The 144,179-nt window shown below is 42.4% G+C and overlaps 4 protein-coding genes across 6 annotated transcripts in view; 1 reads left to right on the forward strand and 3 right to left on the reverse strand.

The window, feature by feature from the left end:
* Window positions 1–2,596: 2,596 nt before the first annotated feature.
* LOC146980359 (storkhead-box protein 2-like) lies at window positions 2,597–93,409 on the reverse strand. 3 transcript variants are annotated; one of them, XM_085788582.1, is made up of 4 exons: window positions 72,069–72,600; window positions 30,175–30,327; window positions 11,957–14,420; window positions 2,597–2,868 (listed from the first exon to the last, which is right to left on the reverse strand). In XM_085788582.1, exons 1-4 carry the CDS (start codon window positions 72,262–72,264, stop codon window positions 2,658–2,660), a joined length of 3,024 nt encoding a protein of 1,007 aa, XP_085644708.1. In that variant the 5' UTR covers window positions 72,265–72,600; the 3' UTR covers window positions 2,597–2,657. The 3 variants fall into 3 exon arrangements, with proteins under 3 accessions (XP_085644708.1, XP_085644707.1, XP_085644709.1); XM_085788581.1 differs by lacking the exon at window positions 72,069–72,600 and adding an exon at window positions 93,040–93,409 and having other exon boundaries at window positions 2,655–2,868; XM_085788583.1 differs by lacking the exon at window positions 72,069–72,600 and adding an exon at window positions 41,758–41,921 and having other exon boundaries at window positions 2,655–2,868.
* Window positions 93,410–102,609: 9,200 nt separating this feature from the next.
* On the reverse strand, window positions 102,610–105,514 carry LOC146980360 (uncharacterized). The gene has a single exon (XM_085788585.1). The coding sequence runs from the start codon at window positions 105,413–105,415 to the stop codon at window positions 103,640–103,642; it is 1,776 nt and encodes a 591-aa protein (XP_085644711.1). The 5' UTR covers window positions 105,416–105,514; the 3' UTR covers window positions 102,610–103,639.
* A 5,806-nt stretch (window positions 105,515–111,320) lies between these two features.
* Window positions 111,321–120,277, reverse strand: LOC146980361 (serine protease inhibitor Kazal-type 1-like). The gene is made up of 4 exons (XM_085788600.1): window positions 120,135–120,277; window positions 118,001–118,101; window positions 111,600–111,709; window positions 111,321–111,509 (listed from the first exon to the last, which is right to left on the reverse strand). Exons 1-4 carry the CDS (start codon window positions 120,181–120,183, stop codon window positions 111,464–111,466), a joined length of 306 nt encoding a protein of 101 aa, XP_085644726.1. The 5' UTR covers window positions 120,184–120,277; the 3' UTR covers window positions 111,321–111,463.
* A 10,513-nt stretch (window positions 120,278–130,790) lies between these two features.
* LOC146980362 (casein kinase I-like) overlaps window positions 130,791–144,179 on the forward strand; it is a 27,510-nt gene continuing 14,121 nt past the window's right edge. Inside the window, exons 1-4 of the mRNA XM_085788659.1 lie at window positions 130,791–131,596; window positions 131,898–132,004; window positions 139,613–139,739; window positions 140,569–140,667. Of these exons, the coding sequence (XP_085644785.1) occupies window positions 131,474–131,596; window positions 131,898–132,004; window positions 139,613–139,739; window positions 140,569–140,667 (456 nt within the window). The 5' untranslated portion in view covers window positions 130,791–131,473. The remainder of the gene's footprint in view (window positions 131,597–131,897; window positions 132,005–139,612; window positions 139,740–140,568; window positions 140,668–144,179) is intronic.

Below are 144,179 nucleotides of genomic sequence, written 5' to 3' on the forward strand. Positions count from 1 at the left end.
ACCGTTAGCTGTCCCTGTCAGCTGAGCCACTGATGCTTTCTAGACACCGTGATTCCCCCAAACTGAATAAATACAACACACAGCAACACAAAACACACACACAGAAATAGTAATGTTTCTTCAATCATTTCAGATTTGTCTAAACAGTGATAGGGCGTGAAAAATATGATATATAGCTAAACTCTCGTTCGTTACTATTGATCTCATTCAAATTACGTGCTGGTTTTCTACCCGGAAGTAGAATGTAAACAACAAGGCGATTCGGTCTATACGGACGTGGTCAGTCGACGGACCGTCCCACCGCCTCTTTTCTTTTCTTTTTGCATTTCCTGTCGCTGCTGCTGCTGCTGCACCTGGCAGGGTGTGTATGCCGGTGATAGATGTTGGAGGAGAGCTAACAGAGAGCTGCGTTGACCAGCGAGTGTGTGTCAGTGTGTGTGTGTGTGTAGTGTCAGTAGTAGCAGTAGCTGGCAGAGCTGCAGCGTCTCTTCAGTGTGCGATGCCAGGACACACCACTAGAGGGAGATGTACTGATCTGAAAGCAGCTGGAATGGGGGTGGAAATAACATGACCTGAGATTACAGATTATACAAACATAACCCACACACGCACACACACACACACACAAGCCCACACGCACACACACATGCACTCACGCACACACACACACACACACACACACACACAACTAGAACCCACATAAGTGAAACAACACGACAGCAGTGTGTGACATGTTCAAGAGTCTGCCCAGTGGCCTGGTGTGTATGTATGTGTATGTGTGTGTGTATTTATATATTTATATATATATGTGTGTGTGTGTGTGTGTGTGTGAGAGAGTAGTTTCCTGGTGTTCTAAATATGTTTGTGTCTGTCAGTGTGTGTGTGTGTGTGTGTGTGTGTGTGTGTGTTAACAGCTATAGTTCCACAGTGGGCCTGTCGCAGCTCCACTGGTTCAGTCAGTCTGTCAGTCTGAAGGTGTAACAGTCCTTAGGGGGCGGAGCTATTATTTTCTGCCCCTCCCTCCCCTCCCCTCCCTTCCCCTCCCTTAGAGCACTGGAAAAGAGAGTAAGGACACGACACCACCATTGACTCCCATGGTAAGGTTTTTGCGCCCCTAGTGGCAGGATATGGGTACTGCAAAAGCGCCCAGAAAACCCATTCACTCCAATGTATTGAATGTGTGTCGCCCACTTGCTTGTAAATTGATGAAAGGCCGTGTTTTTGTTTTTAGGTGTCTTGGTCGTATCAAATTATACTTATGATTTGTTTATTACAAAATGTAGATTGAAACATTAATGTAGACAACTGTTTTTTTTGTTTGTTTTTAACAGGAATCAAGGTGCTTTGACTGAAATGTTGTTGAGCAAACATTTCTTCCTCTCTTTCTATCTCTCTCTCATCCTCCTTTCACTTCATTTGTACAGAAAATAGATGGTGAAAGGTTTTAGTTGGATTTTCTAGATCAGTGGTTCTTAAACTTTTTCACATCAAGGACCCCTAAACTGACACAAATTAGACCACGGATCCCCCCCATTGGACAAAATTTTGAAGCAAACACCATTTGTTCCGAGACTGAATAAAGTTTTCTACATTCAAATTAGGGCCAATGGCGTGGATTTTTGGAAATATTATGGAGAAATTTCAGGAAAAAAGTGGTACAATTTCTCCAAAAACCTTCAAACATTTCCTAGGAAGAAGTGGTAAAATTCTCCAAAAAAACCCCAAACAAACAAAAAAAGTTTAAAATTTTCTAGAAAAGAGTGGTAAAATTTCAACAACAAAAAAATCGAAATCTAATATATATGTATTCTCAAAGAAAAAAAAGTTTAACAATTCTAGAAAAATTGTTTGTTTTTTTTACTCGCCTATGTGTTAATGTTTATCTGTAAAGGATCCTCAATGATGCTATTAACGTGGGTGATCTATAAATGTCCTTAAATTATTTAAAGGCCTCATGCTGTGCACTTTTCTCTGGGTTTATTTACCTGCTGATATCCCTAACAAAATGTATCATTGGTTTTGAGTATCTGTAATCTGCTTAATATCGTCTATATTGCCCCTTTCTGTTGCCTCTTTCTGGAGCTCTAGCAGGCACAGGTCATTTGGCCAATCAGAAGAGAGAATGAGAACCTCTCCTCTGATTGGCTCACTGTTTTTGAGTGGCATGTGGTCGGGCCAATCACAGGCAAGTAACTGAAACCTAAGCTTCATTCATAAAATTTGAAAAAAAATAAAAACTGGTCAGGGTGGGCGGAGTTACCTTGTGTGTGACATCACAGAAAGGAGGAAGTGCTATCTGCTCGTCTTAAAGAGACAGTTCCTACAAATGGGCGGTGTGTGTTTCTCCGTTTATGACCAGTTTGATGCATGGGGCAGTATATACATGGCCCAGAGACCTCCCCAAGCACCAAAAAATAACCACAATCAAATTTTTCATGCCATGGGGCCTTTAAAACACCGCACTTGCTCATTCACCAACAATGCAGAGATGTCAGTTCTTGGGCGCTTTTGCAAAACCCATATTCCTCCACCAGGAGGCGCTAACATTGGACCAATGCGTGTCGTTAGGTCGTTACTCTCTTCTCCAGCGCTCTACCGCTCCCTAAAGCCCATTGGCTGTCAGCATTCTTCTGTGTCCCGCCCCCCTCCCCCCCCCCTCAGACGCTGGTGATTGACGCAAGGCAGGCGCTGGGCTTCTGCAGCTTCTCTGGTTGGCCGCCGGCGGGTTCTGGGATAGTGCGGAAGGAGAAGGGGGGGGGGCCGCCGTTGCCGGTGGTGATGCCGAGGTGGCCGGGGCTCAGCGCCAGGTTCTGCCGACGGTTGCTCTCCACGATGGAAGAGGTGTTGGACGCCAGGCTCTCCCGCGTTCTGCAGGAGGAAGACACAGAAACACACAGTGAGACACACACACAGAGAGAGAGAGAGCAGGAAATGGACAATAGTCAGAGGGAGGATTACTCTTTAAAGGGAAAGTTCACCCAAAATTCAAATTTCACTCATTATCTACTCACCCTCATGTCGACGAAGAGCTGTGAGAATTGTCACAGTCCTCCGTTCCTTCTCTGGAAGGTCGTCTGTAATGTCCCTCTTGTATTGAAGCCCCGACATGAGAAATTGTTCCGCCGGTCAGGAAGAGCAGTGAACTGAGACACTGGGAGCTTCCGCTACAAACAAGCTTAAAATATAGACTTATTTAATTTTTTTCGGAACAATTTCTCATGTCGGGGCTTCAATACAAGAGGGACATTACAGACGAGCACTATGGAGGTATTTGGGTGTTTTTTGGTGTGTCTTTTTGGACGAAGAAAGTTGGTATCCATTCACAACCATTATATGGACAAACACTGCTGCACGGACCCCCCACCCCCCCCCCCCGTAACTCAGAGAAGGAACGGAGGACTCTGAAAATTCTCACAGCTCTTAGTCGACATGAGGGTGAGTAGATGAGTGAAATTTGAATTTTGGGTGAACTATTCCTTTAATGAGCAGCTGTGAAAACAGATTTGTGGAATTTGAAAGTTCAAAACTGTTGGACTCATTTGCTTCTCTGCTCTGTCCACGCTCTGCTCACACCGGTCACATTCTGAAGTGCATCTTTAGCAGCAAACCGTTTGTAGTTACAACATGTTGACCTGTGTTGTAGTGTTGTGACGTTGACGAACGAACCGATTCTATTGAACGGCTCGTTAACATGAACGATGGGAACCGAGTCACAGCTGGGAACCGTTCTTTTTTTTTTTTTAACATCTCTGTGTGTTCATAACAGTCAATTGAAGCTGCTCCATTGGCTACGTAAGTGGCGTGCAAACTCAGATATTAGTGGGATATCTAATTTTGTATTATTTTGTTCCAAATCTCACCCCATTATTTCCAAGATAAAATGAGTTACCACCAGGCTGGCTTCTTAAAACTTAATAAATATTTTAAAAAATCAGTCAAATGAGCCAGTTTTTTGAACGGAACAGCTCACCAAGATCCGGCTCCCCTCAAAGAGCCATAAATCCCATCTCTACTGTGTTGTAGTTAAAAACAGGGAGTCGCAGGTATTATTGGGCAAAGTCCTAATAACAAGAGAGCATGCAGCACTACAGCTGCTGCTGCTGCTGCTGCTGCTGCTGCTGCTGCTGCTGCTGCTGCAGGAAGGACATTCACTCCTGAGGGAGCTGCTAGTGGAGAGAAGGTCTAAACTCATCCATGGGTTTTCATCTATCAGAATTTAAAGGGACAGTCCGGCATAAGTTTAACCCATGGCCTAACACAGTGGTTCTCAACGTGGGGTCCGGGGACCCCCAGGGGGCCTTCAGAAGGTTCAAGGGGGTCCTCAACTTTTTCTCTTAATTTTGAAACTTTTTTCTAGAACTTTTAAACTTTTTTTTTTTACTACTTTTTTTTTCTTGACACTTTTAAACTTTTTTTTATTTTGAGAAATTGTATCACTTTTTTTAAAAAAATTTTTTTATTTTACCAGTTTTTTCTAGACTTTTAAAAACTTATTTTTGATAAATTTCACCATCTTTTTTTATTTAGATTTTTAAAACTTTTTTTAAAGAGAAATTTTACACATTTTTTTCTAGAATTTTTAAAACTTTTTTTGATAAATTTCACCAGCTTTTTATAATTTAGATATTTTAAAACTTTTTTAAAGATAAATTTTTTTTTTTAATATTTAATATTTCAAAAAAATAAACGCCAATGGCCCTAATTTGAACATACATTTACATTTTCTCAGAACAAATATTTGTGTTTTTGTGGTGTTCGTTTCAAAATTTCGTCCTATGGGGGTCCATGGTCTAATTTGTGTCAATTTAGGAGTCCTTGATGTGAAAAGGTTTGAGAACCACTGGTCTAATACACCGTGACACTAAGCAAGACCCCCCCCCCCCCCCCCCCCCCCTCCAGAGATCCAGTTTGCTGACCACTAGCTTCTCTAGTTGTAGCAACTTCAGTACACTGCTGTCTATTCCTCCACCAGCAAACCACCAGCAAAAAGACAGGGCTTCCCTACAACGAGCAAGCTGGAGGAGAGTGTGTGAGTTTTGTTTTCCTCTCTTTCAAATAGAAACTAGTCAAAGCCAGCAGGTGTTTGATGCCTCATATTATGGGCTGGGACACTATTTGTACTGTTGATGATGTTTGATGCTGTTCTGATTATTTTTTGTGTCTATAGCCCTATTAGCACGGGATTAGTTTTACCTGGGGACCTCTGGTAATTTGTAATAATTGTGGAGGACGTCTGTGATCTTAATCCCGTGTGAATGCACCATGTCAGTAATTTGTAAAGTAAAAATTTCCCCGCAAATGACCTGCTATATTTCACCAAAGACCGACGTCCTGTGGTAAAACTAGTCCTGTGTGAATCTGCATCTCAGTAATTGAGGGGCATTTTTTGTTCTTCCCCGGTTGAAACCATACTGTAGGCTACGGGTTGAAACATGGAGGCTGCGGTGGAAATTATGAGCAGCATTTTTGAAGCCGTTTCAGGTGCAAACACAGGCTCGTATCGGTGCTGGAGACCCATTTAAATAAACAGCTCAGATCCATAAAAAGAGCGAAATTTCGGAGGATATTGAGATGGATGACATGCGGCTTTCAACAGGTTTAATACAGATGCTGTGACGGCCCGTTATTATGACAACTGCACTGTTGCGAAGTCACGTTGCTGCTTTGACATTTTATTTACATTTGCTTCGCACATGGATGTGACAGCAGAGGATGTTACGACGTGCACAGCTTTGACGTCATATCGGAGCCTTAAAGGGATAGTAGCATTTTTTTAAAAGTGGGGTTGTATGATCTACAAATAGCCCCTAAGTACTTTAATTGCAGTAGAAGACTCTTTTTCCAGCCCTTCAAAGTGCAGGAAAAACACAGTTTTTATTTGGACCTAACCAACTGCTGATCGGCGGGCGCTAACCCTGGGCGGAGGGATACGTGAGTTAGGTCTAAATAAAAACTGTGTTTTTCCTGCACTTTGAAGGGCTGGAAAAAATTATATTATAGTGAACAATGGAACTGTGTATTTTTTTCAGGTAAAACCTCTTTTAGGCCACGAAAATAGGCCGTTTCTTTGGGTCTGTTCACAACACTGTATGTTGTAAATCTCTGGGCAGGGCTATTATGGGCTGGCGTTGCTAACGGGAGGAGTGCAGAGAGTCTTCTACTGCAATTAAAGTACTTAGGGGCTTTTTGGAGATCATACAACCCCACTTTAAAAAAAATGCTACTATCCCTTTCATGTCAGTAAATTCGAGTAAAATTACAGACTTCACTTATCCCGTGCGAATGCACTGCAAGAAACACAGACGTGGGGGGGTAATTTACAAATCACCAGAGGTCCCCAGGTAATACTAATCCTGTGCGAATAGGGCTTATGAGTGGCTTTTTGATGGAGGTTTGCTGGTGGAGGAATTGACAGCAGTGTAGTTATCGTGCGGTCTTTGCTGAAGTTACTACAACTAGAGAAGCTAGTGGTCGGCAAACTGGATCTAAACAGCATGTAAACTTAGGCCGGAATATCCCTTTAACACACCTGCTGATGGCTTGCTTTTCTTTAAGGTGGACTGAGCCTGGTTTTGTTAGATTAGAAAAGAAGAATGAACATTTCATTCTTGCATCACTCACTGCGACGTACTGAACCAACATCACCTGTATGTAACACCTAACTGATCAAGTCTGTAGACAGTTAATGATAACGATGTGACCGTGGGTGAAGATTCGTGGCATTTATCTTTAAACAGAAAACACAAACCCAATACAGAGTTCCTACACATTTGAAATTTAAAAATTCCAGACCCTAATTTCCAGACTTCTCGGTAAAAACATTCAAATAATTTGTGACATTTCAGAATTTAGGCTATATGTGTATCATGTAAATAAATTATGCAACTAATCGTTTGTTTTCATTATTCTGAATTTGCATGCCATTATGTCACCAAATTATTTCCAGGAGATTGTAGCTAATACAAAATAATTAACCCAAACAACTTCAGATAAGATCAATCCCAGATAAGTATTAAGATAAATATATTTCCATACAATAGTTTCCATTTTCCATACTTCTCCAGACCTGGAAATGTATAAAATCGAATTATACTTTTCCATACTTTCCATACTTGCGTAGGAACTCCTCGTTGTCCCTTTAAGTGTAACATTTTGAAAATGCATCAAAGACAAAGACACAAGCAAGTAAGCACCTTTCCTAATTCCCAACGGGAAAGTCAAAGAATGGATAAATAACTTACAGGCTATAGTCTGTAATGTAATAGATGAAAAAAAGTATTATTGCTTTTTCAAGACAAAAAATGCAGCACTTCAGGAACAGCTTTGAACTTTCAATCAAATGTCTGTCATTTGTGTTTAATTTGTTATGCAATGTGACATTAATCTAATTTACTGGCAGGTTCCCTTCATATTTCTATTTTTAGCCTCAAAGTTAGCCATACCTTAAAAAAGTCCTCACCTATTTTAAATGAGTAATGATTTGTGTAAAGCACTTTTGGTAAGGCGCTATATAAAACCAATCCATTATATTATTATTATTATTATTTACAGGTATTTATAATGATATTAAAGATAATTCATAAAGAAAGATATAGTAAGACATGTAAATGTTTTTTTTAAATCGCCCAAGTAAGAAAGTGTAAAGGTGACTTTTTTCTTTCCTAGTATTCCAGTAGATGTTGACAACTGTGACATTATAGATGCTTCCATTTCTACCTGTGCATCCATTTGAGCAGCTCCTGTACCTGTAGTTGTAGCTGTAGCTGTATTTACCTCTGAGCCCCTCATCATTAGATGACAAAGTGACCTGATCACACTGACGGTGATGTCCCAGCACAAACAGGAAGACAGATAAAACCTAAAAAGGTTTGCACTTGCACAATTCAGCCAGCGCATCAAAGAGGGTCACAGCTTTTGTTGCAGGTGATTGGTGTTTATTGAAAGACTGTAAATAGAATCCAAGGTTTAAAGTTAGTCAACGCCTTTTATTGTGGAGTCGAATCACATGACAGAGAATGTTGTATGTTTCATCCTGTTTGACCAATTTGCTCAAAGTGTTTACAGGTTATTGCAACTCCTAGTGCCCATGTGTGTATTGTGTAGTGTTTGCATTTTTCAGTCAAGTTGAAAAATTGATTGATAGATTAATTTTTCAATATGTGTGTGTATGTGCTGAACCTACACTGTGGGTCGTCATATAGTCACATCACTAGAAGTTTAGGTGTTTTATTGAGATACGATTGTTTGTGCAGTTTCATCAGAATAACTTTCTCACAAATGTCTTCAAGTGTCCAGGGTTAGTGACTGTCATCATGAAGGGGCCGTGCGTTTACCACTGGCCACATCTACACTCTGAATGCTCTGTTGAGACCTCATCACCTCCATCCTTGTCAGTCACTCATTTCAAGTCTTCAGTGATCACATCTTACGGCTGAAATACACTGGGAACGGTCGCGACGCAAAACGTACGTCCATTCAGTCAATGGAAGCTCCTCCACCGGCCATGTGAGCGACGCGCACTCCAGAGGCCGTCGCACGGCGTTTCTCTTCTTTTTCGCGCCGGGTCTATTTTATTTCCTCGTCGCGTGGCTACTCGGCCCTCCAACAGGTAGAAAACTACAGAGAACTGTGTATAAAACGAATAGATTACGTTTAAAAGTGATTAAAATAAATGTCTCATGTACCAGAGGCAAAGCCAGTAGCAGTGCAACATTATGGGGTTTGTTTTTTTTACATTGTGGATCCATGATCGTGTAGTTAAACAGTTAATTGATACCATTTAATATAGTCTGCACTTGCAAACCTACATAGTCAGCAAATTACCTGTGAAAAAGGTACTGTCAATCCATTTTAACAGGAAGGATGTAAAAATGTGTTGAGATTCATAAAGTGCACTCATTTACTGCAGCTTGACAAGGTGAAGCTGAAGCTGCAACAACAAACAGTGAAGCCGTGTCGCGTTGCGTCCGTGCCTGGTGTAGCAGGTAAAAAACTCGCCGTTCCCAGTGTATTCCTGGCCTTAGTTTCTGCTTTTTACACAAATAAACAGTGTGGTCGTTCAGAGCAAATCAATAGACAGGGCTGCTGCCAGTGTATTCATCTGTGTGTGTGAGAGAGAGCAGAGTGGTTGAGGGAATCATGGCACTGTCTACAGCTCTACAGTGAGTTCAGGTTTTATCCACCTGAAATAGTCCAATATTTGGCTTCATAATCAAGCTGTGTTGGGACACCTGAGACTGAGACAGAGTAGCTGGTCCTTCAGTGTGATCAGGACATATTAGTGATCCTGTCTCCAGTCCGTCCTGAATGTGTCTTTGGTGCTGAACTCAGAGGTCACAGAGGTCACTGAGGTTACACAGAAAGTTTCAAAACACTGTGAAAGGACAGTTACTGAGTTCATGGTAAAGCACAATACTGGCTGCACAATCCTGCTGGTTTTATTCATGATGTGGTGTTTTTGTTTTTTCAATACAATATGGTAGAAAAGGTGACATTTAAAAAAAAATACATCACAATAAACTATAACATCTATCCTTACCTGTAATTATAGTAAGCTAACTAAATTAAACATAACAAAAGTTTTTAGTGTCACCTCGAGTGAAACTTTAACTCTTGTATTCAGTCAATTTTCTTATTATCATCATTAATTGAAATTAAAAAAAAAAAAAAAAAATTAAAAAAAGGAAAAAGAAAATATATCAGTTAAGATCATGGAGTTTGCATGGAATCAGAAATTTAAAAAATTGAGAAAAACTGTCTGTAACAAATACAGACGTTCATTAAATTATGAATTACTTAATAATTCATTAGTAAAATGTACAGTAAAACCTGTAGATTTACTTTAGTAGTAAATTAACAGTAAATTAAATTTAAAGGGATATGCCAACATTTTTTTTCGTGTCTTGCCTCACTCCCGAGTCCATGACCAGCAGATAGACACCATCCTTTCGACTGTGCGTGCAGTAACCATGGAGAGCCGTATCACTCGTAATTAGCTTAGCTCAAACACTGGAAGTGTATGGGTAGTGTTAGCCTGCCTCCTACCCCAGCCGTAATCAGCAGTCAGAAGCTGATTTCATTTTAGCTCTAAACTCTGTAAATATATCACTTTATCCACATTTCAAACATGTTTAGGTGAGAAAGTAGCCGTTTAGATCAGCAGTGTGTCGTTAATTTGTCTAAATACCAGCTGTTTACAGTTTTGTTTGGACGAATTCGGCGCTACTCAAGCTAGCCGTTGTGACCAACGCACTTCCGGTTACTTTCACAAAATAAAACACCCGCTGCCCTTTACATACAGAAAACCATGACGATAGAATTTGTGCTTTTACTTTGAAATAGGAAGCTAACCTACCCTCGATGTAGCTAGCTTGAACCAAAATAAAGCGTCTTTGCTTGAACCCTCCGTTTTGACCGATCTCGTCCCGTTAGCGGCATTTGACCGCTCAAGATGCCTTACCGGAGAGTTTAGTCAGCTCTGAGACGAAGATCGGCCTGCCGGTTTCCGTTTAGAGTTGCTGAAGAGTTTCTCTGATGACTTTAGGTGGAGGCAGGCTAACACTACCTATACACTTCCAGTGTTTGAGCTAAGCTAATTACGGGCGATACGGCTCTATCTCCATGGTTACTGCACGCGCAGTCGAAAGGATGGTGTCTATCTGCTGGTCATGGACTCGGGAGTGAGGCAAGAAACAAAAAAAAAAATGTTGGCGTATCCCTTTAATAGAAAATACGAATTTCATCTGACTCAAAAAAATGAAGTTGCAACAAAGAAAAAAAACGAAGTTGAGTCATATGAGTAAATGTCAATGTAAATGTTTGTCTAAACTTAAGGAATTTTCTGAGTCATATCAAATCAAACTCTAAAGGTCTTTGCACACTGAGTCCGTTTTTTTCGCATGCGTTTTTCGTATCCGTCATCCGACAAAAAACGTTACGCACACTAGGCTCCTTGCACACTGAGTCCGTTGCGTTTTATTCGCATGCGTTTTTATTTTGTGTTCCAAATTTCGGAGAGGGAGACAAAAAACGTCACGCAGTGATGCACTTTGTGGTTCTCTCACTTGTTGAGAAATGAAAGAGAAAAATTTAAATATTGTGTCCATCCTGAGAGGAGCCAGTAGCGAGGGGATCTATCATGATCACTTCAACAGTTTATTTTAGGATGTCAGTGGTCCAGTTTGATAGATATTGATTATTAGCTCACACATTAAACAGAAGACGGACAATTTCCATGATCCTGAACAGCGGCTGGCGCACGCACACACACACACACAGACAGTCACAGACACACCCACTCAGCGGTGATCCCCCCCTTCTCTCTCCCTCTCCAGCCTCGAAACGCTGATGTGATTGGTTAAAAAGACTTTTCACGGATGTGAAAAACGCATTAAATCGAACCTGTTCCGAAAACTTTTATGACGGACGAAAGTTTGGGACTCGGTGTGTAAACATGATCGACACCATAGTGCGAATTACAGGGGGGTTTGGGGGGGTTTGACCCCCCTAATTACGACTGCGACCCCCCTAAAAGAGGTACAAATAACAAATAGGGGGGGTTGAAACATTTATCTGTCTTATTAGTAATCATAAATACTACAATATACAGTATTTCCATAGTCTTGCCAGGAAGATGCTTGTAGTAAAATGTCAGAACCCCCTAGTGGACTAAGCCATTTCATTGCCAGAATCTGCGCGTGTCACTGACTATGAACCCGAGATACCGGGACTGAGTCCAGGTGCGCTGTGTAAAATGTTGACCCCCCCAATTGTCATTGTATAATTCGCACTCTGATCGACACAACATGAGGTCGAAGTTATTTTTTGACGTGCGGCAATTTCGTACGTAAAAAAAACGGACCCGGTGTGCAAAGGCCTTAAATAATAAATGTGAAACTAATGAGAGTCACGTTTTGCAGTGGGTTGCCATGTGGTTCAGTGTATAATATGCTCTCACCGTGGTGAGTTGAATCCACTGTCAACAGTGACCGAGCTGGAGTCCATACTGTCCAGTCTGGCAGAGTGGGCCGACTGCTGGTTCTGACTGGACTCGGGGTGGTTCTCTTTAGCACCGGGGAAGGTCAGAGTTCTTTCAAACCTCCTCTGTAGGTCCCTCTCCTTCTCTCTCTCCAGCAGCCACTGCATGGTGCCCGCCCCGCCCCCTCCCATCCCGACCACGCCCCCTCCGGCCTTCTCGTTCTCCCCTCGACTCTTAGTGGTCCCCCCTTCCTCCAGCTCGTCGTCGTCCGAGACGTTGTAGTAGTCGAAGGAGGAGGCCTCCGCGGCGCTGCCGGCGGGCTCGGCCCCTCCCGGCGGCGGCGGTATGCACGGCGTGGCCACCAGAGGTTTGGGAGCGTCGAAGGCCTCCTGGGAATCGAGTGCATCGCAAGACGAGGACAGAGCGGAGGAGGTGAGGGCGGGGGGTTTCCTCAAGGAGCTGTAGCCGGGCAGCGGGAGGCTCGGAGGAGGTTTGAAGAGCGTGTCTTTACTAAAGATCTCCTTACGTTTCTCCTGCCCAGAGGAGGCACTGTGGGAAGAGCGTCCGTTAGGAAGGGCTGCGTCTGGGATAGAGAGAGGTATTGGAGGCAGGCTGCCACCCTTAGGCCCCACCTTTAAGTCCTCCTTAGTGTCTTGGGGGTGGGGTGCTTGCCTTTCTGTTTGTCTGTCAGTGTTGCTTACTTTTAATCCGTCATGGCTACTTTTACCCAGAGTTCCCAGCGGGTTGGCTGCGGAGAGAACGGCGTCGGAGGAGGAACCGGAGCACTGGAAGTAATCGTCGGGAGGTAAGGAGGCGGGCAGTGGTTTGGGGGAGTACGCGGGCAGGCTGTCCCTGCTCTTACTCTTCTCTAAGCTCCGGCCGCCGTCCATCCCCAAAGAATCTCCGGGCAGCTTCGCCATCGTGGGGGGCGTGGCTCGAGAGTAGTGAGAAGAGCTCTGATTGGCTCGCAGGGTGCCGTCGTCGGTGTAGTAGCGGCTCCGTTCGTCGTAGTAGTCGGGCGGTCCGATCAACCCGGCACCGAGAGGTCCTTTGGAGTTGTCCATGGACCGGGAGCGCTCCTTGGCTTTGTCGCTGCGTTCGTTCCGGGACTTCCTCTCCTGGGTGTGGGAGTGCGAGCGGTGGACTTTGGAGTGGTGGGCTGAGGGGCCATGGCTTGGCTCGGGGAAAGGCATTTCTGTGCGTCGCTTGGCGAGCTCTCCGGACACGTCCCACTCCGGCGTGACGGGCAGGTGGGAAGAGTCCAGGATGTTGGGGTTGCTGTGCGCCAGGTGCAGCCGGGCCCGCTGCCGCTCCATCGCCAGGGCGTGTTCCCTCGGCGACCGCGCCAGCGAGGACGAGTAGGCCCGGTAGTCCCTGTCGGCAAGCAGCTCCAGATGGGAGCCGTCGCCGGGCTCGCCACCGCCGCCGCGCGACGCCCTGGTCTTGCTGTGCGAGCGGCCGTGTTTGGTCTGGGATTGCTTCCTGTGTCTGCCGCCGCTCCGCCTGCTCCGGGAGCTCTGATTGGCCGAGGACGCTTTGCTCCTCTGGGCGCGCTCTTCCTCGAGACGCTTCATGACCGCCGTGTGCCTGGCGAGGTTCTCTACGGTGAGGTCGGGGTTGATCCGGCGGATGATCTCCATCTCCACGTGGCGCGGCAGCTGGCTGGGCGCCTCCTCGTCGCGCAGCGGCCACTCCTCCGGCGGGAACTGGGCCGAGAAGGTGGCCAGCTGCTTGGCCTTGTCCTTCTTGAAGCTCAGACGGAACAGCTTCAAACCAAATTTCCGACTTCCTGTGCCGCTTCCTCCGCTTGCTTGTTTCTCGTTCTCCGCCGTCCCTCCCCCGCTGACTCCCCCTCCCCCTCCTCCGCCACCGCCACCACCGCCTCCTCGGTGCTTGGTGAGCGTGTCCGTCTTGAAGGGAAACCCGAGGGTGCTGCGGCTCTTCTCTGCGTTGCCTCCCGTCGTTTGGGGAGGTGTTTGCGGGGAATGCGGGGATGAGTACGCCTCCCGGTGGTCTTTGGGGGATCGGCGCTGAAGCGTGGTGTGGTGACTCGGGGGGTCGTCTCCACGGTATGCGTTGTTGTAAAAAGAGTCCCCGCCTCCCCCGCTGTGGTTTTGGCTGGACTTGTGGTGCGTTCGGTCTCGTACGCCTCCAGAGGTGGACGGGGTGATGGTGCCGGAGAGAGGAGAAGTGCACTGCGTCTGCTGATGCTGCTGTTGGTTCTGATGCTGCTGCTGCTGCTGCTGCTGCTGCTGCTGGTGGCGCTCGATGGATCTCTCGTCTAAGTGGTACCACTTGGAGCTGGTTCGGATTAGGCTTGGAGTGATGAAGTAAGTCTGAGGGGTCACGATAAAATATCCGTCTGGTGTTGGGTAGATCTTCCGCTCACGGACCAGCATGCTTAGCGTGTGGTGCAGAACCTCCTCTGTTGGCGTGGGAACACCTGAGCAAAAGAAGAGATGAACAGAAGTTAGACATGGGACCTTTAACACAGATTCTAGCACAGGAGATTTAAATGATGAAGTTACCCCCATCAAGGGCCCCTGGAAAAAATGTATCCGTTTTTTTTTTAACACCTTTTATGGAACAAAACATCAACAACACAAACATCCAAAATGTGTCATAAACAGAGAAACACCCAACGCCTGATTTTTTTTTTATGTCGACAAAGAATCAGGAAATGGTTTCAAAATTAAACAGAAGACCTGAAACTTAAAGTAGAATTCCGGCCATTTTTGACCCCTAAATCGTTGTCCTGATGGTCACCCAGTGTTGGAGGAGCAAAAAACGCCACTAAAATTGATGCAGGCAAACCGGAGTTAGACCATGGCTAGATGGCGCTACACACCACTGAACTCATATAGTGTACAGTATAAACAGTGTAAACTTTGTGTTTTTGCATGTAGTCACTCACCTCAGATAGCCGAACTCTGAAACATCCTGGAAAGACATTACTGTCCCATCACAAAAATAAACGGTCAGAGATATTTTGGACATTACCACTGCACTGCTCCACCGTTTATTTTTGTAAAGAACAAGGAAAAAGTGTTTGTTTCTGTGGCGGGGAGAGCAGGCGCTCTGTGATGGGATAGTAATGTCTTTCCAGGATGTTTCAGAGTTCGGCTATCTGAGGTGAGTGACTACATGCAAAAACACAATACTGTCTATACTGTACACTATCTGAGTTCAGTGGTGTGTCATAAGGATTCCAGTCATGTGCCATAGATATTTGATTGTTTTCTGAGTGTTTGTTGTGGTTGAAAGAATTGCCCCCAAAGGTTAGCGTTGTGGCTATCCCTAGCACCGTCTAGCCATGGTGTAACTCCGGTTTGCCTGCATCAATTTTAGTCGTGTTTTTTGCTCCCCCCAACACTGGGTGACCATCAGGACAACGATTTAGGGGTCAAAAATGACCGAAATTCTCCTTTAAAGAACATGTTTCTTATCCATATACTACTTTCTAATATATTTGAATACACTGTACACTTCACAAAAACAAACACACATACTGAAAGGGCACTTTGCTATCTGAGAACAGGTCTGTACAGAGGCTGCATCCGTCCATAGTGATGATGTAAAAGCCTCTCTGACATCAGAGCTAGACACCAACAGCCCACGTGGTTGGTTCCTCACAACCATCTGCAAAGCCTTCATGGGAAATTGTTTAAATACAGGTCAAAATACTTGGCAGGTGATTGGATAAGCTACCTGTCATGTGACGTATAAAGGGGAGCGTTGGAGAGGAAAACACAACACAGCACCAAAGCAGCTGGTATCAAGCATGTGATTCTTGTTGCTCACTGTGAGGAAACCTAAGCTGCAGCTCCTCCCTCATATTCTGCAGCCATGTCTGCAACTTTCACAAACTAATAATCCAACCTTCATGCAGAGACTGTCAACTGCTGGATCGTTTTGAGAAAGAGTTCCCTAAAGGATGCACAGTACAAAATAACTAAAGGGTTGTTGTTGTTCATGTAAGAATCTTTTATATGCCATGCCAGCAATAGCAGGAAGTAGGGGTGGGTATTGAGAACCGGTACTAAATTGGTACTGTCTCCTGACTGGTCGGTACCGAATTATCAATAAGCTCCTGGGCGAAACTGTACTGCCACGTAACGTTAATTATTTCTAACAGAGCCGGCAGAGACTGATCAGGTTATGTTATTCCATAATCGTTATTATTAACGAGGGTGACCATATATGGTGCTTAGTGCTTATAGAGAGCCTAAGCGGAAGCAGGAAGTAACGGTCACCATGGGACCTCAACTCTGAAAAACTCGCCATGCAAGTGAACGGGACTGAAAGTTTTATTTCGTGATCCGATTGAATTGTGCCATGAGAAAAAAATATGACCTCTACCTGTTTAAAACATCACGTTTCATCCGGGAAAAAAAGCAGTTTAGCATAAAACGGCAACGGCAGAATGTATTTTGTGTGAAGACCGCTCTACGGACTACAGATCTGGTGTCCCACAAAAGATACGTCACCAACTGACACAGGAAAGGGCGCCATGTGGTGACGTCACCTACGCCACTTGTAGTCTTTCTGGTTACAGATTCTTCTGAATTTTATTCTACAATAGTTTTATGATAAACTGCTGATTTCTCTTCATGAAACGTGATGTTTTAAACAGGTAGAGGTCATATTTTTTTCTCATGGCACAATTCAATCGGATCACAAAATAAAACTTTCAGTCCCGTTCACTTGCATGGAGAGTTTTTCAGAGTTGAGGTCCCATGGCGACGTTACTTCCTGCTTCCGCTTCGGCTCTCTATATCCAGCCTGTCACTGTCAAAATTTACATCTATTCTGTTCTTACAAAATAAAGTTTGTGAAGTGAAGTGCTGACAGATGTGCAGCTGACAGTGACAGTTTCCTCATTGTTAAACCTGAGCCACCGTCCAGGCCAAAGTCTCTTGGACATATACAGTATATACTACATATGTAAGTCTATTCTCTTCTTTTCTAACTGGCTCCTTTCAGTTTTCGCTGGTAGGAAAACTTGAAATCGGATGTGCTAAAACTAGTGAGGGGAAAAAAACTGGAAAAAACACTGTAAGAATTCCTGTGACCATGACCAGACCACAGCTGACCACAGCCGTCTGTACCAGCTTGTGCCTCATCTATCAACACACACTTTGAGAATCACAGGTCTAAAGTGTGGGCTCACTTAACTAAATCAAATGAAAATGCAATGAGCAGCATCAATAAGAGTATCAATATCGGTATTAATAAGCAGCATTGGTATCGATAAAATCCAGACGATACCTAACTCTATGATCAGTATCAACTTGCTAATAAAAGCTGATTGACCCTCACGACCAGACCAGATTGTCTGTGTTCAGACCTCGTGCTCAGCTGCTAGGAGTGATGTCATCACATGCATCCACAGAGCTTCGAGTCACCGTGCAAAAAGGACATTGATGTGAACTGTACCCACTGTGTCTCTGTCAATGAAACCTTGGTTCATTTATTTTGGTCTGGCCCACACACCAGACAACTGTGGAGCAGACTGGCACGCTTTATCAGTGATCATATTCACCCCCAGTTTAATTTATGCTGGAAAAATGTTTTGTTTGGCTACACCGCATATGATAAAAAACTAAATTCTCAGTTTTATATGATTAATTTGTTAATTATTTTATCCAAATTTTATATACATACCGGTAAGTCTACATTTTCTGGTAAGAAGCCAAACTTCTTGGAACTGTCTGCATATGTTGGTCAATATATCTCCTCCCTCTGTGATTGTGAGAATAAAAAAGCTGTTAAAACTTATGATCTTTGTAAGCTTTACAAAATATTTATTTAAGTTTATGTTTTTTCTGTCTTGCTGCCATCCCCTGGCATATTTATGATGGTTTGGTTGTGTATTAATTAGGGCTGACCCGATTTTCATATTTTGATAATCGAAGCTTCGCGGACATAAAATCGATTTTAATCGAAGCTTCGGCGGCCGGCGGGGTGCGTGATCGTAACACCTCGTCCTGACATGCAGCGAGCAAGCGAAAGGGCAACGAAAACTTGCGCGAGGGTGTCCTGATATGCAGCGTGACGATTTTGTCGCGAGTATATTCTATTGGTTTAGAATCCAAACCAATCAAATTATCGACATGAATTATCTGAGCGAGCAGAAATAATGAAAGTAATGGCAAATAAACACTGCATATCTCCAAAATCAGGCAGGTTTCCAGGATGCCAAGTAGCCTACTCATTTTAATGTAACAACTGCCGATGAGAACCGGTGTCAAAAAGGGAAAAAGGAGGGGGAAAAAATTGATCACGGACTTTCCATGCTGATCGATTACCATGGCAACGAACGAAGCTTCGAGGCTTCGAATTTTTTGGGTCAGCCCTAGTGTTAATGTTGTATACACTTATTTAACTGTAACTAACTGTATTCAGTCCTGTGTATACTCTTGCTGTCAATAAAGTTGTTAAAAAAAAAAAAAAAGTCACTGTGCAAACCAGTACAACAGATGCCACGTGGCTCATCTGCTGGTTCAACTTCAACTTCAACTTCAACTGGTGATTCTGTATTTTTAAAACCTACTACAGGCCTGCAGCCCACTCATCTCTACCCAGCCCTAAAGCATCTCCCTCCCCCTCTCCCTCCCCCTCCCCCCTCCCCTCACTTCCTCTCTCCTTCCCTCCCTCTCTCTGCGCTGCATGCTGGGAGTGTGCTGATGGAGAGCATGGTGAGTGGCACCTAAGAGGCTGGGTCCTGTTTCTCAGCAGGGGGTGGTCTCCTCTGACAGGAGTCCAGAGTCCCTCCATTTATTTCTTAAAACAGAGCTGGAGCACTTAAAGGGATAGTTCACCCAAAATTCAAAAAGGCTGGGAGAAGTTTCAGAGTCCTCCGTGGCTTCTCTGAGTTACAGCGGGGCTCCGTGCAGCACTGAACTGTCCATATAACGGTTGCGAACGGACACCACTTTTCTTCGTCCAAAAAGACACACCAAAAAACATCCAAATACCTCCATGCTGCTCGTCTGTAATGTCCGTCTTGTATTGAAGCCCCAACATGAGAAATTGTTCCGAAAAAAATTTAATAAGTCTATATTTCAAGCTTGTTTGTAGCGTAAGCTCCTCTTCCTTGTCCGTCCAAATCGAAGAAAGAAGCACGGAGCCCCGCTGTAACTCAGAGAAGCCACGGAGGACTCTGAAACTTCTCACAGCCCTTAGTCCACATGAGGGGGAGTAGATAATGAGTGAAATTTGAATTTTGGGTGAACTATCCCTTTAAGGAGGTTTTGCGTGTGGATTCCAGATGGTGAATCTGGGCTGTATGGACGTCAAGCTGAAGCATGTTCAGTCAGTGAGTATACAGGTGCTCCGGGTCCATCAGGTGTTCAGTGTCTTGTCTTTACAGGCAGAACGCAGCGTCCACACCTGTACAGCTCACAGCAGCAGACCACTGGCTTTCTGGATGACACCTACCTGGTTAGAAGATTAATGTCTGAAATTAGTTCCCTGATGCTGGAAAATTAATTCACTTCACTACTGCTACTTCAGACAGCTGCTGGGTTAGATTTGTCATCATGGTCTGAAGGAATGTGACTGGTCTGTGGATGGATGGGTTTAAACGGATATTTCAACATTTTGGCAAATGCCTATCGCCATAATCCCTATAGTCATAGCAGTCGGTTCATTACCATTAAAGCAGAAGTAAGCGATCCGGTGGTTTTGGCTAACTTCCTGTCAGCAGATGGAGCTAGCAGTCCCCGCCCTCGTCCCTACGTCACCACATTCACGCGCATCCCTTGAAGTATACAAGAAGTTTTCTCCTCGGCTTACAGCAGAGCAGAGTGACTGACAGACCAAACACTCTATAGAAGTGATTGCTGTCAGAAGATATAACTATTTAAGACTTATATTAACACAAACATTCCGCTTACTTCTGCTTTAATTGTCGGTGCATGTTGTTTTGAAATCAGCGGGGCAGAGACGTGAGCTGCACAGCTAACGCAACGGAGGCTCGCGGTCAAATTTGGACGAACCGGGAAGAGGAGCTTCGAGAAGCTTCTGCTACAAAACAAGCTTGAAACATAGACTTATTTAATATTTTTCGGAACAATTTCGCATTTCGGGGCTTCAATACAAGACGGACATTACATACGAGCAGCATGGAGGTATCTGGATGTTTTTTGGTGTGTCTTTTTGTTACAAAGACAGTTGGTATCCATTTGCAACCGTTATATGGACATGCACTGCTACGCCGAGACCCCCTGTAACTCAGAGAAGCCACGGAGGACTCTGAAACTTCTCCCAGCCCTTATTAGTCCACATGAGGGGGAGGAGATAATGAGTGATAAATGAAATTTCAATTTTGGGTGAACTATTCCTTTAATGGAAATGGATTTTATTTATATCTGATGTAAAGAAAGCTTGTGTTAAGAATCAAAACTCTCCTCCAGAATCAGATCTCCCTCTCCTCTTCACAACATCTCTCTATCCTTTCTGTATCTCCTGCTCTTTCTCCCTCAAGTATCTCTCTCTCTTTCTCCCTCCCTCCCTCCCTCCCTCCCCCCCTCTCTCTGTCAGTCTGGAGGTATTACTGCCAGTTACATCATAGCAGCCTTTCAGCCCAGCCAGAATGATGCAACACTATGCAGACAGACAGACTACACACACACACACACACACACAGGGAGAGAGAGAGAGGGTTTGTCCATCCATCTTGTTGATAAGGCCAAGCAGAAGGAAAGACACACACACACACACACACACACACACACACACACACACACACACACACACCACCGTATAACACACATCCAAAATCTAAATGTCTGCGGGGAGGAAGGAGGTGTTGAGGTGATGTGGAGAGTCAGATGCTGGGTGGGCGGGGCTTCGACCTCAGGTTGAAAGGTGACGGCTGAGAGGAGCGAGCTGTGAAACTCTGTGGCTGTATTCGAAACCGCATACTATACTGCTAGTACGTACTGATTTGGCCAAAATGTAGTATGTAGTATGTAGTATGTAGTATGCGAACAAAAGCACAGGGATGCAAACGGGTCAGGACCAAAAAAGAGAGGAATTTCCCGGGGGGGAGGGGGGGCTCACCATTAACAAATAATTACATTACAATATCACGGAAAAGTCAATTTCCAGTAGTTCAACCCCAACCAAGTATTGGGTGCATATAGATGGACATAGTTTTCAGAAGGCCAACATTTCTATATTAAAAATGCTTTAAAAAAAAAAAAAAATCCTTTGCAATATTTCCATTTTGGAGATACTGATTTTTAGGTCTTCACTGAATGTTAGTCATAATTATTACTATTAAAATAAACTGAATAAATAAAGACATGGGATGTTTCATTCAGTGTGTAATGGACATACGTATATATAATGTGCTAGTTTCACTTTTTGAATTGAACACATTCTACATCGCGGAGGCGACGTTTCCACTCAGGGCTTCCTTCACCTCTGAAACGGGGCAGAGCTCCGTGGAAACACCTGCCTGACACAGCAACGTAGGGAACCGTGCATGTCCGCGGCGCACAGCTGCACGGACATACACGGGGGGAAAAACGCCGTCGCCGTCGCACCGACTGCACGTGGCTATGCACGGCTTTAATGAGCGCGCATGTTGCACGTCTACATTGGAGGTCGGCTGTTAGCGAGTTTCGCTTTTCGGCGCGCTGTTTGCATCCCTGAAAGCAAAATCTGCAGTATGCGAAAAGTTCCCGGATGTCGTACTGATTTGGAAAATATTTCCAGTATACATCTGACCAGTCTACATCGCGTACTGTATCCCACAATGCAATGCTCCCCTGACGTCTAACCGTAACCAAAGACGATAGTGTAGCCGTGTACCGTAACTATAGTTTAATAAAAATAAAACTTAATGCAGACTGATCGGTTCATTGTAAAATAATTATTTATTTTTTGTAAATGTGGTGGTTTGTGTCCGTAACGTGAGGCTCCAGAGCCCCGAGGCAGCGCTGCTTACACACAAGAAGCTTCACTTTACATTCAAACAAACTAATGCTACTGCCACAATTGTTAGATTTCATCAATGAGACCAACATTTATCTACTAAAAATAATTTAACCAGCCGGTGGTAAACCTCTAAAAACCTGCGGGTAAGTTAATTAGCGATCGTTTTCTCCCCCGGGATGATGACGGAGGTTGGCCGGCCGAGCAGCTCTCCAGAGCAGCTGCTGCCTCTGTGATGTTGCGGTCGTGTCCCGGTCGCTGCGGAGCTTCACTTCTCCAAAAAACATGGGAGCAAACTTTTAAACAGCCGTCATTTGGATAAACTGGCCGTATATTTGGAGTCTTAACAGTTACTTTCTCGCATGAAAAAATATTAAAACTTAAATAAAGTTACATAATTACAGCGTTAGAGCGAGAAATAAAACAGCTTTTAGCCTGTTTACAGCTACCGCTACCGGTTGCCGTGAAATGCATTCTGGGAAACTCGTATACTGCATACTGCGATGATAACGGTGTCGGTCTGCTCAAGTAGCAGACTGAATCCCACATTCAGTATGCAGTATACAGTACATACTAACGCAGTATGTAGTAGGCAGTACGGTAGTATGTGGTTTTTCTAAAACAGCCTGTGTGTCTGATGTGATGCCACCCGGCCGTCAGTGAGGCTGGTGTTGAATCTATTCACAAGCTCCTGATCTAATTTGACTCCAAATTCCATTTGAAGTCAAATTGATTCAAAGTTATTTCAGTAACAATATCAGATGTGTTTGGATGTGAAGGAGACTCTCAGAGAAGTAAATCTGGAGATCTTTCCTCCAGCCTCGTTCATTATCAAAAACATTATGATTAAAATATGAATGGACTCAAAGCTCTACATTAATGCACTTTATCAGGGATGCAAACGGGTCAGGACCAAAAAAGAGAGGAATTTCCCGGGGGGGGCTCACCATTAACAAATAAGTACATTGCAATATCACGGAAAAGTCAATTTCCAGTAGTTCAACCCCAACCAAGTATTGAGTGCATATAGATGGACATAGTTTTCAGAAGGCCAACATTTCTATATTAAAAATGCTTAAAAAAAAAAATTCCTTTGCAATATTTCCACTTTGGAGATACTGATTTTTAGGTCTTCACTGAATGTTAGTCATAATTATTAGCCTACTATTAAAATAAACTGAATAAATAAAGACATGGGATGTTTCATTCAGTGTGTAATGGACATATAGGCCTATATAATGTGTTAGTTTCACTTTAATTGAACACATTCTACATCGCGGAGGCGACGTCTTTCCACTCAGGGCTTCCTTCACCTCTGAAACGGGGCAGAGCTCCGTGGGAAACACCTGCAGCCTGACACAGCAACGTAGGGAACCGTGCATGTCCGCGGCCACAGCTCCACGGTGCACGGGGGGAAAAACGGCGTCGCCGTCGCACCGACTGCACGCGGATACGCGCTGCTTTAATGAGCGCGCATGTCGCGCGTCTACATCGGAGGTGAATAGGTAGGCTGTTATCAGTATAATCAGAGACAACCATGAATGAGTTCGCCTCAGTTTCACGTGATTGTCACTGTCAGCCTGTTAGAAAAACATTTTACTGACCCCAGCTGAGACGCTGAGACCCCCCCCCTCCCAAAAACAAAAACTCTTCGGATCTGAACGATTCACACAAGTCACCTAATTGGTCATGAAAAAAGCGAGTTTCGCTTTTCGGCGCGCTGTTTGCATCCATGTTTATATTAAAGGGATAGTTCACCCAAAATTCATGTCGACTAAGAGCTTTGAGAGTTTTCAGAGTCCTCCGTTCCTTCTCTGAGTTACGGGGGGGGGGGGGTCCGCACAGCAGTATTTGTCCATATAATGGTTGTCAATGGACTTATTTAATTTTTTTCGGAACAATTTCTCATGTCGGGGCTTCAATACAAGAGGGACATTACAGACGAGCAGCATGGAGGTATTTGGATGTTTTTGGGCATGTCTTTTTGGATGAAGAAAGTTGGTATCCATTGACAACCATTATATGGACAAATACTGCTGCGCGGACCCCCCCCCCCCGTAACTCAGAGAAGGAACGGAGGACTCTGAAAATTCTCACAGCTCTTAGTCGACATGAGGGCGAGTAGATAATGAGTGAAATTTGAATTTTGGGTGAACTATCCCTTTAACATTTTGGCAAATTCGCCTATCACCATAATAATTATTGGTGCATGTTGTTTTTAGATCAGCGGGGCAGAGACGTGAGCTGCTCAGTCAACACAATGCAGGTGAACGGTGACAGGTCCCCCGTCCCTCATCAAACTCATCAAATACACAATCTAATCCAACAACTCCACAACGCTCTGGTGGACAAGTTGTGTGTTGTTAGATAAATGACTTGTAACCTGTTACAAGGAGAGTGGAGGCTCCTTCACATCGCTGCTGGAAACCAAACCTGCGATCAGAGCCTCTAACCGGTGTCACAGCTCTCCTCTCGTCTCGGTGGCACCGTGACTCCGACACAAACGCACCCCGTGAACAGTAAAGTTAATCTCTTGTTTATGACAGATACGACTACACACAATACACACATCATAATAACACATGTATGGTAATCCATCGATCCACTGATTGATTATCAAAGGCTTCATAATGCACGACCGGGAGGAGGCTCGGCAAAACAGCGGCCGTGACCAGTCTTGCAGATTCGCTAAATGATGCAACCTATATCGATGAAAGTCGTATTTTTTTTTAAACACTTTATTTGTAATTTTCTGTTAACATATAGAACAATCATATTCTCTGTATTACAAATAACTATAACAAGCATTCCCGACAATAGACAGAGACATTTCAAACCCAAAATCAATGTGACAAACTAGTCATAGACAGTAGACAGGAAAAGACAAGAAGAAAAAAAAAGAGAAAGTCGTATTTTGATCAACATTATGTTTCAAATTAATTATTTCACTCGTAAATCGTGTAATAAACGGGATAATGTATACTGTAACTACACATTATCCCGCTTAGAACACGGCTCTCTTGAATACTCGATTCTGATTGGCCAATCACCAGTATTCTGCTGTGTTTATTTCTCGATAGACCACCGCTGAGCGGACCGTTGCTAGGGGACTCCATAGAAACGGCCGACTGGAGGAGCAATCACTCATCAATCCAAACATTACCAGCTGCATTGGAAGACTTTGATAATCAATCAGTAGATCGATGGATTACCATACACGTGTGTGAGATTATGGGTTACGGCATGCGGGGTGCGGAGAGGAGAGGAGAGCTGTGACACCGTGTCACAAATACAAATTATAGGCTATGGCCTCTCTTTTTTGTAGGGCACGGACACATTTTTCACGCTCGATCAAAGTGTGGACATGAGAGTAAATGTATGAAAAGTGGCTGTGGGTGTGGACAGAGAGGTCAGGGAGCAGGTAGTGATCAGCTGCTCCAGTGACCGTGGTGCAGCCGCTCCGCTGCGCTGACGGGTGGTCAGACGTTCAAAATGCACGACATTTCTGCTTATTGTGCGTATAACCTGTCAATTAAAAATCAACAAGTATCTGCAACGCTGCTGCATCTCATCCTTGTGTAGTCACGCCCACCACCTGACATGCAGCACATTCTGCTCAACACACCTGCCGTCACTCGACCAGAAGATATATGGACGTATTTTAAATAATCCAGCAGAAAAAAAACTGATTGCACCAGGCTACTGTTACCACTTTATCTGTGTGTAGGCTAATGCATAATCCTTAGACCATAAACCATTGGGTGGAAACATTATGTGTAAAACCATTCCTTCATTGAATTAATTTGATAAAAGACTTTTTCTTTTTTTTTTTACTAAAACTGACTAAAACTAGACGAAAACCTTGTTGAGTTTCGTCGACTAAAACTAGACTAAAACTATCACATATAGAAATGACTAAAATTGACTAAAACTAATAAGTATTTTCGTCAAAAAGACTAAGACTAAGACTAAATCTAAAATGCCTGCAAAAACAACACTGGTACATCACAGTACTGGTCAGAGCTCTGGACACTGCCCCAGTCAGCAGCAGCGTGTCCAGGCCTTCGTCTGCTACTCTACATCGACTCTGTTGACAGTGAGGGACGTCACTAAATGATCCTAATGTCAAGGTGTGTGTCCTCACTACTATAGAAAGGCCCACATGTGTGTGTGTTGCCTGTCATTACATCATACAAGTGCCGCTGCTTTGCTCACATGACGCAAGTTGTCTAAAGAGGGAACCCCAGAGCCGTCTGACACACACACACACACACACACAGGTTTTACTCATCCGTGGAGAACACCGTGTTCACCGTAGTGGACATGGGTGTTTTTTTGCCTTTTTAGTTAATAAAGACAAAACAACAGTGAACAGTAAGAATGATTAACTAGACGTTTGAGAAGATGAGAAGATGTCCCGTTGACCTTCTCAAGCTGCTAACCTTCAGCCAATAGCTAGAATATTGGATGCTTGATTTTCTATTTCACATGTCCTGAATGATGAAGATGTGTCCACTTGTTGGATTTGGACTGAACATCTCCGTCAGCTTCACATGAAGAGAATAAACTCCAGACAGAGAAGAAACACACTGCTCTGTCCTCCACTTCTCTATTCCATCTACACAGTCGCTCAGACCTCATGTTAACACTGTGTGTGTCTCAGGTGAGAAGACACTGAGCACTGAGCCCAGACCAGATTCAGTGACAGACTGATGTCCCCTGCTTTAGTCTGATTGGCAGTGTCAGAATGGGCTCTATGCACAGTAGCTCCACTACTTCCTGAATTTAAGGCAGCTCCTTTATTTCCTGTCTTACATTATTGGGCAAACTGATTAATCCAGGTGTGTCTGACCATTGTGACTCCTCAGACACACCTGGATTAATCAGTCAGTTCTTAATCACTCACACATACACACACACAGTTTCTCTCTCTCTCTCTCACACATGCACGCACACACACAAACACACACAGAGTCACACACACAACGATAATGCTCAATCAATAAAAACAAGAAAATAAAAGACGATCTGCTTCTAGCTCATATCGACGGCCTTTCTGTTGCTCCCAGTGAGTTTAGAAACTTTCGTTCATGTTAGCAAAGACAGTTTAGAGCAGTAAAGTATGCTAATGCTACCTGTGATGCTAGCGCCTAGCGCAGTAAAGTATGCTAATGCTACCTGTGATGCTAGCGCCTAGCATGGTAAAGTAGGCTAATGCTACCTGTGATGCTAGCGCCTAGCGCAGTAAAGTATGCTAATGCTACCTGTGATGCTAGCGCCTAGCGCAGTAAAGTATGCTAATGCTACCTGTGATGCTAGCGCCTAGCGCAGTAAAGTATGCTAATGCTACCTGTGATGCTAGCGCCTAGCGCAGTAAAGTATGCTAATGCTACCTGTGATGCTAGCGCCTAGCTCAGTAAAGTATGCTAATGCTACCTGTGATGCTAGCGCCTAGCGCCGCTGTTTTCTGTCTTCTCCCTCCCACAACAACACAACTTTTCCTCTTTTCCAACAGCGCTGTTGGGCTAAATTAAATTAGCCCCAATGACAAGTAAACCAAGGGGGCGGGACATGACGCCTGTCAATCATTGACCCTGTGTCAGCCCACTGCTGATTGGTCAGAACCGATCGGCCTGTGGGCTGAATGAAGTTAGCCCAAACAGTCGGTGAATGGCGAGGGCGTTGTCATGGCACCTGTCAATCATCCACAGTGGTAAAATGAATGAGAGCAGACTGGGTGAGCTTGGGCTGATTAAAATTAGCCCATTTAGAGATATCCTGTGTTTCTCTTGAAACTATTTGATACTGTTGCCACTTCGGATTTCACTAAGACTTCATAACAATCTTTTGTATATTAGTATTAGTATTAGTATTTTTCTCATCTTTTGTTGTGTAATGCAGGGAGGGCTGAGCCCCACTAGCCCATTGATACCAGCCGTCACTGCTCTTTACATTGTAGAGCTGTGATTCATTCACATGAATGTCAGCTGTGAACTGAGGTCTCCACGGTAACGCTATTGCCATGTCTGAACAGGGCCTCAGTGAACCACGCTGCAAGGAGCTGGTCTGATCATCAAGAGCAGTTAGAGACATTGTCCAAACCAGGGATGTCAAACATGCGGCCCGTGGGCCAAAACCGGCCCACCAGAGGGTCCAATCCGGCCCGCGGGATGAATTTGCCTTGTGTGAAAATTACATTTAAGACAGAAGAGGCATAATATTGTTGAAATTGCATGTGTTTTTTTTTAGACATCTTAATAATGTACTTCTTTGCACTAAAATAAAGAAAAACGTTAAGAGTTCTTGTTATTTATAGGTTATTTTGCTCTTATTTTACCGGTCTGGTCCACTTGAGATCAAATTGCAGTGAATGTGGCCCCCTGAACTAAAACAAGTTTAACACCCCTGGTCTAATCCCTCTCTTCCTAGTGTGTATCAGTTTAAACCATCAGCTACGTGCAGTTGAATAAATCCTCTAACCCTACATGGTGAAGAGAAAAGCGTCAGGAGCAACACAGATGACAGTATGTGAGCTGCACATGTCTGCACTTGTCAGAACTTTATCAGTGAAAATGCAGATATCATCTGATTATATGAGGTGGAACATTTTCCTCATGTTCACCTTGCACATGTACACACTTCACTACATATCCCCAAATATGGGATATATTATATATGGGAATATGGGAGGTGAAACGTCTTTCTAGACAAGTAACCAAGTCCAGTTGCTTTCGATTTAAATTTCTTTGGGGATAATGATGACCTGGACAAATGAGAATATTCACAGGCTTACACCACATCCATGGAGAAGATGAGTGTTGAGACAGGACCATCACAGCTCTAGGACCAGTATGTAACATTTTCACCTGCTCTGTTTACAACCACACTCTCCTTGCATTTCCACATCATTCATTAGCTGTGTAGCTTCCACCTGACCACTAACACTGAGTCTTATTAAAGCAGGTGTACAGAGAAGCCTTATGCCAACACTGCAGCTCCCACTACCAGTCCAACCTCCAGACCAGTCAGTCTTCACACCACTTCACTTTTTCACATTCATGCTAAAGTCTTTTAAATGTATTTTTTCTTTTTGCAAATGCAGTAAGAAGAAAAGTCAAGCCCAGGCTCCTCTGATCACCTGACTTCACCCCAACAGCACAACACAGGAGGCTTAGAGACTGTCCTGTCAGTGATCTGGAGGGGAGCAGCCAGAGGAACTGACTTGAACCCAACATCTAACAGACCTGAACGTGTCATATCAACCTCCCAACGTGACAGAATCTGCACAAAACCCTCACAGCCTGTTGTGTCAGGCCCAAGAAGAACGAGTGCTGTAATTGCTATGACCCAAGGTACGTGTCTGTATACTTATATGTGACATTTCAACTTTTCCTTATAATATATTTGAAAAACATCAAAAAAAAAAATCAGTTTTCACACTATTACGTATGAAGCTGTGATTTTAGTGTGAACTTACAACACAAAGTGAAGGAGTCTGAAGATTATTATGGAATAAACTGCAGGTCCTAAGCTTTAACTGAGCTCTTGTTTTGTTGTCTGACTTGATAGGATGTGATGTTAAATGCTCAGTTTTCCTGACTTAAAGGGATAGTAGCATTTTTTTTAAAGTGGGGTTGTATGATCTACAAATAGCCCCTAAGTACTTTAATTGCAGTAGAAGACTCTCTGCACTCCTCCCATTAGCAACGCCAGCCCATAATAGCCCTGCCCAGAGATTTACAACATACAGTGTTGTGAACAGACCCAAAGAAACGGCCTATTTTCGTGGACTAAAAGAGGTTTTACCTGAAAAAAAATGCACAGTTCCATTGTTCGCTATAATATAATTTTTTCCAGCCCTTCAAAGTGCATGTTGTAAATCTCTGGGCAGGGCTATTATGGGCTGGCGTTGCTAACGGGAGGAGTGCAGAGAGTCTTCTACTGCAATTAAAGTACTTAGGGGCTATTTGTAGATCATACAACCCCACTTTAAAAAAAAATGCTACTATCCCTTTAATGTGCAAATATACAACATCATCAACACACTGAGTGACACTGACATGGAGCATGAGGCACGGTGTGGCACAAAGCAGTCACACTATAGCAGCACCTGCAGCTTCACACGACCATGACTTCTCTTTGTCCTGTCGTTGTGGTTTCACTGAACTAAAACACAAAGTCAACACAACAGATACAATGACCGAGGGGGAAGTACAACTCAACAAAAGCTGCTGTGTGTGAGTGGTTGTTACCTGGAAAACATGTCTGCAGGTGTTCGGTCAGAGCCTCCTGAGTGACAGGCTTATGGGCCGAGTTCATAGCAGAGATAGCCAATAGCAATACCTCTCCCAAGGGGATGAACTGCGATTGGCTGATAGGGGACATACTGATGGGTGACACATCACCTGTGAAAAGACAAAAAAAAAGCAGAGTGAGGACATGGTGCGTTCACCTGTCAGACGCTGGAGATTCATTCACAAAACATTACACAAGTACACAAGAGACAAAAATAAGATGTAAACATGACTTTTCTGCCTGGTTCACACACTCACACATTCTCACACACACATTTTTATGTCGTTTTTCAGTTTGCTTTTTTATCTCTGTTTAGTTTTAGTCAGTTCAACAAGTGGTGAATCAGTTGTAGTTTTGTTTTTATTTTGAGAAATTGACAATCTTTTTTTTTTTTACTGGGACTTCAACTCAACTCAAACTCAAAAGTACTTTATTATTCCATTAGGAACTTCGTTACGGAAGGACATGAAAAGTGCAGGTGCAAAACAACGATCCACACATACATACCACAGCCATACCCAACACAATAATAATACACATTCCTACACCACACGTAAGTACAAGTACTCGCAGCAAAGGTTAAAAACAAAGGACACATACAAGGATAAAAATGAGTTAAAAACAGGTTCATTAAAAAGGAAAAAGTTCTGGTGGGAGTTAAGTGTTTAGAAGTCGGATTGAGGTGGGAATGAAACTGGATGATGAGTGTGTGTGTTGTGTCTGTGGCGATCTGTGTGCCTTTTTTCTTGACCTGAGTGTTGTAGATGTTGATGAGTGGCTCCTGTTCCTGACCGATGGTTTTATTGCTGAGTTTGACTGTTTTGTTCAGACTGTTTCGGTGGGAGATGCTGAGTGATTGAACCAAACCAGGCTGTGATGTTGAATGTGAGGATGGATTCGATTGGACATCGGTCAGAAACGCTGTCTGACAAGAGCAAAAAACATCACCAGAGACCCCACACACCCACACACCCACACACCCACACACCCACACCAGGAACTGTTGTCATTGCTGAACTGTGGGAGGAGCAGAACAACCAGCTTCTGCAACAGTTTCATCCCCCTGCAGGCCATAAGACTGCTGAACCTCCAAAACAGCTCAATTCTGGATTTTTGCACATGCCCTTTAACACTTTTAACATTTTAACTGTAATCTCTTAAATATAAAAATAGTTGTTGTTTTTTTACACACATGCACATGAGACACTTTCATATGCACACAGAGCACTTGATTTGACTGACCGACCTCACTTGTCTTGTTTTTAATTTATTTATTTCTATCTATAGGACTAATCTCCTTGTTGTTTACAACTACTTCCGGGTAGAAAACCAGCATTCGAACAATAGTGACGGACGAGAGTTTCGCTATATCAAATTTTTCATGTCACTATATCGCCGTTTAGACTAATCTGATGTTTGTAAAGTCTATAAAACCAATGATTGGACAAACATTACTATTTATGTGTGCACATTTTTGTAATTAGTCATGGTTATCATAGATTAGCCGGGCTAACGGTTAGCTACCTGTTTAACTTTATTAACTCAGTGACTCAATAAACGCTCCATTAAAAAATATTTTCTCCAGATATCTGAGTTCCAACATGACTGAGCTAACTGGAGTAGTTTCATGTCGTGTCCGACAACGGGAGGGTTTTAACAGCTGACGTCCTGCTGTTAGCTTAGCTACCGTTAGCTTAGCTACCGCCGTTAGCTTAGCTACCATTAGCTGTCCCTGTTAGCTGAGCCACTGATGCTTTCTAGACACCGTGTTCCCCCAAAACTGAATAAATACAACACATAGCAACACAAAACACACACACAGAAATAGTAATGTTTCTTCAATCATTTCAGATTTGTCTAAACGGTGATAGGGCGTGAAAAATATGATATATAGCTAAACTCTCGTTCGTTACTATTGATCTCATTCAAATTATGTGCTGGTTTTCTACCCGGAAGTAGAATGTAAACAACAAGGAGATTCGGTCTATATACTTTTTTTTTTTTTTGTGTCAAGAGTCAGTGAAACAAAATTTCGTTCTATGCACACTGTGTACTTGAATGACAATAAAGTACCTATTCTATTCTATCCCAGTTTTTATGTAGTTTTTCAGGTTTTAGGAGAAAGCCTCTGTCAGACCTTTTGAAGATGAACTTCCACATTTGTGGGATTTTTCCCTTTTAGTTGCATCCATCCCATAATGTTCCCATCAGTCCTCATCAGGTTCCATTCACTCTTATCTACCTGTGGGTCGTACTCCGAGTCGTCCCCGCTTTAGACATCTCTAAGAAAACTACAACTAAGCTGATGTTATCTGACTGAACTTAAGTTTTCGTTAGTTTTACATTGTTCATTTGAGTTTTTATTTAGTTTACTAAATTATTTTTTCCCTGCTAGTTTTAGTTGTAGTCTTAGTTGACTATAATAACTCTGGTTGAGTGTAAAGAAGCAGAGTCAGCACTAAACTAGTGCATGTCTCAGTAGCAGGACCTGCCCCTGAAGGACAAACCTCCAGGACCTTTTACCGCTCTCTGCTTTAGGGTAGGCCTAGTTGGTCCGAGCGTCCCGGAAAGACGTGAGGTTTACTCTGTACTGATTGGATACAGTCAGAGCGGGATGTGACGCCAAGAGAAAGCAGCAAAATAAGCAGTATTGTTAAAACACACACCACTACAAAAAAACAAAAACAAAAAAACAATGAAGTTTTGAAACTGTTGCACAATGATTCCATCGTCTGAAGACTCAGACACATTTCATCATTTATGATACTCATAATACTCAAAACTCATACTCTGATGTGCGTGTCCAGTGCATTTGCATGGTCCACTACTGGTTTGTGTTCAGACTGCAACTTGGTTCCTACTGAAGACACAAGTCTTTCATAACAAGTCATTGCAGTCTCACTGTCATGTCCTCAAACAGCTGATCACTGTCCTTTAAAAGAAAGTGGAGGAAATAGGGCATCTACTGGGGACTATTTTCAGTGGCGGATTAATCCACATTTGGTGCTGTAGTGGGTATTTGGGTCAGAGGAAGGTGTGTGTGAGTCGACAGAAACTATAGTGTGTGTGTGTGTGTGTGTGTGTGTGTGTGTGTGTGTGTGTGTGTGTGTGTGTGTGTGTGTGTGTGTGTGTGTGATGGAGGAACATGACCATAAACACAGTGTGAGTCACAGATGTGTTTCACTACTTGTTGGACAACAATGGAGCTGAGCAGCTCAGAGGGATGAGCTCCATCAGCTGGAGGTACACACACACACACACACACACACACACACACACACACACACACACACACACACACACACACACACACACACACACACACACACACACACACACACACACACACACACACACACACACACACACACACACACACACACGTACACACACACACACACGTACACACACACGTACACACACACACACACGTACACACACACACACACACACAGCTGTTGTTTCACAGCAGAGCGGTGATGATGCTAACGGCTAACTTTAGTGTTTTCTCAAACTTTCCAAGCTACAACCATGGATCTGTTATAATATCTGAATAGATCCATGGCTACAACCAATCAGGAGCGGTCATGGTGTGTGTCATCAGTAAGCACAGAGCTCCAGATGGTATCTGACTGAGCTGTTGCATCTAAACCTAAATTAACACAAGTTGGTTCTGGTTCTGTCTCAAAGGGGGCTAATGCTGACTCAGACAATTCCTGTTTAATAACCCTTTAAAGCCTACACAGACCCTAAAACGCCAGGAGATAGTTCTATATTTTTGCTAATTCTGCGCTTATTCTTCCAGGTAGTACTACCTATACATCATATGATTCAGAGAAACCTGCAGTTTTATCTGCAATCAGCAGCAACCGACACTTCATCATCACTACCAAAGGTCTCAGTTTCTGTCCGTTCAGACCTCAACTCCAGAGTTTCCACACCAGGCTGAATGTTTTGTCTAGACGGCAGAACAGTTTTAAAACTAAAACACAGTCTTGCGGACACGGCCTGATAATGATTCATTCCATCTGTAAACTAGGGACCCCGTTAAATGTTGAAAGAACAAGCACTGTGGAGTGTGACTGAACCAAAACACCAGTAGAGACGATAAACAAAATGGAAAAGCAGAGCAAACCAAAGCAACATGTAGTGTGTTAGTCAGGTGTTGTTCCACCAGGGTCCACAGCAGCTTCCGCTACAAAACAAGCTTGAAATATAGACTTATTTCATTTTTTTCGGAACAATTTCTCATTTCGGGGCTTCAATACAAGACGGACATTACATACGAGCAGCATGGAGGTATTTGGATGTTTCTTGGTGTGTCTTTTTGTTATGAAGACAGTTGGTATCCATTTGCAACCGTCATATGGACATGCACTGCTACGCCGAGACCCCCTGTAACTCAGAGAAGCCACGGAGGACTCTGAAACTTCTCCCAGCTCTTAGTCCACATGAGGGGGAGGAGATAATGAGTGAGATTTCAATTTTGGGTGACCACCAGGTGGAAACAGAACTTCCGTATGACCCGCCAGTCCGTTATGAAATTTCTTGCTCGACATTTTCCCATATTACACGGACATTTTCACTTGAGTGACAGCCAGGCAGGCACGGCTCGTACGGCACAAAGGAGATTCAGAAGGGGTTTGAGTCATCGCGGCGAAATGAAAATACCAGCGCACCTCGACACACTGGGGATCCATCACACCGCAAAACAATGCCGTGAAAAGTAAAAAAAAAAAAAAAAAAAACTCAAGCAGGATTACAATCAACCGCCATGCGCACAAACACACAAACTACCGCCTCAGCTCCTTCCATCCGTCTTCGTTGTTGTTATGATTTTTGTGCATGTGCTTGTGACCTGCCTGGGTGACGTCACGGTCGAAACTGTCGCACAGCGATTAAAGCAGAACTAATGCAAGTCGGCCGGAAATAGCCGAACTTCATCAGTACAACCATTTCATGTTTCCATGGTTTCCTCCGACTTTCCGAACTCAAACCAATCACGATTAAAGCAAGCATTAAAGTAAGCGATCCGGTCGTTTTGGCTAATGCTGCGTTCCAGGCAGGCTTTTGAAACCGTAAATTACAGCTTCAAGTCACAACTTACGACTTTGTAGCGTTCCAGGCAACCCACTCGTGTTTCTCCGACCTGTTTTACCGGTGAAAGTCACTATAACGGCCACTCGTAACTTCTGACCCGTGAACTCGTACCAGATCGAACTGGTACCACTTCACAGGTCGGAAAAACACAAGTTACGAGTTGCCCTGAACGCACCATAACTTCTTGTCAGCCGATGGAGTTAGCAGCCCCCGCCCTCGTCATGGATCTATTGGTCCTCGTCCCTACGTCACCACATTCAGGCGCATCCCTTGGCTGCACACACAGGGAGGACTGCCCCTTTATGCCGTTCTCTCTCCTCATTGGATAAAGGTTGTAGGATACAAGGAAAGTTTTCTCCTGGGCTCAGAGCAGAGCAGAGTGACTGACAGACCCGTGTTTCAGACCAAACACTCTATGTAAGTGATTGCTGTCGGAAGATATAACTATTTAAGACTTAGATTAACACAAAAATATCGCTTACTTCTGCTTTAAGTGACAGCGTAAGGCAGTTTCTCGCGATAGTTTTATCCATTGACGAGATTTGTGACACCGAGACGGACGACTGATCTTGCAAGTGCGGTTTTCAGCCAGTGGGGGGGGTGAGCGCATTGGCCTAGACCCCATTCACCTCATAACAGGTCACTCTACCATCACAGTGTCTCTGAGCCACAATAATTACAGCCCAAATCCTGCATAGTTCTGCTTTAAGTGGCGATCGAAACTTATGACGGTTCCTGTAGAAGTTCCTACCCCCTCCCTCTACCAGGAACTCCTGCAGTGGAAACACGGCTATACACACAAACACACACACACACACACACACACACACACACACACACACACACCACATAGTCTTCTGCAGCACATGAAGCTATAGGAGAGCAACCACCAAATGAAGACACCATGACAACCTGAACACACTTCTACCTACACACGGTCTGAACTTACCAACAACAGCTCAGAAACAAAACAAAAAGCTTCAGCGGCACAGAACTCCAACAGCCAGGACGGAGGACTGAGGTGAGGGGGACGGACAACAGCTGCAGACCACCACGCTGACCCCCCCACACTCTGACAGCTGCAGCACCAACCACAACCCTCCTCACTCTGCAGGGGAGGGGGGCTGAAAGCATGTGTGTCAGAAGGAACAGCTGAACCAGAGGCCACTCCTCCTCCGTCAGGACTCAGGACCAGGACCATCAGAGATCCTCACAGCTCACCAACACCTCACTTTCACAGCTTGTTGATAAATCTACTGGTCCAGTGTTCTTGTGTGTGGCTCCTCAGGCCTGGTACCTGCTGCCTTACCAAGGTTAAAGGGATAGTTCACCCAAAATTCATGTGGACTAAGGGCTGGGAGAAGTTTCAGAGTCCTCCGTGGCTTCTCTGAGTTACAGGGGGTCTCGGCGTAGCAGTTCATGTCCATATAACGGTTGCAAATGGATACCAACTGTCTTCGTAACAAGAAGAATTGTATTGAAGCCCCGAAATGCGAAATTATCTCGAAAAAAATTAAATAAGTCTATATTTCAAGCTTGTTTTGTAGCAGAAGCTTCTCAAAGCTCCTCTTCCCGGTTCGTCAAATTTGGACGAACTGGGAAGAGGAGCTTCCGTTAATTTTTTTCGGGACAATTTCGCATTTCGGGGCTTCAATACAAGACGGACATTACATACGAGCAGCATGGAGGTATTTGGATGTTTTTTGGTGTGTCTTTTTGTTACGAAGACAGTTGGTATCTATATATTTGCAACCGTTATATGGACATGCACTGCTACGCCGAGACCCCCTGTAACTCAGAGAAGCCACGGAGGACTCTGAAACTTCTCCCAGCCCTTAGTCCACATGAGGGGGAGTAGATAATGAGAAATTAGAAATTTCAACTATCCCTTTAAGACATTCTAACTGTTGATACCGGTTGTTCTGAAGCATGAGATTAGAAACAGTCTGTTTCCATCCACCACTGACACTGCTGCTTGGACACTTACTGATAGATTGATTGAAATCTTTATTGTCCCCAAGGGGAATTTGGTTTACAACAGCCGGTGTCATTATTAAACACACTGAATAAAACAGTGAATAAAGTAGTGAAATAAGTAAGGATACATAAAATACATAGCTGTCATTATGAATGTAACAGATTACAATCTCTACAGCTGATTTCAATATTTAACAGCTGATGGTCTAAAGATCTGAGGTCAACCTCCTTCCTGATGGCAACAGCCTCAACTCTGAGGCTCTGGACATGGACACACACCTGACCTGTTCTAGACCTGGCTGAGATCATTAAAGGGATAGTCCAACATTTTGGCAAATTGGCCCATTGCCAAAATCCCTATAGTCATAGCAGTAGGTTTGTTACCTTTAATTGTCGGTGCAAGCTGTTTTTAGAACGGCGGATCGGAGTGGCAAGCTGCTCAGAGCTACGCTATGAAGGTTCATGGGATTTCTTGGTTTCCCCTCATCAAACTCATCAAATACACAATCCAACAACTCCACAACGCTCTGGTGGACAAGTTGTGACCTGACCTGACCTATAAACGGGCATTTTTTTCACACTGACAGGCTCAGATAGTTACAATGAGTGTCCGACAACATATTAGAAAGGAGAAATGAACGTATTACGTCACAGCAGACCCTGTGGTCGGCACGGCGATGGCGCAGTGCATCCACAGGAGTGTTAGCATCCATTTGAAGCACAGCTAACTGTTAGCCCTAACTTGTGAGGCTCTGTGAAAGCGCCGGTCGTCTCTCTTCACCTCAGTAAGGTAACGGTTTTCCTCACCGGTGTTTTGCAGCGAGTTATCGTGAGATTTCAGAACGAGATTTCTAGCGTGGTGAGATTTGGACACAGATCACAGCAAACAGCGACCTCCAGCTAAAGGTAGAGACTATTACCTTCATTTCTCCTTTCTAGTATGTTGTCGGACACTCATTGTAACTATCTGAGCCTGTCAGTTTGAAAAAAAATGCAGATTTATATGGCGAACTTTGACGGGAGCCACTTGCCCTGTTGAAGAGCGTTAGCTGGGCTGCAGGCTGCCTGCCCGGCTCAATACTGGAGCAACCTCAATAAAAGTATTATCCATCACTCACATATACAGAAAAAACATATGAAAACAGGGCCCAGGTTGAAAAAAAACGAAGTTTCCCTTTAACCTGAACAGAAATGCTAAGCGCTCTACACCCAGGTAAAGTGTGTACGTCTTCTGAGCTGAACTTAAACGTCAGCAGCAGCTGACGGTGATTGTCTCTCCAACAGAGCATCAGCCATGGTTTTCTGTCTGAGCGTCGTCTTCAGGACAAACTGTGAGTCCCTGACAGGAAGTGGCAACATGGAACGGGGCTAATTAGCATGCTAACTTCACTAGAAACAAAAGACGTGATATAAACCACTAATAGGCTACACTGGTGTTAGTTCCCTCTTTGGAGACAGATGTTGCTCCGTGTGTTGACCTCGACCTTTCTCCTACACTCGTGAGTACCCAGCTGCTAATGCTAACGTTAGCGCTCAGCGGTAGGATGACTCTGGCTGGATTTTGCAGTTATTTAATTAATTCTGTAATTCTGTAATAAGGAGGAATTCACTACAACAGTCATAGAAGACTAATGCGACTATAACTGGACAACTGAGGGCATGTAAACGCGGTAGTCCAACTAATACCGGAGTTCTCTAACTCCGATTAAAACACCCAGATAATGTGATTGGAAATGGACTTTCTTCAGCGTGTATTGGCCTTTAGTCTGACTGAAACTGGACAACGTGTGCATGATGCTCCACAGCAGTAGAGACAGGAACCCAGCCAAGTACAGAAGGAAAAAACAGCATCAATGTCAATTCAGTGCATTTCACACCACCGAGAGGTTGTGTTTTATAAAAAAAAAGAAAAAGAAAGAAATAACGAAAGCCCGTGGACCGTTGTTGTGTATGTATTCTGTTCTCAGCCCGAACCCGGCCCAGACCAGTGCGTCTGATCGGAGACTGTAGTTGTGAACTTATTAAAGGGACAACGAGGAGTTTCTATTCAGTTATAAAAAAGTCTCACGTTAATGTGGATGAATCTACGTTACCACTTGTTAATGGGCCCATTTTCGATAAATATATCTTTCTGTCTCTATCATTATTTTTTTATTATTAGTGGTGGCGGAAATGCTGGTCGAGCCGACCAACGTTTCCTTTCGTGGCGAGTCATAAGAATAACGCAGCTGAATCTCCGTTTATGGGGGGAACTACGACGGTATGTGATCGTCTTCCAACCTCTGACTTTGATTATTGATGAATGAAAACATGAGTCTGTCTTGCGCCGGTCAAAGAATTTGACGGTGCGCGGAGGCTCATAAATGTAGTGTGAAAATGCTTCGCTTTTCTAAAACTCCTCGTTGTCCCTTTAAGCTTCAAGTATCCAGTTTCTATACTCGGGGACAGACAAGTCAACAGGACAAGGCTCCGTATTAACCCGCTGAAACGAAGCAGTTATTGGATTTTCTCTGTTGCATGTAAACTGGGACAAGGACAGAAGTCCAACGAGACGCTGAAATGGAGCTATGAGCAGAGATCTGTAGCCAAGTATAGATACTGATGCACAGTCAGGTCACATGGTCACCATTGGAATATTGCATTAACATCACATTTAGAGCACAGCATTGAATTCAATTATATTTTAGCACAGACTCAATTATGTCAAGTAGTGTGGTTGTACTGTCCTGGTGGACGGACTGACGCCATGTTGGCTTCATGATGAACTGTTGCTCTCCGTCCACAAAGGGACAACTGAACTTTACTGCTTCTCTGCTGTGGTTTTAGAAAACCAAGTTGTACAGGAAGTGAAGAACCAACACACAGTGGTGTTAAAGGACAATTCCGGTGCAAATTCAACTGGGGGCTGTATTTTCCTAACATTTTAGGTCTAAAAGAAGGAATCTGAAGATTTTCAGTTTGATTGCTCCTGTTTTGCGGTAGTTGTGTCTGTCCCCGCATCGCCACGGCAGCAATGAATGAGAGCGGATGCAAGTTCTGCTGTTTAGGCTGTTTACATCCCGTAGTTTTTTTTCCACAGACAGCGTCAGATGGAGACTCAAACATGCACCCAGAAGTTTATTTACTTGAAGCAAGTCAAGAGTTGATATTCCTGTGTTTATGACACAAACGGTAGCTTTTCCCACTGCACCTGAACACACCGAGCGTCAACTTGGGTCTCGCGAGACTCTGGGAGACTTTGAATTAGATCTAGTTTTACAAACATGTCGGCTTGTTGAAGTAAATAAACTTCTCGGTGCATGTTTGAGTCTCCATCTGACGCTGTCTGTGGCTTTGAGGGATGGAAACAGCCTAAACAGCGGAACTTCCATCCGCTCCCATTCATTCATTGCTACCGTGGCGATGCGGGGACAGACACAACTACCACAAAACAGGAGACATTAAACTGAAAATCTTCAGATTCCTTCTTTTGGACCTAAAATGTTAGGAAAATACAGCCCAGAATTGTCCTTTAATGCTGTTCTGACTGGTCCCAGGCCTGCTACTGCTGCTGATAACGTCACAGTTGTTAGCTGTAGTTTCACTTCACTGCTCGATTATAGTCCTGGTCACAGTTAGCTCTTCTCTCACGCTGTAGTAGCCTACGTCACAGCGAGTGGAAGCATCAACTGTCAGGGTCTGTATCAGGCTGGTGTGTGTGTGTGTGTGTGTGTGTGTGCGTGTGTGTGTGTGTGTGTGTGGGGGGGGGGGTCTGTTGGACCGGCAGTAAAATCAATGAGCTGGATGGAGGTAAAAGAGGAGACATTTTGTAGCAGCAGGCTACGCTAACGCTAGCTTCCAGATCTGCTCTGCTGTAACACCACACTGTCCAACACAGACAGACAGACAGACAGACAGACAGACAGGGACACATCTGTCTGTCTGTCTGTCTTCATATCAGAGACAAAGAGGAAGGAAGGAAGGAGAGAGCACGGCGGAGAGGAGAAGAAAAAAAAAAAGACAGAGGGTGATAGTGAAAGAATGGAGCATTGATCGTCCATGTCTCTCTCTTCTCTCTCTGCAGTGGTAGTAAACAATCGGCCAGCCTCCTTTGTCCACAGCTCTAAACCACACCCCCTCCTTTTGTCATGCTCTCCCTCCCTCTCTCCCTCCCTCCCTCCATTTCTGTCTCCCTCCATCCCTCTGTTTCTTTTGCTTTTTTTTCCTTCTTTTTTTTCTTTTACAAAACCTCCATCATCATCTCTGTGGTTGCTACAGCAGCTTAGCATCCATCCCTCTGTCATCCTCCTCTCTCCTCTCTCCTCCTCTCTCTCTATGTGGAGCTGTGCTGCTAATACGCTGCTAATGCTAACTAGCAGCTGCTGCTAACGGGGCGAGCTAACGGTAGTCAGACAGACAGAGAGAGAGACAGACAGACAGAGAGAGAGAGAGAGAGACAGACAGACAGACAGACAGACTCGTACCTTGGCTGATAGTGAACCACTCCTCCAGTAAAAAACACAATCCAGTTAAAGGCTGTTTGTAGTGTGTGTAGCTCCTGATGGCAGCGCTGCTCTCTCTCTCTCTCTCTCTCTCACACACACACACACACACACCCTAGCTCATCTTCTATCACACACACACACACATACTCTCTGCTCCTCCCCCCCCTCCCCTCTCTCTCTCTCTCTCTCTCTCTCACACACACACACACACACCCCCACTCTTTTTTTTTTTTTTTTTTTCCCCACTCACACACAAATGAGCATTCAGTCAAGGGCTACCTACCCACAATCCCCTGCGCCACACAAAGACAAGGGGGTGTGACCAATCACACACTGCCTCACTCTGCGCTGTGGCTTTTTTTTTTTTCTTTCCCTCCTCCTCCCCCTCTTCCTCCTCCTCCCCCTCCCCTCACTGTATAATGCCCACTGACATACAAGCTGGTGGGCGGGCTGCAGAGAGGGTTGCTATGACAACGCATCCCCAGTTGCTCTTTGTTGCTTTCACTCGCATATTCACAGACACACACACACACACATATAAACACGCATGCATGCATCCACACGCACACACACACACACACACACACACAGTCATCTACCTGTCTCTGCTCTGCTATACTGTGTGTGTGTGTGTGTGTGTGTGTGTGTGTGTGTGTGTGTGTGTGTGTGTGTGTGTGTGTGTGTGTGTGTGTCCGCACATGCTCTCTGAGCCGGTGTTGCAGTACTGCAGCTGGGTTCTGGTGTGACCCAGTTAGAACGAACACTAAGGCTGGATGTAGGACACACACACACACACACACACACACACACACACACACACACACACACACACACAGAGCTGACAGAACATTCCTGAACTATGAAAGGATTGCTTGTATAAATAGAACAGTGCAGTTAATCTATATTATCATGATGAGGAAGTAGTTGTACATGTTCTAATTATCACCACACTGCTCTGTGATGCTGCAGCTGCAGCCCTGATACTGATACTACTACTACTACTACTACAGGTGTACTGTACTGTACTGTAGTGTTACTAATGGCGCATTTCCACTAGCGCGCTTCGGCTCGGTACGGCTCGGCTCGGCGCGCTATTTGCGTGTTTCCACTAGCACGTAGTACCTGCAACCAGGTACTTTTGGTATCACCTCAGCCCTGGTTCCAAGCGAGCCGAAGCGTTACTAAAACGTGACGTCAGCCGACTGCCTTCCACTGATTGGCCGATGAGTGTCGTCACTGGAAGCGACGACCGACAACAGAAATGTTCCTGCTGAAGCCTGTTATTACCGGAGAATTTCTAATATTTAGACTGGCTCTGTTATTACGTGACTTTATTAAGTTTTAATATTTTTTCATGCGAGAAAGTAACTGTTTAGATCCCCATGTGCGGTTAGTTTATCCAAACGACGGCTGTTTAGAAGTTTGCCCCGATGTTTTTGGAGTGAAGCTCCAGGTCCGAGCAGCGACCGCGACATCACAGAGGCAGCAGCCCGGCTCCTGACGTGCTCCGCCGGCCAGCCTACCACCGTCACCCCGAGGAGAAAACCACCGCTAATTAACTTCCCCGATGGCTTTTTATTGGTTTACCACCGGCTGGTTAAACTCTTAAATGTTGGTCTCATTGATGAAATCTAACAATTGTGGCTGTAGCAGCAGTTTGTTTGTGGTTAGACAGAAGAGCAGCACTGCCTTGGGGTCTGTACGCACAGAAAACACCACATTTACATCAATAAATAAATGTTTTACAATGAACCAGGCCGATCTGAGAGCTGGCAAGACTCTCCGGTAAGGCATTGAACGGTTAAATGTCGTTAACGGGACGAGAGCGGTCAAAACGGCGGGTTAAAGCTAGCTACAGCGAGGGTAGGTTCACTTCCTGTTTACAAAGTAAAAGCACCAATTCTATCGTAATGGCTTTCCTTATGATAAAAGGCAACAGGTGTTTTATTTTGTGAAAATAACCGGAAGTGCGTTGCTCACTACGGCTAGCTTTAGTGACGCCGACTTCGTTGAAACAAAATTGTAAACAGCTGGTATTTAGTCAGATTTTCAACACGTTGGGGATCTAAACGACTACTTTCTCGCCTGAAAATGTTTCAAATGTTGCTAAAGTTATATATTTACAGAGTTTAGAGCGTTGCTCGGCGCCGTGTAAATGACGTCACGGCGGCACTAGTGATACTCAGTTGTAATGGAAACACAACCAAACCGAGCCGAGCCGTGCTAGTGGAAATGCGCCATAAGAGGACAGTAAAGCTAGTAGTACTTCTTTGAGGTCATCTCCTTTATGTTTCCCAGCAACACATTTAGTCTGGATTTCCTGTCATAGCCTGCAGCCTTTTTATCTATAGCTGAAGACTGAATACAGTTGATGCTGCTGATACAGAATATCAGAGTATTTATTTGTAACTCGGGGAAACCTTTTTATGTTTACGAAACTTAAAGGGACAACGAGGAGTTTCTCCATCGGCAGAACGAAAAATTCCACGACAATAAGAAAGTCTCACGTTAATGTGGATGAATCTACGTTACCACTTGTTAATGGTCCATTTTAGATAAATCTATGGTTTTGTCTCTATGGTTATTTTGTTATTATTAGTGGTGGTGGAAATGCTGGGCGAGCCGACCAGCGTTTCTTTACTTTCGGTTTCGTGGCGAGTCATGAGAATAACGCCGCAGAATCGCCCTTTATGGTGGGAACTACGACGGTATGTGATCGTCTTTGAACCTCTGACTTTAATTCTTGATGAATGAAAACATGAGTCTGTCTTGTGCCGGTCAAAGAATTTCACGGTGCGGAGGCTCATAAATGTAGTGTGGAAACACTTCGCTTTTCCAAAACTCCTCGTTGTCCCTTTAAAGCTACAGTGCGTAACTTCTACGTGTCTGTAAATCTCCGTTTGACCCAAGCCGCTACAAGAGGAGATGATACAACGCTGATGAAGCCGCTCGGCTCCTCTAACGCCTCGCTGTATTTTTCAGTATTTGTTCTTTTTGTATTTGGTGACGTTGACGACATTCCCGCGCTGGTGCACAGGAAGTAATGGTGCGTTCCAGGCAACCCCGTAACTCGTGTTTTTCCAACCTGTGAAGTCGTACCAGTTCCAACACGAGTTACGGGTTGCCTAGAACGCTACAAAGTCGTAAGTGGTGACTTGAAGCCGTAACTTATGGTGCAGACACACCAACTCCGGCGTCAACGGATCCCAACAAACAAACCGAACAAAGAAAAGATGGTTTTGGGTGGAGCTCCATTTTGGTGTGGACGTGGCTAATAGGGGTGTGCCAAAAAATCGATTCACATAAGAATCGCAATTTTCATTTAATACGATTCAGAATCGATGTAAAATGTTCCAAAATCGATTTTAAAAAATAAAAAAATGAAACAAATCTGCTGGCTGTCGGCCTCCATTTCCTTAGAATTTAAAAGGCTGCATGTTTAACTGCACTGTTTGTTTTTTTTTAATAAAGAGGCAACAGTTTCAACAATTAAGCTACATCTAAGCATGGATAAATGTTTAAAACTCAATAATGTGAAAAAGACACTTTAGTCATTCTGTCTTGCAAAGCAGACTGGAGTAGATCATGAGGATCCTTTGCACACCGACAGACTGAAGCAGAAATCGTTATGAATCAAATCGTTTTGAATTGAAAATCGATTTTGAATCGAATCGTAGCCCCAAAAATCAGAATTGAATCGAATCGTGAGATAGTAAAAGATTCCCACCCCTAGAGGGCTAAGATAACCACATCTGCAGAAGACACTTAGACTTTCATTGTGAAACATCTGCGGGCATATTACATGCAATAACAGCCAATGAGATTAGAAGATGACAAAGCAAAATAGCTCAGACAAGACCCATCAAGTACTTCACATGAGCAATTCAGAACACAGCATTATTGGGGATTAATGGTGTCGCTCTTATCTTATATTGTTGAATGTATCCTATCAAAGTGGGAGAGCTGTCTGTGTATCGGTGCACCAACATGTCTGTGCTAACGTGGCTGCAATTAGCATGTCAAAGAGAGCTGTGACTATCAGGTCAGGGCTTGTAGAGCTGGGCAGGACTGTGGGGGGTTAAACTGCTGACAAGAAAGAAAAAGAGGTAAAATGAGTGGAGGAGGGGACTCCTTCCTTTTTTTCTTAGGGGCCCCTGATTTGCACATCTCACAGCTCCTGTGTCATGCTCCAACAGGCAGCCAGCACACACACACACACACACACACACCAGTCAGCACTATCACTGCGTCGTTCACGTTGCCTCAAAGTGTTTCTAGGAAATGTCAGTGCTGCTGAACATTTAAATTGAGAGTTTATTTTGGTCTGAAGTTCAGGGTTTATACAGGAATCTTGAAGTTAATTTTAATACCTTTTTAAGACTTTTTCAAGACCTTCTCAATATTTTTTAACACCTCACCGCCACTTCAAGCTGTAACCATTTACATCAGTGACACTTTTAACGTAATAGTATTAGTTTGTGATAAAGACTATAGACCACTATGATACAACAGAATTCATAATAGGCTGGGAGAATAAATCAAAGGCAAAGTTTATCAGAAAAACAAAACAAAAACATTGTTCCACTCTCAAAACACAAAAACAACAATCACGACAGTCATGAGATGTGCCTCAACTCATTTGATTTAGTCTCCAGGAGGGTTGCAGCCGATATCCGAGTACTCGCTCGACTTGGTATCCGAGTACCATTTCACTACTCGGACACTTTATGTACCGGTTCATCTTTGTGTTTAATAAAACAAATAAATTCACACACTTTCACGATGTTTTTTAGGACTCAAACTCTTGGACAGCTAATTCAGAAAAAATACCTTCTTAATTTTCCCAAAATTGATTTATCACCTTTTAATACTTTTCAAGACTCCGCGGATACCCTGAAGTTAGAAATACACCATCTTCCATGAACACTTGAACATGAACTGGTGGATTTCAAAACTGCACAGCTTATGTTCAAAATGAACAACAACTTGCTGCCCGACTGTATTCAGAAAATGTTTAATCTAAGACAAAGCCATTACAATCTCAGAGGGGTATGTATGTATATTTAGAAAGTTAAAAACCAGAACCAACACCAAATTACAATGCACTACGGTAACAGCTGTTATGGAGAATGACTTAAAAACATGCAATACCATAATCTTATTTAAAAAAGTACTTAAAAACAGGATGATTAATTTATATAAGTTAGAGTAATGAGTGGTGACACGTGCTACGCTGCTGCTATTTTTGTTCTGTTTTCTGTATGTTTGATTGTCTTTTTCTTTTCCTCTTTTTTTTGAGGAGGAAGGAAGTAGGGGAGGAAGAAGGGAAAGGAGAGGAGGAGGGAAGGGAAAGGAAAGGAAGAAGAAAGGGAAATCAAATCAAGCAGCTTCTCTCTTTTCATTGTTTTGTGATTGCTTATTTCTTTTATTAATAAATAACAAATTGTACTTTTTTTTTTATGGACCCCCTCGAAAATGAGATGGCACATCTCAAGGGGCTATCCTGTAGAATAAAGTCACATAAAGTCACATTTTGAATTTTTTTTAAATGAACCAGAGTTGTAATAGGGTAGGCGTAATAAGCTGCTTCAGCCTTTTCGGTCCAAATTTTCTTTTTCTGTTTACTTATTGTTTATTCAGATTGATGTTATTTTTCTTTATTTACTTTTTTCTATCTGGTTTGTTACTTTTCTAAAAAAAAAAACAAAAACAAAACACCACATCTGGTTATTTCACTCTCAGAGGGACAGAGAAACTCTATCGTTTCCTTTCTATGTCCCATTGAAAACGACTGTTCACCAAAGCAGATGTTAGACCTGTTCCACTCTTGTTACTCTGGTAAATCCTGCCATGTCACTCTGCCTTCCTCTGTCTTTCACCTGACAAACAGGTTGAATTACAAAGGATTTTAAAACCCAAATTTCTTCAATGATTTAAAATTTAACCTTAAAGGGATGGTTCACCCAAAATTGAAATTTCACTCATTATCTACTCACCCTCATGTCGACTAAGGGCACCAAAAAACACAACATTGTTTGTACAAACAAGCTTGAAATGTAGACTTATTTAATTTTTTTCGGGACAATTTTGCATATCTCATTGGCGTATCGTTCTCATGGTAAAGTAAAGAACACTCTCCAAGATGTGGGCAACATGTTTCCTCATCAGCGATCAAGAGACGACTCGAGAAGCTCGTTAGATTCACAGCGAGGTGGTTAAACCCCAGAACCTGAAGCAGCAGAGAGAAACAACAGTCTACGGACGGATGAGAAAAGAATCAACCTCTGTCAAAATGATGGAGAGAGGACGGTGAGGAGAAAAGGGAATCTGCTCACGATCCAAAGCTTCCACCTGGTCTGTCATACACGCTGCAGGGCTGACGGAGGAGGAACAGGAGGAACACACATCTACTAGCTTTCACTTTTAAACTGGAGGAGAGAGTTTCTCAACTTAAGCTGTGTTTAGTTTATAAAATAAAAAACGACCTGGCACCAAAGTATTTAGTAAACTACTTCTCCAAAGTCAGTGACACACACAATTACTCCACCAGGGGGCGCTCTGCTCCACTGACTACAGGCTCTGTATGGGAAAGTTTTCTTTTCTTTACTCAGCAGCTGTCTTGTGGAATGGCCTTCCTCTAAACCTTAAAGCTGTTAGCTCCTCCTACTTTCTTTTTAAGTCCTCAATAAAAAAATGGTTAGCCAACCGATAAATTAAATCAAAAGAGCCGTGAAGCACTAGATTATTGTATTGTTTGTTTGTGTGTCTGTCTAATGTTTTGTTGTTTCTGTTTGGGACCTAATTCCCTTGTTTTATCTATTTCGTCTTGTTCTTTTTCTTCAATGTTGTAGTCTATGTGCCCTAGTGTCTTTCTCCCATGTTTTTAGTCCATGTGTTGTGTGTTTGTCTTCCTTGTTTTTAAATCCATGTTGTCTACCATCAAATAGGACCACAATGGAAATAAGCCTTTGGGCTTTATTGTGTTTTAATCCTTTTGAACACTTGTCTAATGTTGTTCAATAAAGTTTTCAATTCAATTCAATTCAATTCAACTCATCTCTTCAGCTGTGCTCACACAGGACCCCAGACACAGGGCCCTCCCCAAACTTTCCAAATGTTTCCCATTTGTTTCTTTCCCAAATGTTCGTAAACACGGCATCATTTCAAGAAATGTCAGCGTACACACAAATCTACTGAAAATGACTCTTTAAAGGAGACATGTTCTGCCCCTTTTCCACAAATTAAAATAGTTCCCAGGTGTCTTAAAGACATGTCTGTGACATGCTTCGGTCAAAATCCCCCAAGGATCAAACATCACAGCTCTTTTCATCCTCTCTAAACAGCCACAACGGCTGGTTTCAGTGCCTGTCCCTTTAAATGCAAATGAACCACTGCTAGCCCCGCCCCTTCTACTGCTACCAGGTTAGTTACATCATTGGAAGACAAGTTGGGGAACAGCTGGTAAAACCACATGGATTTTAACCTAGGGAGTCTGAACATTACAGATTTTTTTTGTCAATTCTCACATTTTAGGACCAGGAGGCAAAACAAACACCATGTTAAAGGTGTTCAGAAAAGAAGATTTAATTTGAGCCCACTCTGGGTCTTAACATTAGTGTAATCACTCATCTATCAGACGATGGAGCCCGAACTTTGTGCAAAATTCTATTTGAGTAAATCCGGGATGAAAATGTGTTTTTTTTCCCCCGCATTGGATAATGCAGGCGCACGGATTATACGTCACGTTGCTCACGATTCATCAGCCACTGATATTGGATCCGTCATTTATCAATCAAATGTCACACACACACACACACACACACACTGAGCTCGGTCTCGCCACAAACATTGAATATCCCGCCTGCAATCAAATTTGTTTTCCAACTCGTGGAAACTCGTAGAAGGAGGCGCGACCAACAGGACAAACAGGACAAACGTCCATTTCTGATGACCTTTAAAGAGCCTTCAAAAAGTGGTATTTCCTTAATGAGCTGTAGTTCATGTGCCAGGCCTGCATGTGGCACACTTGTGCCTTGTAAACAAACTCCAAACATTATAAGTCCTCTAAAGTACACTACACTACACTACATGCTGAGTGGGAGTGGTGTCAGTCCAAATGTGACGATATAATGGACACGTTTCAGGCGCAGTATCAAAGGGAGCAACAGAGAAGGATTTCCCACAGGTTAAAGGGATAGTAGCATTTTTTTTAAAGTGGGGTTGTATGATCTACAAATAGCCCCTAAGTACTTTAATTGCAGTAGAAGACTCTCTGCACTCCTCCCGTTAGCAACGCCAGCCCATAATAGCCCTGCCCAGAGATTTACAACATACAGTGTTGTGAACAGACCCAAAGAAACGGCCTATTTTCACGGCCTAAAAGAGGTTTTACCTGAAAAAAAATACACAGTTCCATTGTTCACTATAATATAATTTTTTCCAGCCCTTCAAAGTTCAGGAAAAACACAGTTTTTATTTGGACCTAACCAACTGCGGTGGGCGCTAACCCTGAGCGGAGGGATACGTGAGTTGGTTAGGTCCAAATAAAAACTGTGTTTTTCCTGCACTTTGAAGGGCTGGAAATTTTTTTAACAAGACAACAAGACTGAGTCTCCATCTAATCCACAGACAAGAGACTAATACTAATGCAACAGTGCTGGACATGGGCGTGGGTAGTACTGCAGCCGTCTATGTGTGTGTGTGTGTGTGTGTGTGTGTGTGTGTGTGTGTGTGTGAACAGAGCTTCGGGGACAGGCTGTCCAGCAGTAATCTGAAAATCTGAAGTTCAGGTCTCGACAGCACAGTGTGGACACGACCTCTGTCTCCATCATTCACAACCATTGACTACAACACTGGAGAGAAGAAGAGAAACGATGTGAGTTCACAGATCACATATCACAGTGTATCAATACGAGGGTGAAAAAGGCCCAATGTTTAGCGTAAACACATTTTGATAAGCATTAAATGTGGCGATTAAAGAGCTGTGACCTACATACAGAGCTGCTGCGTCTCAGCAACCAGCAGGTTCGCAGGGTTACTGACAACTGAGCAGAGGAGAAGTTAGTCCGGACAAGTCAATACATGGAATCAAAGGAGTTTGCATTTTGACATGTCAGTGTTAGTGGAAGGGATAGTTCACCCAAAATTGAAATTTCACTCATGCGAAATTGTCCTGAAAAAAATGAAATACCGTAGATGACCAAATAATCGCCCGCGTGCAAATACGCGCCTGTGCTCTAATAGCCGCCGGGGTCCGACCTCATTTGGCATAATAAACGCCGGTTCAATTAAACGCCCGGGCGATTAAGTGTTTACCATAGTCTTGCACAGAAAACAAAAGTTGTTTTTTTTAACAGCACCGGCTCTCACCTCTGTCAGTCAGCCCCTCCTCTCGCTCTCTCTCGCATGCAGGCGCACACACACACACAGACACACAAACACAGGCGCGCTAGACTGAGGGATATAGGGATATGGATAAATGCGCTAATGTACAGTGTTGAAATTACCGCGATCGACCCCCCCTTCCGTTAACGTTCATAACACTGCTCTGATCAGCTCCCTGTGTCGCGGTTACACAGACAAACTGTCTTTGTATTTATTGTCTGATGTCAATAAAGATGCGTCGGGGGAAAAAGTAGTTTTGTTCCAGTGGTGCTATGGTGACCTCTTCGTTCTTTGCATGATGGTCTGGTGCTGCTCATTGCAAAAATAAATTGTAGCCGGTTGCAAATACGCGCCTGGTTCTTATAAACGCCTGGGGTCCAAGTCGATTTAGCATATTAAACGCCCGGGCTACTAAATGGTCATCTACGGTAAGTCTATATTTCAAGCTTGTTTTGTAGCGGAAGCTTCTCAAAGCTCCTCTTCCCGGTTCGTCAAATTTGGACAAATTGGGAAGAGGAGCTCCCGCTACAAAACAAGCTTGAAATATATTTATATAATATAATATATTATATTAATTTTTCATTTTTGGGGGGACAATTTCGCATTTTGGGGCTTCAATACAAGACGGACATTACATACGAGCAGCATGGAGGTATTTGGATGTTTTTTGGTGTGTCTTTTTGTTACGAAGACAGTTGGTATCCATTTGCAACCGTTATATGGACACGCACTGCTACGCCGAGACCCCCTGTAACTCAGAGAAGCCACGGAGGACTCTGAAACTTCTCCCAGCCCTTTAGTCCACATGAGGGGGAGGAGATAATGAGTGAAATTTAAATTTCGGGTGAACTATCCCTTTAATGTTAGTAACTGCTCACTTCTTGTCAGCACTCGTGGTTATTTTTAATCCTAAATGAGCTGCTTATTGATCAGATTCCCTGATATTGACACTGTAGTTGATTTTGAACTGCCTCTAACACAAAGGGATAGTTCAACATTTTGGCAATTTTGCCTATTTGCCATAATCCCTATAGTTTTAGGAGTAGGTTTGTTACCTTTAACTGTCAGTGAAAACTGTTTTCAGATCAGCGGAGTAGAGACAAGTCATGAACAAGTTGTGACCTGCACATTCACTGCACTTTAAAATAATAACGGATCATTTTGTAACATTAGGACACATGAAGCAAATACTCTGAACTACTTGCGCTTTTGAAGTTACTCTGCCGGGCCGCCGTGTCTGGAATGTAGTTCCGGCTACGCATTTCCCTCTAAAACAACTCGTAACGTTGTGTTATTATCTCATAGCGTGGTGAATGTGCAGGTCACAACTTGTCCACCAGAGCGTTGTGGAGTTGTTGGATTGTGTATTTGATGAGTTTGATGAGGGAAACCAAGAAATCCCATGAGCCTCCGTAGCGTAGCTCTGAGCAGCTTGCGGCTCTGCTCCGCTGTTCTAAAAACAGCTTGCACCGACAAATGAAGATAACAAACCTACTGCTATGACTATAGGGATTATGTCTCATGACCTATTATTGATTAATTTTTTTTTTTCATTGAATGACTATTTGATTATTAAAAAATCATTGACCATCCCTAAAACATAAAATACTCTTAAAGGCTGAGGAGTTGTTGAGAAATAAATATTAAAAATTCAGAATTTTGACTATTTTTTATAGACAAAATAACTGTAATTACCACACATACGCACAAAAAGTACCAAAAACAGGTACCGTTGAGTACCGGCACCGATTCCCAGGTAGCGAGTATAGGTTCCTACCGTATCGATTCAAATGTGAAAGGTACCCATCCCTACCGGTAACTGTATAAACAACTTAATGATACTACGACGTATATCAACGTGATGATGACGTATGTGTCAGAGGCAACCGTGCTTGAGTACACTTGGGCGGGGGGCATTCGTGCACGGTACGAGACGACTGGCCCTAGTGTGAGTGCGTCCTAATTCGTGCATTAGAATAGTTAATAGACGGCACTGCTTAACATCGCTCTGTGAAATAACAACACTTGCGCTCTGGGTTTTGGTGCCACTTTAACCAACTGACCCAAGGAAAGAGCCCGAGCATTTATTTAGAATGAGTTTAAAGGGACAACGATGAGTTATATTAAGAGAGTAATATTTCAAGACCCAGAGAATATTTTGTATTATGACTCTGAAAACACCAAACAGCTCAAAGGAAAGAGGAGACTCTCTATTTAACTAGGGAAAAAAACATTTGTTTGTACCTTGTCTCATTCTTGATTTATCTTAAATTGAATAGAGCTTGGTCGCACCAAAAAGACCACTTTTTTTCTAGAAAGCTGAGAAAAATGCATTTTTGTGAAAGAGAGTCTCTCTGTGATTGTGACTGTGATTTATCCGTTTTAATTTTGGCTTCAAAAACATGTAAGACATCTGAAAATTTCATTTCACATGTTTTTTCATTGGATTTTGATTGGCACTCAATGAGTTCATGTGGATGAATCTACGTTACCACTTGTTAATGGTTCCATTTTCGATAAATATATCGTTTTGTCTCTATTGTTATTTTGTTATTATTAGTGGTGGTGGAAATGCTGGGCGAGCCGACCAGCGTTTCTTTACTTTCGGTTTTGTGGCGAGTCATGAGAATAATGCCGCCGAATCTCCGTTTATGGTGGGAACTACGACGGTATGTGATCGTCTTTGAACCTCTGACTTTAATTCTTGATGAATGAAAACATGAGTCTGGGCCGAAAAGAGATAAACATTTAGTAAATATTTTGCTGGTGGCCTGTAAAAAGAGTATTACCAGAAAATGGTTATCACCGGAGAGCCCAACCATAAATATATGGATGGATATCACAATGGACTAGGACTGTCAATGAATATTTGAAATTCGAATGTATATTCGAATTATAGTAATAAAAATGAAATTCGATTATTAAAATATGATATTCGAATATTAATAATTTATTTTTAAATTATCTTCACGCGCACAACCACAACAACAGCAACTACAACTTCCTCCTACAAATGCACGGTCGTCGGTGTGACGTGCAGAACGCAGCAGGACGCAGCAGGACGACTCCTCAGTCCATGAGTTTCATGTCTCAGACCGGATCATGTCAATCCAGCTGTAGAAATATCCTGGGGACGGGAGCGCCGCGGTAACCGTAGTAACTCACACACACCCAGACACACACCTGTCTGTGTGGTCACGTCTGGAGAGAAGCAGCTTCTCTGTTTTCATAAACTACCGAGTGACAGCTTTAATCGCGCATTAAAAAAATAGTGCCGTTCACTGAGAGCTGTGATGATCCTCTGCACTTCATCGCGACTGTACTTGATCCGCGTTATAAGGATCATTACTTGGATGTGGGAAGAAAACATGCTGGCTCTTATCCCGTTTCCAGAGCGAGCTGTTTGCTCGCGTCATCACAAAACTTGTTTGACATGAATTGATAAAGGCCGAGTAAAACGCGGTCTTTTTTCACGTATTAATATGCATATAATGTCGTTGCTGATTTGCATTGTGTAGCTGTTTGTTTTGTGTAATGTAAGCTGTTCAAAACGTGTTTGACATGCGCTGATAATAATAATAATAATAAGTCCATCTCTTTGTATTGATTTTTGGAGAAAATATGAAAAAATAGAAATTCGAATTTTATTCGAATATCTGTTTTTTTTAAGAGGCAATATTCGAACCTCATTTCTGCCATTCGTTGACAGCCCTACAATGGACATTTATAAAATGGAAAAGATAACAGCTTTTGTTAATCACAAACTGGAGAAATTTACATCATACTGGGAAAACTGGGTCAAATATGTCACGCCTCATAGGCCAGATTTTATTTTCACAAACCAGTAGCTATGATGTATGAGAAAGATCACTCCCTACCACTACACAGTTTTGTTTCAATTGTTGTTATGGTTGTAAGTTTTTCTTCTCATAACTTGGATATAAACTAAAAAAAAACATGAGTCTGTCTTGCGCCGGTCAAAGAATTTCACGGTGCGCGGAGGCTCATAAATGAAGTGTGAAAACGCTTCACTTTTCCAAAACTCCTCGTTGTCCCTTTAATTGGGGCCCATTAAACTTCAAAGTGAATGCGTGCTCTGGCTCTTTCCTTCTATTCTTATTCTTTTAAACAATGAATGTGATAGTATTTTCCCATCTTTGATGAGCAAAAGATTTGTGCGAAATGAATTAAAAGCCCGTCCCATATAGACAACAACTGCCTCTAATATAAAGCCGGTTCAGTTTGGCTGTTGTTGATAAAAGCCTGGGTTTCTATTGGAGAATTTACGGTTTAATAAACTACCTTTACCTGTCTGAACCAACCTGATAGCTGACCATCATCATCTGTAAACTGAACCATCGTTTCTGCAGCCCAGCCGCACTCACACTAACAACTCTATCCACCACTTTATTTTCCCATGATCCGTTGCGTCACACCACAACAGAAGTCGGTTTTAGTAGTATTTTAGCGAGCGGCTAACTGGTAGCGTTAGCCACCGGTGTAGGCACCAAATGTGGGGGCTCCGGGCTGCCAAAACCGTTTTGACTAAATCTGATGTTTGTTAAGTCTATAAAACAAATTATTGAACAAACATTACTATTTCTGTGTGCATGTTTTTGTAATTAGTCATGGTTGTCGTCAGTGGCGGCTGGTGGTCAAATTAGTTGGGTGGGCTAATAAATAAATTATACCCATTAAATGGTTAACACAGCTAAAAGTTAGGGTTATCCCATCTCACAAAAGTATAGCAACTAACTAGGCCTACACACTGCATTAAGTAGAAGGGTCTAGTCCAAAAAAAAAAAAAAAAAAACTTCACACAGTCTCTCTCTCTCTCACGCACGCACGCACGCACATACACACACACACACACACACACGTACGGACGCACGCACACACACACACACACACACGCACGCACGCACGCACACACACCCGACGATATTGCTCAATTAAAAAAAAAGAAGACGATATATGCAGCTCATATCAACGGCCTTTCTGGTCTGTTATCGCCATGTCATTAAGTCTGGTGCTCCAGGTGAGTTTAGAAACTAGATTCTCCACTTCGTTCATGTTAGCAAAGACAGTTTAGAGCAGTAAAGTATGCTGCCTGTGATGCTAGCGCCTAGCGCCGCTGTTTCTGTCTTCTCCCTCCCACAACAACACAACTTTTCCTCCGGTTCCTGTCATTGGTCTGAAAACAGCGGTGTTGGGCTAAATGAAATTAGCCCCAATGACAAGTGAATCAAGGGGGCGGGACATGACGCCTGTCAATCATTGACCCTGCGTCAGCCCGCTGCTGATTGGTCAGAACCGCTCGGCCTGTGGGCTGAATGAAATTAGCCCAAACAGTCGGTCAATGGCGAGGGCGGGACATGGCACCTGTCAATCATCCACAGTGGGAAAATGAATGAGAGCAGACTCGGTGAGCTGGGGCTGATTAAAATTAGCCCATTTAGAGATATCCGGTGTTTTTCTTGAAACTATTTAATATTGTTGCCAGTTCCGATTTTACTAAGACTTAGAACAATCTTTTGTATGTTATTTAGAGAATATAATATAGGCTATATATAATATTTTTTCCTCATCTTTTGTTGTATAATGCAGGGAGGGCTTAGCCCCACTAGCCCATTGATACCAGCCGTCACTGGTTGTCGTAGTTGTTAGCTTTGCTGCTGCTGACAGCTAAGCTAACAGCAGCAGCAAACTAACATCTGGACGTCAGCTGTTAAAACCCTCCCGTTGTGGGACACAACATGAAACTACTCCAGTTAGCTCAGTCATGTTGGAACTCAGATATCCGCTGGAGAAAATATGTTTTTCATGGGCCGTTTATTGAGTTATTGTTTATTGACACTGCTAACGGCTAACGGCTAACAGCTAACGGTTAGCCCAGCTAATCTAAAATGTTTGTTCAACAATTCGTTTTATAGACTTCATAAACATCAGAGTAGCTAGTCGCAACGGTGATATAGTGACGTGAAAATGCGACATAAAGCTAAAACCTCGTCCGTATTGTTCTCATTAAAATTACGTGATGATTATAAATAAAGTCGTCACGGCCGATGTCTATCAACCAGTCTGTGCTATCAACAATACAGTCACGGTGGAATGGAGCGTCATGGTGACACCCAGCGTCATTCTCCGGAAAGTGATGGATAACTGTAACTGTATGCATTTTGTGTGTGTGTGTGTGTGTGTGTGTGTGTGTGTGTGTGTGTGTGTGTGTGTGTGTGTGTGTGTGTGTGTGTGTGTGTGCGTGTGTGTGTGTGGACAGAAATAGCCCAGGACTGCAGGGAGGTGGCCCCTGTGAACCAGGCAATGACTCTGAACAATCTGATTGGTCAAAATGCTATGAAAGGAGGGAGAGAGAGAGGGAGGGTGTGCTGTTCTATCTTTGTGAGGACCACGTTGTGTAGATGTATGGAGTAAGGATTGTGTGTGTGTGTGTGTGTGTGTGTGTGTGTGTGTGTCTCTCTTTGAGGGACCAGACCTGGTTGGAGGTTCAGGTTAGACTCAGGTTCAGGGTGAATGTTGGAGTCAGTCATTTAGTTGTAGTGGTAGGGAATCTAGAGGTGGTGTTACATCAATGAGTATCCTCACAATAATAGAAGTACCAGTGTGTGTGTGTGTGTGTGTGTGTGTGTGTGTGTGTGTAGCCGCCCTGAGCATAACTCAGCAGACAGAGAGAGGGAGGAGCTACAATCACATTACAGGAGAGGAGCACCCATTACATCAGCCTCTCTGTGTGTGTGTGTGTGTGTGTGTGTGTGTGTGTGTGTGTGTGTGTGAGATGCGTCAGGCTGCCAGCGGCTGCAGCTCAGCGAGGGTTAATGAGTTCACAATCCCAGCATGCACAACTGCCTGCCGCTTCGCATGCTTACACACAGCAGTGGATGGAGTAGAAGTAGTAAAAGAGGAAACAGAAATGTCTTTCAAAGTAAAAGCTCACTGGGGGTCAACTGCAATATTTCCTGTTTCACTTTTAAAGGTACATTGTGTAGGAATTCCTCCCATCTAGCGTTGTGGTTGTAGATCACAAGCAACTCAGTCGTATTTTTCATGCTGCATTCACCTGAAATTGGGCAGACGGCAGACGGACAACAGCCGCTGCACGTAACGGCATAAACAAGCCTCTATGTAAACAGGGTTCCTACAGCTTAAGCCAAGTTAAATTTAAGACTTTTTAAGACTTTTTTAAAGCCACTTGAAATTAAATTTAAGACCGACTTCACAATAAACACAAATGCAGAAAAAAGAAAAAAAAAAAACACATCAATTACATAGGGTTAGGGACAATTTTACCCACTTTCCTATGTGATCCAAGGTAAAGTGACTGCTACATGAACATTGGATTGTGTCTCTTTCCAGCTGTCCTTTCTAAATAAATGCATAAAAAGTCCAGAAAAAAAAAAAAACACTGACTCGGGAGCTGGTGGCGGTGAGAAATTTCTCTATGTCAGAATGTTACCAATTATTTTGAGATTTGAGACTAATTACAACCATAAAATACCATTTACCAAGTGTTAACATTTTTAAGACTTTTGAAAAATTGATTTAAGACATTTTAATGCCAATTGAGGCCTTGTTTTTAGATTACTGAATTCAATGCCTTTTAAGACTTTTTAAGGATCCGTAAGAACCCTGGTAAACAAGTGGTCCGTCAGCACGAGTCAAAACAATACACGTGACAATATGTTGTCATGGCGATGTCGTATTGTTGACCTGACCCACGTTTTACCGGCTTTCTCTCGACTTCTGTGACTAAAATGATATCTGGTTTGTTAGTAGGGGTGGGCAAAAATATCGATATGGCAATATATAGCGATACTTTATATCGCGATACGATATCGATATTCAATATTTAAATATCGATAATTTTTTTCAAAATGTTTTTTCAAATAATAAATCATGTTTCAGACGTAAATCCAGTACGACTTCTGCACCTCTGCTCTGCGAGGTGTCACTGTACTGCTGCCTCAGACAGTGTGTTGTACATGCAAATATGTTGTTGTAACTTGCGCATGTATAAAATGGCATGGATAATTTGAATCACATTATTTTGACTCAGTTTGTCCCATAAATTATCACTATCATCTGATGTACATACAACTCGGATTTTAAGATGCATAATGCCTTTTACATTTTTCAGTGAACTAATTAGAATATCGTAGAATATCGCAATATATCGCAAAATTTGTATATCGCAATATCGTATCGTATCGTGACTCAAGTATCGTGATGCGTATCGTATCGTGAGGTCCTTGGCAATACCCACCCCCATTTTTTGTTAGCGACGGCCGTCTGCCCGACTGCAGGTGAATGCAGCATCGGTGTTAAGATTAAAGCAGAACTATGCAGGATTTGGGCTGTAATTATTGTGGCTCAGAGTCACTGTGATGGTTGAGTGACCTGTTATGAAGTGAATGGGGTCTAGGCCAATGCGCTCACCCCCCCCACTGGCTGAAAACCGCACTTGCAAGATCAGTCGTCCGTCTCGGTGTTACAAATCTCGTCAATGGATAGAAGTATCGCGAGAAACTGCCTTACGGCAGTACGAGATAAGAACGCATATGACGTCATGCATGTCACGAATCGTGATTGGTTTGAGTTCGGAAAGTCGGAGGAAACCATGGAAACATGAAATGTTTACTGATGAAGTTCAGCTTGTGGCTAACGGGGAGCTAATGCTAACACAGATACACACACCATGGGTCTTTTATAAGATAATGTAATACATCATGACACACACACACACACACCTTCGCGTTTTGGAACCTTTATTCCTGTCTGTGTATGTCTGTGTCTTTGTGCCTGTGTGTGGCTGTATTAGCGTTAGCTCCGTGTTAGCGTTAGCTCCGTGTTAGCATAGCGTTAGCTCGGTGTTAGCATAGCGTTAGCGTTAGCTCCGTCTTAGCGTTAGCTCCGTCTTAGCGTTAGCTCCGTGTTAGCGTTAGCTCGGTGTTAGCAGGGCTTAGTAAACAGCAGTAAACACAAGCACGTGTAGGGGGGGTGGAGGAGGTGGCGGCGGCGAGGTTTTACGACAGTGACATGTGCCTCCCAGAACTGTGGGGGAGCTCCGGAGAGGGAAAAAAAGAGAAACCAACGAAGGAGCGAGCTATTTCCGGCCGACTTGCAAAGTTCTGCTTTAAACAGCCAGCCAAACTCCTTATTCAAGAGCCAGGAAGTGAGCGGCTTGCTCCTTTAATATCTTTCTTACACATTAAGTCAGCATTTCTGACTGCACTGATTTCGGTGTAAAACTAGAAAAGAAAGATACAAAAAAGTGTCTTAATAAACAGTCATGTAAATATCAGTATCAGCGTGTTAACTGCTTCATATTAACTCAACAGGTGTTAGCACAGCAGGCTAGAAAACAGGGCAACTTAGCAGGTAAGTATACACGCTGCTGTCACACAAGCTACGACATTCCACTGTTGCTTTTATACACAAAATACCCATAAAAAGATATTAACACATCTTATCAAACCTGTAAACTATGTGTAACACTTACAACCATTGCTTTCTGAGAGATAACTGATGTACACACTCGTTTTTCCTCTCGTTTACGTTTTTTACTTCCTACATCCGGTTCGGGAGATTTTTAAAAATAAAAGCGCCGGAAATACATATAAATGTAGAAAACAGTAAATTAACATTTCAATGTCATTTTGAGTGTCTTTTAAACATATTAAACATATTCAGGGCAGAACAGCGACACCACATGGCAGCCAGCACCGAGCTTACCCGCTCCATGGAGATATGAATGATATGAACGGCTCATTCAGAGCTGAAAGGAACACTTCACTTTGTTGATGGGGGGGATTACTGAGGAATGAAAAACAGACTTTTGAACCAAATAATCGATTTTCCTGAATAGAGAACAGGAGAAGTTACACAATGTCCCTTTAAGTTGAGTGTTGACAGCCGCTGTCGTCAACAACCAGGGATTTCATGCTCTGATGCGGATGCTGGAACCCATACAAACTCTTGAAGCCAAAGTATTTTGCCAGGAAAGCAGTTCCCGAACCGTACAACAAGACCCAAACCAAAGAGCTGGAATCCCTGAAGAAAGCATGTAGGATCGCTCTGACATGTGATGAAACTACTGCGAGCTGGTGAGTTGTAATAGACCTGCTGGTACAGAAATCTGTGAAAACCACTGAGGATTTTCCAGTTTACAGCAGCATGTGGATGCCCAGAGTACACGCAGGTCATGTGATATGTGATTTCAGGGTCATTTCAGGTACGGAGATGGAACATCTAGACAGAGCCTGTTTTTATTTCAAATGAAATAAGAGTTTTGTAAGAAAATCAGAAGTCAAAATGAAAATGACCAGCCTCAGAGCTCCATGCAGGAGGATGATTTACTGTCTCAACTCACAGTCAGCTGCTTCAACATCATAAAAAACAACACCCAGTCCCTCCAGGAATTCGCGATGTTGCGATCGCAACAATTAGCTAACGTGTCCCCCGCAGCACTCACCGAGGGGGAATCCAGTACGCCACTGCAGGGCCGGAGCGGAGCAGCCGGCGGCCAGGTGCCCCTTCCCCCATCCTAAGGCCCTGGCCCTGGACTTGAGTAGCCACCCTCCCCTTTTTATTCAAAGACTGGACTGTTTTAATGGCATTTTAAAACAGTTCTTTTACGATGATTTTTAAACAGACATTTTAATTAAGTAAAACAACTTTCAACTCTATGTAGTTTTCCTGTGCCTTTCTCAACAAGTGGAAAATTGCTGGTATAACAGGAGCTCACATTATTTTGTGACATTTCAAAATCTTCAATTTCCCATTGATTTTTAATTAATTCAGAACAAAACTGCAACTTTTTTTTTTTCAACTTTCGCTGTCTCCCGCAATTTAATCGCAACAAAAGCGCTTAAAACATCGCAACATGCACCGCAATTTCTTAAATCAGGCATTTTAGGCCGCAACAATCACACAAAAAAAAGCCAGCAAAATCCTGGAGGGACTGAACACCGCCGTTCAACTCCTGCATGGAAATGCACAAGACTGAGCAGGATACTGAAGCGTCCCAGTCCAACTACCAGTTAGGATGAATGGGAGCCAGCAGCCCCCCTCCCCCCACCCTGCCCCTGCTGAGAGCCACTGCCTCTATTCAAAGCAGCTTTTCTGAGGTTACCATGAGACCGGAGGAAGCTCTGAGAGCATGCTGCTCATCCCAGCTCCATTTGTGAAAGCAATCTGACACAATAGAAATATCCCATTCACAAGGCTCCAGCATGTAGCCCACCACCGCTCCATCACTCAGCCCCCACCTCCCCCAACCCCCAACGTCTTTTCAGTCCCCTCAGACACAAGCAGCAACAGATCTGGGTTTGGAGTTGGAACAGTCACACTCAAAGACCCAGACCTTTCAGACCTTTCAGACCTGGTCCGAACACATGTCCTCTATTTAGAGCTCAGCTCCAAGACGCATTCAAGACCCATCAGAGATCCAATCACTCGGACCACATTCAGAGGTGGTCTGGGCCACATGGCAGCATCCCTTTAGCACTGTCAACACCATCTCATGTCAGATACATGGGTCTGACAACAGACTGTTTCATATACAAAAAGGAAGCTACAAAAAAGTATTAAAGGGATAGTAGCATTTTTTAAAGTGGGGTTGTATGATCTACAAATACCCCCTAAGTACTTTAATTGCAGTAGAAGACTCTCTGCACTCCTCCCGTTAGCAACGCCAGCCCATAATAGCCCTGCCCAGAGATTTACAACATACAGTGTTGTGAATGGACCCAAAGAAACGGCCTATTTTCACGGCCTAAAAGAGGTTTTACCTAAAAGAAAATACACAGTTCCATTGTTCGCTATAATATAATTTTTTCCAGCCCTTCAAAGTGCAGGAAAAACACAGTTTTTATTTGGACCTAACCAACTGCTGATCGGCGGGCGCTAACCCTGGGCGGAGGGATACGTGAGTTGGTTAGGTCCAAATAAAAACTGTGTTTTTCCTGCACTTTGAAGGGCTGGAAAAAATTATATTATAGCGAACAATGGAACTGTGTTTTTTTTTTTTTCAGGTAAAACCTCTTTTAGGCCGTGAAAATAGGCCGTTTCTTTGGGTCTGTTCACAACACTGTATGTTGTAAATCTCTGGGCAGGGCTATTATGGGCTGGCGTTGCTAACGGGAGGAGTGCAGAGAGTCTTCTACTGCAATTAAAGTACTTAGGGGCTATTTGGAGATCATACAACCCCACTTTAAAAAAAATGCTACTATTCCTTTAACCCACTGAAACGACGCATATCACCACCTGTTGAGGAGGCGAACATCGTCATTTATTCCATTTTCCCTGTGCAGGTAAACACAGATTCATTCACTTTTAGGCTGCGTTCACACACAAACTGGTGCCAAAATGATACATCGTTTCATTTTTCAGCTGGCACGGTCAGCGTTTACCATCTGTTACTGTCACCACAGACCATGAGTCCAAGCCTTAAAGGGATAAGCTCACCCAAAATTCAAATTGCACTCATTATCTCCTCCCCCTCATGTGGACTAAGGGCTGGGAGAAGTTTCAGAGTCCTCCGTGGCTTCTCTGAGTTACAGGGGGTCTCGGCGTAGCAGTGCATGTCCATATGACGGTTGCAAATGGATACCAACTGTCTTCGTAACAAAAAGACACACCAAAAAACATCCAAATACCTCCATGCTGCTCGTATGTAATGTCCGTCTTGTATTGAAGCCCCGAAATGCGAAATTGTTCCGAAAAAAATTAAATAAGTCTATATTTCAAGCTTGTTTGCAGCGAAAGCTCCTTTGGACGGACCAAGCACTGAGTCCAACCATCAGTTAATGGGAGGAGCGGCCATTTTGCCAAGGATAGGACATAGACCCAATCTGGCACTGTGATCTAGGACAGAACTGGTTTGGACAATCAGGACCAATCCAGGACGCACTGAGGAACAGGCCTGACTGAAAGTTATTGGAACACCAGCGTCACTGTCGACAATCAAGCCAGTTTTACAACTCCTTCAAGCTGGACGAACATTTGACAGATAGATGTGTCTTTGGAGAAATAAAGGTCAAGTATTCAAACTGAGAATCATTAAAACATCTGTTGAGCTTGGTGACGATAGCATCACGCTGCGGGGCCACAATTGCATAAATGAGATGGAATAATGGAGAAGGAGGATGGAGGACTACATCTGATTTCTTCATCATAAGCTCAGTCCATCAGCTGGGCGGTTGAAATAAAACACACCAAAGCTGCTTGTGGAGCAGACAAGACTGAGCCAGCACTGAGCTATTGAAAGGCTTGACCTCAACTCTATTGAAAATATGTGGAAAAGTCGGGTCCGGGCCAGGAAACCAACTCATTTAACTGAACCTGATCGACTCTGCCAAAAGCAGCGGTCCAGACGTTCATCCAGAATCCTTGTTGAAGAATCTGGTCGAGGGACTTTCATGTAAACATTATAGGTGTGTTTCAGAAAACCCCCAAAAGAAAAGACAAATGATTGTTTCTCTTTAAAATGAACATGTGCAGTATGTTGTACGCTAGGGGTGGTTATTTCCGATTCCGATTTCCTGATTATGGAGGTCTCCATTCAATTACCAACTGATTTTCAATTATTAACGATTATCAATTTGATTTTCCATTATTGCCGGTTATTGATTTTCCATTTAACAACATAAAAACCATTAAAAAAAACAGTCAGCAATTACTTAACCTCTCTTAGACCTCAAAGCACCTTCAATATTGTGTAGCGTAGTTGAAACTAAATTATTGATATTATTTTACTTTTGTTTTAGATGTAGTCTTTCACAGTCCAAAAAAAAGTCTCTACTTGCACAAATAAATGTCCATAGTTTTTTTCCTACAGAACAATGGACAAACTCCCGATTGTAAAATCATCATTTGTCAACATTAGCCACACGTCGTCTGTCCTAAAGCTAAAGGTAAGGCGAGGCAATTTTAGGAATTTAGTTTTAGTTTGTCTCAAAGGGCTTTACATGGCATCACAACAACATCCTCTGTCCTTAGACCCTCACATCCACTGAGGAGAAACTCCATAGAAAACCCTTTAACAGGGGAAAAAAATGTTAATAAATCATTAATGTTTTTGTTAAGGATGAACAATTTACAGATTTAGCTCTCTGAGAGTCTCCTTTACATCCAAGCACATTTGATATTGTTACTGAAATAACTTTTGAATCAATGTCAAATCAGAACCAGGAACTTTGTGACAGTGTCCAGTCCATATTAGCTGTTAGCAAAACATCAGCAACATGTGACACAACTAGAGTGTCCCACCATTGAAAAGGTAATGTGGATTTTTTTTTTTTTTTTTTTTTTCTCTGGGGCAGCACTTGCATTAGGACAAACACTGTATTAAAGGGATAGTTCACCCAAAATTCAAATTTCACTCATTATCTACTCGCCCTCATGTCAACTAAGAGCTGTGAGAATTTTCAGAGTCCTCCGTGCCTTCTGAGTTACGGGGGGGGGTCCGTGCAGCAGTATTTGTCCATATAATGGTTGTCAATGGATACCAACTTTCTTCGTCCAAAAAGACACACCAAAAAACATCCAAATACCTCCATAGTGCTCGTCTGTAATGTCCCTCTTGTATTGAAGCCCCGACATGAGAAATTGTTCCGAAAAAAATTAAATAAGTCTATATTTTAAGCTTGTTTGTAGCGAAAGCTCCCAGTGTCTCGGTTCGCTGCTCTGCCGGAACAATTTCTCATGTCGGGGCTTCAATACAAGAGGGACATTACAGACGAGCAGTATGGAGGTATTTGGATGTTTTTTGGTGTGTCTTTTTGGACGAAGAAAGTTGGTATCCATTCACAACCATTATATGGACAAATACTGCTGCGCGGACTCCCCCCCCCCCCCCCCCGTAACACAGAGAAGGAACGGAGTCGACATGAGGGTGAGTAGATAATGAGTGAAATTTGAATTTTGGGTGAACTATCCCTTTAAGTGTTGTCTATTCCTGTTAGTTACTTTTTAATGACTGAATGTCAAGTTGATATCAGCACTTCTCAAGATCAGATATTAGAGTCAGTATTAGGAGGGAAAGTAATAATATGACAAGTTCCATTCCTTCCTCACACATTTCAGAATGAAAACTTTTTATTTAAATGTGTTAGTTAAACATCAGAGTTGATCCTATCATGTGCTTGTTGCTGTGTTGACCTACTGAAACATTCATGTGGATTTTGCTCTAAACAGCTGATGCCTTCCTTCCTGACCTCAGAGCTCAACGCTGTTTAGCTATGTGGCTCGGCTAAAAACATGATGTTATTTACCGAGAGATTTACATTGTGACTTGCAGTAATGGAACTGTATTTAAAACCAGTTGCAGCTTGATTTGACTCTATTTAGTGCAAATAAAGTGTTTTTCAGAGATAAAGTCACTTGAGAAAAGGTTCTGCATTCATTAATATAGCAGTTTGGTACCAAATGTTCTTATTAAATATTTATGTACTGTAGCTGCTATACCGCTGCAGAAGCAAATATATAAAGACTTTAAGATAAATATATACAGTGGTATACTACATTGTTACCGTTCTGCTTTGAATGACATTGTGATAGAAATTTCAGACCGCCGCATCGTCAAGCTCCAACTGTAGGGTTGATGTGATATCTCTGATTGGCCGCTCAATGATGTTATCAATCATGTCATCGGCTGTGACTTTTACACAAACTAGGAGTTCATGTTGAATGCCCTGCATCTTTCTGTACAGACGACAACACACACCTCCAGCCAGACAAACATCTAATTGACCTATGGCTAAGCCCCGCCCCCTCCACTCACTCGGACAAACAGTCAACATCCGGTGACAGTTGCTATGGCAACAGCTGTCACAGTAGGAGACATTTCACAGGAGGCAACTGATGATTTTTGGAGACAGAAAGATTAAATATCATCTCGAAGTCACCAAAACTTCACTTAGCTTTACTGCTATGGCTGCCGATAGCGACGGGCTAATTTCTGTTAGCCTGTCTATGGAGTTTTACATTATACGTTAGCATTAAGCTAGCGGACTTTATGCTTAGTTGTGATGCTGGCTAACATCTAAACATCTCTGACAATATGTTGCCTCAAATAGGTTGTTGACTTAACTGAGAACAGATGTAGACATCCTTGTTAAGTAAATCCCCCCCGTGGCCTCTCGGGATACCTAGTGTCAGAGTTGCATGTACCCCATGAACACCGTTTGACCATTCTAAACTTCAAATGTCAAGAAAAAACATATAAAAACGGATGAAAACTGACTAACTGCAATGCATTTCAATGGACGTGGAAGCAGAGAATGTCCGAGTGTATGGGCTAGCTATGCGCACTGTGATTGGCTCATCGCGTTTGGGGGCGTGGCTTAGCCATAGGTCAATTGGGTCATCTAAGACCCTCTGCCTCCTCTCATTCATACCCTGTCTTACATCCTCTCTCATCTAAAACATCACCCCCTCCCTTACAAGCACCTACAGTACTCCCCTCACCTAGACACACCACCCTCCCTCACTATACACACAGTGCACCGATGTCGATATTTATATAAAAATATGTTTTTATGATAAAGAAATGTATTCCCGACATACTGAAAGTCACATGCATAATACAGTAAATGTTAGTAAATTAATGGATGAATGAATGAATGAATGAATGAATGAAACCAGCCTAAAGCTTTGTCAGCACTGGGAGTTATTGCAAAAGTGATCTTAACCCTTTGTTAAAAATTGTTTTTTATTCTTTTTGTCCCATTGAAATTTGTGATGGAACTTGATGGAGTTGGATGAATTACGGTTAAATGAATTTAGAGCTGATGGAATTTGATGTTTTTTTTTAGAGTGGTTCATAGTTTTTACAATGTTGATGTTACTGTTATGGCTTAAAAATAAAGATAATTCTGCCTTAATGTCTCTGTTTCAGTAGTATCAGTGTTTTGAATGTCACTTACGCCCTTAACAACAACCACAAAATCACAAAATAGTAGGAAATGTTGGTGCAATGTGCCATTTTGTATCGCCTGTTAGGCTTCTTTGCTGAAATTTAATAGTTAGCCAGAGTTTTTGTTTATTATCATTTAGAATATGGATTCCTCACAACTTTATCTCTTTAACAATATAGAATGCTTAAATATATGGCTCTCAATGAAATATTTACAATGAATGCAAAGTTTGTTTTTGCTCTCCTGTGAAATTTGGAAAATGTCACTTACGCCCCTTGTGCTCTAAGGCAGGGGTTTTCAAAGTGTGAGAGAGTGAGCCCCCCTTAATGAAAAATAAACAGCTGTGCGCCCCCCCCCCCCAAAAAAAGAGAGAAGAGAATTAAACATAGCCTATTTATTATCAGTTACTATGACCAAAACAATATTTGATTCATTAAACATGAATTGGTCTTCCCTGGCCTGTAGGATTTGTTTTAACAAGCTTTTTTTACAAGCTTGTTTCTCAGCATATATTAATTATCATGACAACATAAAGCACTGACGAATAAACCTAAACATTGATACAGAACTCTGTAACACACTCATCACACAAGCAGCTTCATGATCTCCCTGTGTGATCATCTGGGAAGCAGACAGTCTGAGGTTGAAGTTTATATCAATGCACAGGTGACACTGTGACAGGTCTCTGTACGTCTTGACCACATGTCAGCTGGTCAGCTGCTCAGCTCCGCCGCGACGTGCAGCTTTTTTTTTTCTTTTTTTTTAGGAGCGGTATATTGCGGCTTTATGCAGGAGGACACGCGGTGCTACAGCTGATCCAATGTATTTATCTGAGCTTGGTCACTGAGAGGCACCGGGTCGCTTTGAGCTGCGTTCATATGAAGTTATACCTGACGCTGTGCAGCACCTGACGCTCTTCTTTTTCTAACCAGAATAGTTCCACAGCCGACGTGGTGCTACATTCAGCCGAGGCCAGAAGTCTCTCTGATCACTTGCATTGGGACCTTGGGCATCAGTGCACAACGCGAAAGGGCCCTGACCAAGCGTCAGTTTATGACGCGTCGGGAGTGAGACTGTGTGTTGCTCCCTGACACATCAGTCGAGCATAATCGCAGTCTGTGTGTTACAAGATCGTGTTTTATCATATCGCAGTATAATAATATATAATATATATAATTGCAAACTATAGGCTACTGCAAAAACATAAAGACATAAAAACAAAATCATTTAGCCCTATGTGCAAGTGACATGTAACTCATCTTTTGTTTGAATGTTTTCAGTTTTTCTTTTTTTCTTTTTCTCATGTCGCGCCTCCCCTCAAACTCTCTGACGCCCCCCAAGGGAGGCGCGCCTCACACTTTGAAAACCCCTGCTCTAAGGGGTAAGTTCTTTTACGCCCCTTGTGCTCCAAACCCTCGTTATTATGTTATCAATCATGTCATCAGCTGTGACTTTTGCACAAACTAGGAGGGAGTTCATGTTGAATGGCCTGTATCTTTCTGTACAGACAACAACAACACACACCTCAGGTCTCCAGCTGCTCTGACAACAGCTCCCCCCTGTGGACAAGCTGCATCCTGGTGAGTGAGTGAGTGAAAGCCACCACCACTCCATCTAACAGGAGCAATGAGTTCACAATGTCCAGGAAAAACATCTGTGCTGCTCTGATTTAGACACTCGGAGTGACATCAGCCTGTTGCAGTAGTTGAAACTAGAACATCTGTTAAGCTGCTGTTGATGCTCACACACCCCGAACAGGAATCAGTCGCTGAATGGGGAAACACTTGACACAAATGTTGCTGATCTATCTATCGATCTAGCCATCCTATACTGCAGAAATACTGCAGATGGACCCTTTAATATGCTCCCAGTGCCAAGAATAATAACTTTAGTTCACCCAAAATTCAAATTTCACTCATTATCTACTCACCCTCATGTCGACTAAGAGCTGTGAGAATTTTCAGAGTCCTCCGTCCCTTCTCTGAGTTACGGGGGGGGGGGGTCCGTGCAGCAGTTTTTGTGTCCATATAATGGTTGTGAATGGATACCAACTTTCTTCGTCCAAAAAGACACACCAAAAAACATCCAAATACCTCCATACTGCTCGTCTGTAATGTCCCTCTTGTATTGAAGCCCCGAAATGAGAAATTGTTCCGAAAAAATTAAATAAGTCTATATTTTAAGCTTGTTTGTAGCGGAAGCTCCCAGTGTCTCAGTTCACTGCTCTTCCTGTGACCGGCGGAACAATTTCTCATTTCGGGGCTTCAATACAAGAGGGACATTACAGACGAGCAGCATGGAGGTATTTGGATGTTTTTTGGTGTGTCTTTTTGGACGAAGAAAGTTGGTATCCATTCACAACCATTATATGGACAAATACTGCTGCGCGGACCCCCCCCCCGTAACTCAGAGAAGGAACGGAGGACTCTGTAAATTCTCACAGCTCTTAGTCGACATGAGGGTGAGTAGATAATGAGTGAAATTTGAATTTTGGGTGAACTATCCCTTTAAGTAGGAGAGGCTCCACTAAGGGCAGGGTCTTGGGTCCAGGACCCGGACTAGACTCACACTCACACAGTTTCACCTCTGGAGTTGAGCTGATGCTCACCGTGCAGTGCATGATTCAAGGGCCTTTCTCAAGGGCAACTCGGTGGTACTAATGGACCCAGGTTTAAAGGAATAGTTCACCAAAAAATGAAATTCAGTCATTAGTGACATGCTGATGAATAGGCCTACTCCGGAGTAGTTTTTTATTCCTCGAAAGGATTTCTACAGCCTGAACAGTCCTGTATTGAATTTGCCTCGGGCACACTCTAACGCTCGCGCGATTCACGCGTGTATCGTCCCCGACACAAACCAGGCAAATTCAATACAGGACTGTTTAGGCTGTAAAAATGTCCTAAATGAGGTAGTTTCCAGTAAACTCTGGACTATCTCCCTTCAGGACACTTGGATTGCAGTGGACGAGCAGTGTGGAGGAATATTAAATGGTTTTTGTGTAGTTTTATGGGCGTTTTTGTGTCGGGCCCTATTGACTCTCATATAAAGTTTTGGTTGGACTACGAACCGGCCTCCCGGGTCTCCAGATGCACTTTGAGGAATAAAAAACTACTCTGCAGTATTCATCAGCATGAGGCTGAGTCACAAATTTTTTGATGAACTATTCCTTTAACCTGCTGGTCTTGGGGTTCAGATTGTCCTTTCAGACACACACACACAGACACGGACCCGCCTCACACACTGTGTTTGTGGAGAAGCTCTGGTGAGTCTGAGAGAATATGTCAGCAGCATCAACTCTGTGATGAAAACTAACAAATACACTTCTCAGTTGCATTATGGGACATGCAGTAATCTGAATCCTGCACAGTTTTGGACCATTCCTTTAAATCAGTGTCATCTCCAGCGCATTTAGCATTTAAACAAAAATAAACGAACATCTTCATGACACACACACTGCAAAAACTCAAATATCTTACCAAGAATATTTGTCTTATTTCTAGTCAAAACAAATCTCATTCTACTTAAAATAAGACTCATCACATAAAAAGTAGCTTCTTTTTAGACACTTTTAACTTCTTTCAAGCAGATTTTCACTTGAAATAAGTAGAAAAAATCTGATAGTGGAGCAAGTTTTTCTTCCTTATAACAAGCACAAAAAAATCTCTTTCACTGGCAGATTTTTCTACTTATTTCTAGTGAAAATTTGTTTGGAACAAGTGAAAATGATCTAAAAACAAGTTCATTTTTAGGTGATGAGTCGTATTTTAAGTGGAAAGAGATTAGTTTTGACTAGAAATGAGACATTTTGACAAGAAATAAGACAAATATTCTTGGAAAGATTTTGAGTTTTTGCAGTGCACATATCTAAATGTAAATTCATGTGTAAACTTGTGAAGGTAATATCCCCAGCAGCACATGGACAGCTTTAGTTTCTACTGTCAAACCGGTGTGTGTGTGTGTGTGTTGGTCCAGTACCTGGGTGTATGTAGACCGGCGGGCTCTGACACAGATACTGGGGAGGGTAGTGCGTCCTCTTGCTGTGTTTGTGGATCCTGTAGTCCTTCTCGCTGCGGGAGCGCTGGCTCCTGTGCAGCTCCGCCGCCGAGGCGGCCGGCGGCAGGTCCGAGCTGGGCCATGCCCGCCGCAGAGTGCTGCTGCTCGTCCTCTTCATCCTCACACACACACACGGACAGACAGACTCAATCCGTTCTACACGGCTCACGCAAAACGGGATTTCCACGAGCAAACTTGCGGGTGACGACGGGGCCCAGCGGCTCCCAGGTCCTCAGGTAAACTCCATCGTGGAACATCAGAGGTAAAAATCAGCTGAAGGAAATAAACAACCACCATGTTGTGAAATAGAGAATCTCAGTCCCAGATTGTCCAGACTCCCTCATGGTCATGGCACCGATGATCACATGACCAAATGTCCACCAAATGGTTCAGGAGAGCTCACGAAGCATGTGGTTATACCTCCAAACTCTGCACACGCTCCGCTCCTCTCCTCTCCTCTCCTCTCCTCTCCTCTCCTTCCTTATCGCAACAAATTCACCACAGAGCAAGTGCTCATCTGTCAGCTCACGCACACACACACACACACGCTCACACCCACCCACACACACACACACCAAACAAATGCTTAGCAGTGACAAGCCCGAGGTGCCTCCACCGCTCCAGCAGCTAGCCGTTAGCCTAGCCTGGTGTCAGACCGGACTGGTCGGAGCGTCGGTCGACGCGGGAGGGGATGAGGGGGGGACGGTCGGGGCCGGTGGACTCGGCCGATGGGGGTCGAAGTGAAAAGACGAGCCTGAATTCCTGTCAGGATAGACAAAAGCCTGCGCGGCAAAGGAAGCAAAGGAAGGGAGGGAAGAAAGAAAGAAAGGAGTGACTGAGGGGGAGCTGGTACAAAAGGAAGCAAGAGGAAAAGAGGCTGCTCAGCTCAGCTCAGCTCAGCCGAGGGAGGAGAGAATGACACAATCTCCATGGGAAAAGCAGATCCACTCCTCCCTTCTATACCTCCATCAATCCACGATCCAGGACTCGCTTCACACACACACACACACACCAGCTGTTAATCCTCTGGGAAAAAATAAAAAAATAAAGAAGTGTGTGTGTGCTGCTATGCTGCTATAGGCTGACGGGTGATGGAAGACGCGTAAAAAAAAAAAAGGGAAAATCCAGGGAAAAGCAGGATTGAGTCAGGAGAAAGGGTTAATCCAGCGCTGCCTCTGCCTCTCCTTTGTCTTCTGCTCCGTCGGCTCCCCTCTCTCTCTCTCTCTCTCTCTCTCTCTCTCTCTCTCTCTCCCTCTCTCCGCCTGCAGCTCGCTCCGTCTGCACTCGCTCCGTCGCTCAGCGTGTTGTTGTGGGAGAACAGGGAGGTGGAGGGGAGGGGAGAGGAGGGAGAGTCCACCGCTGCTCCCCTTCCCTAAAATCTGCTTTCCCCCCCCCCTGTTGCTGCTGGAGTCGAGCCGTATACTCACCCATTCACAAGAAAATACCGTGCTTGTGCGATGTCCATGTGTGTGTGTGTGTGTTTTTTAAATCTTGTTGGACAGAAGCCAAGTCCAAGAAGCAGCCAGCCAGCCAGCCAGCCAATCAGCACGGGGCACCGCTCAGGTTGACTCTTTAGTTAGCAGCAACACTGACCAAATGCTGCAACACACTTAGCAACCCGGGCAACAGCGATGTAGCCAACACCGTGCTGTATATATACTAAGCCTCCAGCTCCACATCGCTGACAACAAGCTGCCTTCTTTAGGAACGACCACGTCACTACACACAGCAACATGCAGCCAGCTCAGCTCACATCCACCTCTAATCACCCTCTTTATTATCAGTTCATCTGTTTCTGTTGACTGACAGGTGATGAAGAACAGTGGCGGATGCTACAGTCACAACAGAATACCAAACACAGACATGGGAATTCATTTTCTACCACTGTCTGTGATTAAAGGTAGATAGTTCACCCAAAATTGAATTATCATTATCTCCTCCCCCTCATGTGGACTAAGGGCTGGGAGAAGTTTCAGAGTCCTCCGTGGCTTCTCTGAGTTACAGGGGGTCTCGGCGTAGCAGTGCATGTCCATATAACGGTTGCAAATGGATACCAACTGTCTTCGTAACAAAAAGACACACCAAAAAACATCCAAATACCTCCATGCTGCTCGTATGTAATGTCCGTCTTGTATTGAAGTAGCCTCGTAAACCAGCCTCTCTAAGTGCATTTCATTTCATTCCGAGGGAGAGTCTGGCCTCATCCCCATTCTAAGCGTTTGGACTGAAACCCTCAGAAGGCCGAGCCAATCAGCGTCGCCCGCTGTGATTGACACAGCACGTTGGCCAATCAGGGACCGACTGGTGCAAAGCCCCGTCACTACACCAACTTGCTGATTGGCTGAATGGGGTTGTCTGTCAACGCTACTACCAAAGATATTAAACCGTCTTTGCTACTACTCCCGCCCAGCTCCCGCCCACCCCAAACGCTTAGAGGGGGGATGAGGCCAGACTCTCTGAGAAATGAAATGAAATGAAATGCATTTCGGCGAGAGGCTGGTTTACGAGGCTAGTATTGGAGCCCCGAAATGTGAAATTGTCCCGAAAAAAAAAATCTATATCATATTTGGACGAACCAGGGTCCGTCCTCTGCCCAGTTCGTCCAAATTTGAACCGGGAAGAGGAGCTTCGAGAAGCTTCCGCTACAAACAAGCTTGAAATTTATACTGCAAACCTTTGACAGCACCACTACTACTACTACTACTACTACTACTACTACTGCCAAACACTCCTCTCTTTCTGGGAGTACTGTTTCTCTGTCTCCAGTCCTGACTGTAGTGTATGGTGCTTGCATCAGTGCTTGGCGATGGTTTGACCACTGGAATCATAGTATACGTCGCATGGCGGCACGGTGGCACAGTGGTTAGCACTGTTGCCTCACAGCAAGAAGGTCCTGGGTTCGAATCCCCGTCCTTTCTGTGTGGAGTTTGCATGTTCTCCCCGTGTCTGCGTGGGTTTCCTCCGGGTGCTCCGGTTTCCCCCACCACTAAAAACATGCCAGCTAGCCTGATCCTCCTGTCAGTGCCCCTGACCAAAGGCACTGGCTCATAATCTGGAGTTGGTCCCCGGGCGCTGCACCGCGGCTGCCCACTGCTCCTCAGGGATGGGTTAAATGCAGAGAAAGAATTTCACTGTACTAGCTGTATATGTGACCAATAAAGTACCTTAAAAAATACAGTAGTGTCAGTGTTGAGGATGGTGTGGCTTTGGCCTTTTGCAATGCCTGTGCTTAGGGCTCACCACATGGCCACTCATTCTCCTTTCTAAGCAGTTCTGTGACTGGGATGGTTGAGAGACAGGCTGGGAAATTAAATAGACCAACCAACAACTGGCCAAATGCGGGTCAATCTGGGAAGTGGCGGGTGAATTCAATCAAACCACGCTGGAGGGTAGGGATCGACAGATGTTTTTTTCAGGGCAGATACCAATACCGATTATTAGTATGGTATTCAAGAAAATCGATATTTAGAACCGATATCATTTGCAGCAGGGCATGAAATTGGCACCCGCCAACAAGCCAAATGTGGGTAACTTTTGTGATTGGCGGGTGAAACTGTCAATCTACCTGCCACATTGGCGTGTAGCCAATAAGACCAATCAGGTAGCCTATGTGTACCTGCCTTTTTTATATACAACTTTGCCCTCGGCGGACCTAGTCGAATCCTCTCGGGACTGACGCGGACATTATACACGCGGTAAACCGGCTGCGGAATCGCTGCTAAGTGCCGCACCTCTGCCCCTCAGCTGTGTGTGTGTGTCTGTGTGTTCATCTCGCGCGCGCTGTTTAGATACTGACAAAAACGCACACACAAGCTGTTAAGTTGTCTCATCTGACAGCTGTCATTTGGGAGGTGAAGGCAGAGTTTTCCCTTAATTGTCCTGACGTTGATGGAATCACTACGAACTGTAGCTATGTTACGGTATGAGCAGCAGGGACGGTCAGGTTGAATACTGTAACTCAAAAAAATGTAAAATAAATTAAACTTTGGCAGTTCTGAAGGCAAAAGGGCTCCACTCTGGTGGTAACGAGTTGGTTCTAATAAAATTTTGGCAGTTGTATGTGGAGACTAGTCAAAAATGAGTCAGAAAACATTCATTCCCTTGGTAGAGAGACAAAGTTCACAGTTTGACTGTTACATTTGACAGGTGCTTGACTATTGTGTCATAAATTTGATAAATGAGTGCTTAGTGTGAAGAATCTTTATATGTGACCTGGTCCATCAAAATGAGTCACAGTGACCCCAAATTTCAAAGTTGAGATTTTGGTATCAATGGAAAGATTAGAAAACAAGCTTTAAAATGATACCCTAGTCAAAGTCATACATTTGATGGTTTACAAGATTGTTGTCACAGATGCACCGTTCAATGACCCTCGGAAAGCAGGGAATCTCACAATTCAGATGCTTTTTACAGCTCGTCTCTATCATAAACGGTTCAGAAGTTGTCATGTTTTGTTGACGTTTTGTAAAACATGTGCAAGCGTTGTGTCGATTGCTACGTTCGGTTTAGCATCGTTGCTACGCTCTGTTAGCGTCGATGCTACACTCTGTTAGCGTCGATGCTACTCGGTTTAGCATTTGTTTCTGTACCCGTCCGTACCAAGGGGGCAGTTGTCGGTCTGAGAAGTGAAGCTCACTTCCGCATTCAAAAAACTGCAATCCCCTCGGCTTCCTCTGGGGGCTGGTGTCAGAAAGCAGCATTCTCCATAGACCCCCATGTTAAAATCGCCGATTTTACATCCTCAATAAACATGTTAAAAGCCTGGTGTCAGAACATTTTTTTGTCTCAATCGATAGTTTCTACCCCCGCACACACTCTGAGGGGGGTGAATTTTTTTTTAACTCTACCGTTTTACTGTTATTAGGTTAAAACTCTGGCCAATCAGGGCGCGGAAACGTTGAGTGACAGGTCTGAGCAGCTCCGTGGACAGCTGCTTCAAGGCCAGTGGGCGGGTTCTCGGCCGGCCAATCCAACATGGCGCTGTTCAGGCCGCCATATTGGAGTCACAAAAACGACTCCCCAAAACCAATGGGGGACGTCACGGACGCTACGTCCATTCTTTTTACAGTCTATGGTCCGTACTCGTCATAGAGGCACCATTCAATGACCGTCGGAAAGCGGAGAATCCCGCGATTCAGATGCAGTTTACAGCTCGTCTCTATCAGGGACGGTTCAGGAGATATTTCATGTTTTGCACCGAAGCAACGCTCATTTTCAGAGGGTTTAAGTTGCAAGTCAACTTTAATCATCATTTACGTGCCTTTTCTCAATTATCTGGACTGTGAAACTTTGGGAGATGGTTTTTGAATGCCATTGCTTTGAAATTAGGGTTTTTTTTTTTGTTTTTTGTTTTTTTTCTATGGGTTTTCCACGTTACCAGCTGATTATCTAAAAATAGAACGTTGCGACATCCGACTCATTTTGATAGAACGGGTCACATATTTGTGATCCGGCTCTATATCCACATTGACTGTGAGTTGATCCTTAAGCCTCCAGGAACTCTAAATTAGCCCAATCAAAAACCTCAGTTCACCCCTACACTAAGCTTTGTGTAACTTTTTCTCACCTTCTCCTCTTTGTTCTTTGCTGTCCAAACTGTCCAAATGCTGCAACACACACAGTAACGGGAGCAACCTTAGCCAAGCTAAATTAACTTCTCTTTAAACACACAGAGCAACAGTTTCAGAATAGACACTCTTACATCACCCAGCGTGACAACACAGAGAGCTGAGCATCTCAGTCCACCCTACAACACACACACACGCACTCGCCAACACACAGCAGAAGCACATCCATCAACTCAGTACTGTGTTTGTTTCACTAAAAATGGTGCATCACGTTTGGTTTTGGCTCTGAGAGTGGAGATTCCTCCCAAACAAACAATCTTTGGCAGAGAATAGACATTGGCTGCACACAACACAACACAACACAACACAACACAACACAACACAACACAACACAACACAACAAACAGCAACAGCCAGGTTTAATGGGCTCTGGGTTCACGCCTCTGTGGAGGAGCAGGCTCTCCTCTGTCCCCTGATGCACCAGAGATTCATCAGAGAGCTCCTAACTCAGCCTAAACATTCCTAGCAAGGAATCTTAGCTTAAAGGATCATTTCCGTTTTTTACAACCTGGACCTTATTTCTAGCATAAAATACGATCATTTACTCACCCAGACAACTTTGGTGTCATTTGGAGTTGTTTTGACGAAATTAGCCCCAGTGGAGCGGCGCGTATCCGTATAATGCGAGAACACGGGGCAGCGCAATGCAGCCTCTAATAACACATTATCCACCTCAAAACTCGCCAATATTTAGTTAGGATACACTAGTGCTGTTCCCCTCTGAGTCCGGGGTTAGCTGTTATCAACATCCGGGGTCTGTAGGTTGACCTACTGACCTCTGACCTGGATGATGTCATCTCTGAGCGCCGCCCGGCTCATTCTGATAATAATCATTCTGCTTCGGCATTCGGGTCCATTTTTATCTCAACTAGCCGGAGCTTTAGTGAGTCCAGGTTGAGGAGAGGAAGCCTGTGGAAGCTGAACTTCATCCAGCTGCTCATTTTGTTCTGACAAGTCAGAAACACGCAGAAACGAACCATAGCATTAGTGGTAGCAAGTTAGCCGCGCCGCACCGCGGTCGGAGATGACATCATCCAGGTCAGAGGTCAGTAGGTCAACCTACAGACCCCGGATGTTGATAACAGCTAACCGACTCAGAGGGGAATAGCACTAGCCTATCAGAACTAAATATTGGTGAAATGAACGAGTTTCGCCGCAGATAATGCGTTATATAGAGGCTGCGCTTGCATGCCCCGTGTTCTCGCATTATACGGATATACGCGCCGCTCCACTGGGGCTAATTTCGTCAAAACGACTCCAAATGACACCAAAGTTATCTGGGTGAGTAAATGATCGTATTTTATGCTAGAAATAAGGTCCAGGTTGTAAAAAACTGAAATTATCCTTTAAAGGTACATTGTGTAGGAATTCCTCCCATCTAGCGGTGTGGTTGTATATCGCAGCAACTCAGTCGTATTTTTCATGCTGCATTCACGTGAAATTGGGCAGACGGCAGACGGACGACAGCCGCTGCACGTAACGGCATAAACAAGCCTCTATGTAAACAAGTGGTCCGTCAGCACGAGGCAAAACAATACACCTGACAATATGTTGTCATGGCGATGTCGTATTGTTTACCTGACTCACGTTTTACCGTCTTTCTCTGGACTTCTGTGACTAAAATGACATCTGGTTTGTTAGCGACGGCCGTCTGCCCGACTGCAGGTGAATGCAGCATCAGCATCATGCCACTGAACGTAAAAACATGGCGACACCACATGGCAGCAGCACCGAGCTTACCCGCTCCATGGAGATATGAATGATATGAACGGCTCATTCAGAGCTGAAAGGAACACCTCACTTTGTTGATGGGGGGGATTACTGGTTAATGAAAAACAGACTTTAGAAAGAAATAACCGATTTTCGTGAATAGAGAACAGGAGAAGTTACACAATGTCCCTTTAAGAGTGACTCAGGACGTATTTCAGAGCAACTCTGAGCAAGGAGGGGACAGAAACTTTTATCTTAGTGAGGAGGTGTGGTTCACCCTGTTGCCAGGGGTGACTCATTCTTTTTTTAAGCTCTGATTGGTTGTTGGAGGAGGGGAAAAATCACAAATGCACTCCACAGAATCACAGAACTTGGTTAGGCTATTAAGGCCTATTAAGACATGGTGTAAACGGGAATATTGACCTGAACCCGAATGTTGACTGCATGCAAATGTAGTCACTGTGTTTGCTCCGCTCTGTGCACTTGTTTTCAGTTTGTCTGCTGCATCATTGAAGAGGAGCTTGTAATTGAATTATTCAAATGACTTCAATGCCGATGGTCAGTTGCTGCTGAAATGAGCTGAACGAGTGCTCAGATTTACACTTAAATCCTCCAGCTGGGCATCTGAAGGAAGGGAAACACCGAAGCCTCAGGCCTGATTCTCCTTCAAACCACTGAATCATCCGGCATCATTAGGGGTGACTCTGCTGCCCTGCAGTCTCAAGTTCCAACTCTCCTCGGCTGCTGGACTTTGTGGAAGGACCAGCACAGTGTCACTGCACATCAAAGTCAGGGGAGCATTTAAAGAGGAACTATGCAGCATTTTTAGATTAACAATGCTACATTTTTACCTTAATTAACCAGCTTCAGAGTACTAGTGCTGGTTAAATAAATGACTTGTAACGTGTTCCAAAAATGTCTAAAATCAAATCTATTACCTTTGTTTTGTAGTTTTTTGGGGGGTTTTTTGCCTTTATTTGATAGCACAGTGAGATAGACAGGAAAGGGGGAGGCAGAGAGAGGGGGAATGACATGCAGGAAAGGTCTGCCCAACGCGGGATTCGAACCGGGGACGCCTGCGTTGAGGACTGTAGCCACTACATGGGGCGGCCGCCTTAACCAGGTGGTCAGGTTCCCCATGTTCCTCATTTGAACGCGTCTCATATTTCCCCAGTGAAGACATCACCTCCAATAAGGTTCTCACATTGCCAATAGGGATGTTTCCCTCCAGTGTGATGGCCCTTCTAGTCATGAGCTGAAGAAAGTGTGCTTCCCACAGACGGCCAGCGAGTGGCAGTAGAGCTGCTTGTTCAATGTGCCAGCAGCAGGACCCAGCTGACAGAATGAAACCAATGCAGATTTCAGAGAAACGTTCACTGGCACCGCAAAGTAGACACTGACTTAATAACATGCTCGTTAGGGCTCAAAGTAAAACTAAAGTAAGAGATCTCAGTACTACTGTTCAATGGTTTGCTATATAAACTATTTACAGTTTTTTTCAATTGCTAACAAGCAGTGGTCGAAACTGAAGTCACATGTTCAAAACTCTTAAAGGACAATTCCAGTCGAATTCAACTCGGGGCTGTATTTTCCTAACATTTAAAGTCTAAGAGAAAGAATCTGAAGATTTTCAGTTTAATGTCTCCTGTTTTGCGGTAGTTGTGTCTGTCCCCGCATCGCCACGGCAGCAATGAATGGGAGCGGATGTAAGTTCTGCTGTTTAGGCTGTTTACATCCCTCAAAGCCACAGACAGCGTCAGATGGAGACTCAAACATGCAGCCAGAAGTTTATTTACTTCAACAAGCCGACATGTTTGTAAAACTAGATCTAATTCAAAGTCTCCCAGAGTCTCGCGAGACCCAAGTTGCCGTGCGCGGTGTGTTCAGGTGCAGTGGGAAAAGCTACCGTTTGTGTCATAAACACAGGAATATCAACTCTTGACTTGCTTCAAGTAAAAAAAAACGTCTCAAAATGTAGACTTGAAGCAAGTAAAGAGTTGATATTCCTGTGTTTATGAGCACGGCAACTTGGGTCTCGCGCGAGACTTTGAATTAGATCTAGTTTTACAAACATGTCGACTTGCTTGAAGTAAATAAACTTCTGGCTGCATGTTTGAGTCTCCATCTGACGCTGTCTGTGGCTTTGAGGGATGGAAACAGCCTAAACAGCAGAACTTACATCCACTCCCATTCATTGCTGCCGTGGCGATGCGGGGACAGACACAACTACCGCAAAACAGGAGCAATTGAACTGAAAATCTTCAGATTCCTTCTTTTAGACCTAAAATGATAGGAAAATACAGCCCGAATTGAATTCGCCTGGAATTGTCCTTTAACACAGCCAGCATTTCCATCAGGCATCTCAGCTGAACAGTTCATCTCATCCTCAAAACGGTGCCTCACCAACAAAACACTTCATACACGTCTCAAAATAAGCTCATTCAACCACAACACGAGCACATAGTATCACTTTGGGAACAAACACTGTCACTCTTAGCACAGTGAACGACAAAACGCTAACAACATTTTTTCAAAATCAGTTAATCAGTTTTGTTATAAAATAAATACTGCAATATCTTTGCACTTTGAGTGTTCTAGATAATATATTGCAACAAGAATGAATCAGGAATGCAGCAATTTACGTCAAGAGAATGTATTTTCTCTGTTTTCCCCTTGCATAGGTACTAAGGGACCTTACAAAAAATAAAATGTTTACTGTAAACAGAAAAATGCAGAATCTCCAGAGGTAGAACACAAAACAGGGGAGATAATGTAAGTTCGTGCAACCTGTGTTTGGAGTTGCATAATATTTTTATTTATTTTATTCAATAAAATATTTTTGATTTGATGTTTCATATATTTCAATGTTCCTGCAACAGAAATGATGAATTATGATTTCTATTTATGATTTCTATTTATGATTTATAATGATTTCTATTGGCCTAATTGAGCAATGCATAATTCCACATACTTTTTACATCACTTTTGTTTTTCTCTCTCTCTTTTTCTAATTGTTTTGTTTTTCACATGACTGTAAACTGAATTTATGTTGAATGTTTATCTTTATAAATTTATGTTGAATGCTTATCTTAACAAATGTATGTCAAATGTTTATCTTGAATTTTCACAGAATATTGATTTTCTTTTTTAATTGTCTTATGTTGTTTTTTCATTCTGTAAATTAAATTTATGTTGAATGTTTGTCTTTTGGAGGACCACTTGACGAGCCCTTAGGGGTTTTTTGGGTTTCTCCGGCACATTTGCTTTATCTACTATATACTTGTATGTCTTTTGTTGTTGTCGTTCCACTTTTTAATATGCTGTTTTATACATCTTTTATGTGCTAAATAAAAAATACAAATACAAATACAAATAAACTATATAATGATAGTGTGAAAAGATACACTGACTTTAATCCAAAACAAATAACCAATAGGGTGACTCTCTAGCTCTAAACACACAAGCAGAATGAAACCATTAAAGGGATAGTTCAACATTTTGGCAAATTGGCCCATTGCCATAATCGCTATAATCATAACAGTAGGTTCGTTACCTTTATTTGTCGGTGTAAGCTGTTTTTAGAACGGAGGAGCGGAGCGGCGAGCTGCTCAGAGCTACGCTACGGAGGCTTAAGGAATTTCTTGGTTTCCCTCATCAAACTCATCAAATACACAATCCAACAACTCCAAAACGCTTTCGTGGACAAGTTGTGACCTGCACAACCACCACGCTACGAGATAATAATGGAACGTTACGAAACAGAGCCGTTTTCAAGGTAAATACAGGGTAAATAAAGAGTCTGCTTGCTGAAAAAGTGTCCCTGAACGCAACGCGCATCAGGGGTTTTGCATGAATTTCCCTCTAAAACAGCTCCGTCTCGTAACGTTCCATTATTATCTCATAGCGTGGTGATTGTGCAGCTCACAACTTGTCCACGACAGCCTTTTGGAGCTGTTGGGTTGTGTATTTGATGAGTTTGATGAGGAAAACCAAGAAATTCCTTTAGCCTCCGTAGCGTAGCTCTGAGCAGCTCGCCGCTCCGCTCCTCCGTTCTAAAAATAGCTTGCACCGACAATTAAAGGTAACGAACCTACTGCTATGACTATAGGGATTATGGCAATGGGCCAATTTGCCAAAATGTTGAACTATCCCTTTAAAGTTCATCAGTTGTCAGTTCCAGTGTGTGTGTGAGCTGCAGTACCGTCCTCTAGTGGACCGACTGGGTTACTGCATTACATCCAACAGGACTGGGCTGCTTTTACTGTGAAAAGCCTCAACAGGAAGTAGTAGTGCAGAGAGAGAGAAGAGACGTGTGGCTGCTGGCGCCGTGGTAACTCATGTCGGCACACGGCTCGCTCCGACTCTCACATGAAATTAATTTAAAGGACAAAAATGAAAGAGTCACACAAACAAAAGGCGAGAAAGAGAAAACTCCACACCTGAAGGCATGTGGATGAGTGTGTGTGTGTGTGTGTGTAATTTTCCTCCTGATGAAAGACTCAGCTTTTTCTGTTTGTACATGATCAGGTGTGTGTGTGTGTGTGTGTGTGTGTGTGTGTGTGTGTGTGTGTGTGTGTGTGCGTGTGTAAACCACACATTTGTTGTAACTTGAACCTCTGACTAAGTGTGCCTCTGAGCCAAACACATGATTAATCCTGCAGAGGAGCAGACAGCAGGACGGAGACAAGGAGAGAAAACCTCTACTTATTTATTTTTCATTTTGTATAATTCCTTTCCACCTCATTCAGACTGTTGTAATGTCCACGGACGGTGTGTATCTCATCACATCCATTCACTATTCACATGATGTTTTCATAGGTTCATATCCATCCTCTTCACACAAGTCACCAAACACATGATTTTAAGGGGTTTCATCATTTTAATGTAATTAAAATGTTAAATAAATGAGTAGGCTATAAAGTATTTAATTCATATATGTGACAAAATCAACTAAATTCAAGGGCCACGTTAAACATTTATTCGTGTATTTAAATAGATAAACAAATAAGTTATAGGCCTATATCACAAGGAACAGAGCGTGTGTGGAACAATGAGAAAAACCTGTGTAAAATTACAACATATTCTTCAGAACTTGTACTTTTAAAAACATTTTACACAGGTTTTTCTCATTGTTCCATGCTGCTTTTCAAATTCATTTAAGCAGGTAATATATTGAAATATGTTAAAAGTAACCACTGATCTAATCAATGCATTCTGTGCATCTTTCCCAGGAGGAGTTTGTCATTCTAAAACACATTTCAAGTATTTCTGTGAAGTACCATTTTCATTGTTTTTACGTCTAAATACGTGTCTATATACAGTATATTTATCCCTTTCACTGTTGCAGTACTACACCTTTTCATTGTTGTTTCCTGCATGTTTCCACTGGCCTTCCACTCCTTCACCAATATGTTCTTCAGAAAGATCTTAAGAAATGTCTTAAGAAGAAAATTAAGAAGTTCATAAGAAAGTTCTTAAGTGCAATTCCTCAATATTTTCTTAAGAACTGTCTTAAGAACAGTCATTTCTTACGAATTTCTTATTTTTCCTACTTAAGAAAATACGTCACTGCATTGCATTGCATGCACCATCAATCAATCAATCATTAGTCTAAACTTGTCTAAAATTTGTTGAAAAAGGTGATTTTTAGAGGTTTACCTATTCACCGTAGGGATTTTAAGACAGGTGAAGGTTGTCTTAAAGTTAAGAAAAAAGTAAAGAACAAATTTGAGAACTTTACCATTTGTTCTTAAGTTTTTTCTTAAGAAGAAACGTAAGAATAAAGTTGAGAAAATACTTAAGAACTTTTTTTAGAGAATATGACTTCTTTTTCTCTCTCTTTTTTCTTCTTAAGACAGAAGTTAAGAAAAAAATGACACTTAAGAAGATTTTTTTTCTTAAGAAGGTTTTGTGAATCTGGCCCCTGCCCCCCCCCCCCCCCCCCCCCGTAGCCTCCCTACAAACCCTGAGCACTGAGGCAGCTACAGCCACCAGCTCATCCAGGACCTGGTCCTCACAGGCCAGCGAGCAGCAACAGGCCAATCCCCACCCGGAACAGCTTGAGTCACGAGAAAATAATACCATCAACAACACTGACCCTGATAGAGTGGTTGGGGGCAACAGACTACAGTGTTTCCTCCAGGATTTTTTTTAAAAAAGGACATTACATACGAGCAGCATGGAGGTATTTGGATGTTTTTTGGTGTGTCTTTTTGTTACGAAGACAGTTGGTATCCATTTGCAACCGTTATATGGACATGCACTGCTACGCCGAGACCCCCTGTAACTCAGAGAAGCCACGGAGGACTCTGAAACTTCTCCCAGCCCCAGAAATTTCAATTTTGGGTGAACTATCCCTTTAACATTATCTGATCCCCCATTCTGAAAGACAAGCTCAAAGCTCAAAGCATGGAGCTGGATTCCTGCTTCACTTCCTGGACTGGGATGTGATAAGATGACCACAGCATCAAGCTGGGTGACTGGCAGGAACAGTGGTGAGAAGCACCAGGGCTCCACAGGCTTTAGAAGAGCTACAGGGATCTGACAATGGCCTTCACTGAATGGGGGTCATTCCTATGTTCCCACAGCCCTATGTTCCCTCAGCCCTATGTTCCCACATTTCTAACTTTTGTTGTCACTGAAAATTAGGCCCTATGTTCCCACAGCCCTTTGGTCCCACCATTGGTTGGGTTTAGGCAATGAAGAAAGGAGTTGGTTAAGTTTAGTAAAAAGACCCAGTAGAGGCTAGACAGGCCAGATAGATTAGAGTCCAGATACGTAGGTAGAGAGAGTCCAGTGGGAACATAGGGCTGAGGGAACATAGGGCTGAGGGAACATAGGGCTGTGGGAACATAGGCACGCTCCCGATGAATGGAGCAACAAGAACTGCCTCTGGACACCTCCAAGACCAAGGAGCTGGTCGTTGACTTTCAAAGATCTTGGCATTCAGCAAGTCCACATGTGATGGGTTGCTCCTCTAGCAGAAAGGATGAAGCTGGTTCTTTCTCTAAACGGTTACCAATAATGACAATATGAAAGAGGGATACGATCAATTTCATGTAGTTTTATTCAACCAGAAATACATATTATCCGATAAAATAGCCCCACTGTGAAAAACTAGTCCCACCTCTCCAGACGTTAGCTCCAAGTAGCTCTGCATCTGGTCTTTTCCTCTGTCACTGCTCAGTCCCCTCTACCGTTGTTAACCCTCTGGAGGTCAAAGTTCACCTTCAACATGTGAATACAACTACTTTAGTCCATTTTTTAACATCGTGCTACATCATGGATACATGACAACAACTTCCATTCATAGCAGTCATACGTGCCTGACGCGGAGTGATAGCCTACACTGTGATAAGGCTTTAGAATAGTAGCCGTGGTATTATGCTCATTATACCACGGCTAACAACCAATCAGATTGCCGGATTTCACCTTTCCGTTTTATAATGTCTATTATTTATTATGTGTCAGTGGTTTAAAGACCACACAAGTTGACAACTTCAAACTGGGAGCATGTAGTGTACATTGCATCAGTCTCGACACTCCATTCAGGATATGGAAGGGCAACATGGAAAGAGACATGGACGTCACCTAGTGCCCTGCTAGAGGGGTTGTCACATATCAACCATCATCAGAACTTTTTCCAATGAGCTGCTGAGGTGACAGGAACATCTCTGCAGCTTCTAGCTCTCATCATGCTTGGTAATCATGTTCTAACTTTACCCACAGGCCTCCTGTCCGTGTCGAGTGTGGTGCACACAACGGGCCTTTTGCCAGAACATTTTTCTGCTCCTCTGTGAGGCTTCTTAAGTATGAGTGTTGAAAGTCATCAAACTCTCTTCACTGTACAAACTTGTCCTCGCAGACTCACGAAAACCACCAACTCCTGAAAAGAGAGTCAACACCCCGTAAAACTGCCAGATGAAACTACCTGTCCCAATGTGTTTTTCATTTCAGGGAAAGTTTTATTCCAAGAGCACGTGATGGTTAAATGACTGGTTATGGGGAGAACGGAGGCTCTCCGCCTTCCCCCTAGCATCCCTTGGCCGAAAAAAACCACCATGCAAGATCAGCAGCAGCTCCAACCCGGTCCCAGATCTCGTCTCGCAGGAAACATGGACTGCTTTATGGCTATGACACAAACACACCCCATAATCTTTAGCGTTAGCGTTACTAGGCCTGTAACGATACACGTGTCGAAATCGAAACCGCGACACTCTAATGCCCTGTACACACTGTGCGATTTTGGCCGTCGCAGACGAAAGATGGCCGATCGTAGGAGAATTGTGGCGAAATCTTTGGTCGTAGCTCTAAATCGGCCGTCTTACGTCGCTCTGTGAGACAGGTTCTACGACAGCCGTTGTCAGCATCTTGCGACCAAAGACGACCTGCGATTAAATTCTGAAAACTGCTACGACCTACGTCTACTAATCAGCTGATGGACGTCTATCAGTGGCGCAGGTGACAGGGACGAGCACTGATTTTCGAGTAAATAGTCATTAAATTAAAAAACGAATAGTTTATCTTGTCATGACTGGAGAGGTATTCCTTCAAAGTGCAGGAAAAACACAGTTTTTATTTGGACCTAACCAACTCACGTATCCCTCCGCCCAGGGTTAGCGCCCGCCGATCAGCAGTTGGTTAGGTCCAAATAAAAACTGTGTTTTTCCTGCACTTTGAAGGGCTGGAAATAATTAAATTATAGCGAAACCTCTTTTAGGCCGTGAAAATAGGCCGTTTCTTTGGGTCTGTTCACAACACTGTATGTTGAAAATCTCTGGGCAGGGCTATTATGGGCTGGCGTTGCTAACGGGAGGAGTGCAGAGAGTCTTCTACTGCAATTAAAGTACTTAGGGGCTATTTGTAGATCATACAACCCCACTTTTAAAAAAAAAAAATGCTACTACCCCTTTAATATAGGACCAATTATTAATCCTTCAGAGGAAATGTTTGAAGTATTCAAATGTTTGATGTTTTTTTTCATCTTTATTTTTATTACAAATGAGGCACTAACATTTAAATTCCTACCAGTTCAGTTTTACATTATGTACATTGACATAAACATAATTTAACCCTGTTACCTTTACTCTGGGGTACAAAGCAAGGTGGTTATCCCGCAGGTGATGATTCATATTGTTCATAATGTCGCGTAAATTGCGGAACACAGAGAAATCCACTGATGACAGTGACGCTGGTTTATCAGGAGCAGAAACACAGCCTCGGCAGGCCGCGCATCTCATTATCTAAATCTAGAAGTGAGTGTGTGATATAGACGAAGTAAAGAAACATTTCATTTCTGGGACATTTCTATTCACTTGGGGGCAGTTCCAGGACGGTGGTGAAAAAAGTTAGTCCAGAGCTCTGAGTGGTCCAGCTCCAGTCTGTGTGTGTACATGCCTGTGGTGGTCGGAAGAATAAAACCTTTATTCATGGCACTCCTGCCTTTCTTCTATTTAATCAGAGCAGAAAACCCCTTCAAACACACACACACACACACACACAATCTGCAGGCTACAGTCATGTTCTACTATAGAGAGGACAGAAGTAGCTCTGTTATCAATACAACAGTTATATAAGCGTACAGTTGTCTACAGAGTCTTCTCCCTCGGACATACATCCTCAGCCTGGTGCTCACATCCAGCAGCAGACTCTCACCTCAGCTACCTGCTTCATTTTCATTCCAACAGGAATAAACCTGTCACTTCATGAGCATCACTGACAGAACAGACTGCTTTAAAATGTAGTAGTACTCGGGGTACAACGGTACAGGTAGCCCACGGTACCGTCCATACCTCGCTTTTTGGGCCACGGTTTCAGTTTGGTTTCGGTACGTGTTTTAATCCTTAAAGGTGTACAAAAAAGAAAAATGAATTTGATTCCACTCTGGGTCATATAATTGACCTCTGGCTAAGCCATGCCCCCAAACACGATGAGCCAATCACAGTGCGCATAGCTAGCCCATACACTCGGACATTCTCTGCTTCCACGTCCATTGAAATGCATTGCAGTTCGTCAGTTTTCATTCGTTTTTATATGTTTTTTCTTGACATTTTAAGTTTAAAATGGTCAAACAGTGTGCATGGGGTAGGCTACATGCAACTCCGACACTAGGTATCCTGAGGGGCCACAGGGTGTTTTTTATTTTTTTTACCTTTTCCTAAGCCACATCTCAACCAAGAGAAGTGTCTGCTCTGGATCAAGTTATGCGGTAGACCACAACACCAACTAAACGTGGATAAACTTAACAAGGATGTCTACATCTGTTCTAAGTTAAGTCAACAACGTATTTGAGGCAACATATTGTCAGAGATGTTTAGACGTTAGCCAGTATCACAACTAAGCATAAGTCCGCTAGCTTAATGCTAACGTATAATGCAAAACTCCATAGACAGGCTAACAGAAGTTAGGGCGGGCCAGTGATTTGTGTGGGCGGCTCTGGCCCGGCCCACTCCTGCCTACGCGCCTGGTCCACACACTGCCTGTCCACAGGCTCTTCATGCACATTGTTGACATTTTGTTTTTAGTGCGTTTTATCACCGCACTTCCTCCTTTTCTCTTCAGGCATGGTCAGCAGGATAGGTAGGCTACTTGTCAAACGGCGTGTAATAGCCATTGCTAAGCAACCGGACAGTGGCGTGAATGTTGAGCACGGCACTAAACAGCTGTTTTCTATTAGGGGTAAAAATTACCCCTTGGCGGTTCTAGGTATAAATGGTCTTTTTTTCTTTTATCCCACAGACTTCAAAATTCACTAGATGATTAATGAACCCATTTTAGGAAAAGTCATGAACTGAGAGAAGTGGAGGTTTTGTTTTAACAGAGTTACACATATTTAAAAACACCAGGGGGGTAAAAATGACCCCTTGGCGGTTCTAATCCCTGGTCTCTGTGTGTGAGGCTGAGGGTCCAGTCCCTGTGACACTGTGCCCAGCTCTGAGCAGCGTTGCAGGGGAAGGAAGTGGAGCTCCCAGGTCAGACCTGCATCCTGCTGCGAGGGTCAGTGGACCGGAGGAGAACACACCACACACACACCCCAGAGCTGCCTGTGATGCCACAGCACCGCAAAGCCACTAAACGAGCACTGTTAGTGAGGCTGGAAATGTCTCAACAACAGTTTTTATCAAACACACAGTGAAGAAAAGTTATTTACATGACTTGACTTTACATGGCCGGCTGTCAGAGTCTTATCAGATGTCTCGCTGTGTGTCATTCACCTGGACTTGATTCAACGTGCGAATGCGGTGGAGTTCTGAACGTGTGAACATGTGCAGGCAGAGAAGGTGCACCATCAGCAGCTAAAAACCAAATTCTCTGGTGTAAATTAGAGACTGTGGTGTATCCGCCCATCTCTGTGATTTTTACTGCAATTATAATTGACTTTTCCCCCCGGTGCAACTGCTTCTGAAAAATGAACAACGTGGCGCACTGGGATGTCTGATCAGATCTGATCAGAACAAGAGTCTGAATACAACAAAGAGATAAAACCCAGAGGTTACCATGGTGACGACCAGAGCTAGCCCAAGACGTTAGCCATCTAAGCAGCTGCTTGGGGCCTCATGACCACTGGGGGCCCCGAAGAGCAATCCACTTGTTTAAATCTGTAAAGATGAGGACGCTCTTTTTTCTTATTAATTTGATTTTACCGTTAGCTAAGTTTCATATTCACAAATGTAAATTCACAAACAAAAAGCCAAATTTCACTGTGTTTATAAAAGAAATGGAACAGTATATCTCAACAATTCCCCCTCACAGAACAAAAAAGCGATCAAAACTCCGAATGTATGCTGTACTTTTAAGGTATTTATGTAATCTGATACCTTACTCTCGCACCTTTTTATTTTATTACAATTTATTTACTTTTATTGCTACTAATATTATTATTTATTTTACTTTCTCTCTCTTTTTTTCCACCTCTCGTCTCTTTGTTAATGCTCTGTTCTCTCTCTGTGTTGTGTTGATGTTTACACCAGCAACAACGTATTGTATGGTATTTGCATTTGTATGTCCTGGTCACTTTCAATAAAGTTTTTTGAAATAAAAAAAAAAAACTTGTTTAAATCTAGGCTATAGGTCTAGTGCGCAACTTCTGTCGACCCCTATTGAAATCCTGCATAATTACAAAAACCCTGTACTTCAACTTGTTGTTGGACATTGCTGTTGCACTTTATCTAAAACCAGAAATAAAATAAAAAACAGATGACGCTTTTACAGCAAATGTATTAGCCTACCTTTTGGTTTATTTTGTTAGTTTTAGTAGTAGGCCCGGCCCACATGACATTCAGTATCCCACTTTGAATATTAAGTGTAAATCCACCCCAGGCTGCACTTTTAGCTGAATTTGGTTCCGTTTCAAATTTTTTTAAAAACATGCCTAAGGCTAAGATGGTGACTCATAATGACAGATTAGAAAAATAAAATAAGTTTGTAATAGGTGTGAAAATGATCGATAATCAGTATTATTGAGGTACAGGGACCACCCACTGCACACCGGACGAAGCCCCCTCACTGTCCAGTTTTAAAACTCCTCTAAAACCCCATTAATATTCCTTGGCTTTCAACCCAGCATGAGACTCTGATTTTGTTTTAGTGTTTTAATTGTTTTTACCATTGTTATTGTTTAATTGTTTTTATATTGTTTTTATGTTTTGTCTTATGTTCTATTTTTATTCATGTACAGCACTTTGATCCAGCTGTGGCTGTCTTTAAAGTGCTTTATAGGCTAAATAAAGTTGAGTTGAGTTATTGGCAGAGATGGACAGAGTTCTCGACCCCAGTACTTGAGTAAGAGTACAAATACTACTGGTCAAAATTTACTCCGTTACAAGTAAAAGTAGCTCAGTCGACATGTTACTCGAGTAAGAGTAAAAAAGTACTTGCTTTTAAAGGTACTTAAGTATCCAAAAGTACATACTTTTAAATTTACTTTAAGTAAAAGTAAGAGTAAGAGTAAATTTCTTATTTTTCACATCAGTGAATTACTATATTTTTATCTAAATGAATGTAAGGAGCTTTTAACTCTTGTTAGTGAGAATGAACTCTTTGAAAGCAGCTGCACTGATGTGCTGCTTTTAGGGGTTAGGGTTTCCTTCACAGACAAACACAGCTTGTGTCCAATAGGATTTTAAGGGCAGACCTGAAAGTAACGAGTACTTTTCAGCCCTCCTAGAAATTAACTCAAGTAAAAGTAAAAATATTTGTCTTGGAAATGTATTCAAGTAAGAGTAATAAGTACCAAAGAAATCTAACACTCAAGTAAAGTACAAATCCTCTGGATATGTACTTAAGTACAGTACTCAAGTAAATTTACTCCATTACTGTCCACCACTGCTTATTGGCAGTAATAGATGAGGGCCCCAAAATGAAATTGTGCTCAGGGCCCCATGGAGGCTTGTGCCGGCCCTGCAGGTGACAACAAAGATGATGATGATGATGATGAGCAGCATCATGGTCTGGTTCTTCACCTCATCAGTAAACACAGGCATGAGTCAGGCAGGTGAGTGGGCCTAGGGGGCTGAACAGAGGGGAGGTGTCGAGGTGTGGAGGTGTCGAGGCCTTACCCAGGTACTTGATGGTGAATCCCCGCGGCGGGTTGAGGGACCTGCGCATCCAGCCCTCCCTCAGCACCTCCAGGTGGTCCTCCTTCCCCTGGATCAGCAGCACATGCTCGTCTATCCAGCCCAGGAAGAAGGTCTCGGACACGGCCTCGGTAATCCGCTGGTTCCACACATGCTGCTGGCTGTTCTCCGCTTTGAAGTCGGCGAAAATCTCATAGCCGGTGTGATGCCTCGGCAGCTCGTCGCTCTCCGACACGCCGGTGCCGGTGCCGGTGCCGGCCGCCCCCAGCGCCTCTCCCGGTCCCGGTCCCGCCCCGCCCCTGGACAGCACTATGGCCAGGGAGTGGGGCGCTATCTGCAGGAAAGACTCCATTAAAGCTGCTGTCTGAGGGGAAGAAGCAGTGTTGTCATCGCCTCATTCAGCGGTGGTGTGCCGCTGCTGCTGCCGCTGCCGCAGCGCGGGGCTCGGCGGGAGTCACCCCGTCCATGGTAGCTGCTAGCTGCTAGCTGCTAGCAGGGTGTGTAGCCTAGCGACGGGTGTGTAGCCTAGCGACGGGGCTCCGCTCAGCTCCGCAGACTACCGCTGTGTTCCCATCAAGCTAGCCCGCTAGCGTCCGACCGACCCTCACATCAGACCCATGTCCTCCCGGTCCGCCCTCCCCTCCCCTCCCGGTCTCCCCTCCTCTCTGGACGGGGTCCGTGGCTCCGGTCCCGGTCCCGGTGTTTCCTGCAGACTCACCTGCAGCGCTGTCCGCCGCCGACCTGAGCTGACATTCGTGATTTTCGGGTGTAAAGCCCCGTGGTTAGGGTCGGTAGTCGGTGCCTTGGAGCAGCTAACACAGCTAGCCGAATGCTAACGTGTTAATGAATTCACCCAGGCAACAGATGCGGACAGCCCCCTCCCCTCCTCCTCTCCTCCTCCTCCTCCTCCTCCTTCTTCTCCTCCACCTGTATGTCTTCTGTCTTTCTCTCTCTGTCCGTCCTTCAGGGGTTTGTTACCGGGGGCGAGGTGTCTTGTGTTCAGCCGCCGGGGATGAGGGTGGTGTCTCGGGCCTGGCTGTAGCTCTGGTCCGGTGCAGGCAGCAGCAGCAGCGGGATGCAGCAGGACGCTTCTCTCATTCAGGTAACGTAACGTTACAGTGATGGCAGCAGCAGCAGCAGCAGCTCAGCAGCTCGGTGACGCTGAGGAGCTGCAGCTGCGTCAACACCACGCTGATGTGACGACACACGCTTCCGGAAAGACTATCAAAATAAAACTCACTGAGCGCGACGGCTGCAATGAGGCAGAACCAAATCAGAAAGACATGATATCACGAGTCACAATATATACAGCTCTGGAAAAAAATTAAGAGATCACTCCCAAAATGATCAATCAATAATCAACTACCGACAACATTTCTCCCAAAATTGAAAAAAAAAAATTGTCATTTAACTAGTCTAAATAACAAAAATATCGTCTTACTCAAAGTCTTTTCAGACCTTGAATAATAATAATAATGCAAATAAAACATGTTGATATTTATTCCTAAAGAACACAGCAAGAATATTTTAACTCAGGAAGAGTTTAAATCAGTTTTTGTGGGATAATGTCAATGTTTAATATTCTTGCTGTGTTCTTTAGGAATACATATGAACATGTTTTCTTTGCATTATTATTCAAGGTCTGAAAAGACTTGATATTTTTTTATTTAGACTAGTTTAGTCATTAGTCAAGCTCTAAATGACTATATATATATATATATATATATATATATATATATATATAGTAAAACCAGAGAAACTGATCATTTTGGGAGTGGTCTCTTTGGTTCTCTTTTTTTTATTTAGAGAAAATAATTATGATGACGAGCCAAAAGATGAAGTAGCCTATTTCCGTTCTTTTGAAGGTGGTGACAGGAGAGACATTCTAAGCAGGCACACACACATACACACACACACACACACAGAGAGAGCACTGGGTTTGGGGCTGTAGTGATCATGGAGGGGCACTACAGTCAACTAGATTAGCCAGACTTTCAGCAAAACAAAACAAAAAACACAAGCAGATGTTTGTCAATCATTTCAACATGAACACTGAGTTTTCATTAGACAGATGAAAGTACCTACTGTGTTTCTTCAGGTGCAGGGGTGGGTCTTCCATGGTGGCACAGGGGGGCACCCGCCCCCTTGCAATCTGATTGGCCACCCTGTGTACCCCCCAGACACTGCACACATTTGATTTTAAAACAGCTGCAGCTCATTTCACACACGCGAGAATGCGTAAAAAGTAAAAGAGTTTTTATTGAAAAGCAGCAGACTTTTTATTATTATTATTTCAAGTTGCCAGCACGCCGCGTTATTATGAAATGAGCCAGTCCAAGATGTGTTTTATGTTTGCAAATTATTGTATCTGAGAATAGGCCTTCAGTTTCTTTATGTTCTTTATGTATGATGTTTACTGTGAGAATATATTGTGTTTCTTATTCTGCTAAGACTTCTCATTTACAAGATAGAGCTGATTATTGACGGACTATAATTTTAATATTGACAAGTGGAAAATGGAAAGGTCATAGGCATCTTCTTTACAATGTGAAAGATTCAGATTCAGATTCAGACCAGGAAGAGGAGCTTCCGCTGCAAACATTCTTGAAATATAGACTTATTTAAAGCAGATATCAGTGGAATGTTTTTGTTAATATAAGTCCTAAATAGTCCTATTTTCCGTCAGCAATCACTTACATGAAGTATTTCAGCCTAAACACGAGTCTCTCCGTCACTCTGCTCTGCTGTAACCCGAGGAGAAAATTTTCCTTGTGGGATACAAGTGTTATCCAATGAGGGGAGAGAACGGCATGAAGGGCTGTGTGTGCAGCCAAGGGATGCGCGTGAATGTGGTGACGTAGCACGAGGACCAATTGATGCCTGACAAGGGCGGGGGCTGCTAACTCATGGTGCGTTCAAGGAAACTCGTACTTTGTGTTTTTCCTTCCTGTGAAGTCATACCAGTTCGATCTGGTACGAGTTCACGGGTCGGAAGTTACGAGTGGCCGTTACAGGGAACTTTCACAGACAACAGGACGGTAAAAACACGAGCTACGGGTTACCTGGAACGCTACCAAGTCGTAGTTGTGACTTGAAGCTGTAACTTACGGTTTCAAAAGCCTGCCTTGAACACAGCATTAGCCGAAACGGCCGTGCCGATGATATCTGCTTTAATTTTTTTCGGCTTCAATACAAGACGGACATTACATACGAGCAGCATGGAGGTATTTGGATATTTTTTGGTGTGTCTTTTTGTTACGAAGACAGTACATAATGAGTGCGATTTGAATTTTGGGTGAACTATTCCATTAAGGTAGAAATCATCTACTACAGTCTAAGCAGGCACAAGAAACACTTCCTGTATTGATTTTCAAAATAAATAGAGCACCAATCAAAGTCATTTCTTTCCTTTATAAATGACCTGTGACATCATACATAATACTTTTGACTGTTAATGAATTTACTGCACACAGTCTGCCACAGGTACGGTGCTGTTCTGGATGGCATAACACATATAGATGAAGGAGGCTTTGGTTTCTATGTTTACATTTACCAATTACATATAGAACATATGAAGAGTTCATTTGCAAAAGCAGATAACTCTGTTTTCAAAAAAATGTCAAAACAATTTTTAATTATTATTTACACCAGGTGATATCAGTCAAACCAAAGTTGAGTGGCTTTGACCAAGGAGATGAGACATAACAAAACAGATGTAGCTCAAAAAAAAAATAAAGCTTTATTGAAAACAACACTATGCAAAGAATAATTCAAAAGCATCATCTCATCTTTTTCAAAATGGCAATGTTTTTTTCTGCCCACTCCGTGTTTGGTCTAAAATCATTTTTGCAAGACAGAAAATATTTAGTGTCTGTCAGTAACAAAAAGCAAAGACAATGAGACAGAGACACCCAAGCATTCATTCTGAGGCCCACTAGCTACAGCCAGGGCCGTTGTCTAGGGGAGAAAGGTGATGATAACTCTAGGGGCCCAGCACCCAGTGGGGCCCATAAAAAACCCCAATAATTTAAAATAAGTAATTTCCGAGTTCGACGCCGTTCAATTTATTTTTTACTCTAACTCTGAGCTCGTTTTTTTCCGACTTTCGAGTTGTCTTGAACGCAGCATAATACTCATAGTAATGCTGCGTTAGCATCAAAACAAAGAAGGCTAAATAAAAAATGATAATACATACGTAGTCTAAGAAAGAAAAGTGGAAAAGTCAGCAGGTAGGGGCCCACTTTAGTATTCTTTAAGGGGGCCCAGAATTCCTAGCAACGGCCCTGGCTACAGCATCAAGTCTGCTGGGCCTGGGCGACATGTTTGACTCACTTCTGGATCTCAAACTTTCCCATGATGTCACTACTCAGATGTTTTTTTGGGGGAAAACAACAGTTTCACATCTACATCTGCAATTCATAAACTGCTCTGCACCGTCATGGACACCCCCCCCTCCACCACTGTGAGTCCCTACACTGCAAAAATTCAATATCTTACCAAGAATATTTGCCTTATTTCTAGTCAAAATGTCGTTTCTAGTCAAAATAAATCTCATTATACTTAAAATAAGACTCATCACATTTTAAAAGTAGCTTGTTTTCAGACACTTTTTACTTCTTTCAACCAAATGTTTCACTTTAAATAAGTAGAAAAATCTGACAGTGGATCAAGTTTTTCTTTCTTATTACAAGCACAAAAAACTTGCTTTCACTGGCAGATTTTTCTACTTATTTCAATTGAAAATTAGTTTGAAACAAGTGAAAACTGTCTAAAAACAAGTTAATTTTTAGGTGATGAGTCTTATTTTATATATTATAAGTGGAAAGAGATTAGTTTAGACTAAAATTGAGACATTTTGACAAGAAAGAAGACAAATATTCTTGGAAAGATTTTGAGTTTTTGCAGTGTAGTGTTTCCTTTTTCTTTTGTGTCCGTTGTCTCCCCCTGTCTGTCTTTTTCATCATGTCAGTGTGTTAGTTTGTGTGTGTGTACAAGAGCAGTACAAGAACCTGGCTCCTCACCACATTTCTGTCTCATCTGTTGTGGTAGTTTAGTTTGGCTCCTTTTTGACTTTAAATATTTCCCAGCGCTTTATTTCACTTCAAGTTGCTCACCCACGTCAGCTTTTTTTTTTTTTTTGCACATATAATACAGAGAATAGTCAAAGTTAAACCAAGTTGAAACCAAGCCTTATGAAAACCCCTATGTAAAAACAACAATGGTTGTCTTCAGAGTCAGGAAAAATGATACAGAAATTCATTTCATAAAAGAAATAGCAATTAATATACAAAAAGAAAAATAAAGATTAACAGATCCTGCAACTGCTACAAATCTTTTTTCAGTTGTTTTTAGTACATTCAGTCTCTCATATCAATGCTTGTAATGTTTCACAGCAATTCAGATGCTCAGTTGTAAAAACATTTGGATTCTTGACATAATTGTTTACAAAAAAAACTCAGACATGAAAAGCACAGTGATTGACAGAGTGGAAGCAGACTGAATGGATTCATTCTGTTTGAAGGTATATAACACATACAAATGAAGAAACATCAGAACTACTGGCCTTACTAACTATAGTCTAAAACAGCTGAGCTTGGTGTTTGATGTCAACACAGCTGAATGGAGACTTAAAGGGATAGTTCACCCAAAATTGAAATTTCATTCACTCATTCACTCATTATCTCCTCCCCCTCATGTGGACTAAGGGCTGGGAGAAGTTTCAGAGTCCTCCGTGGCTTCTCTGAGTTACAGGGGGTCTCGGCGTAGCAGTGCATGTCCATATAACGGTTGCAAATGGATACCAACTGTCTTCGTAACAAAAAGACACACCAAAAAACATCCAAATACCTCCATGCTGCTCGTATGTAATGTCCGTCTTGTATTGAAGCCCCGAAATGCGAAATTGTCCCGAAAAAAAATTAAATAAGTCTATATTTCAAGCTTGTTTGTAGTGGAAGCTTCGTCCAAATTTGACGAACCGGGAAGAGGAACTTCCGCTACAAAACAAGCTTGAAATATAGACTTATTTATTTTTTCGGGACAATTTCGCATTTCAGGGCTTCAATACAAGACGGACATTACATACGAGCAGCATGGAGGTATTTGGATGTTTTTTGGTGTGTCTTTTTGTTACGAAGACAGTTGGTATCCATTTGCAACCGTTATATGGACATGCACTGCTACGCCGAGACCCCCTGTAACTCAGAGAAGCCACGGAGGACTCTGAAACTTCTCCCAGCCCTTAGTCTATGGAGCTATCTCCCTGACATTAAAAGTTGGCATTGAAAACAGAATTTGGCATTGTAATAAAAGTTGTATTGACACTGAAACAAGTATTGACATTGAAAAATGTTGGAACACAGGCATAAAAAATACAATATTTTATTTGGATTTTTAAAAAATATTTTATCATGTGATTTTCAATGTCAGTCTTCAGATTTCTTCTTCATGTCCATCTTTTTCAGTGTGTTTTTTTACACTGCATTTCCCCCCCAGTCTCACTGGTTTTCAGTTTCAGTGTTCTTTTTTTCTGTTTCAATGTTCTTTTTTTCAAAGCCAAGTTACTGTCAGGGTTTTGTCGTGGAGGGGGGGGTCTGAGGGGAGGGGCTAGGGACGCATGGAGAAGAAATCTGAAGACTGACATTGAAAACTACATGATAATATATTTTTTTAAAAATCCAAATTAAATATTGTATTTTTTATGCCTGTGTTCTAACATTTTTCAATGCCGATACTTGTTTCAGTGTCAATACAACTTTTATTACAATGCCAAATTTTATTTTCAATGCCAACTTTTAATGTCAGGGAGATAGCTCCATATTAGTCCACATGAGGGTGAGTAGATAATGAGTGAAATTTCAATTTTGGGTGAACTATCCCTTTAAATCAAGGATACTATATTGCCAACCAGGGGTATGCGAGCCATTGCAGGGGTACATGGAAACATTTATTAATTTATTTCCAAGATGACAAGTAAATGTTTAAAGTGTATTCATAAGTCCATTACTAAAACGGTTTGTGTGCACCACAACCAGTTCTGTGAAGACACAGCAAACACTGAGAAATGCCCAAATGTCCAGTTGTACTGCTGCTCTGGACTCAGGGGAGCTAAACATTATATATCAATGTTATAAGAGTTTAATAGAACAAGGCAGGTTGATTATTATTTAAAATACAATACACTATAATGTGTCTTTGTACAAATTATAGTGAGAAATAAAATGATTTGTTGTATTATGTTTCATATGACCACTTTGGGAGAATCTGAGAAACTGAATTTCCTATAAATAAAGTATCTATCTATCTATCTATCTATCTATCTATCTATCTATCTATCTATCTATCTATCTATCTATCTATCTAGGCAAGGCAAGGCAAGGCATCTTTATTTATATAGCGCATTTCATACCAAGGCAACTCAATGTGCTTTACATAAAGACAAAACATTAAAAAAAGAAGCATAAGACAGAATAAAAACAAACAAAACACTAAAAACAGAGTTAAAAGCAAGAGCAAATAAAAGTAAAAGAAAAAAAAATAGATAAGTTTAAAGTTCTCAGCTATAAGCACATGAAAAGAGAAATGTTTTTAACCTGGATTTAAAAGTGCTCACAGTTGGGGCTGATCTCAGTTCTGCTGGTAGTTTGTTCCACTTGTGAGCAGCATAACAGCTAAATGCTGCTTCACCATGTCTGGTCTGAACTCTGAGCTCCACTATCTGACCTGAGTCAGTAGATCTCAGAGCTCGACTGGGTTTATACTCTAGTAACATGTCTTTCATGTATTCTGGACCTAAACCATTCAGTGATTTGTAAACCAGTAGCAGAACTTTAAAATCTATTCTGTAGCTGACTGGGAGCCAGTGTAAGGTCTTAAGAACCGGGGTGATGTGATCTGATCTCTTTGTTCTGGTTAAAACTCGAGCTGCAGCGTTCTGAATGAGCTGCAGCTGTTTGATACTTTTTTGGGGGAGACCAGTCAGAAGACCGTTACAGTAGTCAAGTCTACTGGAGATAAAAGCATGAATCAGCTTCTCCTGATCAGTTTGGGACATAAAACCCTTAATTCTGGATATGTTCTTCAGTTGATAAAAGGCTGATTTGGTAACTGATTTGATATGGCTGTTGAAGGTCAGATCTGAGTCTATCAGCACGCTGAGGTTTCGGACTTGGTCTTTAGTTTCTAAAGACAGTGACTCAAGGTGTTTACTGACAGCAACCCTCTTCTCTTTATTTCCAAAAACAATGACCTCAGTTTTTTCTTGATTTAACTGAAGGAAATTTTGGCTCATCCAATTTTTGACTTGCTCTAAACAGTGACATAATGACTCTATTGGACTGCAGTCATCTGGAGACAGTGCAAGATATATCTGTGTGTCATCTGCATAACTATGATAGTTGACATTAGAGTTCTGTAGAATTTGACCCAAAGGCAGCATATACATGTTAAACAGAAGGGGTCCAAGGACTGACCCCTGAGGAACTCCACATGTCATAGCCACTCGATCGGATTGATAACTACCAATGGTCACAAAATAACTCCGTTCCTCTAAGTAGGACCTGAACCATTTTAGGACTGTCCCGCTGAGTCCTGCCCAGGTTTCCAACCTGTCCAGCAGTATACTGTGATCCACAGTGTCAAACGCAGCACTGAGATCCAACATGACCAGAACTGACACCTTGCCTGAGTCAGTGTTCAACCTTATGTCATTTAACACTCTAATAAGAGCTGTTTCTGTACTGTGGTGAGGTCGGAAGCCTGATTGAAATTTGTCAAAGAGTCCACTGGAGTTTACGAAGTTGCTGAGTTGATTAAAAACCACTTTCTCAACGATCTTGGCTATAAAGGGAAGATTTGAGATGGGTCTGTAATTGGTTAAAATGGTAGTATCCAATGTTCTCTTTTTTAAGAGCGGCTTGATGGCAGCTACTTTCAGGGGTTTAGGAAACGTGCCTGATTGAAGTGAGCAATTTATTATTTGCTGCAGATCTGTTTGGACAGAGCTTATAATAGTTTTAAAAAAGTCAGATGGTATTGTGTCAAGACAACATGTCGATGTTTTAAGATGCTGAACTGTTTCTTCTAAGGTTTTTTGGTCAACTGTATTAAACTCTGACATTACAGTTGATTTATTCCTAGGTGATTTTAGGGATTGCATCATTGTATTATTTTGCTGATTTGTGTTGATATTTAGCCTTATGGATTTGATTTTTTCATTGAAGAAGTAAGCAAGTTCATTGCATTTTTCTGTGGAAAAGAGTTCTGAAACTATCTCTTTTGGGGGGGTTGTAAGCTTATTAACCATAGCAAACAGAGCACGAGTGTTGTTGATATTCTTATTAATCATTTCAGTAAAGTGTTGCTGTCTAGCCTTGAATAGCCCATGGTTAAAATTACAAAGACTTTGTTTGTAGAGGTCATGGTGGATTTGAAGTTTAGTTTTTCTCCATTTACGCTCAGCTTTCCTGCATTCTGTTTTCAGAGCCTTTACCATCAAAGTGTTCCTCCATGGTGTTCTCTGTCTGGCCAAGGTCATCTTAGTTTTAATAGGTGCAATGGTATCAATGACATTTGAGATTTTGCAGTTGAAATTATCCAGGAGTTCATCAACTGTCTCTGCACTCACAGTTGGTGACATGACTATAGCCTCCATAAACTTAACACTGGTATTCTCATTTATGAACCTTTTCCTAACAGATACAGAGGGTAACTGCATGTCCGGAGTTATCTGTAAGTCAAAGAACACACAGAAATGATCAGAAAGAGCCAAGTCCTTGATATCAACAGATGTAATGTCAACACCTCTACAGATAACCAGATCCAGAGTGTGGCCTCGGGTGTGTGTGGGCCCTTTCACATGTTGGGAGAGGCCAAAAGTGTCAAGAAGAGAGCATAGTTCTTTGGCATTTGTGTCCATGTTATTGTCTATGTGAATGTTAAAATCCCCTGTTATGATAAAAAAGTTGTAGTCAGTGCAGATAACTGACAGCAGTTCGGCAAACTCATCAAAGAATTTTCCTGGGTATCTTGGTGGTCTGTAAATAATTAGGAAGAGAACTTTTGGATCACCCTTTACTAAAAAACATAGATATTCAAAAGAGCTAAAATCACCAAATATAGTTTCCTTGCACTGAAATACAGATTTAAAAATGGCAGCAACTCCCCCGCCTTTCTTACCACTTCGACACTTATTCATAAAACTGAAATTTGTTGGTGCAGCCTCATTGAGAATGGTAGCACAGCTACATTCAGTCAGCCATGTTTCACTAAGAAGTAAGAAGTCTAGATTATAGGTCATAATGATGTCATTTACTAACAAGGATTTGTTGGCTAGTGATCTGATATTAAGTAGAGCTAACCTTGTGGAGATAACAGGAGACACTGGTGAGTTTCGAGGTTGACAAGCTATACTCACTAGATTGGTAGATTTAATTGAACCCTTTTTATTTCTCACCAGTTTGATCACTTTTCTGTTACCCGTCACCACAGGGATTGAGAAAGCTGCCTGAACTCCATAGGGCCCTGACTTTTCCTGGGAAAGAACATTCTTGATATCAGTATTGCAGCCTGGACCCGGCACATATCATTCAGATTCAATGATATGATGATTCAGAGGAAGTGGGGGGGCTCGGTGACTTTTGGTCGAGGGTTGTTTCTGACGTGGTGGAATGCGAGGGGGTGGACGATGTGGGGGGTTAATTGGGGAAAATATGAGACCCTGGCGTGGTGTTAGTTGGATTCCACTAGTGAGAAAGCTCTTCATCCTGTCAGGGAAATCCAGAAATGGGGAGTCAGGACTAGATGAAGAGAGTTGGGGGCTGGATGGGGTTCGGGGGGTTGAATGTTGGGAGTCTCCTGTTGGGGCCGGGGGAGACTCCCCCTTTGGGGCTTTTGGGGCTAAGGGAGACTCCTTGTGTTGTGTTGATGGGGCTGGTGGATGATCCACTTGTTGGGGTGCAGATGATGACGTTGTTGGGGCTGGTGGATGATCCACTTGTTGGGGTGAAGATGATGACGTTGTTGGGGCTGGTGGATGATCCACTTGTTGGGGTGCAGGTGATGACGTTGTTGGGGCTGGTGGATAATCCACTTGTTGGGGTGCAGATGATGACGTTGTTGGGGCTGGTGGATAATCCAGTTGCTGGGGTGCAGATGATGACGTTGCAGGTTCTTTCTGAGTCTGCTGTCCTCCGTTGTCAATCCTTATCTCAGCGCCCTCACCAGAGTGCCGTCTTATCTGCTGTTTTGGATTGTTTTGTCTCTTGTCCTTGACAGGGACTGCTGGTGCCTGACGCAAAAAGTAAAAGATGTTGGCACTTAGCAGCTGTACTCCTGACTTGTTAAGGCTAAATCCATCTGCCTTAAAGAGGTGCCTGTGTTCCCAAAAGATGTTGAAATTGTCAATAAAGTTCAGTGATTGAGCAGTACATGTAACTTTAAGCCATCTGTTCAGCATCATCAGCCTGCTGAATCTCTCATCTCCTCGCCGAACTGTTGGCAGAGGTCCACTGAAAAACACCTCAGTATTCAAACACTGAACTTTGTTTATCAGTTCCATGAAGTCTCGTTTTAATAGCTCTGATTGTTGCTTCACAACATCAAGGGCTCCTGTGTGTATGATGAGCGATTTCAATGTTGGATGCTCAGCAACAATCTTCAAGATCTTTTTTGAAACATCAGACACCATGTCATTGGGAAAACACAGTACCTTGGTGTTGTTCTTGCTGCAAAAGCGTTTTATGTCATACACAGCTCCGTCACCCACTATCAGAGTTTGAGGCCCAGTGGTTAGCTCTCTCTGTAGCCCTTTAGCATCAGATTTAGCCTCATACCTTTCTCTGGTCCTGGGAGATGAGCCTTCTTTTGGGGAGTCTGGGTCCTGTGAAAGTGGAGCATATCTGTTCTCAAGTAGAATCCCTGTGTCTTGGGGCAGTTTGCTCGTAGCCTTGGTCCGTGGTTGTTTTCTCCGTGGTTTTGGGGTTGAGGAGACAGTCCTGTGTGATGGCAGTGCAGGCCACTCGGTGTCGTAATCCATCTCCGAGTGCTGGGTTCTGCCTGATAATCGTCTTCCCATGTTTGAGGGAGGTATTTTGTGGTGCTTTGGCTTAGCACCAAGAGAGTTCCAGGGAGGACTGTTTGATTTACTCCCATTTACACCTGGCTCCGGCCGTGCCTTGGTTGTGCCCGTTAGCCTTGTGTTAGCCTGCTCCCTTTCACTGTTTTGGAATATCGGCAGAGTAGTATCATTTCCATATTGTCCATTTACCTCCACGTTCACTTCGAGCCGATGCATTTTTGTTTCCAGTACTGCTATCTTCTGGAGCAGTTTGTGGTAGTCCTCCGTGGAAAAAGGAGGCATCTTGCTGCTAATTAGCTTCTGTTAGCTGAGCTCCTCAATCCCGGTCACGACAGTGCCGGGTTGTGCTGCTGATAAGCCACACTCTCAGGGTAAAACAGTTTAAAAAACAGTCGTAGCCTCCAGTAACTATCAAAAATTAGGCTTCCAGTGATATGTAGGTATCCAGGAAAAAATACAAATAAATTTCAAAAGGAAAAGATTGCAATGGGAAAAAAAAGAGAGAGTGAAGCGGAGAGCAAAGGAGTGAAGCGTCTGCACTCAAGCAAAGCAGGAAGTAAGCTGTCTATCTATCTATCTATCTATCTATCTATCTATCTATCTATCTATCTATCTATCTATCTATCTATCTATCTATCTATCTATCTATCTATCTATCTATCTATCTATCTATCTATCTATCATCAACGTGTAGGCTATGAAGTGAAACGAGGGTCTAGTGTAGACTCACTTAGTAATGCAGTTGCTTCAGTATTTCAGAGTTTGTTCCCCTGGTGATGCTGATGTTACTTTGATTTGTGTGAGTGTTTGTGTCTCCATGGTGAACATTCCTACTCTAGGTAGGTAAAAAAAAAAAAAAAGAAATGTTTCCATGATCACTTAAGTCCAATTGTTTTATTAAAAAAAGGGGGATTTCCTGATTCAGACATATGAACATGTGAGGTAAAACCTACCACTGCAGCACCACAAGGGGGCGCTTCCTGTCCTACAACAAGAGCCTGCAGCTCCTGAGGGACCAGCTGAGGAACAGGACTGGGTGATGGCTGGGAGCAGGGCCGTTGTATAGGGGAGAAAGGTGATGATAACTCTAGGGGCCCAGCGCCCAGTGGGGCCCATAAAAAACCCCAGTAGTCTAATCTTTGTATGACTGATTTATTCTGCGTAAGACCCTGACTAATACTCATAGTACACTGTAAAAACTCAACATCTTTCCAAGAATATTTGTCTTATTTCTTGTCCAAATGTCTCATTTCTAGTCAAAACTAATCTCTTTCCACTTAAAATAAGACTCATTACCTAAAAATTAACTTGTTTTTAGATAATTTTCACTTAAATTCACAATAAATAGAAAAATCTGCCAGTGAAAGTAAGTTTTTTGTGCTTGTAATAAGAAAGAAAAACTTGCTCCACTATCAGATTTTTTCTACTTATTCCAAGTGAAAATCTGCTTGAAAGAAGTAAAAAGTGTCTAAAAACAAGCTACTTTTAATATGATGTGTCTTATTTTAAGTATAATGAGATTTGTTTTAACTAGAAATTACATTTCGAGTAGAAATAAGACAAATATTCTTGCTAAGATACTTGAGTTTTTGCAGTGTAATGCTGCATTAGCATCAAAACAAAGAAGGCTAAATAAAAAATGATAATACATACGTAGTCTAAGAAAAAAAAAGGAAAAGTTAGGGGGAGGGGCCCACTTTAGTATTCTTTAAGGGGGCCCAGAATTCCTAGCAACGGCCCTGGCTGGGAGGGCAACTCTTTTATTTCTTTATTTTATGAAACAGGTAAAGGTAAAGCTGCCTCACCACCCTTCATACTTTCACACATGGTGTGGTGTAACAGATGTGAAAGATTGGATGTCCCCAAGTTTAAATATAAAAAAACAAACAAGAAAAAACAGAGGTGCACATCCTTGGGCCAGGAAACCAGATGTGGAAAAACACGTATCCATTATTAGTGCAGCTTTGAGTTTTAAAGGCGCTGCAGTCATCACATAGGCCTGTGATTCCTCATGAGTGGGCAGCAGCAGCAGTTGGACACAGCTGTACAGGGACTTTCAGCATCACTGATGTGGTTATCAATCCATCTTAGAACTGAGTAAAATATTTGATTCATCTGCCAGAAAATAAGTCCCCAACATTTATTCAGTGTTCTGTATCATTTCCTTTACTTACAACATATTATATTTTACATTTTTTAATATATATATATTTAAAAATGTGTTGATGATTCGCTCGTCATTAATCTAGCATGGCCTTGTAGCAGCACAATTCTCTGATTGGTGCAGGACATCACTTTTTAAATATCGATGTGTCCAAAACTAAAGAGATGATTGTTGATTTTATGAAAAAGCCTACAGTTGTCTCCCCTGTCAGGCTGTTGGGTGTGCTCAGCATTAGGCTAGATACTTATCTTGGCACCATCCTTGATAATACAGTAAGCTGATGTTTGAACTCCAGGTGGATGCTGTTTGTAAGAAAGACCAGAGGCAGGAAAATCAGCTGGTATCAGTCTCCATTAAAAATAAGAGCAGGCTACATAATACAGTTAAGGTGTGTAGCAAGATTTCTGACTTAAAGGGATAGTTCACCCCAAATTCAAATTTCACTCATTATTCTACTCACCCTCATGTCGACTAAGAGCTGTGAGAATTTTCAGAGTCCTCCGTTCCTTCTCTGAGTTACGGGGGGGGGGTCCGTGCAGCAGTATTTGTCCATATAATGGTTGTGAATGGATACCAACTTTCTTCGTAACAAAAAGACACACCAAAAAACATCCAAATACCTCCATGCTGCTCGTCTGTAATGTCCCTCTTGTATTGAAGCCCCGACATGAAAAGTTGTTCTGCCGGTCAGTGTAAATCACACGAGATTTGCACCGACACAGGAAGAGCAGTGAACGAGACACTGGGAGCTTCCGCTACAAACAAGCTTAAAATATACTGTAGACTTATTTAATTTATTTCTGAACAATGGATTGTTGGTGGATGGGTGAGACACTGCTGCAGCTGTAAAACAAACTGATAATAAAGTTTTCCTTCACCTTGACCTTGAATTAAGGAGCAACATATAAACAATACAAAAGATGCATTGAAAGGAAATTAACATCTTAGCTTAAAAGAAAGAAACGTCTTTAAAGGGACAACGAGGAGTTTCTATTTGGTTATAAAAAAGTCTCACGTTAATGTGGATGAATCTACGCTACCCACACTTGTTAATGGGCCCATTTTCGGGTAGTAGTATGAGAACACTTTGCTTTCCAAAACTCCTCATTGTCCCTTTAACATGGAAATAATACATCAGCTAAAGGATTAAGATTGTTTGGACATATCAAAAGCAATTATACTGGTTTCTGATCATTTTACACTGGTTTATTGTCTTGGTTTTTTGCAGGAGTGTGTCTTTTACAAATGACTCTTTGTTTGATTTTGTATGGTTGTTCATATTTATGAGTTTATATGGTCTTGGTCCCACCTACAGTAAACAGTCTCTTTCAGCTGTCTCAGACAAGATGCATCCAACTCAAACAACGGTTGGGTTGGGTGGGTGACACGTGCTTCTGATGGAAAATACCTGAGAGAAAGGAAAGGCATGTCTGTAATGTAGAATGAAGACTGTATGAATGTAGACAAGCAACTAACCCTCAGCAGGAAGTCTTAGTCCAGTGGAAGAATTCAACACTTACAGGACGTTTACATTGGAAAATTTTGTGAAAAGTGAAACAAAAATAGAAAAATCTGTCACATGGGTCACTGATTATAACTAAGGTACCACTGGACTGGGATGTGAGTTAGCCATGTAAGAATGTAGCCCACAATTCACCTTGTCAAGCAAAGACAGCTGTGAGCTGGAGGCTTGGTGGATGCAATAACAGTTAGATGAAGAAAAAATACTATTACACTTTTAACGTGAACATATACCGAACCTGTGTGTTTATGTAGGGTGGAGTGAGTATAGTTGAGACATGTGTACAGTTGAAACACCCTTAATATCTTGCCCACACTGCAAGGCTGAGCCACTATTTTACTCAGCAAATGCATATTAGCATCCTCTTTGGTTGTGGGAAATTTGAAGAGTTTTAGCATCTCCAGTCCAAAGATATCAGCAAAAGTCTTTTTACTATAGGGTAAGAATTTCACTTTACCATGTCCCTTCCACAACGAACAGCTTATTATCCTTTTGTGACCATCAATCATAACTTAGGCTACATCATTGCAAACGTTATTTTGTGCCCTAAAAACTCACATATTTCATGCTATCCTAGCATATGAGGTCACTGCACAATCTAGAGAAATACACAAAGTGGTCAGCGAGGTAACACAATGTCTCAGCTGTACCCTGATAGAGTTCTATTACATCGAATCACTGTTAAGTTGTGCAGTGTAGGCTACGATAACATGTTAAAAGTCATAATAAGACTAAAAAAACAAAGAAAATGGAAAAAAAAACTAATATTTGTGATACCTGAACTAATATGACTGAATTAATATATACTATTAATATTATAATTTTATGTTATATAATAATATTTATATTAATAATACAATAATATTCCATTGTTTTTAATTTTGATGAAGAGGGATACATTTATATTGAAATATCTTGTCAAATTGTCATTTAAAAAAAAGTTTATTGCATTTACAATTAATGTTCAGTCATCATCAATGGGTTTCAATGGTGTCTCAACTGTACCATGGTACCGTCTCAACTGTACACGTATGGGGTATGGTTGAGACGGGACCATGGTAAAAATGCACCTCATGTTAATGACCTGATTAGTATACAAACAAATTAAACAGCATATGAAAAATCACTTATTTTCAGTGTATAGTTTTTTTTGCAATATCTATTCAAAAATGGAAAATCAAAAAGTGTCTCAAACGTACTCGGTCTACCCTATATAACTGATTCACTTTTAAGTGCTCCTCAGACATCCATTCGTATCATACAAGACATTCAAAGGTCTTTCACCCTCTATTGTCAGACTTTCCTCAATCAACACACTTTAAAGAGACAACGAGGAGTTACGGAAAGTGGAAGTGTTTTCACACTACATTTCCCATGAGCCTCGACGCACAGTGAAATCTTGGACTGGCGCAAGACGGACGAAAGCGAAAGCATTTGCCAAGAATGTTTTCATTAATCAAGAACGAAAGTCGGAGGTTCGAAGACGATCAGATACCGTCGTAGTTCCGACCATAAACGATGCCAACTACCAATCCAGCAGCGTCATTCCCATGACCCGCCGGGCAGCGTCCGGGAAACCAGGAACTGCTGGGCGGCTCGACTACTAAATAATAACATCAAAATAACTATAAAGACAAAACGATATATTTATCAAACATGGACCCATTAACAAGTGTTGGTAATGTAGATTCATCCACATTAATATGAGACTCTTTTATAACCAAAAGCAAACTCCTCGGGGTCTCTTTAAAGAGGAACTATGCAAGTCTGGTCTTTTGTCCACTGTGTTGCTAACCCTCCTACTGGTCATGTGCATTTGTTTACATTGAAGCCGGTGAGAAATCAATCAATAGAGTGATGGACAATGTGCCATATCATATACGATGTTACGACGTGTAGTTTAATCTATCATAAACAAGAGATTACCTCCCTGGAGCAAGTTACAAGTAATTGATTTAACCAGCACTAGGACTCTGAAGCTGTTTAATTAAGGTAAAAATGTAGCATGGTTAAGCTACAAATCCTGCATAGTTCCTCTTTAAAATACAGAGGACCATCACTATGTAACATTCTGCAACACCACAATCAACATCTACACTGTCATTGGTCAAAAAACAACTGAAATATCATTAGCAAAGTTTTGTAGCACATTGTAGTGTCTGTTCATCCTATCTTTTTTTATTTTGTATGTAAACTGCTATTTTGTTATGTAATGAATTTCTGTCTCTGTCTCTGAAGACGACAATTGGGGAGATATTTTCTTTAACTTTTACTATTCTCATTGCTTTTTATGTGCAAATAAAACAATCTTGAGTCTATTTTTATAATATCTGTACGTTACTTGAGTGTTTTGTAAACTTTCACTGTCGTACTCCCAAAAACACAAACTCTTACTTTACTTTTAGTTGCAGAATCTTCTTGAAAATATGATCATTGATCATTGATTTGATTGTATTTATCTTTTCTTTTGAGACACCAGACAGGAGACTTGGTGCTGTCAGAACCTTTATTGAGACAAGATACAGGAAATAGATATGATCTGCCAATAACATAGCCAGAAGTGAGTGCTGTGTATGTGTGTGTTTGTGTTGGTTCATGTGTGTGTGTGTGTGTGTGTGTGTGTCACATTGTCTGCAACAGTCAATTAACACTCCCCTTTGGATGCCACCTTCACATTCATCTTCTTTTCTCTGTAGAAACAAACAGTACATGTAATTGTAGATGTTGAGTTGTACTGTATGTGTAGTGTGCATATGTGGGTGTGAGTGTGTCGTACATACTTGTTATCAACACAGAGGGTACACTCGGTGCTGTAAGTCTTTCCATCGCTGCCACATACTGGATCATACTGCCTGGTGCAGGCTCCTGATTCATACTGCTCACAATCAGCCTAGACACAGACAAGTGGTCACATGGTTTAACACTGAGCAGTGAGAGCAGAGTCAACCAGTGGCGTGCACAGGGGGGGGGCAGGGGGGGCGGTCGCTCCCCCTCGTGGCCCAATTGTTGAAAAACGCGTGCTAAAGTGCCCCCTGGGAGCCAAAATGTGTGCTAAAGTGCCCTCTAGGAGCCAAAACACATGCTAAGTGTCCTCATGGGGGCCAAAACGTGCGTTAAAGTGCCCTCTTGGAAGCCAAAACACGTGCTAAAGTGCCCTCATGGGAGCCAAAATGTGTGCTAAAGTGCCCTCTAGGAGCCAAAACGTGTGCTAAAGTGGCCTCTAGGAGCCAAAACGTGTGCTAAAGTGAACTTCAAGGCAGCCAAAACGTGTGCTAAAGTGGCCTCTAGGAGCCAAAACACATGCTAAGTGCCCTCATGGGGGCCAAAATGTGTGCTAAAGTGCCCTCTAGGAGCCAAAACGTGTGCTAAAGTGCCCTCTAGGAGCCAAAACGGGTGCTAAAGTGCCCTCTAGGAGCCAAAACACGTGCTAAAGTGCCCTCATGGGAGCCAAAATGTGTGCTAAAGTGCCCTCTAGGAGCCAAAACGTGTGCTAAAGTGCCCTCTAGGAGCCAAAACGTGTGCTAAAGTGGCCTCTAGGAGCCAAAACGTGTGCTAAAGTGAACTTCAAGGCAGCCAAAACGTGTGCTAAAGTGCCCTCTAGGAGCCAAAACGTGTGCTAAAGTGTCCTCTAGGAGCCAAAACACGTGTTAAAACAGGCCAAATCAACGTTAAAAAAGACCAATTTTTTTCGCCCCCAACCTGTGGTCGCCGGCCAAACGCACCATGTCACTACAGTCTCACTCTTGTCATTTTCTGAAGCTTGGGAAGCCCTGAAAGTGCCCCCTATAGGAGCCAAAACATGTGGTAAAATGCCCTCTAGGAGCCAAAACGTGTGCCAAAGTGTCCTCTTGGGGGCCAAATCGATGTTAAAAAAGGCCAAATTTTTTAAATGCACCATGTCGCTACAGTCTCACTCTTGTCATTTTCTGAAACTTGGCAGCCCTGAAAATGCCCTCTAGGAGCCATATCTAGGAGCCAAAACATGTGCTAAAGTGCCCTCTTCAGTGGCGAGGACGCGCTATTATGTGCCCTTTTTTTTCCTTTTCGCCCCTGCCCTTCAAAAAGTCTGTGCACGCCACTGGAGTCAACACACACAGGAACTCGTCTCTGGAGTTGTGTCTTACTGTTGGATCAGTCTGACACTTTGTAATAAACTGGAACCTGAGTGTTAACACATAACAAGACAAACCTGCCACACATAAAAGAAAAACAGCTGATAGAATTAAAATTATTAAGATACGTCTACCAGGGCCTTAATTAAAGCAGAAGTAAGCGATCCGGTCGTTTTGGCTAACTTCCTGTCAGCGGATGGAGTTAGCAGTCCCTGCCCTCGTCCCGACCCTGTGTCACCACACACTGCAAAAATTCAAAATCTTACCAAGAATATTTGTCTTATTTCTAGTCAAAACAAATCTCATTATACTAAAAATAAGACTCATCATTTAAAAAGTAGCTTGTTTTTAGACGCTTTTTACTTCTTTCAAGCAGATTTTCACTTGAAATAAGTAGAAAAATCTGATAGTGGAGCAAGTTTTTCTTTCTTATTACAAGCACAAAAAACTTGCTTTCACTGGCAGATTTTTCTACTTATTTCAAGTGAAAATTAGTTTGAAACAAGTGAAATTATCTAAAAATAAGTACATTTTTAGGTGACGAATCTTATTTTAAGTGGAAAGAGATTAGTTTTGACTAGAAATGAGACATTTTGACAAGAAATAAGACAAATATTCTTGGAAAGATTTGGAGTTTTTGCAATGCATGCACGCGCATCGTCCTCAGTCTATGCAACTGTCCCCTTGGCTGCACACACAGAGAGGACTGCCCCTTTATGCCGTTCTCTCTCCTCATTGGATAAAGGTTGTAGGATACAAGGAAAGTTTTCTCCTCGACTCAGAGCAGAGCAGAGTGACTGACAGACCCGTGTTTCAGACCAAACACTCTATATAAGTGATTGCTGTCGGAAGATAGAACTATTTAAGACTTAGATTAACACAAACATTACTTCTGCTTTAATAAACACCTTCTAGACCAGTGATCGTCAACTGGAGCCCACTGAATCAAATAGAGAATATCTTGTGAGCCCACTAAAAGAAATAACTTCATCAGAAACTGGTTGTCATGAGGAGCTTGAGATTCCAAAACAGATTAGCAGAGAAGGCTGTGCCTGGTTCCTCTGATGAAGTTGATTATTTTCATTGTTTTGTCCATGACCTTGCGTGCCAAGCCAGTGATGACACCACACACACACAATTCAAGTCAAAAATATCTACAGTAGCTATATCACTCCTGGTGGCTGACTGTCAAAGGCTAAAAATACCGTAAAATATCAAAAACTAAATTACTAGGGCAAAATTTTAATTCAATTTCATTATATTTGAACCATCAAACCCCCAAGGTGTGTGTTGAGAAAAACTCTGGCCCTTCAACAAATAGACATCAAAATGAAACCTGTCAGCCAACATGACTGGAGACTGGAAAATGTTTTATCGTATTTTGTATCATGTATGACTTAACTTTTCTTTCCATTGATCACATAGGATAGGGTACACCTTTCTCAAATGTATTGCACTTGACCTGGTCTTTTTAGATGTGGAAACTGTATTTTCTATGTGTTGTCTACTGTCTATTTGTGTCATTCTATGTATCAGCCTTGTAGAGTAGTTTGTGGTCTGTTTTTTCTGTGTATTTTATATGTTGGGACCGCAGATGGAAACTAGCTGTGAGCTAAATCTGGTGCAACCATCTCTTCATTTTCTGCAAATGATTAATGTCATTGCACACTGTCCCTTAATAAACTAATAAACTAATAAACATAGGACCTATAGGACGAATCGCCTTGTTGTTTACAACTACTTCCGGGTAGAAAACCAGCATGAGAACAATAGTGACGGACGAGAGTTTCGCTATATATATATAATTTTTCATGTCACTATATCACCGTTTAGACTAATCTGATGTTTGTAAAGTTTATAAAACCAATGATTGGACAAACATTACTATTTACGTGTGCACATTTTTGTAATTAGTCATGGTTATCAGAGATTAGCCGGGCTAACGGTTAGCTACCTGTTTAACTTTATTAACTCAGTGAATCAATAAACGCTCCATGAAAAAATATTTTCTCCAGCAGATATCTGAGCTAACTGGAGTAGTTTAATGTTGTGTCCGAAAACGGGAGGGTTTTCCCTTACGAAAGAAAAATATGCAATATATAATATATTGTATAATATATGTATCATCAATATATTTTTCCATATATTTCAATATATAATATATTGGAAAATGTAATGCAAGAATAATATATTACAATATATTTCAAGTAATATATTGGTAAATATATTTTTCTTTCGTAAGGGTTAACAGCTGACATCCTGGTGTTAGCTTAGCTACCGTTAGCTGTCCCTGTCGCGATATTTTTTTTCCTACTGTGGCCGCGCCAAGACCCGCCTTACTCCACCTCTGATTGGCTGCCTCTGCAAGGCTAAGCCTATCCCTGCATCTTACCCTAACCTTAACCACTCCCTTCACACGCCTAAACCAACCGTCTTTGCCTAAACCTAACCGTCAGAGTCGAGGGCATCGTGATAAGCCAATCAGAGGCCTAGTAAGGCGGGTCTTTGCCTGGCCATAGCAGGAAAAAAAATTTTGCGTCCCTGTCAGCTGAGCCACTGATGCTTTCTAGCCACTGTGATTCCCCCAAACTGAATAAATACAACACATAGCAACACAAAACACACACACAGAAATAGTAATGTTTCTTCAATCATTTCAGATTTGTCTAAACGGTGATAGGGCGTGAAAAATATGATATATAGCTAAACTCTCGTTCGTTACTATTGATCTCATTCAAATTACGTGCTGGTTTTCTACCCGGAAGTAGAATGTAAACAACAAGGCGATTCGGTCTATTCTATTCTATTCTATTCTATTCTATTCAAAGGTATGACAGACCACAGTCATCCAACTAGAAGCATGTGACCCCATGGTACGATGCTGCGCCATGACCTCTCAGACTCAAGTCACAGTTGTATGTGCGATAGATCTGTAATATTAAGGCACTCCACAGAATATTAAACACATTTACCACCAACAAGAACTTGTTTTGGATGTTTGCTTTGAAATGTCACCAAGGCTCGACACCTGGCAGCGGAGCAGCTTTGCTCGGTTGGTTCACACCATTCTCTTCTTCCTCACTGTCACTGTCTTTGCCTTGAAACCGAGCCGTCTCTATTGTGCTGCTCCACATGTCGGCCTAAGAGTCAGCAGCACTGGCACACACACAACAGGCTGCCACACATACCTGCTTTACAAAGCATTGTTTCCCTCCTGCCATTACAACACCTCACCTTTTCAAATCAGCGCAGATTTAGAGACAAGTAGTCTTAGTTAGTTAGAAGTAGTTTTCCCTTCAAAGTGCAGGAAAAACACAGTTTTTATTTGGACCTAACCAACTCACGTATCCCTCCGCCCAGGGTTAGCGCCCGCTGATCAGCAGTTGGTTAGGTCCAAATAAAAACTGTGTTTTTCCTGCACTTTGAAGGGCTGGAAAAAATTATATTATAGCGAACAATGGAACTGTGTATTTTTTTTTCAGGTAAAATCTCTTCTAGGCCGTGAAAATAGGCCGTTTCTTTGGGTCTGTTCACAACACTGTATGTTGTAAATCTCTGGGCAGGGCTATTATGGGCTGGCGTTGCTAACGGGAGGAGTGCAGAGAGTCTTCTACTGCAATTAAAGTACTTAGGGGCTATTTGTAGATCATACAACCCCACTTTTAAAAAATGCTACTATCCCTTTAAACTGATGTGCACTTTAGGGCCTGGTGCAATACTATCTGGCACTTTAGATAAATGTTCATTTATGGCATCGTGCAATACAACCCAGAACTTAAGCACTACTGCACTTTAGCACTCGTCACTTTAACCCAGCACTTATGCACTTTATTACCCAAAACGAAACCCTTATACCTGTGGACTAAATGATGACTCTATGTGTCTCTCAATGTGTTTTTCATTGTTATTGTTGCCTTTTCTGTACTTGTTTTTTATTATGTGTAGCCTAATGTTGTATTGTTTTGAACTGTTTTTATGTTATTGGGACTACAGACGGAAACTGGCATCCTGTTATAATAATTACATGTTCTTATGTCCAATAATGCACATTGCATGTCCCATTCAAATGTATAAATATAGAGCTTAAACAAGAGTTTAAATTAGAAAAGTACCTATTGTGTGTAAACAGTTTAGACAGGCCATCTGCAATGTTAGAGTGAACAACACCAGAATACCAAAAGTCATTGGGAGGAATAAAGGCCGAGATAGAAGTCAGAGGTTTTGTAACATTTGTGACGATAACTGTCTTGGTGATGAGTTTCACATTTTATTTGAGTGCAAGAACACAAACAACATGTCGACTGAGCTACTTTTACTTGTAACGGAGTCAGTGGCGTGCACAGGGGGGGCGGTCTCTCCCCCTCGTGGCCCAATTGTTGAAAAACGCGTGCTAAAGTGCCCCCTGGGAGCCAAAATGCGCGTTAAAGTGCCCTCATGGGCGCCAAAACGTGTACTAAAGTGCCCTCTTGGGAGCCAAAACACGTGTTAAAACAGGCCAAATCGACGTTAAAAAAGACCAATTTTTTTTCACCGCCAACCTGTGGTCGCCGGCCAAACGCACCATGTCGCTACAGTCTCACTCTTGTCATTTTCTGAAACTTGGCAGCCCTGAAAGTGCCCTCTAGGAGCCACATCTGGGAGCCAAAACATGTGCTAAAGTGCCCTCTTCAGTGGCGAGGACGCGCTATTATGTGCCCTTTTTTTTCCTTTTCGCCCCTGCCCTTCAAAAAGTCTGTGCACGCCACTGAACGGAGTAAATTTTGACCAGTAGTATTTGTATTCTTACTCAAGTACTGGGGTCGTCGAGTACTCTGTCCATCTCTGAACACAAGTCTAATAAATAAATCTCCCAAAGTCTATTATGTTAGTCACCCATCTATGTGAAAATTCATTTTGTTACTACAGTCGGATGAAGCAAAAGTTTAGGTGCCTTTCTGGAGAGTTTCCTTCCTTTCTTTAAGTGATATTTTATTATAATGATTATTTATTTATCTTTTTTTTTTTCCTGTGTCTTTTTTCCTCCAATTGCCAGAGATGGAAAGCTCCATAAATGTCCTGTGGTCTCTCACCTCTCTGGGTTCAGGCCCGGCTTCTTTCTCTCCAGACAACAGCTGCTCCTCGCTGTCTGCTCCAGCCTCTGGAGCTGGAGTCTCATCCTCCTGGGACAAGACTACACACACACACACACACACACACACACATTGGATGTATTATATTTGTTAGGACACCCATTGACATATTGCACACCTAAACCTTAACTTGAGACACATCTGAGCCTTGTAAATATTTCTACACAACCCACACACACACAAACACATAATATCAGTTGTCACACACAGGGCCGTTGCTAGGAATTCTGGGCCCCCTTAAAGAATACTAAAGTGGGCCCCTCCCCCTAACTTTTCCTTTTTTTTTTCTTAGACTACGTATGTATTATCGTTTTTTATTTAGCCTTCTTTGTTTTGATGCTAATGCAGCATTACACTGCAAAAACTCAAGTATCTTAGCAAGAATATTTGTCTTATTTCTAGTCAAAATGTCATTTCTAGTCAAAACAAATCTCATTCTACTTAAAATAAGACACATCATATTAAAAGTAGCTTGGTTTTAGACTTTTTTTTTTACTTCTTTCAAGCAGATTTTCACTTGGAATAAGTAGAAAAAATCTGATAGTGGAGCAAGTTTTTCTTCCTTATTACAAGCACAAAAAACTTACTTTCACTGGCAGATTTTTCTATTTATTGTGAATTTAAGTGAAAATGATCTAAAAACAAGTTAATTTTTAGGTAATGAGTCTTATTTTAAGTGGAAAGAGATTAGTTTTGACTAGAAATGAGACATTTGGACAAGAAATAAGACAAATATTCTTGGAAAGATGTTGAGTTTTTACAGTGTACTATGAGTATTAGTCAGGGTCTTACGCAGAATAAATCAGTCATACAAAGATTAGACTACTGGGGTTTTTTATGGGCCCCACTGGGCGCTGGGCCCCTAGAGTTATCATCACCTTTCTCCCCTATACAACGGCCCTGCACACACCCCTCATAGAAAACCATTCCATTGTGTGAGACTGTTACCAGTTTTTTTTTTTTTTTCCCTCTCAAGTTCCTCTTTTTCTCCTGCTCTTTGTGTTGTGTTGCTGTTGTTGTTTTTGTGGTGAACAATGTTGAACCCGACACTTCCTGGTGAAGTAGCCTACAACATGTCTGCAAAGAAATAAATGGAGCTCTGATTCCAGCTGGTAGAACTGGACAAACCGCTGTGTGTGTGTGTGTGACCATGACTGACTGACGGCCTGTGTGTGTGTGTGTGTGTGTGTGTGTGTGTGTGTGTGTGTGTGTGTGTGTGTGTGTGTGTGTGTGTTATTATCAGAAACCCTGCTATCTGTGTGTGTGTGTGATTGGTAAATAAAGTCAGCTGTGTAAACCGGTCGAACCGTGAGAAGATGACGTCTGAGCCACAGCTGAGCTGACCCTTTACTTCCTTCATGTCTTTTAATAAACAATATACAACAGAAAGAGAAAACACAATGACACCAGCTTGATTTTTACATTTTAACTTTTATAGTTGTTTGTCATGTTGGAGTATAATAACGCTACACTGATAAAACATTACGGTCGGTTTGTCTCTTACTGAGTCCCAAAACAACCAAAACAAAGCAGCACAGGTGCACTGCAAAAACTCAACATCCTTCCAAGAATATTTGTCTCATTTCTAGTCAAAACCGTCCCTTTCCACTTAAAATAAGACTCATCACCTAAAAATTAACTTGTTTTTAGATCATTTTCACTTGTTTCAAACAAATTTTCACTTGAAATAAGTAGAAAAATCTGCCAGTGAAAGCAGGTTTTTTTTGTGCTTGTAATAAGGAAGAAAAACTTGCTCCACTATCAGATTTTTATACTTACTTCAAGGAAAAAATCTGCTTGAAAGAAGGAAAAAGTGTCTAAAAACAAGCTGCTTTTTAATGTGTTGAGTCTTATTTTAAGTAGAATGAGATTTGTTTTGACTAGAAATGGCATTTTGACTAAAAATAAGACAAATATTCTTGGTAAGATATTTGACTTTTTGCAGTGTGAGACTTTGACTTTTTTCCTTCTGGTCTTTAGCTCTGTCTTGTCTCGATGTGTGAAAAGAAAAGAAGACAGACTGGACGACTACAGTAGATTGTTGTGATCACTAGTGTGTAAACTTTGGACTCACCAGACACGGAGAGCAGCAGGACGGACAGCAGCAGCAGAGTTGACTTCATGGTTCCCAGTGTGTGGACAGGAACAGGTGTATGCTTCACACATCATGTTTTCCTTTTATGAACTTACCTGTCAAACTGGCTTTGGCCCGCCCCCCTGCCCTGCTCCTGATTGGCTCGTGCTCTTTCCCTCCAGCAGTTGGATTGGTCAGGATTAAGCAGGAAGAACGTTGAGCGGTGGTTATCATCATAGAGTAGAACTAGGACAGTGGTAATGATAAGAGAAAATGAGAATTATAAATGAACTATTAATGAGGCTTTGAGCAGGATCATGAGTCAGTCACCGATCCAGACTCTCAGGTCCAGAGGCAGAAAGACCTGAATCTGGCACAAGACCAGAGGAAGAGGGCAGCAGAGAGAGAGAGAGAGAGAGATATAACAACTTGCAACAGTCTAATGATGCCCAATCTTACCACACACACACACACACACACACACACACACACACACACACACACACACACACACACACACACACACACACACACACATATATTATTTATTTTTTGAGTTTCATGTCATTTAGTACAGTGGTTCTCAACTGGTGGGTCGGGACCCAAAAGTGGGTCGCGGACCCGTTCTGGATGGGTCGTGGACAGCTGGTCAAAAAAGTAAATAATATTTAATGCACATCTGATGTTGGACAGGTCTTTTATTTTGAAAAATAACTTATTTTGAAAGGCACATGAGACACGTGAACACATGCAGTTGTAATGCTCCTCCTCACTTTCTTATTATTTGCTCTGAATGCAAAGATATCAGTTTCTTATTAATGTGGCCTGAATGCAGTGAATCTTGTTTTGTTTTGTGGGTCTTTATTTTGTGCAATTTGATATTTATTCACTTTAGTGAACATGCTCTGAATGCAGAGATGCATTAGAAGTCAAATATATCATTTTGTTGGTCTCCATTTTGTGCAGTTTGATATTATTTTATTCACTTCCGTACATGCAGTTGTCATGGTAACTCCTCAGTTTCATTCACGTGTCCTGAAATGCACTTTGCTCAATAAAGAGCAAAATGAGTTTTTAAAGGCTTAAAAAAAAAAAATCTTGGTTTGAATTCTATAAGAGAGAGAGAGAACTTGATCAGCACACACGTGCATGCTCACATAAAGCTTTATGCTTTACATAAAGACAAAACATTAAAAAAAGAAGCATAAGACAGAATAAAAACAAACAAAACACTAAAAACAGAGTTAAAAGCAAGAGCAAATAAAAGTAAAATAAAAGAAAATAGATCAAGTTTAAAGTTCTTAAAAAGAGCTCAGCTATAAGCACATGAAAAGAGAAATGTTTTTAACCTGGATTTAAAAGTGCTGACAGTTGGGGCTGATTTCAGTTCTGCTGGTAGTTTGTTCCAGTTGTTGCAGCATAACAGCTAAATGCTGCTTCACCATGTCGGGTCTGAACTCTGAGCTCCACTGTCTGACCTGAGTCAGTAGATCTCAGAGCTCGACTGGGTTTATACTCTAGTAACATGTCTTTCATGTATTCTGGACCTAAACCATTTAGTGATTTGTAAACCAGGAGCAGAACTTTAAAGGTGTACAGAAAAGAAAATTGAATTTGAGCCCACTCTGGGTCATAAAATTAGTGTAATAACTCATCTATCAGACGATGGAGGCCAAACTTTGTGCAAAATTCTATTTTTGAGTAAATCCGGGATGAAAGTGTGTATTTTAGTGTAGTTTTTTTTTTTCGTATTGGATAATGCAGGCGCACGGATTATACGTCAGCCTGTACACGATTCATCAGCCACTGATATTGGATCCGTAATCCGTCATTCAAACGTCTGAGACACGCACACACACACGGAGCTCGGTCTCGCCCAAGGGGGCAGTTGTCGGTCTGAGAAGTGAAGCTCACTTCCGCGTTCAAAAAGCTGCAATCCCCTGGGCTGTCGCTGGGGGCTGGCTCCAGAAGGGAGCAACTCCAATTGAGCCCCATGTTAAAATAGCCGATTTTACAGCATAAAAAAACATATTTACAGCCTGGTACATTTTATTTTTTTGGTCTCAACCGATAGTTTCTACCCCCGCACACACTCTGAGGGGGGTGAATTTTTTTTAAACTCTACCGTTTTACTGTTATTAGGTTTAAAGTTCTGGCCAATTAGGGCGCAGAACCGTTGAGTGACAGGTCCGGAGACCGCTGCTTCGAGGCCAGTGGGCGGGCTCTCGGCCGGCTAACGGCCGCACCGCTCCAAATATGGCAAGTAGAATCCAACATGGCGCGGTTCAAACCCCCGTAGTAGCGGCACAAAACAGACTCCCCCAAACCAATGGGTGACGTCACGGGTGCTACGTCCATTCTTTTTACAGTCTATGGTCTCGCCCCAAACTTTGAATATCCCGCCCGCTCCATAACGACCAATCAAATTCATTTTCCTTACTCGGGTAAACTCGTGTTGCAGCTCGTGACAACTCGGCGCGACAAACGGGACAAACGGCCATTTCTGTACACCTTTAAAATCTATTCTGTAGCTGACTGGGAGCCAGTGTATTGTGTCATTGATTCCTATAATGCTTTGGCAACATCGTTCTTTTAACTGTCATGCCAATAGACCGAATCTCCTTGTTGTTTACATTCTGCTTCCGGGTAGAAAACCAGCACGTAATTTGAATGAGATCAATAGTAACGAACGAGAGTTTAGCTATATATCATATTTTTCACGCCCTATCACTGTTTAGACAAATCTGAAATGATTGAAGAAACATTACTATTTCTGTGTGTGTGTTTTGTGTTGCTATGTGTTGTATTTATTCAGTTTGGGGGAATCACGGTGTCTAGAAAGCATCAGTGGCTGCAGCTGACAGGGACAGCTAACGGTAGCTAAGCTAACGGCGGTAGCTAAGCTAACGGCAGCAGCTAAGCTAACGGTGGTAGCTAAGCTAACGGCGGTAGCTAAGCTAACAGCGGTAGCTAAGCTAACAGCAGGACGTCAGCTGTTAAAACCCTGTGGGACACGACATGAAACTACTCCAGTTAGCTCAGTCATGTTGGAACTCAGATATATATAGCGTTTATTGAGTCACTGAGTTATTAAAGTTAAACAGGTAGCTAACCGTTAGCCCGGCTAATCTATGATGACTAATTACAAAAATGTGCACACATAAATAGTAATGTTTGTCTAATCATTGGTTTTATAGACTTTACAAACATCAGATTAGTCTAAACGGCGATATAGTGACATGAAAAATTATATATAGCGAAACTCTCGTCCGTCACTATTGTTCTCATGCTGGTTTTCTACCCGGAAGTGGTTGTAAACAACAAGGAGATTCGTCCTATAAAGCAAATTTGAATTTGAATTTGAGAGAGAGAGAGAGAGTCATGAATGGGAATGCATCTTGGGAGTTCCCCAAGCCGTCTAGGTCTATAGCAGCAGAACTATGGGCTGGGCCAGGACTCACATGAGTCACCTCTATCAGCCTGGTCAGGTTTAAGCCTGAGAGGGCGTGTGCCTCAGTCCTGATCCCAGACTGGAGCGGGATACACAGCAAGACGAGGGTTTCCCATTCCTCTTAGAAACTCAAGGAGCCAGCAGTAGACCACGGTTTAGAGCAGTGGTTCCCAACCTGGGGGGCGCCAAAGATCCAGGGGGGGTCGCGAAGCCCTCTTGATTTTAAGGGGTTTCATAATTTTAATGTAATTAAAATGTTAAATAAATGAGTAGGCTAAGCATTTAATTCATATATGTGACAAAATCAACTAAATTCAAGGGCCACGGTAAACATTTATTTGTGTATTTAAATAGATAAACAAATAAATGATAGGCCTATATCAATAGATGATTGAATATCAACAGTTTTAACACATTAAATACATAATATACAGCAGGGCAATATCAGTCACAACAAATAGGCTACTGATAATAGTATTTTTGGTTACAGGAGCTAATGCATTTATAATTGATCAAAAAGTTAAGCTAGCAGCAAAAAAAGAATGAAACTGCTGATCTTCCTATAAAGTTATGCAGGGAATGTCATCATCTGTAGCGAGTATGAGCTGAGTGATTGAATTAATAAAAAAATATTTCACAAACACAATATTTCAGTTTAGCATTGGCTGATACATCAACTTGTTTAATCAAATATGCCTACTGGCTAGCATGCTACATTATGTTCAGCATGCTTCTTTACAAGTTACCAAAAGTTTTCAATGGTAAAAATATGGGGAAAAGGGTTGAGAACCACTGGTTTAAAGAGCAGAGTCTTCTGTTAGGATGATAAAGGAACTATGAGCTCTCAGAGAAACAATGGTGCCAGGCCATCAATGAAGGTAACACAGGAGAGTAGGGGTGGGAGAAAAAATTGTTTTTTTTTTGTTCAAAAATCGATTTGTGAAATTTGTGTGAAATTGTGATTTTTTAAAAATATTGTGCAATGTGCATTTGTTAGCCTTTTTTACATACAGAGAGTCCAGGTTTTGAAAAGGGTTTAAGCTCACTTTATAATGGGGTATGTTAATTTATAGGCTTCTACAGTATTTGTGTGCAGATAAATGTTAAAAATGCTAAAGACTAAAAATCGAGAGAATCGGCGGAGAAAAGCATTATAGGGCTGGGACGATATGCTTTTCTCCCGATTCGATTCTTCTACGATTTTTTTGGATGCCGATTCGATTTAAATTGCGATTCTATGATATTGCCGATTCTCTCGATTTTTAGTCTCTGTATGTAAAGAAGGCTAACAAATGCACATTGCACAATATTTTAAAAAAATTCAACAAAAAAAATTCTTTTGAAAAAAAAATCGTTTTAAAAATCATCAAAAAAGATATTGCGATATTTATGTGAATAGATTTTTTCTCCCAGCCCTAAAAAGCATATCGTCCCAGCCCTACAGGAGAGACATGATCCCTGTTGGTTCCACCTGATAATTAGGAATTACAAGAATCCAACATCCAAGTGACAAAGCAGGCACCAGCTGCTCTAGAGACAGTATTTATCTGCTTCTTGCTGTGTTATGTTACTCTGGAGATTCTGGCTATATGTTTCATGAAAAGTCTAAAAAGATTTGGAATGTAAAATAATATGTTTTTCATACAAAATAGAGTATGATTATGTTGGGAAAAATCAGCTGTGGTAAACCAATATGCAACAATCAACCAATAAAACATCAGCCTATGAGGCGATACTGCAGAGACCATCCTCTATTCAAGCACCATGTTCTGACCAACCATCCACGTCTGAGGCTGAACAATTGAGCCAACACTAAAAGATCCTGTAATGTTAAATTTTGCAGTTTTGTTCACAGAAACATGACATTTCAGTACTAAACCTGAAAATGTGTGCAATAAACAGAACTCTGTGGTATTGAGTTGTGGTGTTAGACCATTAAACTGTATCACATCATCTCTGAGTCGAGGATTTTCTGGGTGTCAATAAATCAAACAAACAGTCAATCAAGCAGTCTTGCTGATAGGCTATAGGGTTGGTGGATGAAGTCATGTTCCCTTTTAACATGACAGGGATGGAACAGGCCTTCACTGCAGACAGTGTTCCAGAGAGAAGACTGCTTAGATTCACATTTGAAACGTTATTTTCCATACGTATTTGGCGATCTACTGATTGTGTTTCAAATTTCAAAGTTGTCCCTAGCTGTCCAATGGGGATCATCCATATGTTACCCAGGTCCTATGTTCCCCACTTTGTATGGGACCGGGGAACACTTTTCCCCAAAAGAGTCCTATGTTCCCCACTTTTTTCCAAAAGGACCCGGGGAACATGCAATTTTTGTACCCATACCTGGAAGTGGAGTTGTGACTTTGCAGATTTTTGCCTATTTCTGAATGAGAAGTTGAGTTGTGACTTTGAGTGAGAAGTGTAATTGTCCCATTGGTTGGGTTTAGGCAATGAAGAAAGGAGTTGGTTATGTTTAGTAAAAAGACCAGGTAGAGGCTAGACAGGCCAGTAGTAGTAGTAAACCTTTATTTAACCAGGCAAGAATTGCTAAGAATACATTCTTATTAAGGCAATGGCCTGGTAGGAGGTGAAATACCTCCTAAGGGCAAATTCAAATATACAATAAAAGCACATACAACAACAGTGACACAAAAGAAGGAAGAATAGAGACAATAGGCCAACATAACGCAATGACATACCACAAAATGACTGTTCATTTGATGTACAACATACAACAAGTTATGTAAGGACAGTGATACTAGATACTACAGACCCTCCCCCCATCAGGGAACATAGGACCTGGGGAACATAGGTACGCTCCCGTCCAATGTCATTCAACATTTACCATGTATCAAGGTATCTGTAATAATGTTAAGTCAGTCAGTCAGTCAGTCAGTCAGACAGAAGAAGCAGTCAACGGTGAATGAAGTTAGTGTGTAGTAACTTAACAGGCATCTTCATGTAATTAATTAGCCAGCTGGATAAGTTGTTGTCTGGGATAACGCCCTCACATGAGTCCAGTTAAACAGTAGCTATGTGAGATTATTTTTATGACCGAAACCAATAGCATATTGCATGTGAAGAAATATTACATTAAGCAAGCACTGAGGAGGTAGATCTGGCTATGTGAGACAAGTAGTGACAACAACAACACCACAATAACAGACAAAACACTGACTGATGATTCCCTTAAATGCTCTTTTAACACAGTAAAATATTGGGGGCTTTTAATGTCTCTATTATGATAGGACAGTATGAAAGACATGAAATCAGAATCAGAATCAGCCTTTATTGTCACTATACAGAAGTAGGGTGGAGTGAGTATAGTTGAGACATGTGTACAGTTGAAACACCCTTAATATCTTGCCCGCGCTGCAAGGCTGAGCCACCATTTTTACTCAGCAAATGCATATTAGCATCCTCTTTGGTTGTGGGAAATTTGAAGAGTTTTAGCATCTCCAGTCCAAAGATATCAGCAAAAGTCTTTTTACTATAGGGTAAGAATTTCACTTTACCATGTCCCTTCCACAACGAACAGCTTATTATCCTTTTGTGACCATCAAACATAACTTACATCATTGCAAACGTTATTTTGTGCCCTAAAAACTCACATATTTCATGCTATTCTAGCATATGAGGTCACTGCACAATCTAGAGAAATACACAAAGTGGTCAGCGAGGTACAGTTGTCTCAGCTGTACCCTGATAGAGTTCTATTACATCGCATCACTGTTAAGTTGTGCAGTGTAGGCTACGATAACATGTTATAAGTCATAATAAGACCAAAAACACAAAGAAAATGGAAAAAAAAAACTAATATTTGTGATACCTGAACAGTGTTATATTAATATATACTATTAATATTATAATTTTATGTTATATAATAATATTTATATTAATAATACAATAATATTCCATTTTTTTATGAAGAGGGATACATTTATATTGAAATATCTTGTCAAATTGTCATTTTTTAAAAAGTTTATTGCATTTACAATTGATGATCAGTCATCATCAATGGGTTTCAATGGGTGTCTCAACTGTACACATATGGGGTATGGTTGAGACGGGACCATGGTAAAAATGCACCTCATGTTTATGACCTGATTGTGGAAAAAATAAACAAATAATAAATTATATTCTTCAATAATAACTTAGTATACAAACAAATTAAACAGCATATGAAAAATCACTTATTTTCAGTGTAGCCTATAGTTTTTTTTTTGCAATATCTATTCAAAAATGGAAAATCAAAAAGTGTCTCAAACGTACTCGGTCTACCCTATGCAGCCATAATTGTTATTTGTGTAGGTCAAAAAAGTTAAAGTTGCTATGTGTAAGACTGTGACCCAAACTGTTGCTGCAGTGTAATTCAAAATACTGGAGCGCTTTCAGTCGTCGCCCTCTTTTAAACACATCTCCTATGCAGATCCTGGTTTTGTTGCTACAATGCTTGTAGCTGCAGCTCAGTGGTAACTAACTGGCAACCTTGATGGAGCTAATTTATTCCCTCATTCTGGGGAAGACGTAGCTACTGGTGTGTGTGGAGTTGTGTTTTTGTTTAGGCAAGGCAAGGCAAGGCATATAGTGCATTTCATACCAAGGCAACTCAATGTGCTTTACATAAAGACAAAATATTAAAAAAAGAAGCATAAGACAGAATAAAAACAAACAAAACACTAAAAACAGAGTTAAAGCAGAAGTAAGTGATATTTTTGTGTTAATCTAAGTCTTAAATAGTTGTATCTTCCCACAGCAATCACTTCTATAGAGTGTTTGGTCTGAAACACGGGTCTGTCAGTCACTCTGCTCTGCTCTGAGCCGAGGAGAAAACTTTTCTCGTATCCTACAAGTTTTATCCAATGAGGAGAGAGAACGGCATAAAGGGGCAGTCCTCTCTGTGTGTGCAGCCAAGGGATGCGCGTGAATGTGGTGACGTAGGGACGAGGACCAATAGATCCATGACGAGGGCGGGGGCTGCTAACTCCATCGGCTGACAAGAAGTTATGGTGCGTTCAAGGCAACTCGTAACTCGTGTTTTTCCGACCTGTGAAGTGGTACCAGTTCGATCTGGTACGAGTTCACGGGTCAGAAGTTACAAGTGGCCGTTATAGTGACTTTCACAGGTAAAACAGGTCGGAAAAACACGAGTGGGTTGCCTGGAACGCTACAAAGTCGTAAGTCGTGACTTGAAGCTGTAATTTACGGTTTCAAAAGCCTGCCTGGAACGCAGCATTAGCCAAAACGACCGAATCGCCTACTTCTGCTTTAAAAGCAAGAGCAAATAACAGTAAAATAAAAGAAAATAGATACAGTTTTAAGTTCTCAGCTATAAGCACGTGAAAAGAGAAATGTTTTTAACCTGGATTTAAAAGTGTTTACAGTTGGGGCTGATCTCAGGTCTGCTGGTAGGCTAGTTTGTTCCACTTGTGTGCAGCATCACAGCTAAATGCTGCTTCACCATGTCTGGTTTAGCTTTTGTAACTGGCAACCTTGACGCCCAAATGCTACTGACTTTGTGATAGCGGTGGGTGATTGTATGACTACTTTCCATACATTTCTTAGGCCTATGTATAGCTCCTTTAATTTTAAACCCTGCCTGTAATGATTTGCACACCTGCAATACACTCTTTGGCCCCCAGTGGGCCCTGACCCACAGGTTGGGAACCACGTACTGCTCTGTATGCACTATAGCACTTTGAATTGCCCCACCGTATGAAATGTAGCCTACCATACAGATAAAGATCTTGCCTTGGCTTACTAGTTTTAGGGGCAATAAGGAAATAATAGCTTTGGTATTTCACAACAAGAGTTTCACTTCCAGCAATGCACCTTTGTATTAAGTAAAGACACTCACTGACAGTATGAATTACAAAAGTCTAGGTAATTTAAAAAAGACTGTAGGCTATGCGCTCAGGTTTTCTGGTTGTTAACGTACTCTGAGCTCAGCCTTTCAACTAGACCCAGGATTCTAGTTGATTTTCTCACCTGTATTTGAGGAAACACGCCCACAGCATTGTGGTCCACACCCTTAAGCTACATTCATGCAACGTAAGCACAATGAGTAGAACCAGAAAAACCCTCTGACTTTGAAAAGTTTTCCAACAGACACTGTGTTAACCAGAGTAAAGCAGCTTTGTCATGTTAGATAGGCCTATCTAAAGCTAATATGTTCCTACCAAATACAAAAACAGTGACAGCTAAAAGCTCATTGTAAAATGTGTTGTTGAATTCTGCTATAGGCTACATTGATGTTGATACTGGATTTTATTTTGACTGTGAGCAATGGAGGTTTTGCTCAAACAAGCTCATCTCAACAAGTTGTAGGCTAAAACTGTCATGGCCAAATATTCCTAGAGTAAGGCTGAAGTGACCATTAGAACAGACAATAGCCTGCTCCTCCCTCCTATCTATCAACCCAGTTTCAGCAATCAGATAGGCACCATTTCAACCACAAGAGTTGGTTTTGAAGATTTACATTTTAATGTTATCACTATAGGCTATCAAAGTGGGGGGTAGGTAGCCTATAAAGGACGTTACAGAGCAATAGACAGGAAGGAGAGTGGGGCAAGTCACGAATGAAAAATGAACTAAACATAGTAGGAAGCCTATGTGGCGGCTGAAGAAGACACAAAACTGTGCATGCTGTGAAACGCTGCGGTGGACAGACGTCGGGGCTGGCAGAGACGTGACGCAGCCTGGTTTCCAACGTCAATCGTAAATACTACCTGTAGGTGCGTTCACGGGCTCTACGGTACAACATAAATAAAACAATAACCTCGTTCAAATTATCACACTTGTAACAGTCTTCTGTAATTTTTTTTGATAGACGCCTCTGTTTATAAGACACGTTTAATTAATTTACGGCAGAAATATCACCCATGAAGGCAAAATTACTAGGACTACACACGACCGAACACACACACACAGTGTCCACTGATTGGGCCACAAAGGCCACAATTGTACCCAACTAAGAGCTGCACATTAAATTACTTTCTCTTTTTTTTTACTGTGCATTTGCAAGTGCACCATAAAGAAGAAATGTATTTTCTCAGTCACAAATAGGAAAGAAAAGAAAGAAAGAAAGAAAGAAAGGGCGTTCATTTGTGTTGATCCTATTATTTCCGACGGCACCTGAAGGCGTCGCGGGATATCTAACCTTAGCTAATCGCCTCCAACGGAAACCAGCTGAGAGAAAGGGTAGAGAAGACAAGATGGCGGCGTGAGTGGGTTGCGCTTTGTACAGAGACGGCTGCGACCCCTTCAAGTTTGTCGAAATCGACCGATAAACGGACTGAAAAAGATTGAAAAAAAGGCGACGACACCATCGGACGTGTTAGCGAAAAGGCAAACCATTGCCCCCCTCACCACGGAGGAGGTCCGGAGAGATTTTTTTTTCCGCGGCGGTCCTTGTGACAGCGTTAGCTTGATGCTAACGTTAGCCAGCGTTAGATACGACTAGCTGCTGCTGCTGCTGCTGCTACTTCGAGGTAGCTGGGTGGTTGTCGAAGGCCGTAGGTTTTTACGGATTTAGTTGTTGGATGTATATACTTCGATACTGACACGGCAGACCGTGTTTTGTCGAATGAGGGTTATTTTAATGCAGATTCAGATTTTGTAGCCGCTACTAGCCTGTGATAAAAGGGAATAACTAACGCCAGGATATTTTTTTTTTATTTTTCCAACTTACCTGCTTCGATCGTCGTTGTTGATAATATTATTTGGAGTAACAGCTAATCCATAATTACCCCCACCTCCCCTCCCCACCACCACCGACTACCAAGTGGACACCCAGGTCTCTGTATGTTCTGCTGACAATCGGGCCACACTGCCACACAGAATTTCCTAAAGTGAATCGGGAGGAGATCGTCATTTGGTGGATATTATGGCGAGCAGCAGTGGCTCCAAAGCCGAGTTTATAGTCGGTGGAAAATACAAGCTGGTCCGAAAAATCGGATCGGGATCTTTCGGCGACATATATCTGGCCATCAACATCACAAATGGAGAGGTAAGTTAATTTACTGCATCATCATATAGCCTATATATTTGTGTGTAAGTTACTTGTCAGTCCAACATGAACACAATATGTGAGGTTGATTGCAACATAGCACTGTGGGTTAACTTAACAAGTCTGAAACTACCTACCTAAACTGTGAAATGGATTTCGCCAAATGTTATTTCATAGTTTACAATATGTAAATGTGACAGAGTCTAGTGTACTGTAACTGGCACTGTGAAATGAAAGGAGCTTTACTACCAAATGTAGCCTAAATGTTATGTTTGTGTGTTGTGTGTGTGCCATTTTTCAGGAGGTAGCTGTAAAACTGGAGTCACAGAAAGCCAGACATCCACAGTTGTTATACGAAAGCAAGCTGTACAAAATCCTGCAAGGGGGTGTCGGGATTCCACATATCAGGTAAGGGGGGAGACCTTATCACGTTGTTAAAGTCCAAAACTGACAATGAAGTAACAAATTGGGCCATATGTATATATATATATTATGGTTCGGTAAGGTTTTTGCCGTAGGGAGAAGTAATGTCGGAGTGGCAGCCACCTTGTTGGCAGCAGGCCTGCTAATCTGCCTTGTAACTGGGACTTAGTCGATTCTACTGACGGTGGATTCTTCCGCGAACGTTTTAATAAAATGCCGTCGTGTTTTCACATTGTACGTCAAGTTGCTTTTCGTATCGCCAGCGTTAATAGCCAGCGTTGTGCTTGTTATCTTGCAACTAGCAGCTGCTTTAATCTGAGCAAAGCAACTATGTGGTTGGAAATGGCCGCTCCTCTTTTGTTGTGTTAGTTCCCAACATGTCTTCCTTCCTTTTTGCCCTGTTAGAAAATGGCGGCGGAGCTACAGAAGCGAAATCAACAATCTGAGCCCTCACCACGGTCCTTAGTGTGCCTTTTACCGCGTGATTTCGCGTTGTTAACATCGTACGATATGTTTTATTGTATATAGAAGTGTGTTGGGAGTTCGGGAGTAGCCCCACAAGACGTGGTAGTAGTAGGTGGAGAGGAGAGGAGCCCACAACAACACAATGTGTGGCCGTGTGTGAGCGCTCCGGGCTGGGCTTCATCACGTCGCTCATGTCGCTGCTGCAGACGGTTGATTACAGCGGAGCAGCTGCACACAGACAGACACACATCTATGAGTCTGTGGCGTCTGTCTGCTAATTTAAAAAATAAAAAATAAATAGGGAAATGTTGTGTATACCTTCAGCCAGGAAGGAAGATGGTAATACTGACCACTAGCTGTAGAAAAGTGGAAGTAGGCTACTGTAGGTAACTTAATGTACACACACAGGCCTATACATACGTAGCTTATATCTACCACCTTCTCTCTGTATGTTTTATATACATACACACATATAAGCTTAGCTCTGTTCTATACACATATATGTATATAGAACAGAGCTAAGCTTAAAAGAAATGTAACACTAGTGGATCAAATAAACAGTGATATACAATATATATATTGTATATCACTGTTCTTTTAAAAAAAAATTATTTTAATCTCTTTACAGCTACATGAAGAGAAAACCTTTTCACCACTGTGTAGTTTTTTGTTGAGCAGACAGGAAATCCATGTTGTAATTAGAACAGGGTGGACACAGCATTAGTTAAAGGGATAGTTCACCCAAAATTCCTCGCCCAGAGTCCTCCGTTCCTTCTCTGAGTTACGGGGGGGTCCGCGCAGCAGTATTTGTCCATATAATGGTTGTGGATGGATACCACTTTCCTTCGTCCAAAAAGACACACCAAAAAACATCCAAATACCTCCATAGTGCGCGTATGTAATGTTCCTCTTGTATTGATGCCCCGACATGAGAAATTGTTCCGCCGGTCAGGAAGAGCAGTGAACCGAGACACTGGGAGCTTCCGCTACAAACAAGCTTAAAATATAGACTTATTTAATTTTTTTCGGAACAATTTCTCATGTCGGGGCTTCAATACAAGAGGGACATTACAGACCAGCAGCATGGAGGTATTTGGATGTTTTTTGGTGTGTCTTTTTGGACGAAGAAAAGTGGTATCCATTCACAACCATTATATGGACAAATACTGCTGCGTGGACCCCCGCCCCTGTAACTCAGAGAAGGAACGGAGGACTCTGAAAACTCTCACAGCTCTTAGTCGACATGAGGGTGAGTAGATAATGAGTGAAATTTGAATATTGGGTGAACTATCCCTCTAACCGTCTCATGGTTCATCCTCATGAAATCATAATAATAAAGCTATTAGTTTACACATTCTGGTAGTTTTCAGACAGACTAACCTGCTGTCTGTCTACTTGACTGAATGGCCCGACAAGAGAAACAGGCTGACTCAGACCGCGAACACACTCGACCATATACAGTCCAGTACAGCTGGCACACGGCTGAACGGACACAATTAGTGTAGATCACTAAGATACGGTGACTGGGTTGAAACCTGAGCTCCCTCCGCATCTTCACAAATGAGCCCTGGTGTAAGCTGTCTCTCCTGTCATTGATAGAAGCACACATGGCTTGAATGCTCGTCGTGCGTTTTTGTGAGCAGCCCCCCCCCCCTCTCTGTGCTGCTAACTTAAAGCACACGTTGTTGTAGATAAAGAGGAAGTGCGTTGTAATAAATGCGTGGCAAAGCCGGCGCAACTACTATGATTCACGGGAGCCACGTGATTTGATGATTTGAGACCAGGAAAACTCCACAAAGAACAAAATCAAAGATGTTTGTAGCGTCTGTTTGGAATTTAATGAGCACATTGTGCGGCCGACCTGCATCCAGACTCTTGCCATATGCTATTTGTGTTGTTGCTGCTGCCGTTAGGTTGGGATGCAGGATGGAAAATGGCAGCTTTTTATCCCAGACCCTAAACCAGATTTCCACTCGCAGCAGGACAATGAATATCAGCTGAGGCTGGGGAAGTCAGCCGTGCTTGTGGGTATTTTAGTCCGTTTTTGTTTTTTGTTTTTTTTTCTCTGCAGCTTTTAAGGCAAAGCTTCTTTTTCTTTTTTCAAGTTTTTACTGCTCAACAACCAGGGACTGTTCATTTTCATTGAATCTTTGTGCCGGTGTTGCTGGCTGGCTTCATGTTGCAGCGGGGACTTGTTAGAGCCTGTCAAACCTGCTGGTCCTGCTGCCCCTCCTCCACCCCGACTTCACCCTGCCTTAACTTTTTATGCAGTCAACCACCACCACCACCAACTCGACTGTAGCCGGGCCTTTTCCTCATTCTCCCGCTCTGCCTTTGCCTTTCCACCCCCAAAGTGAAGCATTTGGCTCCAGTTAAGACGCCGGTGGGTGATTGTGAATTCAGGGTATCCGCGGGGTCTTGAAAAGTATTAAAAGGTGTTAAATCAATTTGGGGGAAATTAAGACCCTTAAAAAGTATTAAAAAGTCTTCTCACGACTATATAAAGTCTTACATTTTCAGAATTGGCTGTCCAAGAGTTTGAGTCCTAAAAAACATTGTAAAAGTGTGTGAATTTATTCATTTAAAAAACAAACAAAGATGAACTGGTACATAAAAAAGAAAAGAATTTTTTTTTTTTTGATAAACTTTGCCTTATCCCAGCCTATTTTGAATTCTGTAGCATCATAGTGGTCTATAGTCTTTATCACAAACTAAAACTGTTACGTTAAAAGTGTCACTGATGTAAATGGTTACAGCTTGAAGTGGCGGTGAGGTGTTGAAAAATATTGAGAAGGTCTTGAAAAAGTCTTAAAAGGGTATTAGAATTAACTTCAAGATTCCTGTATAAACCCTGGAATTAGAATTTCTTGTGCTCGTTAATCTGCCGTACCACTTCTTCAAACAAAGTGAATGTAGCTTAACCTGTATATATCACCTGTATACCACCACGCGATGAAGGAAAGCAGCAGATTGGGGACAGAGAATGTGAATATATTGAATGAGATCACAACACTAAAAGCCACATTATTGATGGAGAGTGGTTCCCCCATCGTAATGGACGCTTAAGTCAAATTCTAAAACGGGTATTAAAGATTTCCCGGACAGGTCAACTAAGCTGGAATAAGAAAATCAAGTGTGACAAATGAATCGACACTCTTCAAGATCATCTGAAAGTCAGCAGCAGAAAAGTTTAAAGCCATTATTTTCACAGAGTTGAAGCTACAGCAGAGCTCTCACTCAGTAATGTATCATTCATTATAGATCCTTCACCAGCTGACATGAGGACTGTCCCCGTGTGTGTTTTTCTTTTTGTCAATAAGCAAATGGTGTACTCGTGTGTGTACAAGTCCCTTCACGGTGAGAAGAACATAACCAGATATGAATTCTCTCTCTGGTAATATTGCTGTTGTCAAGGATCTTGCATCATTTCATATGAAGTGCTGTTGTCTGAGAAAGTGGACTGTTGGTGTTAAGTGAAAAGCTGACAGACAAGCTTTGTATAGTAGCTTGTATTCTGTGTATTTTATCACTTTTATGTCATGTGTAGGGACTACAGATGGAAATTAGCTGGGAGCTAAATCTGGTGCAACCATCTTTTCATTTTTTTCCTTTAAATGATTAATGTAATTGCACATTGTCCCTTTATTAAACTAATAAAATTAAACTAAACAAGCGGCAGCTCTCCTGTCGGCCTCTTGAGAACTGCTGCTGCTGGTTCTCAGGTCTGAGCCGGTTAAAAAAATACTTGTGGTGGTACAGGAACGTAGAATTGCCAAATCACGGGTACGAGCTAGTCTCATCCTGACTCAGAAACACACCTTGTTTTCTCCATGACTACTTCAGCAGTTTCTGTTGTGTGTGTGTGTGTGTGTGTGGCTCATTAAAGCACTAATAGGGGCGAGCAGTGAATCACACATTTACTGTTAACTGTTTAAATCTGAAGCAACACAGGATGTTAAACAAAGCCTCAGTCGTTCAACTACTAAGACCTTTTCCATCAGCTGAGTGCGTTGTGTTGATGTCATGGTGGAGTCTAAACCTGTTGACTTCAGTTGTGCAGCTTAGGGCCATGCTGTTGGGAGTTAATATTGGTATTGGATAATTCATGCCTTTACAAATATTATGGCCAGTGTGAGGATTTTACAGTGGCTAAACAACTGGCTCTAGTACTGAAAATGGAAACTATTGTATGGAAATATATTTATCTTAATGCTAATCAGGGATTGGTCTTATCTGAAGTTATTTGGGTCAATTAGTTTGTATGTGCTGTTGTACCTAGCTACAATCTCCTGGAAATGATTTAGTGTCATACAAATTCAGAATAATGAAAACAACTGATTAATTGCATCATTTATTTACATGATACACATCGAATTAATTACTCAAATGCCACAAATTATTTGTAGTCTGGAAATTAGGGTCCAGAAAAAGTACAGATTTAGAAACTTCAAACGTTTGGAAGCCTCAAAGTTGCAGGTTAACCATTGTCCAAAATTGACTTGTACCAAGGAGCCTCTTACAAGTTAATCAGACTCTTATGGCGACGATAGTAACAGTCTGTGCAATTCCATAGGACTGGGTCTCCATTGCTTGTTGTTTAGTCATGAGTCTTCAGCCCCCCCCCACACACACACACACACACACACATTACAAACTGTTACTGCACCATAAAGAGATGGACACGGCCCCAAACTTCTGCAGGCCAGTCATCTGTGACTGAACAGAGAGGAAGGTAGCAGTGCTGCTGTGACTTGTGGCAGGAAAAGTCTCTGTTTTAGGCCAGGGGTTCTCCACTAGTCTCACTCTGGGCTCCACATTGTCCCATGGTCATTAAGTCGCGACCCACTTTTATAGAATTCAAACCAAGAATTTTTTTTTAAAACCTTTAAAAACTAATTTTGATCTTTATTGAGCAAAATGCATTTCAGAGCACATGAATGAAACTGAGGAGTTACCATGACAACTGCATGTATGGAGGTGAATAAAAAAAATATCCAACTGCACAAAATGGAGACCAGCAAAACGATATATTTGACTTCTAATGCATCTCTGCATTCAGAGCATGTTCACAAAAGTGAATAAATATCAAATTGCACAAAATAAAGACCCACAAAACAAAACAAGATTCACTGCATCAGGCCACATTAATAAGAAACTGATATCTTTGCATTCAGAGCAAATGGAGCAAATAATAAGAAAGTGAGGAGGAGCATTACAACTGCATGTGTTCACGTGTCTCGTGTGCCTTTCAAAATAAGTTATTTTTCAAAATAAAAGACATATCCAACATCAGATGTGCATTAAATATTATTTACTTTTTTGACCAGCTGTCCGCGACCCATCCAGAACGGGTCCGCGACCCATCCAGAACGGCTCCCGACCCACCAGTTGAGAACCACTGTTTTAGGAGACATGCAGGTTGTCATGGAGACAGAAAGCTTGCTCTTCAACAGCAGTAAAAGACTTGAGTGTGTTTTATTGTCTTGACTTTGTTCTGCTGTGAAGTGACGGTGCGGTGTGCGGTGTGCGGTGTGGACGAGGCTGATAGACTGTGATCAGGAAGGGCCATGGATTGACCAAATAAGGAGCAACAACTATTCTCTCATCTGTGTTGCACACATGAACGTTTTCACACTATCTTGTTGTCATTGTAAACAACTGCCTATGAAAGTGAGTGTGTGTGCACAGCGGCCTCTATTTAGTGTTAAAGTGTGTTAACAGATTCAGTGGTTTTGGTTTGTTGTCGTCCTCGGGGAGTTTGATGCTTCCTGTGTTCTACCTGCGTTTCCACATCTCTCCCTTTTCAACGTTTGATCAGTGGATGAATGAATGCTTCTAGTCACCTGTGGTGAATGTCAGCAGCTGACAGAAGCACTGTAGCACGGTCCCACCCAGTGCACGCCAGGCCACCAAAACATCAGATTCAAACAAGTGTGTTTATTAAAGCAGAAGTAAGTGATATATTTGTGTTAATATAAGTCTTAAATAGTTGTATCTTCCGACAGCAATCACTTCTATAGAGTGTTTGGTCTGAAACACGGGTCTGTCAGTCACTCTGCTCTGCTCTGAGCCGAGGAGAAAACATTTATCGTATCCTACAGTTTTTATCCAATGAGGAGAGAGAACGGCATGCAGGGCTGTGTGTGCAGCCAAGGAACGCCGTGAATGTGGCGACGTAGGGACGAGGACTGTTATGGTGCGTTCAAGGCAACCTGTAACTCGTGTTTTTCCGACCTGTGAAGTGGTACCAGTTCGATCTGGTACGAGTTCACGGGTCAGAAGTTACGAGTGGCCGTTATAGTGACTTTCACCGGTAAAACAGGTCGGAAAAACACGAGTGGGTTGCCTGAAACGCTACAAAGTCGTAAGTTGTGACTTGAAGCTGTAATTTACGTTTTCAAAAGCCTGCCTGGAACGCAGCATTAGCGAAAACGACCGGATCGATTACTTCTGCTTTAATTTTCAGAGAAAATAATCACACTACAACAAATAATACAGGTGCAAAACAGACCTATCACAGTAAGGCTCAACTCCAATAAGGTAAACACAACAGGGCGGTAGCAGTCACAGTCCAAAACACAAGAGTCCCCGGTGGTCCAAGGGTTAACTTGTTATCTCAAATAAAACAAAGCAAGAACAAACAGATGTATCCTAAATACACAGCAATACTAGAAGCTCATTTGTTGATGGTTGACATACAGGGAGAGCATGCCTCAGTGCTTCCCTCCGCTCTGAGAACACCATAGAAGACTTCCACATACCGTCAGAGATGGGATTTTTATTTCCAAGATGTGGCTATGGTATATTTATCTTGTAACATTATTTGCCGCCCGAGGATTGGCCAATCTCACTCACTGATCAGTATTTGCAGCAAAAAAAAACCGCAGCAGCCTCACGAGAACTTGAATAGTTAGTTTGATGACTAAGCAGCTGTCATGTCTACTTGGTGTGTCTCATCTCTCGGGGTCTGCTGTGAGCTTGTGTGTGACTTGTCTTGTCTTTTGTCATTGTTCTGGACAGCCAAGCTGGTTTCAATTAAGTTCAATTACGTCCACATTTCTCTACAAATAGCCTCAGACAGAAACCCACAACAACTAATTGAAACTGGTGTTCCTGTGGTGTCACCAGGTGGTATGGCCAAGAGAAGGACTACAACGTCCTAGTCATGGACCTGCTGGGACCGAGTCTGGAGGACCTGTTCAACTTCTGCTCGCGCCGCTTCACCATGAAGACGGTCCTCATGCTGGCAGACCAGGTAGCTCTCTCACACACACACACACACACACACACACAGGTCTGAAGAAGAATAGGCCTTCTCTTAACTTGCAGAAAAACACAAATGTTAAAGGGATAGTTCACCCAAAATTCAAATTTCACTCATTATCTACTCACCCTCATGTCGACTAAGAGCTGTGAGAGTTTTCAGAGTCCTCCGTTCCTTCTCTGAGATACGGGGGGTCAGAACAGCAGTATTTGTCCATATAATGACGTTCTTCGTCCAAAAAGACACACCAAAAAACATCCAAATACCTCCATACTGCTCGTCTGTAATGTCCCTCTGGTATTGAAGCCCCGACATGAGAAACTGTTCCACGAGATTTTCACTGACACAGGAAGAGCAGTGAACCGAGACACTGGGAGCTTCCGCTACAAACAAGCTTAAAATATAGACTTATTTAATTTTTTTCTGAACAATTTCTCATGTCGGGGCTTCAATACAAGAGGGACATTACAGACGAGCAGTATGGAGGTATTTGGATGTTTTTTGGTGTGTCTTTTTGGACAAAGAAAGTTGGTATCCATTCACAACCATTATATGGACATGAGGGTGAGTAGATAATGAGTGAAATTTGAATTTTGGGTGAACTATCCCTTTAATTAAATTGCAGAAAGACACAAATGTTAACTGATAATATGGGTCATGATGTACAGTATATTCTCGCTCTCACCAATCCATGTCCTCGGTGAAAGTTGTGTTAAAGCCTGTCAGTGGTCCACATGTGTGACCTCTATGTCTCTCTGTTTTGATTCGGTGAAGGACGGTAGTGAAATGGTTAACTGTGACTTTTCCTTTTCGTCTCCAGATGATCAGCAGAATTGAGTATGTACACACAAAGAACTTCATCCACAGAGACATCAAACCAGACAACTTCCTCATGGGGATCGGCCGTCATTGTAATAAGGTAAGAGGCCTGTCCGGACCCTGTGCATACTGTACCGTCAGCATGGTGTTGGACATGTCATGGCCGCCTGTTGGCACTCGGTCCATGGCATGTTATGTTATTGTGAGCCTGCAAACAGTAGCAAATGTAACATATCCTTCATTTCTTATGAGAAATAGGCCAAAGAGAGGACGGGACAAATACAAATCAGAATAGAATTATATTTCTGGTTGAAACTATGGCACTTTGCAGTTCAGTAAAGGTAAAATATGTAGGTTTTTTTTTTTAAAAATCAGTGTCTGTGTCATAAGATTGCTATAGTAAGTCCCACAGGTTTCTTTTAACTCTTAAATCAGTCACACCAAGTTGGAATGTACCCCTGCATGTCACTCTTAGATGATGATAATAATAATAACCTCTAATTATTTGTGAGCTCGCTCCAAGTCAAAACCTGTAGGTTCAGTGTTTTCACCTATAGACGACAAAACTAACCACACACACACACACAGTTCTTCTTTCTCAAAATAACAGACAGGACAGGACTGAAGACTGGATAGATTGTATTGATAAAACAGACCAAGGATCAGCAGTTGTGATTGGTCGCTCTTTCACTAATGCAGACAAATTGAGTCACACTAACTCTTCAGATAGATGTTTGAGGTAATGTATCGTCAGGCTGGTAGTCAGCCAGCAGCAGCAGACACATGCCCAGTGAGCAGTGTGGGTTTGAAACACTCCAGTGATTATTTATCCTGCTGAAACTTTTTTTTTTATGCCAAAGTAAGTGGCTGTTAATCATGTTTTAAACAAGCAAAGTCATTTGTGTCCCTTCACACTGCCTGGCAAGTTGGTCTTTCTGGTTTCACAGCACGACGCTGGGCAGGTGACAGGTGTGTCTGGAACACATTCCAACACAGAGAGAGAAAACTATGTGGAAACGAACCTTTATACTGCTCCTGGATCATCTGTCATAGATGTTTTTTTATTTATTTATTTATTTAGCACGAACAATATCATATAAAAAAAAACAACATGAACAATCAACATCACTGGGATGTGCAAAGGGGAGGTATGAAACCCAGGAGGGCTTATATGAAAACCTCACCCAACATATTCAAAGATCAAATTTGTTACGGTTTAAAAACAAAAACATAGGAAAATAATTCAACAATAATGAAAAAAATAAGTAGAAAAGTAAGAGATTAAACAGTAAAATATAAGGAAATAAGGAAAATAAATAAATAATAATGCATAAGCTCATAAGGAAAGAGTAAGGAGTAAGAGAGAAAGAGAGAGAGAGAGACAAAAGAAAAAAGATGTTAGACAGGTTGTGAAAAAACTGTCTTCAACTAATATGGCTGCCACAGTACAGTATCTATAATGTGACATAAATGAGACTCTCGCACTCTAATCATCTCATCAACATGTTCCCTTCATCAGTCTACCCTCCATCCCCATGATGACAAATTGAAAACTGAATGATCTGAGTATTCAGACGCTTAAATATGAGTCTTGAAGTTTTAGCTCAGGATCACTGGAATCAACGTGTGATAAACAGAAACGATGAGGACGAAGGAGCTGCTGCTGAGCTCAGAGTCAGGCTCGTCTTTCTGCCATGGTCCCGACCAGAGGTTTCTGAAGTTTATAAAATTCAGTTTTCACTTTGTCATTATGGGACATTGTGGGTCAGTTAATAAGGGGAAAATGTATGAAACTATATGAAGCTAGTGAAGGGGTCTGAAGACTTTGTGAACACACAGTAATGTAGAAAATAAAGCACCATGCAGCTTGTTTGACTTGGACTGGAGTTACAATCCAACATAGGCTCAGACTAACATCAGGATGGACCCAGTGTCAACTGCTGTTCATTCTGCACTTTTTGAATTCATATACTATATATATGTCAATTGTAGCATCTATTTTCCATAAAATATGTAATTGACCAGTGATGCTGTGATGGTGCAGTGAGTCACACAGCCCATGTGCTGTGACTGGTCTCTGTAAGCATAGTAGCCATGTCAGCCAGAGGTGGCATGCTGCTGCATCAGGGTCAGAGACGCTTCCTCACACAACAAAACATTTTGTTTCCTGTGATGTCATTTGTTTGCCTCTGGTCAGACGTTTATAGTCAAGTTGCCTGACCCAAAAATGGAATGTTTTGTGTCCATTATTTTGAGCCTTGCAGACAGGCAACATTTTGGTTAAGATAAAGCCTCGGGTGTACACTTGATCAACGTCCTAAATAGTGTGTGTGAGTGTGTGTGTGTGTCTGCTGCAGAGCAGCTGTGTAGTCAAAGCCCAACCTCCACTGAAGTGACAGCCTTCCACCCCTGACACTGCAGTCCTGCTCTGTTTGTTGCAGACAAACATCCATTAACAGTGTAAACAAACCACCAAGTCTAATATGGGATATTTAAATGTAATAGAAGTGTTTCTAACTTGACTGTTTAGCGAGATCAAGAGACGGACGTCTTGGCAGAAGGATGGGTCCCTTTAGTCACGTAGCAGCAGCATATTGTGAATGTAATGGCTGTTTTCTAAATGTTGTCAACACATCATTTCAAACCTGTGGGTCCACTATTTACTGTGACACAGATGTTATTAATCCATGTTAACACAGGCCTGAGAGGCTTTTTTAAAGTTTGAGCAGACATCCCAGTAGTCGGTGTGAAGATGCTGAGCAGCCGTCTCCTTCCACGCAGCCATGTGCCTGGTGGCCGTCGGCCAGACTGACGTTGTGAGCAGACAACCTGGGCCATTGCAAAGCATTTGACCAATCAGCTGTTGTTAACAGCGCTTTGTTGCTTTTATGCCACATATATCTGACATACTGTGAAATACACGAGCCCATCATTGGATGAGGGCCTGTTTTGCCTTTCTGCTTCTGTCTGTGCCAGGTGACAGAGTTTGTGCAGCATTCTGTGTTTGAGATGAGTGAAAGCAGCTGGTGTCCAGAAGCAAGCAGTCGTCCAACAGTAGGGCTGTGGAGATCCACTCAGATCACCAGACCATGCATGAGACTGGGTTCATTAGAATGAGATGAGAGTTTAATGCTAGTTCTAAGAAAACTTGACTGACAAAACATTTGACAGGGAAAATAGTCTTTTTATGACTGGCAGTCACAAAATGCAAAACACTGCAGGTGCATTTAGAGGTGTAGCCATCTTGTGATGAATGTTACATCTGCTGAATTGTAATGAATTATCATATGCTGTAAAAGACAGAACAGTATGCAAGCACTGTGAATGTATGAGCTGCTTACTTACTTCTAACTGAAGCTGTGCGTGACCTAACTGAACTCCTTTCCACAAGATAAACATGCAAAGAAAAGCCAGTAGAAATGCCGTGTTGAGTCCTGCCCTTCAGTGGCAACAATGAGAGACACTGTGGGAGCTCTTCCCCCTCACATAAAGATAGTGGTGGCTGTCTTCAAAGGATACAGGAGCTTCACCAGGTCTTCTTGGGGCATCTCTGACATGCCAGCTGTCTGTCCAGTCCGTCGATGTTTCGCAGGCTGTGTCTTGTGTCTCGGG

This window comes from Trachurus japonicus, chromosome 10, assembly GCF_045865225.1.
Source record: "Trachurus japonicus isolate A0001 chromosome 10, Traja_1.0".
Taxonomy (NCBI): Eukaryota; Metazoa; Chordata; class Actinopteri; order Carangiformes; family Carangidae; genus Trachurus; species Trachurus japonicus.

Excerpts from the sequence above, each read along its gene's own strand:
- LOC146980360 (XM_085788585.1), bottom strand. The coding sequence starts at position 105,415 with ATGCCTCCTTTTTCCACGGAGGACTACCACAAACTGCTCCAGAAGATA.
- LOC146980361 (XM_085788600.1), bottom strand. The coding sequence starts at position 120,183 with ATGAAGTCAACTCTGCTGCTGCTGTCCGTCCTGCTGCTCTCCGTGTCT. Across the intron at positions 118,102-120,134 it reads CCTGCTGCTCTCCGTGTCTG|TCTTGTCCCAGGAGGATGAG; the intron begins GTGAGTCCAAAG and ends GTGTGTGTGTAG. Across the intron at positions 111,710-118,000 it reads CCGGGCCTGAACCCAGAGAG|GCTGATTGTGAGCAGTATGA; the intron begins GTGAGAGACCAC and ends GTCTGTGTCTAG.
- LOC146980359 (XM_085788581.1), bottom strand. The coding sequence starts at position 93,409 with ATGGAGTCTTTCCTGCAGATAGCGCCCCACTCCCTGGCCATAGTGCTG. Across the intron at positions 30,328-93,039 it reads ATTCACCATCAAGTACCTGG|GTGATGTGTCACCCATCAGT; the intron begins GTAAGGCCTCGA and ends GTCTTTTCACAG. Across the intron at positions 2,869-11,956 it reads AGTGGATTCAACTCACCACG|AACGCGGGAGAGCCTGGCGT; the intron begins GTGAGAGCATAT and ends TTCCTCCTGCAG.